Source organism: Pseudoliparis swirei, chromosome 18, assembly GCF_029220125.1.
Source record: "Pseudoliparis swirei isolate HS2019 ecotype Mariana Trench chromosome 18, NWPU_hadal_v1, whole genome shotgun sequence".
NCBI lineage: Eukaryota > Metazoa > Chordata > Actinopteri > Perciformes > Liparidae > Pseudoliparis > Pseudoliparis swirei.
The window spans coordinates 20198872-20343050 of record NC_079405.1 but is presented as its reverse complement, the minus strand read 5'-3'; the positions used below and the strand labels follow the sequence as shown (position 1 = coordinate 20343050).

General features: G+C 40.8%; 2 protein-coding genes across 3 annotated transcripts in view; both read right to left on the bottom strand.

The window, feature by feature from the left end:
* The window catches only part of cntn2 (contactin 2), a 65122-nt gene extending 31515 nt beyond the window's left edge, over positions 1 to 33607 (bottom strand). Inside the window, exons 1-6 of one of the 2 annotated variants that reach the window (XM_056437168.1) lie at positions 33407 to 33607; positions 9504 to 9662; positions 2000 to 2141; positions 1434 to 1609; positions 1167 to 1262; positions 673 to 885 (exon numbers count right to left, since the gene is read on the bottom strand). In XM_056437168.1, the coding sequence (XP_056293143.1) occupies positions 673 to 885; positions 1167 to 1262; positions 1434 to 1609; positions 2000 to 2141; positions 9504 to 9564 (688 nt within the window). In that variant the 5' untranslated portion in view covers positions 9565 to 9662; positions 33407 to 33607. The remainder of the gene's footprint in view (positions 1 to 672; positions 886 to 1166; positions 1263 to 1433; positions 1610 to 1999; positions 2142 to 9503; positions 9663 to 33406) is intronic. The other variant, XM_056437167.1, reaches the window with a different exon arrangement.
* Positions 33608 to 77956: 44349 nt separating this feature from the next.
* On the bottom strand, positions 77957 to 135867 carry nfasca (neurofascin homolog (chicken) a). The gene is made up of 27 exons (XM_056437721.1): positions 135806 to 135867; positions 130937 to 130954; positions 128841 to 128946; positions 124992 to 125188; positions 124497 to 124619; positions 122379 to 122549; positions 117204 to 117315; positions 115978 to 116162; positions 115758 to 115889; positions 115182 to 115328; positions 114455 to 114566; positions 114156 to 114322; positions 113502 to 113649; positions 112944 to 113068; positions 112248 to 112286; positions 111568 to 111669; positions 110808 to 111005; positions 109780 to 109850; positions 109300 to 109522; positions 109029 to 109144; positions 108663 to 108873; positions 107972 to 108094; positions 107415 to 107588; positions 96208 to 96336; positions 93878 to 93947; positions 86816 to 86827; positions 77957 to 83182 (listed from the first exon to the last, which is right to left on the bottom strand). Exons 1-27 carry the CDS (start codon positions 135861 to 135863, stop codon positions 82954 to 82956), a joined length of 3498 nt encoding a protein of 1165 aa, XP_056293696.1. The 5' UTR covers positions 135864 to 135867; the 3' UTR covers positions 77957 to 82953.
* Between the last annotated feature and the right edge of the window lie 8312 nt (positions 135868 to 144179).

Sequence of the window (144179 nt, the reverse complement as noted above, 5' to 3'; positions counted from 1 at the left end):
AACAACACATCAGGTTCTCCATATGATAAACTCCGGCCATTTTGAGCACCAATAAATCCTAGCAAAGCTGAGGCCTGAGGCTGCCCTGCTACTATCACTTCAATTCCAGTTTGTCACGTATAATACGGTGGTGGGGAACTGAAGGCAACATTTGGTCATTTTCTGCATTTTGAACAATAACATATTAGCATGAAACAAGATAGAAACATTGCCCTCATGGAGGACAGCAGGAACTCATCCGCCCCACACACACACACTTTCTTGCCAGCCCTGTAGGTGTTGCTGCCAAAGCATTTTAATCAGAGTTTCAATGATCAAGTTTTTTTCCACAGAGAGAAAAAGAAAACAATTATTTTATAAATCATACTGAGCAAATTGTTTATTTCAATCAATACCAATGATACGATATAATGGAGGAGCAACTTCCTCTTCCTCTATGGGTCAGCCACCTATGGTTCAATATTCACAGCAAATGAAACCGTTTGGGTGAAAAGCTCCAGACGCGCTTGTTGTGAATACACCCTAAGGCATGCTACCACTTAACATTTAACAATAACACCACACCAGATCTTCTCAGCTATCCTTCTGTCCTCCATTTTTTTTTTAACATTTATTTATCAGTTACACAAACTTTCTGCATCACGCGGCTGTTAATAAATCATTCCTGCATACCGTCCGGCAGCACAGTGAGCTGGTTGGCCTTGCTGAAGGTGCTCTTGGTGCTGATGTCCATGTTGATGGTGGTGAAGCAGAAGTAGTTCCCGGTGTCGTTGGGCTCTGCTTTGGCCACGTACAAGTTGCCCGTGACTTGCGACACAAACCAGCGGCCGTCGTCCGTCTTGATGAAGTTGGGGAATTCGTTGATCAACCAGCGGTAGGACAGAGCTGCAGAGGAGACACAATGATGTGGAATGTAGTCGGAATGTACCGGGTCAGAATTATTGTCATCCTACTAGTACTCAGATTTCAATATGGAAATGCTCAGCAGAGTCACTCTTATCCCAGAATAGGTAAAACATAATTCTGCTGATTTAAAACTCTGTGACCTGTGGACCACCTACCGCTATTTCAAATGTTCTTATGCTGTCTAACTGTTTCTGTTATTTTCCAGGAGTTTTGTAATTGTAACTAAAAACTGTCATGGAACCCTGAAGTATAGTGGTTACCTGGATAATGTCTAGGGGGCTGGCAGGCCAGGAATGCTCCGATGCCTTCAAATGCTGTCTGAGGTCTCCTGCTGTCCGGAGGGAAGTCATGGAGGTCTGGAGAAACAACAGAGTACTGTCACATACAAATGGTAAACAGAGGCAGTAATAGTACACAGTTGATAGTAACCAAAGTAAATCCTCTCTCATGCCTTCTATCTCGGCCACAGTGACCAACTCACTGCAGCTCACACAGGTCAAAAGGTTAAAATGTCTGCGCTCACTTACAGCCAAATTTGAGGATCGCTGCCCGGCTGATGATGGTACCACAGCGGTTGATGGCCAGACATTGATAGGAGCCTGTGTCTCGAATGGACTCAGGGCTGCTGATCACCAGGTTACCGGCAACCAGGGTGTAGCGCAGGTCCATACCCAGCGGGACCTCTGTGCCGTTCACAAGCCATCTGCAGAGAGACAGAGTGACGAAGACACAGCGAAGAGGAGAGAGCAAACGATGGAGCGTTAAAGGGGTGAAGAGGCTGGAAAGAGTTGATGATGTTGATGGTAAAGCCAGTGTCCTCATGTGTGGCAGATTTCAGCAGATAGTCATTGCTGCAAGACAGTAACATGCTGTTAATAGTGGCTGAACTACTGGAGTCATCAGTAAAGAATCTAGTGGAGCCCAGGTGAAGTCCTCTGAAGAACACACCTTCAGAGGCCAGGTTCTGAGGAATAAGCGGTACCGAAAAGTGAGCACAGCTAGAGAGTGTATTGTTTGTGTGTGGGGGAGGATGTGTGTGTGTGTATGTGTGTGTGTGTGTGTGTGTGCATGTGTGTGTGTGTGTGTTACCCACCTGTAGGATGCAGCTGGACTAGCTCTGGCCTGACAGCTGAGGGTCACCTTGCCTTCACTCAGGCCTTCTGGGTAGATTAAACTGCTCGGCTGTTCTTCAAACAGTGGCCCGCTGTCATGACCCGACACACACACGTCTCCACCTGAAAACATGTTCAACGACACTTAGTTACACGCCACAGCCTATGCCAGAGACGTCCCAATGCTGAGGACCTACTGCTGTTTCCTGGAAAATTCTATTGTGTACTCTTAGACAGTAATTGACCATAATATCTATACACATACATGTATGTATGATGAAACAGCAGGCGATGGAGATAATTTGGCTTCGCTGTTGGAGAGCTGTGATGTCGTCCATCTTTCAAAAAGAGTTATGAGTACTGCTAAAACAGTCACCCAATGTGCAAAGCTACAGACACCCATCACTCTGTACAGCTTTATGACTCCAATAAAGAATAAGCCTATATGATGCAGTCTGGTTGAAAATGCAGGTCTGATAGAAGACATGCATTGTTATGAGTGTAGTCAGACTGTGGTCTCTTTTTGAAGACTGATGCAAAGAGCCTTATTGCAAATACACCAAGCTGCGCACCGGCGACCGGGCCTTTTGCTCGGCAGAACTGCGCTTATGGAACAGTCTCCTTAACCACATGAGGGCAACACAGACACTGGACTCTTTTAAGACGGGCCTAAACAACTTTTTATTAAGGAAGACATGTTTTACTTCGTGTTAAATCACTGCCAGCTATTTTTCTTCTATTATAGTTTGTTTTTAACTATCTACTGGCTCTGTAGCACTCTGAGATTATTTGGAATATATACTGACATATTCTGGACATCCCTATGCTTCTGCTGATACATCACTTCAATGCTATATCACAGTAGCTGGTCTCATTTGTGTGCCTGAGTACAAGTAAGATAATTTGTGAATTCAATTTATTTCATTAGAATATTCTGATATTCTCATAAAATAAGGGCTGGGAAAAGAGAGCTCCTGAGAAGTCTAAATCCTGACTGAGTCACTTTCAGTGTGTAACACAATGATACATGTCACAAGCATGACGGGGCATCTCAGAAATACTGCTGTGACCGTCCAAGGCCAAGTAACGAGGGATTTCTAACCTGAGTGGTATTTCTGTCGAAGGGTGGAGGAGGATATGAGGGAAGGTAGAGAATACATATGTCCACCACTGAGCTGTGTATCTACTGAACACAATTACTCTGACCCATTGCATTGTGGTCTAATAATGGCAGTCCAAACCTGTGGCTTTTTACAATACATTTATTTTCTTTTTTGTCTATACACTCTGAAATTCATCCCACTATTCCCCTCAGCACAGAGGAAAACACTGGATCTTGTATTGGTTCAGAAACCCCACGTCGTGTTTACCAAACATCGCAAACATTCCCACTGGATTATAGCCCTAAATTCAACATACGACAATAATATATTCTCATCCATGTAACAGAAGTTGTTCAACAGGTGTTCGAAAAGGCTGCAAAAGAAGAAGTATACATAAAAATGTCTCTAGAGTCAAGATAAAAAACTTACTGCAAAACAAAATCAATAATTCTGGAAATGGTGGGAAGTACTATTACTCCAGTACTGAACTAAAGTACAGTTGAGAGATATTTGTACTTTACGTTGAAATATCCACTTTATTCTATTCTACAAGTCTAAAAGTACTTCACTAGGTTTCAATGATAAATAGTGTACTGTACATTTAAGTTGACGGGTATAAATATGAGTTACTTTTGAGATGTTTTATACAAAACACATAATCAAGTGACATCCTTAACATTTCGTTTTTCAGAGGTTGTACATGTATCGCTGCAGTGAAGATATTGGTATCATCTATTGGAACCAATGTTAGCTTGTCAGCTAAATAGGTTAAATAGGTCTAGCAACCAGATACAACTTTACAACCACAAACTAGAGACCTACATCATTCAGAGGATGTTCGGCTTTCTTAGCTTTATTGACAAGAAAGGGGTTTCTGAGAAGGTTCTACAACAGAAGTGCTCGTTTTCACAGAAACATTACATTTTCTAAAGCTTTAGGTTTCACATCACAGTATATATTTTCTCATGACGTTCCTCTGGGTTTTGGTGTCTTATGAGGTATGTTGTTGACATTCTTTATCATTCCTATTTATTCAAATTGATCGATAACAATGCAGTGTTACACTTAATACTGTGTAACCAAAGGAATCAACAGAAAATACTTTTAGAATATTTTAGAAGCAAATGATGCTCTGTGCTGTAAATAAGCAGCGACTCGCTGACACGTTCACCATAATGTCACGCAGGCATAATGTGTATACAGCTTAGTCTGCTTTCCCCTAGTGGCCAAACCAATCAACTATTGCAGCTTTAAAGGTGCAGTGTAGTAGTCAGCATTTCACCTCTACTAAGTCCATGCAATGTGTATTTGTATTTGCTGGCTGGAGGTCCAAGGGTTCCATTTATAAAACAGTGCGTTGGATCAACAGTAAATGTTTGCGTACGTTCAAAGAACAAAATGCATGTACGCCGAAAAATTATAATATTTATAAAACCTTGGGTATGCCTGCCATTGAGCTATTTCTTTTTATAAACCAACCTCTAAGTGTGCACAGCTGGTTCATCCTCACAACCCTCTACACGCCCACATTCAACCATAAATGATCAATGCACAGCACCTCCTGAATGTTGATGCATAGAGATGAGGTTTTCATCAGTGGGTCTTCATGGTGAATCACAGAGACTACCGAGAGGAAGAACACTCGCTTTCTCAGAATTCCTCCATTCATCTATTAGTCTCACCGTAGGATATCATTTTTTTTTTAAAGGAAGTTTGACAGGTGAACCGAATTAATGTATTCAGGTACTTATGTTATATTATGGCATTTTAACTTATAATGAGGAAATGGAGTGAGAGTCACCATGGTTACCCCTCTGCTCCAGTGAACTGTGATACATTAGAGAGCTGTTTACAGTGTGTCTGTGTAAAGTATGCTGGATCTGTCACTATGGAATAAACCATAAATTAATCAATAAAGGTGTGTTCACTGAAGAGATTACACTTTCTGAAAACTAACATTGATCTGTTCTGCATTTCTTTAACGCTCGTCAATGGTATCTTACAGATGATGATAAATTCATCTGCTGACCACGAGTGTCGGTAGTTCGGACTCTCCTCGAAGCTGAGGAGAGCAGACAACGCTGATGAAATATTAAGCAAAACGTGACTTGTTTGAGTTGGTTGATATCTTTTAGAATTGAAATGTGCTTATAGTTATGGCTCACAAGCACCAATAACACTGCTGGTTAGACTGTGCAAATCTACAAGTGCAAAGTAACGTGAGATATGAAGTGAAATGAAATGTGAGAGTTATCATTACATCTGTAATGGTGCCTCTCACATTTCATTTCTACAGTCCGCTTCAGTTCACTACCTCACCATCTGTGTCTCCTAAATGTTCGTACATGGGTCCGAGTTTCCAAAGTGGCGTCGGCCTCTTTCAAGCTCCTGGGTAATGAGCCCCATGATCTTACACACCACACCTTTCAGTAAAAGAGCTGGATGCTTATTTCACCACTGAACATATTTAACATCTGAAACCTTTTTAGCACAACACATTTCATTGTTGCTTCAAACTTAATATGGCATTCATGTCCTCACATATTTATTTGAATCCTCTGTCAACACCGCATCACATGTTGTCTGTTTGTCATTGTGAATGAGTTGTTCTTCCTCAGAGGTCTGGTGGAGTGGAGCCATGGAACAGAGGGTGGCAGCACTCTACTGCTGTGTTTATGCTGCAGATAATGAAAGTCAATGAAAAACTGCATCTTTGTTTATTCAGACAATAGGTTTCTGTCAGTCTTCAGAAGATCTTGGCTTTATCCGTAAACAGACTTTACCAGCCAGGGCGGATTAAATATGAAAGCATGTTTTTTTAATGAAGCATTTTCAGTTTTCTTTGCTCTATTTTCTTCTATTCCAACATTTAATGGAAACCTTCCAACCCACACGTCAAGGCTTTAGAGTGGCTTTTGGTTTGGTCTTTGTAATACTCGCTACATAAACTTGTAGAACCTCAGCACACACAGTGTTTGTTGGTATAATGCCTACTGATTTCAACAGAACACAAACACACACACATATATATATATATACACTACCGTTCAAAAGTTTGGGATCACTTAGAAATGTCCTTATTTTTCAAAGAAAAGCATTGTTTTTTTCAATGAAGATAACTTTAAATCAATCAGAAATACACTCTATACATTGTTAATGTGGTAAATGACTATTCTAGGTGGAAACGTCTGGTTTCTAATGAAATATCTCCATAGGTGTATAGAGGCCCATTTCCATCAACTATCACTCCAGTGTTCTAATGGTACATTGTGTTTGCTAATCACCTTAGAAGACTAATGGATGATTAGACAACCCTTGAAAACCCTTGTGCAATTATGTTAGCACAGCTGAAAACTGTTTTGCTGATGAGAGAAGCTATAAAACTGGCCTTCCTTTGAGCTAGTTGATTATCTGGAGCATCACATTTGTGGGTTCGATAAGACTCTCAAAATGGCCAGAAAAAAAGAAGTTTCCTGTGAAACTCGCCAGTCTATTCTTGTTCTTAGAAATGAAGGCTATTCCATGCAGAAATTGCAAAGAAACTGAAAATTTCCTACAGCGGTGTGTACTACTCCTTCAGAGAACAGCACAAACGGGCTCTAACCAGAGCAGAAAGAGAAGTGGGAGGCCCGTGCACAACGCAGCAAGAAGACAAGTACATTAGAGTCTCTAGTTTGAGAAATAGACGCCTCACAGGTCCTCAACTGGCAGCTTCTTTAAATGGTACCCGCAAAACGCCAGTGTCAACGTCGACAGTGAAGAGGCGACTCCGGGATGCTGGCCTTCTAGGCAGAGTGGCAAAAAAAAGCCAGATCTGAGACTGGCCAATAAAAAGAAAAGATTGGTATGGGCAAAAGAACACAGGCATTGGACAGAGGAAGATTGGAAAAAGGTGTTCTGGACAGATGAATCCATGTTTGGATCACACAGAAGAACATTTGTGAGACGCAGAACAGGTGAAAAGATGCTGGAAGAGTGCCTGACACCATCTGTCAAGCATGGTGGAGGTAATGTGATGGTCTGGGGCTGCTTTGGTGCTGGTAAAGTGGGAGATTTGTACCAGGTAAAAGGGATTTTAAATAAGGAAGGCTATCACTCCATTTTGCAACGCCATGCCATACCCCGTGGGCAGCGCTTGATTGGAGCCAATTTCCTCCTCCAACAGGACAATGACCCAAAGCACACCTCCAAATTGTGCAAGAACTATTTAGGGAAGAAGCAGGCAGCTGGTATGCTGTCTGTAATGGAGTGGCCAGCACAGTCACCAGATCTCAACCCCATTGAGCTGTTGTGGGAGCAGCTTGACCGTATGGTCTGCAAGAAGTGCCCATCAAGCCAATCCAACTTGTGGCAGGTGCTTCAGGAAGCGTGGGGTGATATTTCAACAGATTACCTCAACAAATTAACAGCTAGAATGCCAAAGGTCTGCAATGCTGTAATTGCTGCAAAAGGAGCATTCTTTGACGAAAGCAAAGTTTGAAGAAAAAAATTAATACTTCAAATACAAATCATTATTTGTAACCTGGTCAATGTCTTGACTATATTTTCTATACATTTTGCAACTCATTTGATAAATAAAAGTCTGAGGTTTCATGGAAAACATGAAATTGTCTGGGTGATCCCAAACTTTTGAACGGTAGTGTATATGTCTTTCGTCCTTTAAACATGCCCCCCCCTAAACAAACACACACACACACACATCATAACAATACCATATTTGTAGTAGAGCAGTGACTCACTCCTGGCGAGCTTATCTTTTAGTTGTATACAATGTCACCTCAGCAGTTTAGCTTCATGATGGCTGCAGCTGCATTCTGGAGAATACATTTTGAAGCTTATTTATCTGCAGCCAAGTATATTGGTTCATGTTGTGCACACATTCAATCAAACAGTGGGGACAGATTTCACTTCTGTGTCTGTGACACCTGTTATTCAGCTCAGCACTGATGATGATAAACAGCACATTTTACATGTGCTGTGTTCAGTGGACTGAGCCCCACACTGGCGCAGCTGGTTAATTCCAACAGAAGCTACAGCCGATCACCATCTACCTGTATCATTCATCAAACCGGGGCAACAGTTCAACGCCACCGCCCGCTAGAGAAGACAGTCTCCATGGAGACAATAGAATTCTCTCCCCCATCTGTGTGATACAAAAATGATGAAAATGTAATCCAGCCCATAAACCGCTAAATGAGCCGCAACCAACACATGTAACTCGCTCTCCTTCTCTCTCGAACCAAAGCATACTGTAAATAAAACTGAGGGAAAGTATTTGTTGGTTCAATTACTAATTCTAATTCTTTTTTTGCGATCAAAAGTAGTTAAACGTATTTAGATAATTAATCAATGCAACAATAGACAAGTCTCTTTCTTTAATTTATCATTGTGAAATACATGTTGATTGTCTAATGGTTGTGGAATAATGACACCATCTGAGTTTGGACTGGTTCCCTCTAAGCTTGGCTGTCTATATTCAGTTATGTCTGCCTGAAGAATCCCTTTACAGCACAGAGGAAGAGGATAGACCTTGAGTTGCCTCTATGCTGATGAAGGTAGTGACACAGTAACATGGTGGCTCCATAGTCTATGCCATGATACAGCTACACTCTTACCTTTCACAATAAAAACCCCGGACAGATATCACTGCTTACCAAAGAGTATTTAGCATAACAGCAGTAAACTAATTTTTTTTGAGGGGAGTTCAGATTTGTGCTCAATTTGAGTCGACACACAGTTAAGAATGAACAGAACGTCAATTTCTTCAGCACATGTTAGCATTCGGATACATTGGGCTGTGTTTTAATTTATTCAAATTAATTATGAGTTATTTTTAACAGCTCTGACTGATACCGACATTTGGTCATGAGTTTAATCTGTTAAATGTGCTGACTAGCTCATTAGGTATCTATCAGCAGCCAGCAAACTGTCACAATAAGACATTTCCCCCCCTGGTGGACGATGATTTGGTTATTTGTTCAAGACATGAGGCTTGTAGTTAAGAAAAGCTAATGTGGGTCTCACTTCAAAAGCTGACGCTCAATGTTGTGTTGAGTCTGTCATGGCTGTTAGTCTCATCATCAGCCAGAACAAACAGAAAAATAAAATGATCTAATGACTATTATGCATAGGATTCATCTGTCTGCATAGAGGGGTCAGCGTCATACTGACTGGAACATGCACCATCGGGAGGTCATTTACAGAGCAGATGCTGTAGTCCTCATTATCTCCTTCTGTTACATCAGTGTTAATGTTAGCTTTCATTTGATGTGTATTATCCTGCTTCCACAATGATCACAGCTCCAAAAGAACCAGCTTATTTTGTTACATTTTGTCAAATCAATGTGCCGACATGACTTGTGTGCAGTAAAGAGGAACTTACCGAGAGCCTTCTTCAGAGCTACTGAGCTGAGGACCAGCAGGCACAGCAGGCGCTCCATCATCTAGATCCAGCTGGATTACAACAGGATCGAAAACGGATCAGGAGCAGATGCGATCAAAACCTGGTCACTTTATCTCAGAAGAGGAAGAGGCGTTCAATCTGTGAAGGAAAAAGAAGATTACTTACATGACAGCTCCAGTAGCTCCATGGAGGAAGTGAATTAAATAAGCATTCATTGCTTAAAATGTTTTTATAACAGTTGACTTCCCATCTATTAAACCCAGTCGTCAACCTGAAAAGTGAAGCCATTGCTCCAGGGGGCGACTCCTCTGCTCTTTACGGGAAGAACATCTTTGTTGTCGGACAGTTTCTTCACTAATCAAAATTAGTATTGCTGTGCTAACAGTACCTGGGCCCACTCATCGCCTGCTCCAACATGAGCTCCACCCCCTTTACAAAATATGTTCACTTCTCCCACCAAAAGCAAAATGGGCACGGCCATTATGCCAAATTTGTGACTTGAAACTTGTTGTCCACCAACCAACGGCTAACCGTGACCGTGAAGCCCTCAACTTCTAAAACCCCTCGGTCCTTGGTCCTGACATTTAAACTATTCTTGCAACAACACTATTCGTAGTAGTAATGTTTGTTCCTTCTCACTCTATATTATTTCCATCCATTTATCAAGTTGGGATCTAGTCCCGTTTCCCAGCAACATTTCTAAATCTGCCCATCTTAAACTCCACCGATGTTTTTGCTTTGTAAATAAATAATGATGATCAGATCTTTTTTTTGGACAGCCCCACCAGCATTAGAGCACCCCTTTGTTCAGCTACATCTTTTTCCAACGGTCGATTCCCTCTTACCCATAACCCCCCCCCCCCCCCCACATTCAATTCAATTCAATTCAGTTTATTTGTATAGCCCAATTTCACAAATTACAAATTTGTCTACAATCTGTACACATAGACATCCCTGCCCCAAAACCTCACATCGGACCAGGAAAACTCCCAAATAACCCTTCAGGGGAAAAAAGGAAGAAACCTGGAGGAGAGCAACAGAGGAGGATCCTCTCCTAGGATGGACAGATGCAATAGATGTAATGTGTACAGAAGGACAGATTTAGAGTTAAAATACATTCAATGAATATGACAGAGTGTATGAATAGTTCATAGTAGGCATATTCCACGATGGAGACCTCCACGATCCATCAGGCAGATGGCGGTGGGGAGGAGGAGGGCGGAGTCTCAACAGGACAGTGGCGTAGTCATGAGCAGGAATTCCACGACCCAGACGATCCATCAGGCAGATAGGATCTATGCCGTCTCATAGGGTCCGATGACCCCATGAGACGTAAAGTCAAAAGGACTTCCGGGAGAAAGCAGAGTTAGTAACGTGTGATTGAGAGATGAAAATTCATCCTTAAGGAGAGAAAAAGAGGAGATAGGTACTCAGTGCATCCAGCTATAAGCCTATAGCAGCATATCAAGGGGCTGGACCAGGGCAAACCTGATTCAGCCCTAACTATAAGCTCTGTCAAAGAGGAAGGTCTTAAGTCTACTCTTAACGAGGTGACTGTGTCTGCCTCCCGGACTGAAATTGGAAGCTGGTTCCATAAAAGAGGAGCTTGATAACCAAAGGCTCTGGCTCCCATTCTACTTTTTAAGACTCTAGGAACTACAAGTAGTCCCGCATTTAGTGAGCGTAGCTCTCTAGTGGGGCAATATAGTGCGACAAGCTCCTTAAGATATGATGGAGCATCACCAATCAAGGCTTTGTAGGTTAAGAGAAGAATTTTAAAAGTGATTCTTGATTTTACTGGGAGCCAGTGCAGAGCAGCTAGTGCAGGAGTGATGTGATCTCTTTCTTAGTTTTAGTGAGAACACGAGCTGCAGCATTCTGGATCAACTGGAGGGACCTAAGAGATTTATTAGAGCAGCCTGCTAATAAGGAGTTGCAGTAATCCAGTCTCAAGTACTAGAAGCGTGAACCAATTTTTCTGCATCTTTTGAGACAAGATGTGCCTGATTTTTGAAATATTACGTAGATGAAAGAATGCAGTCCTTGAGATTTGCTTTACGTGGGAGTTAAAGGACAAGTCCCGATCAAAGATAACGCCAAGATTCTTTACAGTGGTGTTGGATGCCAGACAGAATCCACATCACCAGATAATTGATCTCTGAGGTGCTCAGGGCCGATTAAAATTACTTCGGTTTTGTCTGAGTTTAACATCAAGAAGTTGCAGGTCATCCATGTTTTATGTCTTTAAGACATGCTTGAATTTTACAGAGTTGGTTGCTCTCCTCTGGTTTTATCGATAAATATAGTTGAGTGTCATCTGCATAACAATGAAAGTTTATGGAGTGTTTCCTGATAATATTGCCCAAAGGAAGCATGTATAAGGTAAATAAAATTGGTCCAAGCACAGAACCTTGTGGAACTCCGTGATTAACGTTGGTGGTTATCGAGGCCATCGCTACAAATACAAACTGAGATCGATCTGATAAATAGGATTTAAACCAAATTAGTGCCGTGCCTGAAATGCCAATCGACTGCTCCAGTCTCTGTAACAGGATGTCATGGTCAATGGTGTCGAATGCAGCACTAAGGTCTAACAAGACCAGGACAGAGAGGAGTCCTTTATCTGCTGCCATTAAGAGGTCATTTGTAATTTTCACCAGTGCCGTCTCAGTGCTGTGGTGTTTTCTAAATCCTGATTGAAATTTCTCAAATAAACTATTATGATGTAGAAAGTCGCACAACTGATTTGCGACCACTTTCTCAAGGATCTTGGAGAGGAAGGAGGTTAGAGATCGGTCTGTAGTTAGCCAATACCTCTGGATCCAGAGTGGGCTTCTTCAGGAGAGGTTTAATAACAGCCACCTTGAAGGAGTGTGGTACGTGGCCTGTTAGCAGAGACACATTGATAATATCTAATAGAGCCACCGCCAATTAAAGGCAAAACGTCTTTAAGCAGCCTCGTCGGGATGGGGTCCAAGAGACAGGTAGACGTGTTCGAAGTAGAAACCGTTGAAAATAATTGGTCACGGTTGATAGGAGAAAATCCCTCCAAATATACACCAGGGCATACAGCGGTTTCCAAGGCCATTCCACTTGAGAACAGATTGGCACTGGTTATGGGCAAGAGATTATTAATCTTGTCCCTAATAGTTAAAATCTTTTCATTAAAGAAGTTCATAAAGTCATTACCACTAAGGTGGTCCTCATATGGTCCTCCTGCTGAAAATCATACTTGTCAGTAGCTAAAAGCTTTGTGGAAACCTCAGATCAGTTCAACTCCAGTTACTTCCTTTGTCTGGTCCTGAACACAGCCCTGTCTCCTGCTAGCTGCTTCAGGTAAACGACTAATTCAAAAAGCCATTTCACTCTTTTTAATACGTGGAGGTGGAGGATGACTGACAATGATTCGCGAGTTATTAGTCATTATAGTGTTCTGTTCTGAGGCACTATACTCATTAAAAATCATACAAAGAACAATATTGTATCTGTTGTTGCTCCGCTTCAAATTAGCAAAATACGGAGGGCAATATTTTCCTTGTTCATGTCTCTGCTCCAGGGACAGCCATGGATGGAGGCATTATTATATGTCTGAAAACATTGACTCCATTTCTTCATAAGTGGTACAATTGAACACTTAGCTGAAAGGTATATTTGTTAAAATGTAGCGGTCAAAGGTCACTGTGACCTCACAAAATACATTTGGCCATCACTGAGGAACTGATTAGCTAATTATGGCAATTTCACATGAACTGTTATGCATGCTAACATGGTAATTGTAAATACAAGTTAAATAATGTGAATAACTGGAAAACAAAAGTTTTATGCTTTGTCATCGACCTCTAATTTGCCCTAGTCACTACAATATAAAACAATCAACTCCTCTAATCCAAAGGAAGTAAACCAGTTTCCCTTTCAACATAAAAATGTGTTTTAAAACAGGTGGTGGATTTATTGGCCTGTTTCAATGAACCAAGTGCTCAAAACATTGTCGTTTACTGCGGCTTTACAATAAATTAGATAATTAACCTATTTTACCCTGTAACCCTTTATTTGTTTGCTTTTGATTGCTTTTTAAAATGCAGTTTTAATCTTTACTCATTTGCTCGTTGATGGGGCTCGTTTATGTTCTTTTTAATGCAACTGTGTTTAATCTGTAAATGTGAGCTCTGTAAAGCACTTTGAATGGCCTCATGTCTGAATGCTTCTTTATAAATAACATGTCCTTGCAAATACTGCACTGTTTCAATGAGTTACTGTTTAATGATGGATAGTGAGTGTAGTGATTTCGGAATTGAGCGTCTCAGAGATGTTGTGGCCACATATAGTTCTGAGTAATTCAAGAAATCTGATTGTTGAGCTCCAGTTTTTTTTCTACACATACGACCCGTGAGGCTCCCTCCTTTATTGGAGCGTATCACCTCAACGCTAAACCTCACGGCCCTTCCCAGGAGACGACCCTGCAATTCAGGCTCCGATTAGCTCTGTATATTACACTGACCCCACTGTCAATACTCACGTGTAAAAGTGGGAGTGACACATGACGGAGGCCATGGAGGAGGAACTACAACTGACCACTCGCTGTCCATGCATCACAACATACCCAACACAGGAAGCACATTCAATGTTTTGCCGTAGTAAAAGTGGAACGCTCAGCTGCTCAATGTGCATGCTGACATCTGATGTTACGCACATCTGCTAACTGAGCTGGCAACAACAATCCATCTTAATTTCACACTATGGGCCTTCTGTCATCTGTTTTCAGACACATTCAACCACTCAGGGATGTAACCCATCTGTCACACTGGTTCTTGCTGAGGGAAGCCATTCAAGTGAAGTGTTCAAGCGGCATTCTCTCCACTGCCCACCAGGGGGGCGACTCCTCTGGTTGTCTAAAGTATAAGAGAAGATTTCTCTAAATCACTGTCAAATATGGTCACTTGTGTTCATTGGCTGCATAAAAACAACATGGCAACGACCATAATCACATGCTGTGCCGAATTCAAGGCTTCAAAACGTCATTATACAAACCAATGGAGGACGTCTTAATGACTATCCACTTCTTATAGACAGTCTATGATTTCATCAGACCAGGAACTTCTGGAAGAAGTAGGATAACAGCAAAATTCCAGTATTCTTAATACCCAAGTAAAAACAAAACAAAACGATGCACTTCAAGATTCAACACTTATCTTTTAAAGTTTGCATTAACCCGTGATATTTCGCTTTAAGTCTTGCGCAATATGCTACACATCATAACTATGTTATAATTTACCTTCGCCCAATACTTATTCTTACTGAGTAGTCCTTGAACACGTAAATGGGAAATGTTCTACCATCCACAGGACGCTGTTAGTCTTTACTCCTGATCCAACGCACCAAAGTACTGGTTCTTGTGACGTCCCTACGGCCGTCAATCATGCTTTATCCATCTTTGCATCTGACTGACAACAGTCATTATTTGTACAACCACGAGAGGGCGTTCGTCCAAAATGTAGCTCATGTTAAATGTTTGAGCAAACAACCAATGAGGAATGTCAGACGCTCAGTCAGCCTGTCAGTCCACCACTTTGGTTTAGAAAACCGTTGGACAGGTTGAGAAGATGATGAATCCGATTAACTATTGTGATCCCATGACTTTTCGTTCAGTTTAGCGCCAGGTTCACTTGTTAGTTTGAAGAGAAATGTCTCATTGGAGCTATGTATCAATTGCCATGGTGGGCAGAGGATATATCCTAAAGACCATGGCAATCCCCTGACTCCATCTCTCAGACCATCATATGGTTACTCTTGTGCCTCAGAAAAATGTCAGAACTGCCGGATGAATTACAACATATCGGTGAACTTATGGTCTTCGTAAAGATCCATTGACGATTCATACTGCCATCAGAGGTTGTGTCAGTGTGTCCAATGTTTTGGTTTATCCATTTGATATTTTTGTTCTTCTCTTCGAAGACCATTACGGCCTCACACTTTTTTCAGTCATCTGAAGTGGCTGAGATATGTCCTTGTGTCTCTATCTTGCACTTAGGAGTTGAGCCTGGTGAAGGACACTTGAAGACTGCAGCAGAAAAAGTCTAAGGGGCTCTTCGCATTGAGAGCAAAACTGTGGGACACACACACACACACACACACACACTCTCTCTGTCCTTCACCACACTGCGTCTCTCTCCCACCTTCACGCTCCATAAAGGAGAATGACCGCCCAAGGCTGAGGGTCTTTGAGGGCTGTGTGGACATCTGCTGATGGGGCACACACTCCTTTCAAGGACCACCACCCGCCTACCCCATCCTGTAATTTTCTCTATCGCGCCAGATTACAGCAGAAGTAATTTACGGTCCCTTTTCTTAAAGATCACGTCTTTGTTCTTTTATTAAACAAACTAAACAGCCGTCTGTTATTGATCGTCTCTACACAACAGCATGTCATTTCTGTCTCTACGTGTCGCGTTAACACTTCTCGGCTCTCCGTCTCGCGCGCCGCAGAGCTCCGATGCCGGCGTGTCTGCACGCATCGGGGCGTAGCACACTCCCACTAGCCGGCAGAGAGCGTTGAATATGTCGCGTGAAAAACAAACCGCTATATCTGCATTTTTTAAACGCTCCTACGGTGGAGAAGATGGAACACGTCGCTGACCCTAACCCAACAAGGAGCCTGCTGGCTGCCATTGCCCTCACAGTCCCAGTCAGCAGTGTAAACTGTGAGAGGGACTTCTCCACCATGAACAGAGTAATATATACTTTTCACAATGGGATTTGCCGTGTAAGCTATCACTATTTTAAGATATCAGCTTTCACTTTTAAAGCCTAACAATTTATGTATTTGCAGGTCAAGACAAACATCCGCAACAGGCTGCAAAGAGACCATCTTGCTGCCTGCCTGCGGATTTCAATTAATGGGCCAGATGTTTCTCACTTTCCTTATCAAGAGGCTCTGGAACTCTTCTTTGAAAAGCACCGAAAAATCCACTGCAGTGACAAAACGTGAACCCTTTGTGGTGGTCATGAAAATAAATGAACACCAACAAATGTTTCAAGTGTTTGTGTCGGTCAGTCGGTCCCCCCCCCCCCCCCCCCCGAAGCTGTAAACCTAGGGGAAACACTGTGTATATATATATATATATATATATATATGAAAAGAACTCAGGGAAAAGTACTAAAATGTTTTTCTGGTCTTTTATTTACAAAATATCCAAAGTCCAAAAAGTGACCAAATCATTTCTGAGTGACTCAATCCTTGTCATTTTCTTTATTCTATATTAATTCCTGGTCATATGGTCGGTCTATCTGCCCACTATTGTGCGTGTTTAGAGAAAAGAAGCACGGGGGACCAGAGTTTAATCTCTTGTGTGGCGCACTGTAGTGTGAAGGGCCCCTCTGGAAAAGCAGAAGAGAAATACTTGGCATTTAAAAAGTACGACTGGAGGGATTAATTTGCATTCAGACCGAATGTGGGTTCAACTGTGCGTCTAACCCGACCCCGAGCTTTCTGTCTGTGTGAGAATATTCAAATGCTCCATCGGAAATACAAACGGGGATCCTGGTGTATACTCAACAATCAAAATGTTGACATTGAAAGATCTGTTAGTGTGTGTGTATTTCAATTATTATTCTTATATGTATACCCTTCAGCCTAATGGCATCATTACAGTAACTTCTTACTTAAATCACTTCTTAAACCCCATTTTTATAGAACAGTTTTAAGTGATGTCGTCCTTTTATGCAGTTCTTTGGTTCCCCTAATTTAGTTTGTCCGTTGTTTTTTATTTTGTATGTGTATCTTACCATTCTATTTGTTTTGCCTTGATTCTCTGTCGAGCACTTTGTAAACTCTGTTTTTAAAGGTGCTATATAAATGAAGTTATTATTATTAGTAGTAGTAGTAGCAGTAGTAGTATTAGTAGTAGTAGTAGTCGTCGTCGTAGTATTACTGCCAGGACAGTTTCATTCTGGTTTTAGTATTAGCTGGTATTCTGCTTGTATTTGACAAAAATGAACCATGAGCTGAGACGGTCTGGACTAGGACACTAAGGAGTCTTCCTGTTTAGACTTTTTAACCTGTCATGTTTCTTAGGTCATTTCCTTGCTTGCTTTTACAGAAGCTGTTTATCGCTAAGTTCTTACAAAATGCCCTGACCTCTCGGCCAGGTCGGGACATTTCACATGGCACTGAGCCCTCATATACCAATGTATTTTTAATGGGTGCTGAGTGGAGAGAGTGCAGTGTATCAGTGCAGCGCTGCTTGACCTTACTCTGGCCTTGTGTCTTTCTGGTCGATACACTTCCGACACCGTCTCAGAGCGGCTCTACTATTCTATTTATGAAAGTGGATTATATTCTGTGTCAATGGATGAGGTTCTCAGTTGAGTCAGATGAGGTTCTTAGTTGGGTCGAAGTACGAAGACTCTGTCCTCACTTGGAATGTCTTCGGGTCAGTGTGAATGCGACTGGACAGCACAAAAGGTTCAGCATGCTTCAGAAAAACCATGCTAAAGTTGTTCCAAATGAACGCACCTGAAGGCAGCGTGAACAGCCTGCGGTCTTAGAGGGGGGGAAGACGAAATGAATGGTGCAGATTGGGATAGTGGAGCACACTTTTACTCTTTAGTGTTCCGCTTGTTCTGATTGTTGGTTTCGAAAAGCAAAAACTGGATCGACACACTGACATCGTTATATTATATTTATAAAAAGACAGAAATCCTTCTCATGGGACTTGAACACATCACCAAAGAAATGCAAATTTTACTTCAGAGTATGCAGATTTTCATCCTTATGTTTATATATTATTATTATATACCTTATCTGTGTGTACCAGTGAAGAAGCACAGAGTGATACTTTTAGCTCCGGCAGCTTTGGGGCACGATGCTGATCAAAATGCCGTCTTGCTTTTCGCTTTAGTTACGTTTCCAATGGTGAAAATGGAGAGGAGAGCGAATGTTCCAGAACGTTCAGTTACATTATGATGCGTTCAGGCTCTGTTCAGAGAAAATGAGTATTGGGTAAAGTAAATACGGTAACTTATTATGTTATCATAATGTGTTCACGTAATTTTGGTGAAATGTAGTGTTGGTGAGACACTTGAATAAATTCAGTAGTTTGAAGGAAATGTTTTCACAACAACATAAATAGAGATGAATTATGAGCTGTTATCACATGCTCAAAGAAGAATATTACATCATTAAATTGACTTATGACAATATTTTTTTTAATCCATAACAATGTAATGTGTTTGTTTTTTATTTAAATTGTATTTTTTATGAAATAGAAATAACATTCATAATTGTTGATCGTTTACAGATTTCTGAGCAGTTAAAATAATCTGTTTGGATGGTTGCAAAAAATAAGTAATTGAGTTGATCCTTGTAGACCAGCTGCTAAAAACAAACAACAAAGGGATCTTTATCTGTTAATATCTATCATCAATGATAGGCAATAAGAATACGCTTTAAAAAAATGGAATCGGTTAAAAATGTTACATTTGCTCCATTTTTTTCTTTTGTGCTGATCTAAAGCGTGAGTTTTATGATCCGTTTAAAAACAATTAAAAGGTTTGTGAATCTCGTCAGCCTAAAACAAAATTGCAACATGCCAACAGCAATGTACCATGAAATGTGAATAGGAATTCAGCCGATCAAGCATCTAATTAACCCTGCAGGGTAACGCCTACTCCTGCACAGCGTACACCGGCCCCCCCGACCCCCATCATTTTGAAAGTTAGGCATTAATTGAGCGACCACATACAGGGAAAAACACAATTACTGGAGAACCGACGGAGGGAAAGAATGAGCGGTCATATCGAGACGTGCTGAACTGTGAAACTGGAGAGGACGGTGTGTAATGAGGAGACCTGAGCCGGTACCCAGAGAGAAAGATAAACATCTCCATGCTGCACCCTGAACCAGCTATTAGTTCCCCATCCTCTCACAGGGAGAGCAGGATGACTTCACGCATACTGAGGATGACTTCACCAGGACACACTCACACACACAGCATGCGTGTGTGTGAGTGTGTGTGTGTCCCCGATCACTCCAGAACAACAGAGGGTCTGTGAGTCCCCTTCGCCACCTCTGGCCTTGTTGAACAGAGAACCATTTACTGAAGCACAATGACTGATACACGCACAGTGTCTGACCACGCAGCGCTCACAGAACACACTCTCATCACAGTCACTTGACTTGAGAGCAGAAGTCAGTTGACATATGAAGAGGTTCTTTGTCCTCTCTACCTGCTCATGTAAAAGGACACACCTACTTGGGCCCAATTAGTCTGTAGTCGATTTGGCCACAAGGACTAATTAAAAAATGATACTAATCAAATCCATGGTTTGCTAATAATACAAAAATTGCTGATTATTCCAACATGAGAATTAATAGTTAGTTGCAAACCTGGACCTGACCCGACTTGGGTTCCAGGTAGCGTCTGTAGTACCTCTTACCAGGGGAATCGGTGATCTAATATCAAGATGATAGTTTAAAGCAACTTTATTAAAAATATGGTTTATATATCCTTTTTTTGTCCAACTTGACAACATGAGATGAATATTCTAGTCTATGAAAGGTTAAATAAAGAACGGGGTTCAAACTAGGGAAATATTCATTAAGATCCTGTTCTACCCATACTTTTTTACTTCTTTGTTGGGTAAAAGCTTGTTTTATCTAAAAAAGGCAAGAATACAAAATGTAATTAACTAAATTAAGATTGAATTAGGAAATATGTGAATGCGTTGAAAAGCCTACTGTAAGAACCTGAGCACGGTATCAGTGGAAACTTTTACTGCTTGAGGATGAACACAAAAATATGTAATAATTATACAAAAAGTGCATAAAACTAAACAGTCATGCACAAAGGTGACTACACTTTCTCCTCTCTGCTTCACAGCCTTGTTGGTCTACTTCCTGAAGGACAAACTCCACAGACTCAGTCTGTGTGTGATTCTGTGTATATTAGCAGATGTGAGGTGTCATGGCCTTTAACCGCCGGATGCGTGACCTAAATGTGTGACCTCTGACCTCCGATGTAAGTGATGCCTCTTGGTAATCACCAGCACCTCTTCTGACTTCCAGCTGACCTGAGGTCAGAGAAGGCTGTGAATAATGTCAGCAGCGCAGACTGGGCCGTGCATGGACAGCTTGGCCATTAAAGTTCTGAAGAGAGCCCTTCTGGGCTTTTTTAAATATATTTTTTTGACATCTCAGTGATGTCCAAAAAGTGATCCACTCAGAGTGACACATATTTGGTCTTACTTTTAGACATATGAGGAAACTTTTTTTTCACCTTTCTTAAACTACAAAAAGTCCTCCATCAGGAGATATGATATGGCACGAGTCTCTCCGAACCCTGAGCCAGTCAGCACTCGATTTAGAAAATGTGCTTAGCTGGCATTTGGCAATCAGAGTGATTCTTTGGAGCCCCAAAGGTCAGGTAGACACTCACACACCCATGTACTTTTACACTACATTTAGTTCATCGCAACCTTCCTTAATGGCCATGAAGAGATCCCAAGAGATTAAAAGAACTAAACAATTACAGCATTGCTACCATAGACTGAATATAATAATTTAGCATTTTCTGTACTTCAACGCTTCTCCATATGGACAAAACCACTTTTGGCTTCAGCTTTCTTCCATCAACAGAGAGGAGCTGCCCCTAACTTCAGTGAGCTTTGGAAGCAGGAGGCCTCAAGATGACGGTTTCTGTCAGTAACAAACGTGTTGCCAGGGTTACCAGTGCCACCCGCAGCGTTAATGACACCGCAGGTGGCGGTATCATTGATTCTGTAGAATGAAGAATGAAAATACAATTTTGGAGTGGGTCTGGGAATTGTTCAAAGTATGTCTTTAGTTGGAAAATGGAGAGGGGTTTTATGGAGAGGACACAAACACAAACAGAGACAGGAACACAGAAAGAGAGAGCTCCTTCGTGAGCAGCTTTTTGGCCGTCATATTGATTTTTATTTTCGCATAAAGGCAGTTTTGGATCTGTGGTTATAGATCGACGTAGTGATATCTTCGACTCGCTTTCAGTAAATCTTTGAACTCCTGGAATATTTCTGCAACAAAATGCACACAGAGCTGCGCTGGCATTTTAAAGCCCTAGTAGAATTCCAATCATTCACTATCCAGACACAAGGTCTATTAACTCCAAAATGTATTTAAATTGATTTCTGATACTGCCAGTGATTATCCTGCTTATCTCTGAACTCCCCGGTGTCCAACCAGCCAACATTACAATAGATAAGTGGCCCCACCCACCCTTTCCATGTGGAGAAACCCAGGCTCTCCCGAGACCACGACCCAGACACCGCGACTGCTAAAGTCAGGCATCGGCGCCGCTGCAGTCCCAGCGGAGGACCAGCCCCGGTAACATTGGTCTGTCTGTCCCAGCTCATCTGTCACACACTGCACACACCAATGGCCAATGGAGACGGAGCGAGGAGAGAGACAGGGACGGGGAGGTGAAATCCGGGGTTACACTGAAGGATGAAGTATCGGAACAATCCGAATCCTAAATCCAGTGTGTTTAACTTCGAATGATGGACTCGTCTCTGTGCTCATCGTTTGAATCCAACTAGATTTGACAAAGAAGATGAATAAGAGGGCAAGGAGGTTGGCTTCATCTATAATTGGGCATTTTCATCCAATTGGATTTGTTTTAAACAGAGAACCACATAAGGCGCTTATACCTGGATCCCAGTGTACTACTTAAAAGTGAAGCTACTTCTGTCAATGTGTAAAAACAGAAGCTCAGACACTTTCAGGCGCCTCATTTGACCTCCTATGGCACACTGCATGGATCAGATCTGAGACGCCAACATCACAGAACCAGCAAGATTTTGTGTGTGTGTAATACAGACAGAGACCTCTTCATCTAAATAATGACGGACCTGGTTAAAAACTATGAAGAGGACCAGATATGATACGTTTGAAACTTAATGATGTGACATTGGAAGACGTATCAATCTGTAGTTGTTGTGAATACACAAACACCTGCTGCTGTACAGTTGTGACACAGACTGTCACTTTTGGCTGGGCTGACTCAGTCCTGCATAGGGATGGGTATCGTTTGTGTTTTTTCTGATACCGGTGCTAACCCGGAACTTTTAAAATGATACCGGTGCCTGAACCGATAATAAAAAAAACACAATGAGGACATTGAAAACTCTTCGGCCATATTCCCTGTAAAAGCCGTTATCATGGCCGCACTGACAAAAAACGGATATCAGACTGTCACACTCTTAGCTCGGCTATGAGCTAGATTAAACATGGTTATAATGGCTAATTTATTATTTATTGACCTACTTTTATGAATCAACGTGACGGTACTACTCTGAGTTAAGGCTGCTCTTGTCATCATCGGTCTCCACGTTTTCAGGGGGACCGGTGACGGTCTCCCCATCGCGCCCAGCCTGACCGCTGATGTGCTCGGCACGGGCTCACACAGTCACACACGGTGCATGCCTCCGCTTTCAAAGTTAAATGATAGGCTATCGTAACCTACTGACAGGGCGGAGTCATCAGAGAAGTTCAAAATAATTGTTTTTTTCAATTTCAATCGTCTCAGGCACCGAAAGGAAGCACCGAAATGTGCGTTGCGTTTCGGTCCGTGTGGCACCGGTTGCATGGGATGTGGCACCGGTTTTCGGTACCCAACCCTAGGACTCCTGCACAGAGCACACAAACATGACAACAACAACATTTTATTTCGGTCTGCCATTAAGTTACAAACGGACTTAATGACAGCTGATGTGATCTAACGATGGCAATGTTTTGTCATTCAAACCAGTCTAGTTGTGGTAGTAGAAGTATTATTAAGCAATAATATCACTTTCATACAATATCATCGTCTATACATATCACACTTTGCTTTTAATTCCTTTTCGCCTTCTCCAAACACAATTTGCGTCTGAAGAAAACCGCTCTGGTCACTGCGTCCTCATTTGTCATTCCTAAATTGAAACAAGATCGAATCAGAGGCGTAAAAGCACTTGGGCGCGCCTCATTTACGCTTTTGGTGCATGTTTGTCCATTTCAAACAAAAGGCGCACTTTAAAATGCGCGGCTGACAGCGATTCAGAAATAGAATTCTAACTTGTTAGTTGAGGTTTTTTTGTATTTGATACATACTTGGCAGCAACTCAAAGTGTTGCAGAGGAAGTTTCTCCAAGGAAGAAAGGATTCAAGCAAAAATCCCCAAGAAACTTTGATTCCCACCATATTCAGCATTCTGAGGGTTGGGTTTCAGGCTTGCATAGCTCCGCTTGTAAATACCCATGGAGTCACTTCAATGAGAGCCACTGACTTCTGCCAAGCTGTGCAGAAATAACAGTCACTATTTATAGAGTCGCAATAATTACCATATCGACTCATCAAGCGATATATGGACCTGACCTCGATATTTTTTTACGTTATTGACTTATATTCGATATATGGCCATGATGACCTTGATAGTTCTTACATTTTGCACGATATATGGACATGACCGTAATTATGTTTACATGATCAACTTGACGTACTATATATCGACATTATCATGTTTACGTTAGCAACTATTGTACATTATATGGACATGACCTTGATGTTTTACGTGTTTGACATATGAACATGGCATTGATCATTTTCACATTATCGAATTGTCGTACGATATATATGGACATGGCCTTGATTGTGTTTACGTTATCGACTAATCTTTAGATATATAGACATGACCTTGATAATTTTTACATTATCAACTTATATATAGTAGGATACATAGACATGACCTCAGTCTTTTTTGTCAACCTTGATATTGCACAATGTGTTTGTCACGAATATTTCAGCTAAAATGATTCCAGACTAAACAGCAGGCAGAGTAGAGTGGGGTTTTTATTTTTTAAACTGAGGATCTGAACAATTATTTGGTGCTAACTTTCAGAGCTGTACTATTTAATAATCTGAGTGGTAGAAACACTTCAGACGGTTCTCAATAAGGCCAGATGTTCCAGATTCAGCCTTTGTCGTATAAACACTTTTATAAGATGTGTGGTTATGTAGTCGGGTGTCAATGGCTCATCTCTCATCGATCTAGTTACAAAGGTTGCTGAAAAAGTATTGCTTCACAGAACAGATACTATGTCACTCTTACACCAACAGATAGCATGTAGTTGGATTGGGGGAAGCCAGAAGCCACAGAAGAGTCAGAGGCGATGTCTCTTTGATCAGCAGCAGGGGAATGAAAGATAGGCCATGTGATGCTAGAGAGATATTACGTACTAAGCCTAAAAGAATATATGAAGTATAAGTAACCTACTGTGAACAGAGAGATGCAGAATCACAGACTATCTGTGCTGCTCCGACTTCAGCGAAAGGACTGAAATGGATCAAATTGGACGTTTAAATTATTTTTTCTCCCCCAGGACTGATCTTATTCCACACCTACACTTATATTATCCTTACCCTGTGGGTAACACAACACCAGCATTTTATGTGCCAGGATTCTTAAACCATGCTTTGAATTTTGTGAACACTTGGCAACCTTGAGTTTATGGTATATTACAATGATCAATACAGATTATATACATGTAAAATGTCACTCATTTTTAGACCGTTCCGAGCTCATAAAGTTGAACCTGAAATCCAGAATAAAGCCTCATCAATACATCAGCCTGGCCAACACGATTATCAGATTTTTTAAAATCCAGATATGTTAATATTGGTGAAAAAGTGTTGCCGTTATGTCCACCAGAGAGAATGGACGAGTTTATTTTCCTGTTCAGTGGGCTACTCACCTCGGTATGAATAATCTCTAAAAAACATCAGAAAACATTTTCTATTGTGTTGTTTTGGAAGACTTTCAAAGCTTCCAAATTCAGATGTAATTTACTGAAGCGAAAAAGTTACATCGTGTTGCCATTGTCCGCCGGCCAGGTCAAGTGCAACACATCAAACCTCAGCAGCATTCCACAACAACAGTGTAGCCAGACATCTCCAAACAGAAGAAGATTTGGAGTAGCAGGGTAGACTAACCTTTAACCTCTGGTTATATACGGTGGGCAGGATGGTACTACTTAAGCCCAGTATTGTCAGTGGCTGGCTTACCTAACATTATCAGTGCACTGGCTCCTGCTGCTGTCCTGCTATTAGCAGTCGGCAGCATATTCCCCTGCACAGCGCTTCACTGACTTTTAATTTGGACTCAGAGTGTTGGAAGGCTTCTATCTCCAGCCTCAACACCTCCCAGCCACCAGCCGGCTTCCAGCAAGTCATCCCTGACTGAGAAACACACACATCTGCAAGACAAAGTGTTCATATATGTTCTCATTGAATATCAAGCTTCTTCTTTTTTTGCATAAATGGGCCTTTTTTTAAAGGTTTAGGCTAGCTTATTCTCCAGTCTGGAGTAAATAGAACTATACAAAAAAACAACAGTTTAATGTCATCGTGGGTTATACTGGCCCTACTAAATTATAGAATATATGAATAATTCAGAATGCATGTAAGAGTGGCAGAATGTAAACACTTTGTTTTGTGCAAACAGAGACATGTAAGACCAAGAACTTCAAAATGAAGAAGTTGGATATGCCAACAAATGTCTCTTCAAAACTACATATTTTAAGATGAATGTAAAAGCACTACCAACTGACAACTGTGTTGTTGCAGAAAAGTGGGCGACAGTGTTGCTCTACACTGAGCTGTGCAGGAGAGCAGACTCACGTCTCAATTCCTCATTACTTACATGAAATAATAATACATTTAATGTATATAGCTCTTTTTAAGATACTCAAAGACACTTTACATGTTACATTTCATACAACGTGGACACACCTAGTATAATCACACAGCAATTCAGGGTTAAGTGTCTTGATCAAGGACACATCGACCAGGGCGGGGAATTAACTGCCGACCCACCGATAGAAAGGCAGAGCTGCTAACCACTGACCAACAGCCCCCCCCCCCCCCCCCGATGCAATAGATTACCACTGAAAAGTGTGTTTACTTCCTAATTCCTACGATTACCTCAAAACACCAATAAACCACATATTAGGCACTGAAAACCCAGCCACAAGCATAAATGACAAATACAAAAAAGAAAAAAGAAAGAAAAGTGGTATTTGACAGTGGAATTTCAGTCAGCAGTTGACACTTCCCGTGCAGATGTTCTCTCAGATCAGCAATCAGGAGGCTTTGTTTGAGCAGAACAAAGCATTCTCCGTCTAACCAGCTCCATATCTACACATCTATCCAACGCTTCGGAGCGCCGCAGAGGTTCATCAGTCATGGCGGGGCGCTGCTGCTCAAACCTCTCTTGAGATGGGCTGACCTCTCTGGTCTCACCCCATAAGAGAGCACAAAGAGCTGCACAGCATGCTGGGCACGCTGACAGGGATCTTCTATGAGGGAGGGAAAGGGGGGTCTGAGCGAAGGCTACTGCTCCACCTCCGACTCAAGGCGTGTCACATATGAACTGGAGAGTCTGGTCTATTGAACTGGTCGTCTTGATGCAGCCGTGGCGACTGTATTGATGCGATGAGGGAATAAAAGAAGCTCAAAACTTGACTATCTTGGTTAGTCCTGAGACTTCGTCACCATCTCTAGATAACCGATTCATAATTAATTAAAAATAATACACCACAGCCCGAACGTTCTTTGTGCCACGCTCCATAAAAAAATCTGGACAGCCGACGCACAGCAGCTGGTACGGGGGTGAGACAGAGGGTGAGACAGAGGGTGAGACAGAAGGTGCTGTAATGTAACGATAAAATGTTCATGTCCTAAATTATATCAAATTTAACTAAAAGCTCAGTTCTGTAAGTCATTACTTTTTTTATTATTTGTGAACAATGAATTTTTTTTCTTAAAGCTTTTCAGTAATAATAATTATAATAATGGTCTAAAATTATGTGAAATTTCGTAGCTGGAGTTCAAAACCTTCCACTTTACTTCAAGTACTGTATCTGCATTCACTATGAATATGAAAATCTGCTCATTGAAATATAGAGATAATGTCGCTATTCCATAGTTTGTCCACCAGAGAGCAGCAGACAAGAATATTTTTCGACCGTAAGACTCCTCAGTTCACATCTCGGTCACAACTCTTGAATAAATACATTGAGGGGATCCTTATCCAAATGTTTGTCTTGTGATGATGTTCGAAAGTGATCATGAGCCGATACATACACATTCTAAAAGATCATTGAAAAAGTCTGCCACCTACATCCTCTGGTGCTCTTTTAGACCACACTGCATTAATTGAGGAAGGCATATTTGTGCCTCTTGAAGAAGTCAAAAAAAACATTAGAAGTAGTTGTGGCTAATACCTGATATTGGCCATGATCTCAATAAATCAGAACCTAAGTAGATTATGATCTTCCCAAATGGGTTCCGTCATAGGAGGTAAGTCGAGTGTTACCGGGGTGAGCACCGTTTGGTACAATGACATAACTCTGTTTGCAGATGCCGACATAATGTTTCCACCATCTGACCAAACATCGGATTCTAGTCGCCAGCTAATCACAGCAGCTAATGACGCATGACGAGATGCCGATGAGCACCGGTCTGACTACACGATGTTCCTGTAAACACCTGCTGAAAAGAAATATAGAGAAACCAGCCGGGGCCGTTTCCCTCAACAGAGCGAGGACTACTCATCAACAGGGAGATTATGTTCAGACTTTAAGATGTTTTAATACACTGAACAATAAACAGGCAAATGAGACGGCTCTGGAGGGCTAAGCTAGGAGTTTCACCCTGCTCCCAGTCTTTGCGCAGAACAACTCGTCGTCGATGAAACTAATGGATCTGGCTGTGGAGGAGGTGGAATACAGGTGTGTTTTTTTTCACATTCCGGACAGTCAGTGAGCGCTTGGTATTTATCTCAATAACAAGGATCTAAACCATCCCTTGTGTCGCCATGACCTAGACTTAAAGCCACTGAGGGGCTGCATAGGCAGGCTCCTTAATAATGAATGAACTGACGGGCTCACGTAGCACCGCTGAGTCGTCTAGCCAAATATCAGAGTGCAACTTCTGCTTCTTCTTTGCCTTTGATGGCTTATCATTACTTACTGTGCCCGGCCCTCAACATGTTACATGCCAGAAGCATTCATCAATGCAGTGACAGAACTTAGCATGTTGTTTGGCATCATTTCAGGTCAGTGTCTTTACAGCGTTTTGCTGTCATTTACTGTCCGCCATGCTTGTTTCCCTCCTGAGGGCGGAGCTTACATACGTCGCACTCGTCAGTCTAATTAGCTTGTTGCTTACGCTACCAATATTAGCTTCTTTGACTCAACACTTTTGGGCTGGAAAAGAGCTGACTGGGTAACTCTGGGCCAGTGGCGAGCAGGTATGCCTTTCAATCAGGGGGTTGGTGGTTCAATCCCAACCCTAGAATTGCTCCCTGTAGCTGTGTCTATAGTCTATGAATGTACCATGATTGTAAGTCAATTTTGAGAAAAGTGTCAGCTAAATGAAATGTATTTTTTTTTTTAAGCTGCCATTAACCTTGTTCACCTAAACCCACGTTAAAGTAGAAGAGCTTTGGGTGGGAAAAGTAACTTAACTCGAGGCTAATTAATGTTGTGTCAATGCCTTCAGGAAGTGCTGTGTCTTCCAGCTGCTGTGTGAAAACACTATTTTTGTAGCTTTCAGCACACTTGTTTCACTGCAGCGGGATTCATGTTGTGGTTTGTAATGTTGATGGCATCACACAGATGTTGTTATTGAAAAGAGACAGCTTTTTATATTACGGGAATGTTGTAGTCTGATTTTCAAAAGCACTTTCTACATGTTCCACTCACTGCCAATGTGTTCTGGCAGCAGGTATTTTGCTTGAGCCTCGCCATGATCGGGAGCTGCATGCTGGCAGCTCCGCACCAGTCCCTTGGCTGCCCTCGAGTCAACTGTTCCAAGTATTATAAACAATCATCTCTGCTGACCTTTGCCGTTACAGATTTACTGTATGAAATCCCCTGCCATTGTATCGGGTCTGTTTGAAGTAGCTGCCTTTCTTTAGTAATTTACCGGGTAGGAGTTTGTTGCATTTGATGATGCTTTGGGGAAACAGTCAAAGGCCTGGAGAACTCTTACTTTAGCAGCAGACGCAGTTACCATAGCTTCCAGCTCAAGTTGCTCCCTTCACCTTCTCAGCATTTGCTCTTGTTCCTCTGAAATATGCTTTTTCTTTAAAGCTGCTATACGAGCAAGCAGCACAGCCCTGTCTGCCTCTGCTTTGATTCCGCCAGAGAACACGGTGCTAGATGTACCACTGCATGCACTTTTTCTGCATGTGCATTTGGGAGCAACATTTGAGAGACTCTGTCCTCTGGCTTAATACCATCATCATCATTAAAGGCATAATGTTCAGAAAATGGGACCTTATCTTTCACATCACAAATAATATCATCATTTTTAAACATATTTTTTTCTTTGAAGCGCGCCTTACCTTTTCATCACCAGGTAACATCCCATCAAAGAACCGTGGAAACCTTTTTTTCTCACGACAAAAAACATCGAGAACACATTGTACCTCGGCTTTTATCTCTTTTGCTGCATCATGTTTCTTAACTTAGCATTATTTAGCATGGCTTCCCTTTCCTAGCTCCCTGCAACCTTCCCAGCTGAGCTTTTATGCAAAGTCTTTTCAGTTAACTTCACACCATGTTTCCTTTGTCCTTGTCTATTGGCGTCACATACTGGTCGACGCCTGTCCAGTTTTAAGCGCATCCAATAAGTGATACATTTAATTAAATTTAATTGACTTGCCTTCTGGCTTCTTGAAGTGCAATCTTGCGAATGCAGCTAATGTTGTTTCTATTTTTTTTTTCCTCCATTAAGAAGGGTCACAAGTACACCTGATAATTAGTCACCTTATTGTATCTGTTTAAATTTAGGCAGAGACTCTCACCTTTCATACCTCCAGCTTGACATCCTACAGCCTCATTATTACTTGAGTACAGCCTTATCTACACAATATTATGACATAGTATTAAACTATTACGCTCTGCAAAACCCTTAATTACAGCTCCAAGCTAATAACATCTCTTGACGTGTTTTCCCCAGCGTTGCTTTATTTTAGTAGTGTTTCACAAGCACTGACTTTTGTTTTTGAGAATCTGACAATCAGCTGGTGCAGAATTTGTATGTTGCGTCTCACTTATACTTTTCACTGAAACCTGAATTATGAATCATTTGATGCTGTACAGAAAGTGAGACTGAAGACTGTGATACTGTGGTAATGTGATTATTTTAAAGTGATTAAAGTTAAATGTGTCTTCCTGGTCAGTGATCAAATTCCAAAATATTTACACAAATATATTACTACAGTAAACCAGAGTAAGGGCTCGATCACACCAGACTCGACTCTCAAAAACAAGTCGCGAGAAAAAACATTGTTTTCCTAAGGTTTTCCCAATAGTGACCCAATATAGCTATGCAATTATTATATTTTATGATTATTATTATGGTCTATTTGAAGTGCACTAAAAGTAGAAGGAAAAACAGTGCTCAACCTCCATTACTATATCAACAGGGCCAAAACACTATGTGATTACTGAACAAGATGGGATGGGTCCTCAAACTCAAACCGTTTCATCTGTCAGAGCTCCAAACATTATTTATAAGACTGAGGCTATTCAAGATTTTCACTCCATTTAGTCTTAAATTGAATAACATGGTGGTAACACCAGCATGATAACATGGGCCTAATATAATCGTAATAACATGGTGGTAATGTTAGTATGATTAAATGGTGGGATTAGAAAGCTATCGCTAGCTAACTAGCCAGCCACGATTGTGATGCTACACAACGGTAACTAAAAATAGTAAAAGCGATACACGCTGTGTGGAGAGGAGACGAGGGGGATTGATTAGAGGGCGTTAGCATCAGGCGGCAAAGTCGGGGTCTTCTGAGTAAAGGTAGTGCAGAAGGGTCTTTAAACCTGCATTATCTTTAATGACCAGCAGGGGGCGACTAGTCCTGTTGCAAAATGAAGTTCAGTGGTATGGAAGTCTAATAAAAAATGACTCTACTTCTCTCTTGATTTATTCCATCAGTTAAACATTGTAAACATGAGTTTATGGTCTCAATCTCTAGTTTCAAGTCTTCTTCAATACAGTATGATATTCATTTGATAAATGATGGTGCAGTTATAGTCAAATAGACCATAAAGCAGGGTATGCTTTAGGGCGGGGCTTACTGTGATTGACAAGTTGCTGCCGCTACCAGACACGTATACGGCCCTTTAAAACCTGTCCACGAACCAATGGATGACGGCAGTATGACTACGTCCACTTCTTATATACAGTCTATGCTTAATATTCTTTTTTTTCATGACGTAGATTCCTTTCTCGACGGTCCACTCTCAAAATTGGCTGCTTTATGACATTAGATGCAGAGCATTTTTATCTACGACCATGAAATACAATTTTTTTCAAATGTTTTAAGAAATGTGCATTTTAACACCAGTCGCAGTACAGTCATGACATTTAGTTTAAAGCTTAAAAAGTATGTTTAAATGTGCAGTTAGCATGAGGCTACATTTAGAATACGTTCACCACTAAACCATGTCTCAGAGAGCTATTCCCCGACGGGGACATGAAGCACTTTTCTACGCTCTCTTCAAAGCCATCAGACTCAAAATATTCTAAAATATAGTGTACAATTAAACTGATATAGATATGTTCTTTGCTCCTGTACTGCTGCTCCTGTCTATTTCTCCAAACTACATCTTCTGTAGTAATACAGGGACTGTGGCGAAGTACTCAAACAGCCTCACTTCTCAACAACACTTGAAATATCCCTTTAAAGAGTGACGTGATGATGAGTATCTCAATATTTACATATTTGCAGTATTACGAAGTGAGTGTCTGTGGTGACATTCCCAGAATAAATGTCTCTCTTAGCACAGATGTGTTTAGTATTCAAAATCATGTCGGGGGAAAAAAAACTTGTGTTTAACTGTTACTGGGAAGCACACTCTCTGATTTTAAGGACATGTTGTAACTTGGATCATTCATGAAATATATCTATAGGCCTATTTGCATAGAAGCACAGGTTATCACCAGCTGGTCACCTCATCCCCCATCCACGAGTTCCTCGCCTCCATATTGCATTAAATGAGGGGAACTGATCATTAGTCATGTGTGACATGGTGGGTGCTCCAGTGCAGGATTATTGCCCCCCTTTTTGGAAAGCACAGCTGGACCTGCTTCAGTCCGCCAAAAGAAGCCTCAGCACAAACTGTGTAACGACATGAGTCTGCATGGCGACAAACCCCCTTTTCCAGACTCAACAGTATTATACGAAATGCTCCCAGCATGCATAGGAGCTTCAAAACATAATGGCTCCTGTCAAGTATATAGAATTTAGCTTTGGCCGAAAAACACAGGTGTAGAAGCATGACTTAACCCTGCGTGGTTCCACGTCTTCAGCCCGAACCGGAGCCCGAACCGGAGCCCGAACCCCTCCCGTAAAACGACCGACGCCCCCGCATAGAGCGCTCAAATACCTCCACGGTTGAAGTTCACCTGAATTAAATGGGACCTGTTTTAGCGGGCTCGCTTCGCCAACGGTCCTCGCAGGTGTTTGGAGGTGTAGCACGTAGGCTACGGGCTGCATTCACCTGCCAGCTTGAACATGAAGTTTGGCGCTACGTGGGGAACAGGGTGTTGTAACTAACTCATAGGCAAAAGACACTTGTGCTATTGCGTCAAAAAGATACGAATAAACGGGACCCCCGTTCCTATTGAAGCTCTCGGGGGAAACCGCAATCAACAACATCCCGGAAAAAACTAAACGCATCTTCCGTTGTGCTTTCAGCGCATGTTGCGCCACAAGGTGCGCTGAATGAGACAAAACCACACGAGGCAACAGATAACTGGGTCTGGGGACAGGTGCGGGTTTGTTTACCTACCTATGATGCGGATAGTCGCCTCCGCGGGCAGCTGCGGATGCGGAGCCGCGGATGCTGCGCAGGAGGCTGGGTGATGCTGCGCGCGACGTCGGTGGTGGAACCAGCACCGTGTTTCAGATGTCAGAAGCACAGCTCGGTTACTGTAACTCTCCCTCTCTCCGCATTCAAGGACGAGCCAGCTCCTCTCTCTCTCTCTCTTTCACTCTCGCTCTCTCTCTCTAATTTCTTCCTCTCCTGCGCATCCCTGCTTTCTTTCGATCACCTTCTGGTCTCCTTTTACTAGTGTCAAGCCCGCGAACATTCAGCAAATGTACTTCCGGTATCCAAATGACAAAATAAACGTTTACGGTGAAATAATTTCAACACAACTATCCTCAGTTGCTACATTAATTAATCAATATGTATACATTATGGTGATGATTTTAAACTGATGATGTTCAAGTTTTTCTGCAAAAATAACATTCAGAAACAAATTCAAATTGTACCATAGATCAAATAGTTGTGCTCTGGCGAAAACAGTTTTCACAAAAGAGCAGAATCTTTTAGGATTTTAAAACAACTTCAACTTAATTTCCCCTTTGTCTCTCTGATGCAACGAGAGAAATTAAGCAAACGTTATATTACTGTGGAAATACTACAACTATGCTATTACCAAACAAATCTATACAATGTTATTATGTTGGCCTAATGTTCTATTCAGGGTATCAAGTTATATTTTGAGTGGCCAGCCTTATGTATTTAATTTGTCAGCTAAACAGTCCCTCTGTGATCTCTACTCCAGCATAGTTTATTAAAATAAGGTTAGTAAGATGACTAATGCTATTTATGGCAAATTCCTATCCTACCCATATGTCATGTAACTTTAAAAAATAGTAACATCACACAACTTTCACCTATTTTTAGATGGCTGTAGAGTAAATAGTCATCCTTAACATTAGTTATGTTCTAGTTACAGAATGATGAAGATGGTTGGAGAACAATTACACACTAAAGAAGATGTAGGCTCAATAGGATGATTTGTTAAGGTATTCTGTTATCAAATGGCTTGAAAAATAGTTAATATAGCTGTTTACCTGAATGTTTACAACATAATGGCTTTGCACCTGGTTGTTAGCTAATAAGTCCTCTAGCAGAGCCTCAAATGAAATGCTTTAATTTTGAAAGCAAAATCGAATGACTTCCGGTCCTTTTCTTGCTTCCATTGGCGTGCTTGACGTCGCAGCGTCTCGGTCGTTGGACGGCGCCAGTTTGCGTCTCCTTTTGTTGTGGGCTCTTCCGCTGCCTGGAAGTGAAGCAGAGGGGGCAGGTGCGGCTCCCGGCCTCCCTCCACACCCCGGCTCCCCAGGGACCAGCGCGGAGAAAGAGACCCCTCCAATAAAGCCCTACATGATGTTCCTCAAACATAATGAAGTATATTGCGCTGAAGACTCTTTTCATATTATTATGCTCCACTTTACCTTTACAAAATATCATAATATCAAAATATCACAATATAAATAAAGTGAATAGTAATAATAATAATGTTCGTCTATTTTCAAATGTTTTAAAATGCTGTTTTATTTCTTATAGTCTTGTATTTTTCTAGAACGTTCCACTTAATATTCAGTACTTGTAGTTTTAAAAGCTTCCTAAATTGGTTGTGAGTTTCATGTATTTTGCTTTGTGACAGTAATATTATTTTCATTTGAATAACCATTTCAGAGATTCAATTTCTTGTGGGATTTAAGTGCAACCGTTTTTTGAAAATTTAATTGAGCTTTTCTTGATGGGCTTATCACAATCAACACAAACATGAGTGGTTTCAAAGACTCTTTACAAATGAAAAAATGAAAAAAATCTGAGAAATGAATACCAACCTGGGGAATTCACTGCAATAATATGTAGTATAAATAATATAAATGCATATATACATACTTAGTGTATATTGTTGAGATTCCGATGCGATAGACAAATGTAAGGTGTTGGATTTTAATCAAGAGTCATTGGTGCATTCTCTCAGGCATGGAATAGCTGATTATTCATTAGTCAACATTTAAAAGGAGGCTAACAAGGACATGTTTCATAATGAAGGTGAGAATGGTGGTATGAAAAGAAAAGTTTGACAATGTTCTGCTGAGAAGATGATCGGCCTCCTTATCGTTGCTAGAGGACAAGAACATAATGCATCAACAATAAACCGGATCATTCACAGGAGACACAATTCATAATGTAAAAGCAGTGAAGCACTTTATGTGAGAGTAACAGCATGGCAGTGGAATCTGTCAAGCAATGGATTACTCTGTAAGCAATAGGCACGGATCCGACTCTATAAATTCATATTTCGGCCTCAGGGTCATCAGAGCAGAGCCGGCAATGCACTAAGTGCCACCAATTAGACAGACGGGGTCATCTTCTGAAAACACGAGGCAACAGACGGCATGCAGAGCGAGCAGGTCCTTTCTGATTGGTAATTACTCAAGTCACAGTGCCTCAAGGAAGACTTGGCTAATTCACACTCTTGTTTGGCCTGTTAATAATGAGCCGGCATGCTTTCTCCGCCATCTGCAGCGGTAACGAATGCAGATTGAGAAGACTCGGCTCAAACTGATTCAGACTTCGTTTGAGCAGCAAAGAGAGGCAGTCAGCGAGTCTCAGTGTTCACAGAGGCATTGAAAAGACATAAAGGGTATTCATAAATTGAAGCTGAAAAGAATTTAACACACATTCTTTTGTGGATGGCGTAGAACACATGGTCTTTCTTCCCTCTGATAACTCCTCTGGCATGGGAATCGATTTCTTATTTGCAGACATTATTAACGTAGGAAAAAGCACAGATAGCGTCTCTTTTTTTTAATTTCGCTCGACATCCTAGATATAGCTTTCAAAAGCATATTGTACCAAAGACTCTTCTTAACGCTTTTTGTCTGGAAGCACTTTGTTCCTTTGCCAAAAACGGTATAATATATCTTCAGGGAGTGCAGTTATTGACAGTGTGAAACCTCTTCGTGGCCAACACTTAAGTACCTGTGAAAGCAACATGTTAGCATCTTACCACCCTAAATGGTGAATAGTTTTCCCATTAAACCTGCTACACATCCTTTCTCCTTGGTCTCAATTTCAATGATTTACTCAGCATGTGACATGTTATCATTAATTTGAAGTCTGTCTTCAATAACAGTGGTCGTATTCAAACAATTCCTGTACATGTTACATAGGCACGGGGGGTGTGTTTGAAGAGTGGGACTGTGAAGCCCATCACAGAGAGGCACAGTTGTGTCAGCAGATGCTCTCTGCCTGCTCCGGCTTTAGTCAAGTCACAGGCAATTGAGTTAAATGAAGTAAAAGATTACATCAAATACCCTGAGTGGTTGTCATAAAAGGATTTCAAATTAATTTATTTTGGCCATATTCTAGGGACTTTTATTTGCCCACTTTTCCTTTTACACTCCTATTTGATGTGAGTGCCATTTTTATTTTTCTCTGAACCAATTCCCTCTGTGCCTCTTTGCTCTCAGATTAACTGATTGTCCAGGTCTCAACTTTCAAAACACCTTGAGGATCTGAAGCCACACACACACAAACACAAACACACACACAGACACTTCATGTCTAGTGGACATAATTCTGAATATCAGACCAGCAGCCAGAGCCTCCAAATCAGAACCTTGAAATGTGTTGTCCCTGTGTACCTCTAAAATCAATTGAAATGCTCTGATGCAATGTTATCCCATCAACCATTAAACTCTGGAGGACAATATACAACATTGGAAATCCTGCTGCCTTGATTTTTTTTAAATGTTGCTTATTGAATGGACTCTTTTCTCTCAGGCGTCCTCCCATGAGGTTAGGGTTACAACATACGGCGAGGCTCATCAAAAACATAACCAACTAAACTGCGTGGATGAGGACTTCTACTGTGTCCACAAATGTCTTCAATTAAACAAAGATAAAACCCAGGTAGTTGTTTTTTGAGCCAAGAAGAAACGTTTAAAAGTCAGCGCAGAGCTTCAGTCGGCATGCTTCAAACCAAAAAACAATCCAGAAATCTAGCGTTGTAATCATGGACTCAGACCTGATATTTAACAGAGAATTATCAAGTCAGCCTATATCACTTTAAGAATACCAGCCTGACGTTTCAGGTGGTCTGGGACAGATCAGAACTAAGTGTGGAGGAGCAGCGTTCAGTTTATATGAACCATATATCTCAAACAAACTCCCAGAACTCTCACTTCTTTTAAAGCAAATGAAGGCTGGAAACTTTTCTGTCTGTTTGCCTTTAATTAAGTTGATTGCCATCGCCATCTACTTTTTATTTTTCTAATTTCTAATGATAGCTTTCATTTTTATATTCTCTGGGGTCTGATGACTGACACTATAATTGTACTTAAATGTCCTTTTATAATGTGTATTTGTTGCTCTTATGTAAAGCCCTTTAAATTGCCTAGTTGCTGGAATGTGCCATATAAATTAACTTACCTTGACACTTTACCTCCTCATCCTGCTCTGCTGCTTTCACTGGTCTCGTCCAGAGTTTGACCTCAGACCACCTTCTTTTTCACGGCATTCAAAAAAAATCCCAAACTTAAGGCTTAAATGTCTTAGGGCTGACCGATACTAAAACTCTTCACTAAATTACTCTTTAATCACTAACTATTCTCCGATCGCCATTCAACTCGGCACTTCAGTGATCTCTTCTGCTCTCCATGTTTAATGTGCACCTTCTATCAAAACCATCTTTAATTATTCAGACTCTTTTTATAACTCATACAGTATCTCAGTACAAGAATAGCTGTGTGAGTTCATATAATCTCCACCATTGGCTACACTGCAGCAACTCAACGACCTCAATGTTGGGTACAGACATGCATTTAGAAATGCACGTCTCTATCGTCTAAAGTCACCACATGGCCACAGATGAGCTTTGGTATGCCTCATGGTGTCCACCAATAGCATGAAAGCATCAATCAGCACTGGTGTGAAACCATATCACAATATAATACGTTAACATGCACTAAACATGTTAAGATGTCAGATTATAAACTGTTAAATACACTAAATGTCAGCCGTAATTTAATACATTTTAAAAGAGACTTGTTTTCAAACTGTGGCTCATACTGTCCACTTCATGCTCCGAAATGATCACTAAAATAAAATGATTACTAAAAAATGTTGACTAAATGTGAGAACGGAGTAATTACAACCCCCCTCACTGCCCCTCCTTTGGCTACCCCAGACATACTCACCAGCTCCCCCCGTCACCTCTTTTCTGTGTTTCAGCCCCCCACACCACCACCACCACACACCCACCACACACCACTCCACTCTCTGCCCTGTGCTCCCCACCGTCCTATTCATTTTCATTTGGGCTCTGCATGCACACAAACCATCCACCAGCTGCCACATGTCATCTTCCCCAGAGTGGCTGTGTGTGTGTGTGTGTGTGTGTGTGTGTGTGTGTGTGTGTGTGTATGTGTGTGTGGAGTCAGATTTTGTGAAATTAAGTTTACAAAGAGTTATGTGCAGCAAGAGTAAATTAATTGAGTATGGTAAATGGACTGAATTTGTAAAGCGCTTTTTCTAGTCTTCCGACCACTGAATATATGTCGCCTAATTAAATACCACAGTGACTAATGTATCAAGTGTTCACAATGAAATGACGTTTGAAGACGTGTTTCCTTGTGTGTCAGTAGACAGAGATGCAATGCACCTAAAGTGTCCTTTACTCCAGTGTGTAGGATTTAGGGTGATCTTTTCAAATATATGGAATAAGAATTACACTGCCATGTTTCTAAAGTAGCCCATAATGGACAAATCAAACACTGGCTACAGTGGGGCTATCACATGTTACCTATAGGCCAACATAGTTCTCCGACATCCTTCAAAAAGGGAGGGGTGAGCGAAGGGATACATCCTACACATTGGGCCTTTAAGTATTTTTAATTCAAGTTAAACTACCTTTTATAAATTGTTCCCAAATTAAGTTTAAAATATTGTTAACAAATAAAATTAAAACATTAAAAAGTCAGGAAATCAAATCCCAGGTTTCTTCTGGTTTGGCTCATTGTTGGCAACACCATGGATGAATTATTGAGACGACCTCTTGATTGAAAGTTCTCTTTGTCACTCAAACTTCAAGGTTACTTATTTCATACTTGGTTTGACTTTTGTCAAATCTCTTGAACAAGCGGTGAATAGTTGTTGGAGAGGTTCGAAGGAGATATACCTTTCTAAAACATTACATTCTTACATTGAGAGTAAGTTATGATGGGATGGGAGCCAGAGTCTTCAGTTATCGCGCTCCACTTTTATGGAACCAGCTTCCATGTACAGTTGAATACTTTCCTCTTCGATAGCGCATATAGTTGGGGCTGAATCAGGTTTGCCCTGGTCCAAGGCCTGCCTCAAGGCCATTGCCTCATTGGTCCGGCCTCCTTCGAGAGGCCTCCTGCCTGGAGGGCCAGTCTCCTGCCTCCGTAGATGCCTCCTGCCAATTTATTATGTATAAGATGTAGTGGAAGAGGCTGGTTTCCTGGTGAACATGTCTGAACTCCTGGAAATAAGTTGGAATTCATTGAGTCGTTACAGAATGGACTGCATTTATATAGTGCTTTTATTTATAGGGCTTTAGAATATGTCTCTAATTAACCTGATGATGCTGATGTAGTGGTGATTCGGTAAACAGTTTGTTTCCAGGAGTCTGTTTCAGGCTACTAATGGTGTCTTCAATTCTATGTAATGAAACACAGACTCGAAGGCTCCTCGGCGTGACTTGTAGTTACCTTCGCATTGAAAATGCCGGAAGGTTATGTTTTGATCGCCGTGTATTTATTTATTTATTTATTTATAAATCTCAAAATATTGAATCGCATGAAATTTGGTGGGATGATTGTTTATTATCCGGGGACCAGTTGATTAGATTTTGGGATCAATCGGGTCAAAGGTCAAAGGTCATGAACAGGTCAAAATTTATTATCCAGGGACCAGTTGATTAGATTTTGGGATCGATCGGGTCAAAGGTCAAAGGTCATGAACAGGTCAAAATCTTTCGCAGAACTCAAAAAGTATTGAACCGAATATGAAATTGGGTGGGATGATTGTTTATTATCCGGGGACCAGTTGACTAGATTTTGGGATCGATCGGTCAAAGTCAAGGTCAAAGGTCATGAACAGGTCAAAATGTTCTTGAATCGCATGAAATTTGGTGGGATGATTGGTTATTATCCGGGGACCATTTGATTAGATTTTGGGATCAATCGGGTCAAAGGTCAAGGTCAAGGTCATGGAAAGGTCAAACTCTTTTTACCATACATTTTGTCCAATTGGCATGCAACTAATGCCAAAATTCATAATTCAATGCCCAATCTTGATAAGTGCCCATTCTAGTTTGATCAGTTTTTGTTGGACCTAAACAGAAGTAAGAACATTCTGCTTTCCATGGTCGAGTAAACTACGTAATGTTTGAGGGGCCATGTTTTGTTTTATATTTACTGTCCACCTTTTAGAAGGCGTGCTGCATGAGTGATTCATTTATTTCGTCTCACACACATTAACCGTGTCCATTTCATCTTGATGATGAGTCATCAAAGGTCTAGGTATCATGATGTTTGTGATTGAACTAGAAGTTGGTTTTTTTCAATCGGGGTATAGAATTGAGGCAGCAGTCCATTATGACGCTTATAGAGAACAAGGAAATCAAAAAACTTTTGACAGTTTGGTTTGTGTCATAACATGGTAATAATGCTCAGTAGTGAAAAAGGAAAACAGCAACCCAAAAAAGCACTTCAGGGAACTGAGATTCTCATCAAATGTTTGTTACCAGAACAAAATCATGGTAGTTCACCATTCATTTAGCAAACAAGGACTTGTGACTGATTTAACTTGATTAACGTGTACTGTTGTGGCAAAAATGAAGAGCAGAGAGACAACGATTTTATGTAGCAATCCAGCGGGACTGTACTAATGAGCACAAGGCAACATCCAACAAGTGAACAAGTCCATCTTTCTAGAATATTTAGCACATATTTGTAGTGTAAATGTAACCCTCCCATCAGACCTTTTAACCAATCACATCAATTATTTGAAGAGCCGGGCACATGATTTACTCTGGTTAGATCAAGGTGACAGTGACCCAACCGCACTAGATAACCAGGGATCGTAGTCCGCATTCAGGAGAACATCTGTTAGATAACCGAGTGTCATAGCAAGGTACATCATTATTTATGCTGGCTAACTCTAAGGAGTTCAACCAAGGTTACAGGACTGTCTCAGAAAATTAGAATATTGTGATGAAGTTCTTTATTTTCTGTAATGCAATTCAAAAAACAAAAATGTCATGCATTACAAATCAACTGAAATATTGCAAGCCTTTTATTTTTTTAAATATTGCTGATTATGGCTTACAGCTATTAGAATATCATGAAAGTATACTAGTAGGGTATTAAACAAATCACTTGAATTGTCTAATTAATCAAACACCTGCAAGGGTTTCCTGATCTTAAAATTTTATGAGATAGGATTTATAATCAATATTAAAAGAATAAAAAGGCTTGCAATATTTCAGTTGATTTGTAATGAATCCAGAATGCATGACATTTTTGTTTTTTGAATTGCATTACAGAAAATAAAGAACTTCATCACAATATTCTAATTTTCTGAGACAGTCCTGTATATGATTTCCCCCAACATATCCCCCCTCTGGGAGTCTCTGGACCCCCATCCTAATTTCATATAACATTGGTCTGATAGGACATGTAACCCAAAGTATTGATCTCTTACAGCATGATAACAACGTAGTGGTTATACACTCTATACAGAATCCATGACTGAGTGGTTATGTAAATTATATATGCTTGATTATATAAGAATACATAACATTTTAATTTAATAACCTGATTTCAAATACCTCATGCAATATTAAAGGTTCACTTTTCATATAAGGACGAAAAAACCCATAGGTTGCTGTTACAGGAAAAACTTCCTTATGGTCCTTGCCCGCCAAGCGACCACCATTCTGGCATGAAGTGAACCTGTTCTTGCAGACAAACATGCATTTAACTGATTCATCACACATTGTAGTTCCTGCTAATTATTTAACCCTATACCTGTACTTATTAGATGCACAGTTTATAATACACCTCAATTCAACATGTGAGTCTCCGCCTGTCCGCATGTTGAGTCTCCGCCCACTCCTCCTCTCTACCTCCATCTGCCTGATGGATCGTGGAGGTCTCCATCGTGGAATATGCCTCCTATGAACTATTCATACACTCTGTCACATTCATTGAATGTATTTTAACTCTAAATCTGTCCTTCTGTACACATTACATCTATTGCACCTGTCCATCCTAGAGAGGGATCCTCCTCTGTTGCTCTCCTGAAGGTTTCTTCCCTTTTTTTCCCCCTGAAGGGTTATTTGGGAGTTTTTCCTGATCCGATGCAAGGTTTTGGGGCAGGGATGTCTATGTGTACAGATTGTAAAGCACTCCGAGACAAATTTGTAATTTGTGAAATTGGGCTATACAAATAAACTGAATTGAATTGAATGTGTTTTTGCTAAAACACTAGTACATTTGCTATGGGAATCATTTGATTAATACATGCATTTTATAGTAACATACTCTTATGTTATAAATTTCGCGCTTCGTCCTTCTGGAAAGATAATCCAACATGTGGTGTGGTGGACGTGGTGATCTTGGACTTGTTTTTCTTTCAACAACCTTTAGGTTGTCGTCTTGGCTGAAATGCCTTCTAGTCCTGTTTCCTCCATGCAGTCTGAGTCCTTCAGATAGTCCGAAACGGGAAACGGGTTCGGTAGTCCAATCACCATTTGAGCAAACTGGGCCTTTGTCCCGCGATCGATCGTCATCATGTTCATCATCTGAGCCAGTTGGAGGTCAGCCATAACACCCGTCTGTTTGTCCATAGTTCTCCGACACTGCCTCCTCAGGATGGATACGATGCAACATGGTTTTTATCTGGTTTGGAAGTGTAACAGATGAGGAACCACTATGATTGACACTTTCAAAAATTCCATGTCATTTATGAATAAAGAAGATTTTTCTGACCGTTGCCAGATTTCAGCCACTGCCAGATCATTCGCTGCATTAATGCCAGACCCTCCAGCAATTATTGACTGGCTTTTGAAAGATCTAAAATAATTTATAATTAAAGGAATATTTCACACACAAAATGACTCAATTACTCTTCTTGTGTTATTTAGATTTCTTGAAGAAATCATAGTTTTTCTCAGCTCCATAGTGAAGGAAAAAGCAAAGCACATCCTTATTTCATTGAGACATCTTACACAGGAGTGCTACTCATTAGGATGAGTCTAAAGTGTTTTAGATGGTAAGATTTTGGCACAGAACCGTACTATACTGTTTGGAAAGTAGTGAGCATGAATGGGACATGGATTATATTGCATGAATTATCTTAGTTTGTAAACAGATATTTTGATAGTTTTGATGTTTGTAAATCTTGACCCCATTTACTTAAATTCATCAAGATTTCAAGGTAACAAGATTATTTGTGTGGCAAAATATTCCTTAATACCATTAATGATGGCTGTGCATCTTTTGGGAATTCCAGAGGCTGTACCAGTGAGCCAGCAGGGTCAAGGATCCTGGTGCTTGAACACCTAACTACTTTACATACATTGCATAACATCTATGCTTTCTCAATGGCTTGTCAAAGGTTTTCCCCAAATAATGAAAACATGTCAGTCATTCTCACATCCAAGGGTGGAACTAATCCCCATCATTAGCACATTGTATTGATCATCCCAGTCAGGCTTTGCTCATGTTTTACATTATATCATCCTGGGTGGTGAACGACAGGAAGGCCAGACTCTACAACCCTCCTGAGGCTGCGTCCATCTGTTGCTCGGAGCTGCACGATCAATACCCCCCGATGTTAATGACAGCTAAAAGCCTCCTAAGAAACGTGAGAGGCTCTTGTCGCTCAGGGCCAGCGCTGTCATCCATGATGGGCAATCAGTCCTCCCACTGGTCAGCTGAAGACTAACCCAAAGAGGGTTAGTGGTGGAATAGCAGTGTCTCAGATTCAGCCCCAGTTTTGACCCGACTGTTGAGATGACCTTAAGACCTTGAAGATGTTTCTGCCGCCATGATGAGCACGAGGGAGAGAAGAATCGGTGGTTTCACACACGTTGTCTATTCCTCCCTCAGACCTGAGAGATTGGGATGCGGCAACTGGGTTGCCGCATCCCAATCTCAGATAAATAAAAACCTACTCTATTTGAGAGGTTAGAAAGTTCAACTTTGCATATTCATACTCCATACAGACTGCTGGAGTCAAATATATTATGAGCTTACTAGCTGTCAAAACAAATGTCAAAAGTTCTTAAATATCCTGGCACCAAAAACAGAACATTATTTTTGTTAAAAACATAAAATACTATCTGTGACTAATGCATCCATCAAAGCAAAGCTTCTAAATGTGCAACACAGCGTTACTAAACATGGCTGTGGGGCCGAAATAACACCCCGCACCACCACCACTCACTTCCAAGGTGAGGGATGTATCCAATGACAAGACACAAAACCAATGAGCAACCCAAAGAAACTGATATGTACATGGACTATGAAAGCCCAAACATACTGAAGTCCTTTGCAGGAGGCACGGGGCCTCAGAGGTATGCACCACCCAATTACATGACCCTGTCATTCCAATTTAAAGGAGGAACATTCAGTGTTTCTCATCCAAATGCATTGGCCATTTTCTTTCTCATATAACATTTGCAAAGCCTATGTGAAAAATATACACAGTATTACCATTTTAAGTCTTAAAAATTCTCATTTAAAGATTTTGTTTTAATAATATTAGTAATTGTCTTCAACAAACAGAAACCAGGGGTGGATAAAGACGGAAACAAAATAGTGCTATACTGCTATTTTAGAAGCCACTTGATCCAGAATGCTGCAGCTCGTGTGCTCACAAAAACTAAACAAAGAGATCACTTTACTTCTGTAGCTGCTCTGCACTGGCTCCCTGGAAAATCCAAAATGACATTTAAAAGTATTCTCCTTGTCTACAAAGCCGTGATCTTAAGGAACTTGTAGTACCATATTGCCCCAGGAGAGAGCTGTGCTCACTAAATGCGGGGCTACTGTACTGCACATTAATAATTCTACTTCTTCCCCGGAGTCGTTGTGCCTTCCCGTCTCGCAGGGTCCATTGGACCTGGCTGTGTCTGAACCCTGGCCTCATTGGTCTGGCCTCTTTCGCGATGCCTCCTGCCTGGTGGGCATCTATTGCTTCTCTCCATCCAGGGACAGAAGCAATAGATGTTTTTCCTGATCCGATGTGAGGTCCTGGGACAGGGATGTCGTATGTGTACAGATTGGAAAAACAAATTTGTAATTCGTGATTTGGGGCTTTACAAAATAAATTGAATTGAATTGATAACTGAATGACTCAAAATCTGGACATGTTAAATTTTTTATAACCCCCCCTATAAAAGTTAGCCCTTAAGAGCCAACATCCTCTATTGTTATGCAACTGCCTTCCTCATTCTGAAACTAGTACACGTTAAGTGTTGAGTCAGTCAGTTTGTCAGAGGTGTAAAAAACAGAGCTGCAGCAAATCCAGAATGCTTCATAGTTGCTTACTTCACCCTGATCTAATATCCCACTATCCCACCTCAACTCCTCGATCCTCAGTCACTTTCCCTCAAGACCTTAAATGCGCTCTGAGGAGTCAAGGAGAAAGAAGGCCTTTGCGGAAATGTTATTGCTACGCATGTATAAAATCTCCTCCTCCACCATCACCGCTGGCAGAATTTCTACGAGCTCTGGTGGGAGACTCACCGCTACACAAATGTAAGTGTCTAAAGTTCTGTGAAAGTTATTTCATAAGGTGCACAAATTATTCAATGCAGATAAAGACTGTCAGCACATTTTGTTTAAAAGAGGATGTCCTGCGAAGCCCTTTAACAATCGTCAAGGGCTTTACAAATACATTTCAAAGCAGTTGATTATAAAGGAATGGCTGATATTACAGGTGGTACAGCTGTGTACACACTATGAGTAAAGCACTTTTTTTTTAAACTAAAGTGTCCTGTGTTGGGGAAAATCATATAACCTTGGTTGAACTTAGAGTTAGCCAACATAAATAATGATGTACCTTGCTATGACACTCGATTATTTACTGTAACAGATGTTCTCCTGAATGCGGACTACGATCCCTTGTTATCTCGTGCGGTTGGGTCACTGTCACCTTGATCCAACCAGAGTAAATCATATGCCCGGCTCTTCAAATAATTGATGTGATTGGTTAAAAGGTCTGATGGGAGGGTTACATTTACACTACAAATATGTGCTAAATATTCTAGAAAGATGGACTTGTTCACTTGTTGGATGTTGCCTTGTGCTCATTAGTACAGTCCCGCTGGATTGCTACATAAAATCATTGTCTCTCTACTCTTCATTTTTGCCACAACAATTCCACTGACGATTCCACTGTCCTCGCATCTCATCCTCTCAACTTATGCTGCGTTCAATGTGTAGATGCAGAAACAGGACGCAAGTTATTTTCAATGGCGGTCTGTGACATGAACCTACAAAATGTCACTGTGTAACTGGCGTGACGCACGACAACCAAAACTGAACTGGGTCTTAACTTTCTTTTCAGCTCCCCAGTGACAAGGTGAAGCTTTTGTTCCACCGTTAGCCAGAACAGAATGCCGTTAGCAAGTCGCTAGTAATGACACAGGTCCACAAGCTCTTGTTGCTCGTAGTGTTTAACAGAGCATTACGTGGGCGGAGCTAAGACACAAAGAAGAGACTCTGGTGATTAAAACAAATGTAATGGGATGAAACCCCAAATTACAGTGAACCGATTTAAACTGCTCATGTTTAATTCATCTTTAGCTGCGGAGAGTGAGTTTCATGCCCAGCTGAGCCTCAACCGTCATTTAAGATTGTCAAACAACAGCTTTTGAAATAGCATCCAGACCAGCCTACTCAGTGGTGCAAAGAACCCAAATATCACTTAGAACGGCTGAAATAATAATAAACAACACAGAGGACCAGGCCAGGTCTTCATAAACCTGTTATTGTGTTCCCCAGAGAAGCTTCCAGCACTTCCACACCACCCTGATCAACCGTCAGGTCTCGTAGCTTCTTAGGCACCTAAGGATTCACAGATTTGTGACAAGGGTGTTAATGACGCACAGTCGTGTTGTGCAGTATCACGCTGCAGAAAGACCTTTCACAGCTTCCGTTTCTTTGCACCAGGCAGATTTGATGTAGGCCCACGTAGTTATTTCTACTGAATGAAATCTTTCGCTGCCATGGTTACGCTTAGTTAGCCAGGTTACACTGTGGTAGAGAGACAAGCCACTAATATAAGGCACGTCTGTCCTCCGGGAAAGAAGGAGCTAGAAAATTGGAAAAAAAGTGGGGATGGAGTTCTGGATGAAAAAAAGTTTAGATTTTAGGTGTCTTGTTATTTTAACCTTTAGCCAATAACTGTTCCTTTTTAGTATGAAATCCACATCTCTGACCTTATTTGAAAGCTCTCCAATTCATCAGCTCTATTAATAATTAGTATATATTCTGTCTAAAAGTGTATATATACCCGTTATATTGCCCAAATGAATCAATTCAATTCAATTCAGTTTATTTGTATAGCCCAATTTCACAAATTACAAATTTGTCTCGGAGTGCTTTACAATCTGTACACATAGACATCCCTGCCCCAAAACCTCACATCGGACCAGGAAAAACTCCCAAATAACCCTTCAGGGGAAAAAAAGGGAAGAAACCTGGAGGAGAGCAACAGAGGAGGATCCCTCTCCTAGGATGGACAGATGCAATAGATGTAATGTGTACAGAAGGACAGATTTAGAGTTAAAATACATTCAATGAATATGACAGAGTGTATGAATAGTTCATAGTAGGCATATTCCACGATGGAGACCTCCACGATCCATCAGGCAGATGGCGGTGGGGAGGAGGAGGGCGGAGTCTCAACAGGACAGTGGCGTAGTCATGAGCAGGAATTCCCCGACCCAGACGATCCATCAGGCAGATAGGATCTATGCCGTCTCATAGGGTCCGATGACCCCATGAGACGTAAAGTCAAAAGGACTTCCGGAGAAAGCAGAGTTAGTAACGTGTGATTGAGAGATGAAAATTCATCCTTAAGGAGAGAAAAAAGAGGAGATAGGTACTCAGTGCATCCTAAAACGTCCCCCGGCAGCTATAAGCCTATAGCAGCATATCAAGGGGCTGGACCAGGGCAAACCTGATTCAGCCCTAACTATAAGCTCTGTCAAAGAGGAAAGTCTTAAGTCTACTCTTAAACGAGGTGACTGTGTCTGCCTCCCGGACTGAAATTGGAAGCTGGTTCCATAAAAGAGGAGCTTGATAACTAAAGGCTCAATGGTGTGATTTTTATTTTTCAGCCTTCCGTGATGTCAGCTCTGCACTGAGTCTGTCAATGTCCACATGTCCAGTCCTGGGGTCACAAAATGCTTAGGTTGTAAAAAGACACAACAATAAGCAGTCCTTTCTTCTAAGAGACCATTGTTCGTGCCCCGTGTGAAACGAGAAGTCAGCGTTGATTTATTATTCACGTAACTTCTCTAATTATTTTAACCCAAAGTACAATATTTTCCTTTAAGTAGTTGTATTGTATAAATCTAACTATTTTACAATTTTTTCCTAAACCTAACTAAATTGTTTCTTGTGAAGACGGAAGTTTATTTTGAAAAGACTGTGTGCTTGTAACAAGTTTAACGTCTTGCTGGACTTTCGTATGAAAACTTATAAAGAAAGAGCAGTCGCTTTTCCTGAAGAGATGATACAAGCATAAGGATACGTTGGGGAGAATCTCTGTGCTGAGACATCAGCTCCTGCTTGTCCAAAAGAGGGGGAGACCAGAGAGAAGCAAAAGGAGGAAGCATCCCCACCTGTTTGTTTTACAAAGCCTCCCTGTGCTTCAGTTAGATTTTGCTGGCAGGAAGCTGTGTTTGCATCTTTGAACGAAAAGCTGCAAAAACTTGAGAGTCTGCTTTGGAGATTAGGAAGAAAAAAAAAGATGTCATTTTCACTGCTGGACAGAAAGCGAGAATGTGAGATCAGACAGAGACTTGAAGAGGAAAGTTAAAATGGGTTAAAAATGGCCGAGGAAAAGCAAGCAGTGTGCTGCACTGTTTGGTGCACAATAAGTGGTATTACAGTATGTACCCTCATACACTATATAAATAGAGCGTGGGAAGAATTGAAGTAACACATTTATATATAGAGAGCGAGGGAAAAATGTATATATATATATATGTATATATATATATATTAGGGCTGTCAGCGTTAACGCGTTATCTATGCGATTAATTTGGCCGCGTTAACGCACTAAAATATATATATATATTTTTTTTTTAAACCGCGGCAGTACGGTTTGACACTGTTTCCGTTTTTAAAACAATCATTTCTCCGCGAAAATAATGAGCAGAAATCAGTTTAACTCGTGGATGAATCAGTCGGGTTTCCTCCTGTCTCCCCCTCTGATACACAGAGGAACAGAGGGGCGACGTGTCGGGTGACGCGGCGCGGAAAGAACTCGACACACGAAACCTTCAACGTGATTGGTCAATCCGTTTGTCTGTCAACATTTCGGGGAAAAAAAAACAATGAACACTCAGTAAATCACAAAGGACCTCCCACCTCACAGGTTAGGCTCATTTAGCAGCCTGTCAGTCAGAGAACCAGAGAACACGGCGCGAGGACATTGAGGCTCATTTCAGAGCTGAGATTGTTCTGGAATGTTTGATGTATAACACGTGGGGGTGTGTCACATGCAAAAGACTTTAAACGGTGAATTTAATTTATTTTGTAAAATGTATAAAATGCCCCCAGCCTCCAGAGGGTGAACGTGACATATTTGAATGTCAGTCAGTTACCAAGGCCACTGGTTCTGCTGCTGTTCAATGTTAAAGATGACAGGACCAATGGGGTCTCAATATACCTCTTTTTCTTTTACTAATCTGATGTTTCACTGAAGAAACAATTTATCATCCACGATATTAAATACCTCGCTGGCACTGTATATGTAGGAGCCTCTTTGAAAACACAGCTCTGTGTGAAGTTTTGTCTTTAACAAGAAGGGAAACGCTTTTAACGCTTGTGTTGCCTTCGGGTGATTTTGACCCGATTAAATATTAACCCTCCCCGCCTTTGGGTCATTTTGACCCGATTCAATGTTCACCCTCCTGTTACCTTTATATTTACTAACATATTTTACCCTTTGGGTTCAATTCAATTAAAACCTCCAGAAAATTATTATAATTAATATTGTTTTCCAAGTTTAAGTGTGAGGCACTTTATGTTTGTTTGTTGACTACCGAAAGAACACCGACATTAAACATTGAATGGGGTCAAATTAACCCGAAGGCGGCAGGAGGGTGTAATATTGACATATTTGAATGTCAGTCAGTTATCAAGGCCACTGGTTCTGCTGTGTTCAATGTTAAAGATGACAGGACCAATGGGGTCTCAATATACTTCTCTTTTTTTTTACGAATCTGATGTTTCACTGAAGAAACAATTTATCATCCACGATATTAAATACCTCGCTGGCACTGTATATGTAGGAGCCTCTTTGAAAACACAGCTCTGTGTGAAGTTTTGTCTTTAAAAAGAATGAACTTTTAACTTTTAACTTTTAATTGCGATTAATCGCGATTAATTAATCGCAATTTCAAAATGTGCGATTAATTAGTTAATTTTTTTTAATCGATTGACAGCTCTAATATATATACATATACTGTATGTGTCTGTCGTTTGTAGCGGTGGTTTGGTGAGAAATATTCGGTTAAGGTCAAATTGTGAAAACAATTAATTTGTGAATGTATTGAACAGTTGAAAATAAATAAGTAATATTCAAAACCAATAACTTACAAATCTGTTGTAAATGAGTGACGTATGAGACATCAGCAGTGCGCCACGGGCGACTGTGGATCAGTGGTTAGCAGGTCTGTCTTTCAATCAGGGGTACAATTTCCGCCCTAGTCGATGTGTCCTTGAGCAAGACACTTAACCCCGAATTGCTCCCTGTAGCTGTGTCTATGGTGTATGAATGTAACATGAATGTAAGTCGCTTTGGATGAAAGTGCCAGCTAAATACCATGTAATGTTTTGTAAAGCAGTTGGGGAATAAAAGAAATACTCAAAATCGAAGTAAATGAATGCAAGTACATCCGAAATGAGCAGAAGTGTTTTATCTTTTCCTTTAAGCACAAATGTGTTTTGATCATGCTTTATTTGCTTTAAGTGGATATCTAGGGGAAAATATAAGTATGTTGTCAGTGAATGCTTTTTAGATATTGCCCATTCAGTGTGAAGGTTTTGAGATTTTGCCGATGGCATTCTTTAACATACATAACATTCAGCCTTGTAATGGCTTTCACGCTGTGGCATGTGGTGACAAACTGTACAGCCACTTTTGCAATTTAAAAACAACTCTGATAAAACTTATTGGGTATTGTGGGAATGAAAAAGAGGAAGACATTTGGATAGAACATTTAACATGTGCTACATTTAGCATTGTAATGGACATCTTATATAATGAAATGGCATTCACGCTGTGGCATGTGGTGACAAACTGTGCAGCCAGTTTTGCAATTCTGTTTTTCCTAGCTGTGACGGTTCCCTAGCTTGTTCACTTGGTTGTGTCTGTCTCTTTAACGCAACAGGTAGCTGGAGGTGTTGATCGGCCTGGGCCTCACTGCTGTGTGTCCATCCATGCACATCTACTTATTACATTCCGAGTTGTTTTGGGGTGCATTGTCTCTCTTTTGTCATTGCTTTGGAGTCAGGTCGTGACACTAGCATAGGGTGACCAGATTTGAGTTTGTGAAAGAGAGGACACTTCGAGATTGGAAATGGTGAAGTATCGTACCAAAGGCTCAAAATTGTCATATTTGGAGGATAATTTTCGTGTATCTGGCAACACTGAGATCGGTCGACCACAGTCAGAGCTCGCGCAAGAAGGTGGAACGTAAGGGAGATACCATTTCCAAAACTTGTATGGGCGTAATAACTAGTTTGTGAAAGACCCAGAGAAACACAAATATCCGACGAAGCAAAATCCCGGACGTTTTTGGAATCCCTGCCAGACGCATTTTTTAGGTATCAAAAAGAGGACATGTCCGGGGAAAAGAGGACGTCTGGTCACCCTACACTAGCACAACTCCGGGAACTGCCTGAGTTGCATTTTTTCCTGTTGAGAAAAGTTCTTCATCACAGTACGAGTTTCACAGTTTCCCTGCATTAGAAAGAAGACAAGGACAAACTGCTCAAGCTGCTGAGGAAAAACTGCCAGAGACCTAATAAACTGGGAAAGAAGACAGAAACCATTACAAGAATAACACATGAGGGACACCTTCTCCAGATGGAAGTGGAGGGAGTGGAAAGTTGGATTAGAGTGTATGACATATCATTCACAGTTGAGGAACATCCCTCCAACACTGGCCCCATTCATCTTTTTTTCTTTTATCTCATTTTTCACTTGCCAAACGGTTTCCGAGCCATAAGTTATCATCTACATTAGTGAGTAGAGAGACAGTTTGCCAATTCAGAATTGACTTAGGGGCCAGATACCGATGTAATCCACTTTTGCTCTTATAGTTTCTGCCTTCACATTCTCCCAAGAAGTTCTTTGGCATTGCCTGATAATTAGTTGAGTGGAGTTAGTGTTTGGAAGGCAACTGACTGATAAGCATTTCTCTGAGACATCGACAGTGGAGCGAGATATCATGTCAGGTTTTTAGGTTTTTGAGGAACAGCGGACTAATTGTGACCCTCCTGCCTCTCCAGGTGTTCTCCTTTAAATGTGGTAGCGCATGTACACATCTTGTTTTCATCATCGCCTCTGAACGAATAGCATGAACGTTAACTCTGAACTGTGATGCTGTGGAAAGCAGAGGCAGTAGGGTTGAATAAAGCCGGTGAACAGCTTGCGCTGGTTTTTATGAGCTCCGGATCACTTCACATTTGAGTCAAATAAAATGACAAACAGAGTCTCTCTCCTTAGTTTGCCTACAGTTATATTGTACATATTTGTTAGAGTGTTTATATAGTTCAATTTTATTCTAACTTTTCTTTTTTGTATTTATGTTCTTGACCCTTGCAGTCCTTTGTATTTTCATTTTTTCTTACTATGTATATTGTATGCAGCAATAACCAAGACACGATCCTTTAATGTGACCAACATACTTGGCATTACACCTTATTCTGATAGAAGGTAGCCTCTTCTTCTCTTTAATCTTTAATGTTTCCATTTTTCATACCCTGTAATGTCTCCGAAGGATCACTTCAAGTCCCAGAGTGAGATCTGGTACATGCGCTTAAATGGTCTTTTGGGAAAGTCAAAGGTTATTTGAAAAACAGCTCTGTCTCTTCAAAATGAAATTATTATTCACAAAAACTGCATTTTTAGTTATGTATAATAATTTTTTGGGGGATTATGTTTGGTTTTATTGTGTTTTGTTCATGTCTGATGGGATTCAAGTGCTTGTGTTGATACTTTTAAGCCACAAGTAGTTCTTCTGAGACAAGAGTGGAATATCCTTTGAGTGATCGGAACACTAGAAAAGTGTAATAGAAGTATGTACAAGTAATTGCATTTTTTTTTCTTGTTTTGTCTCTATGTTGTAGTAATTTTAAGCCAAATCCCAATGTTTTTTACTAATCCAAATTGGCTGTGAATAAGATGTTCATCTACAGGTGGATGGATGCCAAGTGGTATTCCTTTGACTTTGGGCTTAGAGAAATAGTATTTCTCCCAGTGGACTTTTTCAGACAGAAATCTAATGAGCTACTGCATCAAAAAGAGTTCCGTTTTGTGGTGACTTTGGGATGTTAGACAGAAGACACCCTATCTGTCCATTGACTAGAGTGGATATTGATTTCCTGTAGAGGGGAACAGAGATCAGTGCATGTGCAGATGGTCTTCAGTGTAACCTTATTCTGATTAATACCCTGTCAATCAAATACACTGATTAAATTGTGACAGAGTTTCTGTCACAAAACTAACACATGGTAGACACTCCACCTACATCCAGGACCACCCCTCACCCCCACGCCGCTGCATCTCATACTGGATGGGTCTCGTGGGAACGGCCCCATTAAACCCCATTATCTGGATAGAGAGAGGATGAGGGGCCGAGGCATTGATCCGTCAGAGTGGCCACATCTTCTCGTGTCATGCAAAAAATGGAGGGGGCGTATGAGGCTGAAAAACAGGGATTTACAAAACTTCATTCATGCTTTTAGCATTCATGCTTGATTGCTTTAAAGCCTGTCCACCTGCCTCTGTCAGTAAACACCAGCTCAGCTCCATTGGTTCAGAACATTGCTTTTAACAAAGACAGACACTGATCAACCACCGTTTTTAGTCTTACTTCATTGGTTCCTTGCAGAAGATTGATTACAAATTTTACAACGGAACTCTGAAGTTCCTTTAACCTTTAAACCTGCATTCTCCCCATCAGGGGGCGACTCCTCTGGTTGCATAGAAGTCGATGAGAAAATGACTACTTCTCTCTTGATGTATTCCCTCAGTAACATTGTAAACATGAGTTTATGGTTTTAATCTCTAGTTTAAAGTCTTCTTCAGTACAGCATGATGTTCATTGAGTAAATGATGGTCAATTTACAGTCAAATATACCATAAAGCAGAGTGTGCTTTGGCCGGGTTTACCGTGACAGGTTGCCACCACAATGTTGTCCGGTCTGGGAGAACTTTCTGAGAACCATTTCTCAATGTCTTTTTAGTTCATGAAAGTATATTGTAACATTTTGATTGCCTAATATTTGTACTCCATCCTCTTGTGCCACTTTTGATTCCAATAAACCAAGATGGGAACGGCCAAAATGTTTCAGGACAGTTTGCAAACCAATGAGATCACATTAACTATGTCCACTTCTTATATGCAGTCTGTGCGATTAGCACAATGCAATACTTCTGACATACATTTGAGTGACAATTGCAAGTGACAAATAATCAGTTTGTGATTTTAGAAACCCCTGTAAATTTATCAAATTAGGCTTTAAGGGGGTTCAAATGTCTCAATAAATGGGTGCAAAGAAGATTGTCTTTCTATATACCGGTAGTTATTATTAATGCTCGTCATTTGCCACTGGCTCGGATTCCAGTGAAGTCAGATTAATCCTCCAGAATCAACGCAAAATAAATGTTCCTTGTTGTAACTTGAAGTGGAGGATACCGATGGAATCATAGAACACTGGTTGTATCCTCTGCATTTAGATAAAATATTTGACATATTTTAACATTTCCTCTTGACTTATTGCACGGTCCAATATGACATTTCATTCTGACACATACTTTCAATATTGGTGCCCCTGAAGTGAGGCAGAGCTTGTGTGTCCTTGTTGTTTTGAAGTCATCACGAAGGCCCTCTAGATTTAAGGAGTCAATAGAAGCCATCTTCATTAGGAATTTAGGAGGCAAACCAATAGTTGGTGCCAAAATCAATTACCCTCCTGCTGTCAGGTATGTCTGAGTCCATCCACTCATTTTCAGAATGACAGTTCCTAACTAGCAGCTAATCCTGTTAGCCTCTTGACCCCTGCAAAGGACCCCTCCCGAGGGAGAGTAGACCAACAAGGCTCCCTCTTTTACTTACAACAGAATGAACAGACCAATGACGTAGCTCATTTCTGCTTTTGTTCATAATTGTTTCATATTGTAAAAGCCATTGATTTGTATGATAGGAGAATATATTAAATGTATCTCCCGCCTTTCTGTGAATACTGCAAACCAACCTTTTGTTACAAAAAGAGATGATGATGCAAAGACATTCAAAGCACTGCAGTCATATTTATTTGGACGTCATTTGTCTTTGTGGCATCAATCCCCCTGCAGAGAGACTGAAATGTCAAACTGTTCTGAGTAGAAACACAATGTTTGGATCTATAATACAACAATATGCTGCCGCTGGACTACAGTTTATTGAATAAACATGCTTATTGGGATGGTAAAAAACAAAACAAAACATGTTTTAAAGGAATAAAAACAAACATATTAGTATTGTCCAGCATATATGAAATTGACCGTGAATTTCAAACAATATATTTTTTTGGGATGTAGGAAATGGTGGCTTTTTGACAATTATTATTGAATGATTCATGAATTCACAAACTTTTAGTATAGCCTTAAGCTAACAACATATAGACAGCAGGACTTACATTGATACACCCCCTCCACCAGCCATAAACTCCTCCTGAATATGTAAACAGTGTGAGGGCTTCACACTACACTCAAAAAAACGATTCAAGCCCTTCTTAGAGGTGACACATTTAAATATTGTTTGATACATTTAAATAAATCAATTACAAAATGAAGATATTTATATTGAATGGGTGTAACACAAAATGTATGAATACTTTCATTTATTAGATTTATTTAGGTTACACTCACAAAAACGATTCATGCCCTTCTTCGAGGTGACACATTTAAATATTGTTTGATACATTTAAATAAATCAATGACAAAACGAAGATATTTATATTGAATGGGTGTAACACAAAATGTATGAATACTTTCATTTATTAGATTTATTTAGGTTACACTCACAAAAACGATTCAAGCCCTTCTTCGAGGTGACACATTTAAATATTGTTTGATACATTTAAATAAATCAATGACAAAAATAGATGTTTATATTTAATGGGTGTAACACAAAATGTATGAATACTTTCATTTATTCGATTTATTTAGGTTAGATGGTGTGCATATCAACTCAAAATAAATGTGTTTCATTGAGGACTACCCTTTGCGCATGCGCCTTCTGAAAATCAGTTGTTTGCATGAGTTGTAGACACTTTCAGGGCTGTATGGTGGTGTAGTGGCTAGCACCGTTGCCTCAAAGCCAGAGGGCTGTGGGTTCAATTCCCAGTTGGGGCTTTCCTTCTGTGTGGAGTTTTCATATTTTGTTAGTTAGTTTATATTTTGAGTTGGACAAACATAAATTAATTTAATTTAATGAATATCGTTATTTTATTTTAGATGTATTTGATAATAATAATAATAATAATCATTTATTTTATATAGCGCTTCTCAAGACACTCAAAGTCGCTTTACAGTTCAGAGTAGTCAAAGTGGTGGTACAGGCAGCAGCTGCAATAGCCGCACAGGGACCTGGGGGGGGGTGGACTCCCGGGGGCCGTGCAGGCGCCCTGACCAACCATATCCCACCAACATTCAACATTCACGGGTACGGGCCAGGCCCTGGCTATGATTATGATGCGGGGGGAAACCCGGAGTGCCGGACGGAAACGCATCGCAGACACTGAGAGAACAATGACACAGAAGGGACCTGGAATCTGACGAAACCGGGACCGGATTCAACTCAGGGCCCTCTTGCTGAGGCGCGAGTGCTACCACTGAGCCCACCGTGCTGCAAATGAGTTGGACTAACTTAATTACATTACACACACTACTGCTACACAGTCATGCTACATCAGTAGCCACAGCTGCTGAGGCAGCAGCAGGCGGCAGGCTCTGCGCCTCGGCGACCACCACCACCCCACCAGCATTCATTCCACCAACCGGTTCCGGGGTGAGCTGTGCTTTTATGATGGTATGATGGTGGATGGTGAGGAGGAAACCCGGGTACCCACGACAAGAACATGCAAACTCATGAAAGAAAGGACCTGGAAGGACCGGGGGATTCCGGGATTCGGGCCTAGGGCCTTCTTGCTGGCCTTCTTGCTGCTAACCACCACCGCCGTGCAAATGAGTTGACTAACTTAATTACATTGTATTGTCCAGCATATGTGCTAAATTTGAGTTGGAGTTGCATATAATTATTGGATGGAAAACCTGCCAACAATTTAATTGAGTTCATCCAATGAGTCATTTCTTTGAGTGTACCTGCACTGCAAATGAACCCGCCTGGTCTCCCTAAAACACAGGAGACTGCTGTTTTTGTCCCATGTGAAGCCAAAAGACAACATTCATCTATATCAATTGACATCTGTCACTTAAATAATGTAACATATTTATTTTAAGCCAAACTAAAATATTTCTACTAAACATTAGTAGAAGTAACATAAGTACTTTTGTTGTATTTTTTGGCTTTACAACTGAACTGAACTGCAACCGTTATCAGGGAGAAAATATGTTCTAAAAGTAAGCAATAATTATAAGATCATACAAATAAGTGCAGGACTCTTTCCCCAAATATGAAGCAGGTCTGTAGGCAGCCGCCCCCCTCCCCCATTCATTCCAAACAAAGTGACAGTGGCTGTAAAGAAACATACAATGTGAATAATTAATAAAGATCACTTAAAGGCTCCACCCAATTAATAAAAGATGCTGCTTGTTTTAACCTCCACCCCCTGCGGTGCCTGTTCTCCTCCAGCCCCTCCATCCTGTCCCAGCTAGACAGCCAGCACACAGTGAAATCCCCAGCTGGGACTCAGTGTTGGGCGGGGTGTCTGCTCTGAGGCTCTGCTAGCCATGCGGCACCGAGGAACCTGACAGGGATGGAGGAGAGGGGGCGAGCGGAGGGATTGGAAAGTAGGGACGTAAGGCAGAGGGTGGGGTAAAGGAAAAGAAGGTAGTGATTTGACTTTTTGAAAGCCAGAGCCTTCCTGTTGGATAGAACAAAGGAAATGGGGGCATTTTTTACATTGTTTTGCTAATTGTTGCATGGTTATCGTTTCCCCTTTTATCGGACCTGTTGATTCATTTGGGGCATTGTGTGTCCACACAATGGGAACCAGATGCTCAAAGACACTTTGGCAGTGAGAGTAGCCGAGTTTAAACATCATATTGCGATGAATTTGTTTCTTCTATTTCATGTATTGTCTTTTTTTTAAATTGTAATGGACAGATTGATTCATCCAGTGAATAATTTATCAGCTGGTAAAACATGTTTCGTACGCAGTACCGGCAGAGCCCTGTGTTTAGATCATTTCATATGTGCTCAGATTGATAATAGTGAGGGCGTTACATTTCCGTGGGTTGAACAATATAACTAGATTCTGTTCTTGTTGTGGAAGGGAAAATGCAATGAAAATAATTCATCCCACGTTTGTTTGTGCCTTTTTATAGAAACAAATCTTCAGAACGTAATTACACTGTGTAGTGCAGAAATATGGAGTGACACTAACATTATACTCCAGCTGGGATCAGTACGACTGAATTAAAGTATTGTACAACTTAATTATTTATATTTTAATTACTTATTTATCAGAGCCTGGGGAATGCCTCCAGGGCCCACAAAGTTCCACTGAGGCCACTATATGTCTCACTGGCGCACACCTGTTTGTTTTAAGCTCGACGTATTTTAATTTTGAGCTGCATTTCAATTCAATTCAATTTATTTTGTGAAGCTCAAAATCACAAATTTGCCTCAGAGGGCTTTACAATCTGTACACAAAAGACATTCTCTGTCCCGGGACCTCACATCTGAAAACAACAGAAGAGGATCCATCTATCAGGATGGACAGAAGTACAATAGTGTATCGAATGAACAGTTATAACACATATGCATGTGATGTTATTCTTGACCATCGTGATGAAATTAAACTCAATCATAGTGTTAACTCTTGATCAGCAGCTTGTCAAAGGTGAGGCAGGTTTTATAAAACTGAAATAGATCTTCGTGCAACTCACTAAAGGGCTATTTCTGGTCAGACAAATAACATAAAATGCATTATTTGGCATTGTTCATTGCTATTTCAGCAATCTCATCCATTGTTCTGCAGAGACTGAGACAGTGGGGCAGAGGAGGGAGAAGGGAGGGATGGGGGATTGGGGCTGAGTGATGAGGGTAAGGGAAGGGGGGGGGGGGGTCCCTTCTCTGTGATATGAGCTAATGGCTCTCTGCTGGCATCTGGCTACTGTGGATACATGCAGCTCATTAAAGAATCACTGTGTAACCCCCGAGAGAGAGCCAGGGGGAGGAAGGAGGAGGGAGGGGTATAATGTTAGTTGTAGGTAGCATATGATGACGGCAATGTCAAATTAGCCATTTTTCCTTTTTTCCTGGACAGTGACATTTTGTTTTTTTTGTTTTTTATTCCGTGTAGTGCTGTGTGTGTTCGTGTTCCTGTTTTGATTGTTGTTTCTTGTTCCTTGTGTAGCTGGAGACCCACAGGCCAAACAAGTGCAGGCAGCGCCATGTCACCAGAATCATTACCAGTGAATTATAATCAATTATCTATAATTGATCGGCTAGCCCGATGTGAGAGGCTCTTCTTGCTGAACAAGTAACGGCTGACTATTACTAAACCAGTGAATAAGAGTCATCATCAAATAGATTTACACAAATGTAACATTGCTTTCATTAAACCCTTGTGTTGCCTTCGGGTCAATTTGACCCGATTCAATGTTCCTTGTGTAGCCTTGGTCAATATGACCCGATTCAATGTTTAACCCTGTTACCTTTATATTTACTAACATATTTTACCCTTGAGGTCAATATGACCCCAGTGAATTATAATCTCCAGAAAATTATTAGAATTAATATTGTTTTCCAAGTTTAAGTGTGAGGCTCTGTTTTGTTGACTCGCTAACAACACCGACATTACTAAACCATTGAATAAGGTCATCATCAAGACAGGAGGGTTAAGATTTACACAAATGTAACATTGCTTTCATTTAAGTCCAAACCACTTAAAGCTACGATAATAAATGCCTTTTTATCAGGTTCAACAAATGATTTGACAAACTCTTTACACAGACTTTAATGCTTTTTAAATTATAGGGTCTGCAGGATGGACGGCCATTAGGCCATCCCAGGCCTAACCTGTGTTTTTATTTAAGTTTCTGATGTGAGTCCAGCTGTCAGACTGGGTTAGAGCTAGCAGTATAGGTCCAATTCAGCTGTATTGCCTGTCCAATCGTTGTCATGAGCAAAAATATCCCCCCCCACACACACACACACCTCCCACTGTGCATATTAATGTCCATAGGATACATCAACCGTGCATGAGCGACATAGACATAACATGTAAATGGAGAGAAAGCAGACAGAGGGAGGTGGATGAAGAGTGGAAGAAAGAGAGAACAGATGGACAACGAGCAGGACAACAATGCCACAACAGAAGGAGGACCTCAGCATCCATCTAGATTTTTTTATTTTGTATGTGAGGATATGCAACAAGGAGACAATGACAGAGAAAGAGATGTAGAGAGAGAGATGGATGAGCTGAAGATGATGGATGAGGGAGAGCTGGGACCTGCTGCCTAAAACAAAGTGCTAAGATGGCTCATGATGCATAGGGTCTTGGTGGGAGAGGTTAAGTGTAGGACTCTGGTGGAGACCCTGGTGACAGAAAGATGAAGTGGTTTACACTTAAGATTCAACACAGGTTCCTGAGGTAATTCACATGTTCACCCCGCTCACCTCAACTACATCTTCATCAGCATATGTGTGACCGTTAGTTTAACTGGTGGTCTAACATATGGAACCCAACAGTTCAGTTGAGGACATGTCACAGCAGGGGACTGAGCAGGAAATACAGAGTTGAAGCCATTCAATTTCAATACAGTTTATTTTGTGTAGGGCAAATTTTTTTTCTTTTTAAGAGCAATTTTTATTATTTTGAGAGCAAAGTATTTTAATTTGACAGCAGAAATGTTCTCTCAAAACAGTTTCACAAGAACTCTTTGTTCAATGTCAACACACCATGTAACAATGGCCATGAAGGTCAACCAATCCTAACAAGTATTAATTTGTACCCAGACCAAGTTGTTTTTGTGCATCAACCAAATCAAAACATAGCCATATACTCTTGTTAAATCATAAAACTGATTTTTTTTCCAACGGTTCTTGAAGGCACTAACACTTATGTCGTCCTGCCATTATTCACATTAAAAAACACTTTCATGCTTCCCCTGCCCTCAGGAAACCCAACTCAATGGCTTTCAGGCAGCAATAACAGAATAAGTAGACAAGAGTGTTTATTAGCTTGCCCCTACAATCAGTCACAACAAACTGAAGTTAACTGTTAACTCCTCTTCCCTATACATGTTCCCATAAGCACTACATATGTTACCTAGTGTGCTATAGTTGTTCCCTTAGGCACTATATTTGTTCCATAATGCACTACATTTGTTCCCTTCCGTACTACATGTGTTGCCTGATGCACCACATATGTACTTTTGCAGTATACACTACCGTTCAAAAGTTTGGGATCACTTAGAAATGACTTTATTTTTCAAAGAAAAGCACTGTTTTTTCAATAAAGATAACATTAAATTAATCAGAAATACACTCTCTACATTGTTAATGTGGTAAATGACTATTCTAGGTGGAAGTATCTGGTTTCTAATGAAATATCTCCATAGGTGTATAGAGGCCCTTTTACAGCAACTATCACTCCAGTGTTCTAATGGTACATTGTGTTTGCTAATCGCCTTAGAAGACTAATGTCTGATTAGAAAACCCGTGCAATTATGTTAGCACAGCTGAAAACAGTTATGCTGGTGATATAAGCGATACAACTGGCCTTCCTTTGAGCTTGAAGTTCGTAGAACAAAATTAATACTTCAAATATTAATCATTATTTCTAACCTTGTCAATGTCTTGACTATATTTTATATTCATTTGATAAATAAAAGTGTGATTTTTCATGGAAGACACGGAATTGTCTGGGTGATCCCAAACTTTTGAACGGTAGTGTATATGTTACCTTATGCACTGGTCCGCTTTCTAATGCACAATGTTTTAGCTAATGTACATTATGTGTTCAATATTTATTAATATATTTGATGCCAAATGCACAATATCTGTTTTCTTTTGCACAATTTATATTATGTTTATATTAGTTACATAAAGCACTATTTATGTTACCCTAATGCACTATAATTATTACCTATTGTACGCACATGAGGAATTCCAGACCATAATCATGGCAAAAAACCAACACTGCCACCGCTGTGAGGGCTAGAGAAGAAGCATGGCAACAGATCAGACAAGTCAAATGCGTAATGCTCATGTGGTATATTTTCATGTACCCTGTAATATCAGGATTATTTGAATACATGCAATGTCAGTGCTCAAGGGTAAATCATCTATACGACCGTGCCTTTGGCCTTGGGAGATTGTGCCACTGGGGTGCAGGTTGAGAACATGGGGAGGGGCTACTAGATAAGTTTTAGAACATTACGTGCTTTCACCTGTCTTCAACCGGGTCACGGAGGCCACAGGGGTTACATTTTACTATGTCTCGAACTAATGCACTGGATTTGTTACATATTGCAGAATAATTCCCACCTAATGCACTGCACTTGTTACCTAATCTACCAGATTTGCAATAATTATGATGGCATGATTACTGTAGAAATGTCTTGAGTGAAGATAGGTGCTGCGTCCTTTCAAATGAGTTTATTTACTTTGTCTCCCTCTCTCCCTGTTTGTCCCTCATCCCAACTCAGTCAGCTGAGTGGGTGTTCACTCTTTAAGTCAAGCCAATCAGATGTCTTCACAAAACTGTGCCAGACTGATGCAACTCTCCTCCAATGCGTTCACTTCCTGTCTCCATCACAACCAGTCTTCCCAGTTGGTCCTTCCACTGAGCCTATCAAAAGTCCCGCTCCAGATCACATCCATCCAGATGTTGAGCTTTGCCCTTCATTACCACCACCACCAGTGTCTAGACTTCATCGGGGGACATTCACATAAATAATACAGCCTTACTGAAGGTATTTCAGTTATAAACAAGAGACAGTTACAATGAATCAGCACTGAAGTCACCAATTCAGGAGACTTTAGTGGAATCATTTTCTGTTACATTATTGTTGAGTTTGCCTGGGGAAATGGTACACCTTCATTATATCAGCAACACATCACTTTAACTGCGCTGTTGCACTAAATAGCTGAGAAGAAATAGACAATTAGCTTGAGACTTTTTCCTTTACTCTCCATGCTTGTAAGGAGTCTGCTGAGTCACTGGGGATCAACATTACAGATGCTAATGAATGCTACAGACATTACAATTACAGCAGCACTGCCAGTTGAACTGAGGCCGACTGGATACAACTTTAGTGCAGGATGGAAGCCCAATGTTTAACTAGATCATGTCTGCTCAGTCAGTCTCCAAGCCTGTCTGGTTGATTCCACTGTCTTCTCTCTAATCCGCCCTCTCACCTGTGTCCGGCTCCATCCACTAATTCACACTCGCCTTCAGTTTGGAGGGAATTTAACTTTAATCCATCTCAATGTTGGAAATGCTGCTGCAGCAAAGCAGCAAATAAAACGCCCACAGCCATCAAAAAAATAACCTGAACAACAGCTGGATTCTCACAATGTCACAAGACCACGCAAGAATCGTCGTATCACAAATCACACTCAAATCCATCTTCGCAGGCTTCAGGTAATTCGTGTGAGCCAGAGCACGGACCAATTAGGAGCCAATGGCAGCTACTTACTTGGCTTCGGTGTGTGTGAGAACACCAGAGGAGACTGTTTGTTCAAGACAACAAAGGCAAAGCGGTTATTATAGAAGCTGCACCACAATCAGTTTTATCAGAACTGAAGAGTATTTCTTCTAGGGCTGCAAAAACTAATCGATAAAAAATTATGATTAAAATAGTTGTCAATGAATTTAATTAGCGATTTGTTGCGTCGCACGATTATTACGCCACTGAATAAGTCGCGGAGATGTTTGAGTATTAAAAAAGTTGAGTTGAACGCAGAGCGGAGCATCAAATAAAAAGAGCAGAGTGGAGGTAGAGGACAGACCATAATGCTGCGTTAAGAAAGCCAATCAGCTAATAATAGTTAGTTGCAGCCCTAATTTCTTCATTGAAAGAAGAAAAAAGAGAGACACTGAAGGTTTTTCATCATGGAAAATAAGGTTTCTCATTTCTCTTGACCTGCTACGGTAAGCGTTTGATTGACAGATGGTTGATTCAATCACCTGCCAAGTACTTTTTTGAAAGTGCCTGCTTTCTCAGACGCCTCACACAGATGCTTTCTTAATTTACTGAGTGCCGCCGTAAAGTTCAGACAATGGATGGATGGGAAATGGAAAGGGACAACAGAAGAAGACGTAGATTCCGTGTGTATTATTTAGGCTGCACAATTCTAACCAATGAAAACATATTGAATGCCAAAGTAAATAGTGCTTTGTTTGAATCGCTTTTCTCCAGAATTTAGCATTTGTCACACTTTTGGACATCCAACACGATTTTAAAAACAAAGTTCTGTGGTTGTGAAGAGTTTAAAGACAGAAACTACTTTGATCTCATATGTTACTTAACACAAATGTAAATTGGCAGACATGCAGTACATTGAGTTTTCCCGCCTGGCCTGTCTCACGTCTCTCTCTCTCTCTGTCTGTGACCAGACGTCTTAAGCAACATGAGTAATTTAGTCCTGACAGACTGAGCCTGTGGCAGCTCAGTGACTTTTAAGCCCTGCGAGGGCTGCCATCACACTACCTTTAAATAGCTCCCCCAATGACAAATGAACATTAATAGCATTACACGCTGTGCCGTGAGACGTTTTATTATTCTCCCTGTGACTAATGAACACAAAACGACAAATAACCCAGATTGATGGCTAACACGTTGGCAGATGCATTCATAACCAGGACGGAGCTCGAGTCCTGCTAATCAAGTTCCCCAACACATGATGAAGGGTCTCATTGGACCAGGGTGGACAGAGACGTAATGGACGTATAAAAAAATGCATGACACGAGCCATATAATTGACTGTTAGAAATGAAACACAGATAAATGGTCTGCTCCTGTGGACTGAGATTAATAGAAATATTTTACAGAATAAAGAAGTGACAGGCGATCATGCAGGGAAACAAGAGAGACAGCAGGGTGCACTGAGGAAGAGAAGGAAGAGTAGGAGTTCTTTTTTTTCAAAACCCAATTACTGCCTGTACAAACTAAAATCAACAAAGACACTGTGCCGGCATAGGGAGCTAAATAAATCATGATGAACCTGGATCGGAGACGTAAACATGTTTTATGTTGTCATCATACGGCTGGAATTTGCACCATGGCAGAGCCACCCTTTTTATTTATTTGTTACTGATTTTCATCCATCAACATGGTGCAGTGCCACAGAGCTGCTCCCAGGACAGAAAGGTAAGTCTGATGTATCATATTCAAGGTCCACTCTGTATGAAAACCCTCCTATCGGAAAGGAGTTATTGACGTCTGTGAAACGGTTCAAGTAATAACTCCTAATATTATATTGTGGGTCTTAAAAATTGCAATGTTGATCGCTCGGTAAGTTGATAGATTGAAATATGCACAGCACTGTGGCCAACTCCTTCATGTAGTTGGCATAAAATTATGTTATGTTAATTGTTTAACCTTTTTAATTCTAAATGCTAAAATTGTCCTTCTCCCAGAACAGACTCTCTTGTGTCTGAATCGTAAATGTTGCTGGGCAGAGCTGCTGGCTCCCTGTCATTGTAAGGATAGGCAGATACTGTGGAGGACCAGATTCAGATGAAGTATGGCTGCTACTATCACTATGCCTGCAGTTGACTCCCTTCCTATCACTAATTCACATCTCCATTCTGTCACTCTCCATTGCCTTGCAGCTGCTGAAGACATGCTAAGCTAAGCAACGTGTTGTCATGCACTTCTTCCCTGCCTCTGCATTGTTGAGGCAGCAAAACTATCCGGTAAGGTTTAAGCAAATATAAATATTTGAATAATTCTACATATAAATATTTATAATAATGATCAATTGTTTGATCGATGTAAGGATGGAAGTTAAGTGACAAATAAGTCAATGTTTGAGTTAACATAACAACAGAAGTGAGTAGTTAAGTACAGACGCTACGTAGAGTTACATGAGTGAACCTTGACCTCTGGTTCCACATCTGACACGAGCAGAGCTTTTAGATCCACCTGTCCAATCCACCCTACGCATACCTTCTTGCTCTTTTTACTCTGTCGCCTGTTAAGGTTCACCATTATGTAGATTACATATGAATTGTTTTTTATGGTGTTTACATAACATAAGGCTCGTTTTCATATGTTTAGTTATGAACAGCGTATAAGAACAACTTGAACTAAGCAAAGCTAGCAGTTAAAGCGGCTTTGCCATCAGTAGAGGTGGGAGACCCAGAGGGACTGACGTCACTTGTACTGCTTTCAGTGTGGGACAAAAACTTTAAATATGTGCACGAGGCACAAGCTGTTACTGGCCATTTTTACATATACGAGTCTGGGATGGAATGAATTTTTTCGGCATTTGGGAAAAAGGTATTTTGGCTAAAACTCAACAACACATGAAGTCTGTGGTTGTAAATGTTCATTCAGACTGTTGGATTGGACAGGCACAGTGATCACTCACACTGCTGGACATTCGAAGGAAAATGCACTGAATATAACCAAGTATCTTTTTGTAAGTTATCATAAGAACGTTTGGTTCAGATGATCTTGAGCTCCTTGAGACGGTAAGTAGAAGTGAAACAAAGAAGATGTAATGTGGTGACACTTGTTTGTTGTTGAGAGCATGAAGCTGAGCGAAAGTAGTCTAATGACTCTTTTGACAACTACTATTTGGTACTAATCATTATTATTGCAGATTCCTAGTTAAATGACATGATATTGATTTAGCGTATACACTAAATCAATAGCATACATACATGCTAGACACAGACACTACCATGAAAAGCTAAATTAAGTTGTGCATATGATTTTATTAGAGAAAAACAAGGTTTTCTGGTTTTATGACTATTTGTCCTCTTAATTCAGGAGTCAAAGCACAACAAGATTCATGCTATCTAGTCATTTGAAATGGTCAATACACAGGTTCTTGGTTTCATGGAGCAACTTTTAATGAGCAATAAATTGCTCCTGAACAAACTACCCTTTTCATATTTTGAACTTGGGGTGGAGGAAGTATTACGATCTTTTAAGAAAACTTACTGTGATAAAAACTCTTTCAAATGGTAATTTGGCAAACAATAATGAGTAGCACTAAACAAAAGACAAAAGAGTCTGAAATAGAGTGTTTAGATGGAAAAAAGCTGATTGGCTTGCCTGAAATCCATTTTACATTGATATCTGTACTTTCTTAGAAGTAAAGCAATTTTTTATGTTATTAACCATATTAATAAGCATTGTAATCAAAACCGTGTAGTGAGCAGCTTAACATAAGCACCCTGCTGTGTATTAAAAATGCTATTTAAAGCAAAGGTAGTGATCAGGGTTGGCTACCTCTGTTTATTGAGCGGTGGCTAGTGATGACGTAATTAACTCAATAGGCCAGAGTATCCTGCAAAGATATATTTATTTATTTTATTTGAAGTAAAATAGTTAAAAGTGCGAACAGTAAATAAACTTAACCCTTGTGTTGCCTTCGGGTCAATTTGACCCGATTCAATGTTTCACCCTCCTGTCGCCTTCGGGTCAATATGACCCGATTCAATGTTTAACCCTCCTGTTACCTTTATATTTACTAACATATTTTACCCTTGAGGTCAATATGACCCCAGCTATTAAAATCTCCAGAAAATTATTAGAATTAATATTGTTTTCCAAGTTTAAGTGTGAGGTACTTTATGTTTGTTTGTTGACTCCCGAAAGAACACCGACATTAAACATTGAATCGGGTCAAATTGACCCGAAGGCGACAGGAGGGTTAAATATTGAATCGGGTCAAAATGACCCGAAGGCAACACAAGGGTTAAATGCCCTTACGTCGGATAGCTTAGTGGAATCATTGTCATGACAAGTGCCAGCAATAAAGTCAAAGTAACACAACAAATATTATTGTAGCTCTCCTAAAATTGGTGTTTGTAAACGTGCAACCTTTACTTTGAAGACTCTGTTTCCATGAAAAGGTTCATTATGAAAGCTTCATATTGAAAAAAGCTGACGTTTTGATGAGTGCATTGCACGTGTTCGTGACTGTGACACGTGTGTAGCTGTCACTAGTAGGTTCCCCCCCCTAAAGCACCAATAAGCCACAAGCAGCCAGAGGGATATTCGGTAATATTGTTTATTCCGACAGCAGACTGTGTCTCTGCTCTCCATGCTCCTCCTCTCTCCTGTCTGTCCAGCTCCTTTATGGAGACAGACTCAGATAACCCACAGATCGTCATCAGCTGGACTGATTACCAATCTGATTACCAATCAGACCAGCTGATGACAATCAGACACCGTTCCCTGAACCACACCCCCGCTCCACCCACTCTGCAGCCGAGCCTTAACACCCCCCGCTGCCACAGTGACCCTTTCCATAGTCATTTTTAACACCATACAGGGCCATATTTATTGCTATATTGCTGACGAGTTGTCTTGTTCATCTTCATGTCGAGTTTCCGGTAGTTCCAGATGCTCAGTGAAACCCAACAGTTCACTGACTGTCATTAAAAGTGTTGAATGTCTCATAAAGGACTACTCTCTGTGCTGGTCTTGTTAGACCTTAGTGCTGCATTCGACACCATTGACCATGACATCCTGTTACAGAGACTGGAGCAGTCGATTGGCATTTCAGGCACGGCACTAATTTGGTTTAAATCCTATTCATCAGATCGATCTCAGTTTGTATTTGTAAACGATGACGCCTCGATAACCACCAACGTTAATCACGGAGTTCCACAAGGTTCCGTGCTTGGACCAATTTTATTTACCTTATACATGCTTCCTTTGGGCAATATTATCAGGAAACACTCCATAAACTTTCATTGTTATGCAGATGATACTCAACTATATCTATCGATAAAACCAGAGGAGAGCAACCAACTCTGTAAAATTCAAGCATGTCTTAAAGACATAAAAACATGGATGACCTGCAACTTCTTGATGTTAAACTCAGACAAAACCGAAGTAATTTTAATCGGCCCTGAGCACCTCAGAGATCAATTATCTGGTGATGTGGATTCTGTAGACGGCATTGCCCTGGCATCCAACACCACTGTAAAGAATCTTGGCGTTATCTTTGATCGGGACTTGTCCTTTAACTCCCACGTAAAGCAAATCTCAAGGACTGCATTCTTTCATCTACGTAATATTTCAAAAATCAGGCACATCTTGTCTCAAAAGATGCAGAAAAATTGGTTCACGCGTTCGTTACTTGAGACTGGATTACTGCAACTCCTTATTATCAGGCTGCTCTAATAAATCTCTTAGGTCCCTCCAGTTGATCCAGAATGCTGCAGCTCGTGTTCTCACTAAAACTAAGAAAAGAGATCACATCACTCCTGCACTAGCTGCTCTGCACTGGCTCCCAGTAAAATCAAGAATCACTTTTAAAATTCTTCTCTTAACCTACAAAGCCTTGATTGGTGATGCTCCATCATATCTTAAGGAGCTTGTAGTACCATATTGCCCCACTAGAGAGCTACGCTCACTAAATGCGGGACTACTTGTAGTTCCTAGAGTCTTAAAAAGTAGAATGGGAGCCAGAGCCTTTAGTTATCAAGCTCCTCTTTTATGGAACCAGCTTCCAATTTCAGTCCGGGAGGCAGACACAGTCACCTCGTTTAAGAGTAGACTTAAGACCTTCCTCTTTGACAGAGCTTATAGTTAGGGCTGAATCAGGTTCACCTGGTCCAGCCCCTTGATATGCTGCTATAGGCTTATAGCTGCCGGGGACGTTTTAGGATGCACTGAGTACCTATCTCCTCTTTTTCTCTCCTTAAGGATGAATTTTCATCTCTCAATCACACCTTACTAACTCTGCTTTCTCCCGGAGTCCTTTTGACTTCACGTCTCATGGGGTCATCGGACCCTATGAGACGGCATAGATCTATCTGCCTGATGGATCGTCTGGGTCGTGGAATTCCTGCTCATGACTACGCCACTGTCCTGTTGAGACTCCGCCCACTGTTGAGACTCCGCCCACTCCTCCTCCCCACCGCCATCTGCCTGATGGATCGTGGAGGTCTCCATCGTGGAATATGCCTACTATGAACTATTCATACACTCTGTCATATTCATTGAATGTATTTTAACTCTAAATCTGTCCTTCTGTACACATTACATCTATTGCATCTGTCCATCCTGGAGAGGGATCCTCCTCTGTTGCTCTCCTCCAGGTTTCTTCCCTTTTCCCCTGAAGGGTTATTTGGGAGTTTTTCCTGGTCCGATGTGAGGTTTTGGGGCAGGGATGTCTATGTGTACAGATTGTAAAGCACTCCGAGACAAATTTGTAATTTGTGAAATTGGGCTATACAAATAAACTGAATTGAATTGAATTGAATCTTTCTCCAACTCCTCCAGCTCAGTGCTAAAAATCTACATAGTCTGTGCTGTATGCCGGTGAATGACTCGTGCAATCCCTACTGGGAGACACAAACAAACACACACATACTGATGCACCTCATTACAGCTCAGCAGATTCCAGGTCTCTCAGTCTGTCGTCCCTCCTTCAGCTAAGATTCAGAGAGAGCGCAGTTCACATTAAGAACCAGCTCTCTCCAGCCGAGACAAAGGCTGCTCCTCACGCTGTTTTTTTAAAAATCATAAAGCCTCTTGTGTAATATTAGACATACATGTGTTTCCTCGTGCTCATACAGAGTGAGATACAAACAATACAGGGAGTGCTCGTCAAAGCTCTGCTTCATCACATCTCTAATGGTCCAAAACTCAGCAGGGTTCCTCCTTAAACAGTATGGGGTTCAGAATACTGGACGTCTCCTGCTCGTCTGATGCTCCACAGGCTAAAAGCAAAGTAGCTAATAGAGAACTGTCTCGCAAAATTCCATATCTATGAGTATCGACCACCACACCTCTTAATCTTAAGTGTTAGTCCATTGGTCATTTTAGCATGCTACACTCCCGTCGGCTTAAGGCCAGATATCAAAATGGTGGGGTCAAACGTCACGACCCCCGGTCATTCCGGTCAGCTGATTATAAAGTCCCTTCACAATAAAAGTCCAGTATGTTACTTTTTCGGATTAAAGTGATGTCTCGAGTTTCAACCGCCTTCCATTTCATGCAACATCTCTGGAATAATAAACTAACCATCATTCCATATAAACATTACTCTTGCCATTTGCATTTATAATTACAATACAGTAAACAGTGTATTTCTCTTATGCTTCACAATACATTCATAATAGAATAGAATATAGAATATACACTTTACTGAGCTAAAGTCATCATAATATTCTTCCTAATATTTCCTATTTATAATATCTTGCTATATGTATTAGATTAAAGTACAAGACTTCCTCTATGTACATGTGCAGAATCAAAATGACCTATTACAACCTAACAACGCTCAGCCCCTCACTGGGTCTGAGCAATGTTTGTAATCATATTTGAAGAGCTTCATTTTGTCTGTCCACACTAGATACAAATGAAAAATATATACATTTTTGAAAAACATACTGTTATTTGAAGAATGGCAAGCCCAAAAGAGAGGAATACATGTGTTTAAATGTAGCCAGTAAGGCATGCCTTACTAACAAATACTGTATGATAGGCCTACTGTCAGGAAAAGAATGTCACTGAAAGGTCAGTGGCTGGTGACGGGTTCATTAACTGAGGAAACCTTCCGTGCATCAGGCTTTCTCACACTGTTTGTTAGGTAAAAGTTTGGATTGCAACACTGACAGTTTCTGCTCATTACATGCAACCTACAGTTTCTTATCAAAATACATTATAGTTTTAAATTTACTTCCACAACCAAACTAATTGGTTATGTTTAGGCAATACAAGGTTAGTAGCACTGGGTATCATCGTATCGTACCAATTCAAGAATCCTTAAAGGTATACCGATACCAATAAGAGTCCTTCATTCGATACCCACCATGTGAAGTAAAGCCGTCTGTGTTCCATGCGAGCTTGCTAATCACCACTGCTCTGCACAGCACTCATACGCCATGCCATGCCTGCGGTGGCGGCACCGTGTTCTCCCAGAACCATTGTGCCCATCCTAACGGTTCCTCCTCTGGTTCATACTGTTAGCTCTGTCAGCCCTGTTGCCATTGTAAATGCTGTCTGTGCTTTTTAGACCGTTAGTTTGTGATAATGGGCTATACAAAGTAAACTGAAAATTACAATTACAAAGAACATCGATTGTGTGTTTGACTGAAGAAGTTTTATTGGTCTATAACTTATCGAGTACCAATAACCAGCCCAATCGATTAGGCTGAGAAAAAGATGTTGTTTTAGGTTTAATTAGTATGTTTGTTAAGTAATATACGTGTATTACATAACTGGTCTTAGTTAAGTACATATGTTACATAGCAAAATAACGGTAAAATAAGTCTTCATTGACTTGGTATCACACGGGACGTGAACAGCAGTGGAAATCCTGTGTTTTTGGGACCCATCCAACCTCAACACTGACATTCTTGCTTTTTATACTGCATCGGTTGCTCTGAGCATCTAATAAGGACACAGATGGGTTTACATTAGAGTAGCTTACTTACTTAGTTTAGAGCTGAAAATATAGCTCACAACACTGACCTGAGCAGGTAGATGCAGTGGACGTTCAGAGTAGTTGTGATCATTATTAGGTTTAGGTCCATCATAGAGGCAGATGATCTGCTCATGCAATACATTTCTAAACCATATATTCTATGCATTGAATGGTAGTATCTCAGCTGGAGGACCTCATGATAAATCAATTACCAATGCAAGTTTCCTATATGTCATTTGTCTTTTTAGAGACTGTCAGGCTGAGGTAAAATGTCAGGCTTCCAGAAAATGGCATGTGAACAAAAGCCTGCCTTTTCTTCTCCCCAAGGAGTCCATTCAATCCAACGACAATGGACGGTGTGAGCCCATTCATTCTCAATATGGTCCTCATTGTGGAATGCAGATGTGTGCCAGGGAGGATGCATTTGCAAAATTAGCAGGTCAGGACATACTACTTTCAGGACGGAGAGATGAAGCGTAGGCGGAGATTTTTGGGAATGACCTCACCTCCTAACCCGATAACTCAAATACGATTCTGTCTTAAAAAGGTTCATATCTGGAAGTAAACCAGGGAGTCGACCGTAGCACTTCACTCGATTAATTCAGAGTTGTGTGTGTGTGTGTGTGTGTGTGTGTGTGTGTGTGTGTGTGTGTGTGTGTGTGTGTGTGTGTGTGTGTGAGACAGAGTATGGTTCCTGGACAGGTAGCTGATTTGATTGGATAACTCGCATGAGGGTTGTGCTGACTGCAGGGCATTTGTCTGTGTTTATGAGAATATTTCCCATCGGAGACGACAACAGCATCTGTGACCACAAGGGCAGAAGTGTTTGTCCAACACCACGTTTTACTTCAGACTCTGTGTAACATTACATTAATCCAGAAGTCCATTCATTCTTATGGGATACATTATTTTTTGACATTATTTACCTTTATTGGATTACAGTTTTTTTTTTAAAGAGACAGACATGAAGGACAGTGAGAGAGACACAAATCATGGGCCTCTTTCATAGCTGAGAGATCCCATTAAAACACGAGGCTACCAAACAAACTGATGTGCAAACCAACAATGAATGTGCTATTGAGAATGCATTGTTTGTTTATTAAAGCCTGATATTCTTCCTCTGTGCCATAACTTAATTAAAACACATCAGTGAGCCTCTGGGTGACATGTTCCTTCATTACTATGAGCGCACTGTCGTTTATTTTGACCCAATGCCACATACCCCGGCCTGATGCCACACATATCAACTGCAGCAAATGCCAAATGTGGTTTAATCCGCCACTGAAAAGTAATAAACAACAAATTATCTTCAAATCGTGTTGCTGATGCGGGCAGACAGTCCACAATTAAAAATCTCTGTAGAGTCCAAGTGCCAAAGACTCTGTCAAGACTTCATCATCACATATCACCTGTTCATCACAAACAATTACCTTTTCTTTCCCCGACTGGTCTCTCAGGATTGAAGTGTAAATATTGTTTGTATTAAGCAACCTATAAACTGTTTTTGAGGACGGTTGGCATACTTCCCAGATTTGTAAGACCCGTATCTTCATTTTCACATTCATGACACAGCACCTAGTTGGTATCTTTATCAAATCTTTACTCGGCAGCAGATGGAAATGCAAATTGCTGCCAGTGTCTGAACCAAAGGCTGAATAATGGTCTGGTCATCCAGGAGGAGATAACTACATTAATATTTAACTTGACATTTACTCTGAGTTTCATTAAAGGAGTGAATATTAGCCATCTTATTACTAAACTAAGAAACCTCACGCACGCACACACACACACACACACACACACACTATGTAGCAACACAGACTTTGCATCCCTGCTGTCCATTGTAAACTCAGATTACAGAGAAATCTCAATTTATTTTCTCAACCTTTGGCTTGGCTGCTGCAGAAACCTGAGGAAGATGTAATAATTACCCAACACTTCCTTTGAGACGGCGGGCCGCGGTTGCCTCAATACACTCCTCTCAGCCAGTCGATGTATTGGGTTGCTAATGGCCTTTACCCGCTGATGTAGAAGGCAGTGGTCGTCGATGGAGGGCTAGGCATTAATATTTACCAGCCTAGAGGGGGTCAAGGCAGAATGGATCAGGAAATCTTCAATAAAACATGTCCCCACCAAAGGGACCACTCCTGTATGCTCTTTCCATTTGTGTCATGCCCACATTTACGGTCAAAGTGTGTTTTATTAATCTTTGAGCTGGTCTAGTGTGTGTCACCAGTGTAAAACGAGCTCAGCGTTCATGGCAGTTTGATGGGAATGGTGTAATCCACTTTATCCCACAGGGGATAAATCAATAGACTATAACGTTCTGGTTTGGTTACTTTGTGGGCTGAAACATGACTGTAAAAAATGCTCAGTCAAAATATCAAAGATTTATTATGTAGGCTTTTAGAAATGAAATGGTACCAGACAAAAGAAGTGCTCATCGTTAACCAAATGTTATGTATAGGGACATCAGGTGGAGCGATTAATGAGGGTATTATCATTCATTTCTACTGAGGAAGATATGAGAAGACCATGCATTATGCAACAGCTAGAAAGGTAGCACGAACAGCAGGTAAACATGGTCTGTAATTTTGGGAAAAGTTTGGAAATGGTTGAGGTGGGAAAAGCAACCTGTAATACGATGTAATGCGATGAGACACCTGTCAATTGAATTAGCTTGGGGAGTGATATTGCATACAATATTTGAAATATGCTCCGCTCACTAAATGCGGGGCTACTTGTGGTTCCTAGAGTCTTAAAAAGTAAGATGGGAGCCAGAGCCTTCAGTTATCAAGCTCCTCTTTTATGGAACCAGCTTCCACCTTTAGTCCGGGAGGCAGACACAGTCACCTCATTTAAGAGTAGACTTAAGACTTTCCTCTTCGATAGCGCTTATAGTTAGGGCTGAATCAGGTTGATGCCCCGCCCACTCCTACTCTCTGCTTCCATCTGCCTGGTGGATCATGGAGGTCTGGATTGGGGTCCATGCCTACTACCAACTATTCATACACTGTCATATTCATTGATTGTGTTGTTACTGTGTTTTAATTTGTGTGTAATGATTCCTTCTGTACACATGGCATATATTGCACCTGTCCATCCTGGAGAGGGATCCTCCTCTGTTGCTCTCCTGAAGGTTTCTTCCCTTTTTTCCCCGTGAAGGGTTATTTGGGAGTTTTTCCTGATCCGATGTGAGGTTCTGGGACAGGGACAGATTGTAAAGCCCTCTGAGGCAAATTTGTAATTTGTGAGAATGGGCTATACAAATAAACTGAATTGAATTGAAATCAGGTTTGCCCTGGTCCAGCCCCTAGATATGCTGCTATAGGCTTATAGGCTGCTGGGGGATATTTTAGGATACACTGAGCACCTCTCTCCTCTTCTCTCTCTACTTATGGATGAATTTTCATCTCTCCATCACACATTATTAACTCTGCTTCCTCCCCGGAGTCTTTGTGATTTTCCGTTTCATGGGGTCCATTGGACCTGGCTGGGTCTGAAGCTGGTCCTGGCTACTTGCCCCTGCTTCCTGCATTCAGCCTCTGGCCTGGACCTAGTCTTCTTCCCAATGGCCCTGCCTCCTTCTCAAAGGCCGACCTCATTGGTCTGGACTCTTTCGCGATGCCTCCTGCCTCTGTGGCCCTGCCTCCTGCTGGTTCTCAAGAAAGTGCGCGGAGCATCCTCTCTTGGCTTGACAGGCCACTCCTTAAATGAGAGGTGAGCAGTAAACCAGTGGAGGTGATTATCGTTGTAAAAGGAGCAGGGAAACCCTCGGGCCACACTAAGAGCTGTGTGTTTCCCTGTTTTGTGAGTTTCTTTTGGTTGCTGTAGTTTTTTTTGAACACTGGGAAGTCTGAATAGCCCCTACAGTCAGGCATCGCGATGGACCTTTCAAGGGTTTTACCCCGCCTGCCCCCTGCCCCTACCATGGTGGATGAATATTACTTTAAGGCAATTTAGCATTGGCTTCAGCATTTGGAAATAACAATGGTTGCTACACAGCAAGACTCTGATGGCTATCTGATAATTAGCTCAAGCTGAAATCAGTCAGGTGTATCTTCTACAGCCATTCCAACACACAAGATCAGACAAACCCCAATGTCTGATCTTTGTGGTTTTTCTTTTCATGTTTAGTTTCTTTCAAGCTTCAATAAAAAGTTTCAACAATATGACAAAAGCTCAGAGATGAACAGAGAGACCAGCCGTCAGGAGGTAGAGAAAAGGAGATAGCTTTACTATAAAGAAGGCGTCGCTAGCAGAAGTTGCAACATCTCATCATACACGCATACATGGTGAATATATTTATGCCATTTTCTCTTGAGTATGTACCTTACAAAAGCTTTTATTTTGCATGTTGAAGCGGGACTTTGACGAGCTGCTCTGATACATAATGGTAAAAACAAGATACTAACATTAGAATTCATATTTAAAAAAGCCAAACAGCATGTGATCAATCGTTAAAAAAACGTCCAGTTGCAAATCTTGTGTGTTCACAATTTAAATTCTACACTTTGCAGCATTTTGAAATGAAAAAAATACAAAGCTGCACATTGACATCTTCTTCTCCTCCATTAAAGGGGAGTTGAGACAATGCGGACCGTAGAAAGAGAGTCAACGTGCACAGATAAAAGGACAAGAAAGAAAGCACTATTCATCATCAAATATGCAGAATTCTCTTTTCTTTGTTATACAGCCAGTTTACAACATTTCCCCACTGTGATCCACTGAAGTGGAGGAAGGAGGAAAGGCCATGTGGGAAGAGGGAGGTGCAGGTTTCCAGACCAGATCTGGAAAAAACAAGTCTGGTGAGACAGTTTGGGTTTATAAATTCCATCCCAATGTTTGACCCCTCAGTGCTTTTTCTTCCTGTTTTCTTCGATGTCAGCAGCGGTCTTCTGTTCTTGTCAAGATGTCTGTGCTGGGTACCTCAAACTAACAATCCCCTGTGGTCAGACTGTAACAAGGCACTGAACCCCCAGTTGCTTCCCGGGCGCTTCACCGCAGCCCACTGCTCCTTAATAACTAAGGATGGGTTAAATGCAGAGAACTAATTTCCCCTTGGGGATTAATAAAAGTGTATATTTTTAATTTAACATGAAGGCATCAGAGAAAACACCCAGATGATTAAAAGGATATTGCTTTGAGTTTCTGCAGAGACATAATGGAACATAGATTTTTGGAAGAGGGGATTACTGACAGAAAGGTTGTGTTTTTGGAGAATCAGACATCTCTTTTTAAAAAGGGGTGAGAAATACCAGGCCAGAACTCTTTTCAAAATGGCGGCCTGTCATTAGGACAAATTTAGTTTTCCATTTCAGGGGCCTCCTTGTCCTGATAAAGTCTGTCCTACTTAGAAGGCTCCTCCAAATGAGAAAGGAATTAAAGCCTTCTTTTATCCAAATTTGGTCAATCCGTTGTGGGCCAGTCAAATGTTTAATTGTGCATTTAAGTGATCCTTGTCAACTTGTTATGTCAGATAAAGCGGACTGATGTAAAGCTAGTGCAGGATGTAAATAGGGACTGCTGGGAGTAAAACCCACTGTCGGTTCTGGTTTCTATCAGTTCTATTTTTCACAATCCACACTCCTTTTCACTTGGTAGTGGTAACGCCATTTGTCTGTCTTCGTGGTCCTTTATAGACAAATTATTTAATCTCTTTGCAAAACTTCTCTACAAAGCAAAGTCTGTGATGTTTTTTTCTTTTTCTTGGCAAACCAGCTAGATGTGCATACGCCACCAACTGGACTGGAGTGTGGAACGGAACTGGAGCATGTGCGGGGACATAGCGTCCGGTTACAAAAAGTATGAATTGGTCCTATTAAGGAGGCCGCTGAAATTGGACTAACTATGCAACAATAGGCATTGAATTCATGTTCTTTTAGGCCTACTATCAGTCTGTGTGCGACAATGCTACAAACAGAATATTGCATGAGCGCTTACGTCTTATTTACATCATAGAGCATCTAACTTGTTCCTCTTTCCCAATACAGAATCCAAACCATCATCAAACAAGTGACTAATAGACGTGCCACAGTCAGTGCCATGTCAAAGCAAAGGGCAACATGGAGTGAAAGGTGATTCTCGATACTTTTTCAGATGTTAGTCAAAGCTACATTACAAAGGTGCTCCACAGACTAAAGAGGCACCTGTCACATGTTTGGTGGATACAGAAGTGTGACTTTTTGTCTCGTTCTTGGATAAAGCATTTTTCTGGGGGAATCGACTTATCGAAATATTTACAAATATAATTTTTTTTTTCAGGACCTACAGGTACAGAATATATGTCAAATAAATAATGAGCAACAATATTAATTATCTGTGAGGCGGAAAGGTTATTTTACATGAATCTGAATAACAACACAGAGTAACTGTAATACAACATGAATACGAGAAGAGCAGCACGATGGACAGATACACATGACAGGTATGTTGTTTTGTTTATAGCGGATAAGCCAGCTGCTAGAAATATCACAAATATCTGGAACATATTGTGTTGAATGCCTCTCATGATGAACAATGACAGATTCTGGAGACATCTTTATTTCTGGCTTGTTTCTGGCGTGAATCAACAAAATGAGTTGGTCAACAATGTGTATATAACAATTATGAAATCAAGAACTAATATTAATACTATTCACATAATGTAATAAATAGAAATATAAAATAAATATTTGAAATACAATGTGAACTCCAGTCGCTAACTGCAGTAAAGATCTTTCGGATTTAGCAGTGGAGGGTTTAATAGTGCTGTTGAGTAGCAGGTAACTACAGTTTGAGTACCAAAAGGATGCTGTAAACAAAATGTGAATATCTAGAACAAAATAATGAAACACGGTTAGTTCTGCTAACAGAACAAAAATGTGACAAATATGGTTGTAGGACAAGTGGAATACTGAGCTTAAATTAGTTTCTAAAAGGTACTGTTTTCTTTTTTCTTTCTTCCTCTGCAAAAAAATAAGTTGAAACGTTTCATTTCAAAGGTGGCTGTGAATTTGATTTATATATTTTCATGCTGTAATTTCAGTCATTTAATTCAAGTGTTCTACGCGTCGCTAACGCTGTCTTTTTTTCATCTGTAATGATTAGCAAATTAATTGCATTTATAAAACCTAGAGGGAGGGACAGAGGTGGCAATCCTTCTGTATAGGTGGGTTCAGACTACACACCAAGAGAATGCTGTGATTGCATACGAAGTCAATGCACAAACATGAGAGGTCACACATTAATACAAATTAACTGAGCCAAAGATATGTCCATGCTGATGCTCACACAACTTTTCGACTATTCCGTTACTTCATGACTCTTCAAGACAAGAAAAGAGCCTGGAAGGAAGTGGCAGAACTGGAGGTTGGGAGCCTATGTATGTTAATTAGCTAGCTGACAGCTAACGTCTCTATATTGGTTGTTTAAGATCAGACAGAGAGCTTTTTAGAAGCTTTTTGTAACTGTTTTCAATGAGTGAAGCTTTTTGCACGCTACTTTTTTAACAGAAGCAATCTTATAATTTGAGTTGAAGATTATTTTTGATTTAAAAAAACGGTAAATTACTGTGGTCCTTGATATTTCAGGTAAGTAGTCTTCATGAATTAAAACTGTACTATTAACTAATAGGTATACAGTTTGTGGTTTGTGTTAAGCTGATGTTAGCACTCAAAGCATTTACTTTTTGTTTCCTGAACAGATACAATGTATCGTCTGAAAAAAGAAGAAAACACATTTGTGGGCAAAATGCAAGGCATTGATGTAGTCTGAAAACAGCCGAAGGATCCTAGCCTCTTGTGCTGCATTCATGTCCCATGGGAGAGAACGTAGATATTTCCAATGATTGCATATCTACATTTTCTGGAGCAAAAAACTCATTTGGAAATTTGGAGTTGGGACCCCAAGCTTCCACAATTCTGGTGGTCACAATTGAGAAAATAAATGCAGGTAGAGGAATTTGTAGAAGAATATATATCCATTTAAAAACCCCTTTCCCCCTCTCATGATAAGTCATTATGTGATCACCATGTTGGATTGCAATGTCTGGTTTGGTATAAAACGTACTTTCAAAAGTACCGTGTGTAACAATTAATAAACGAAAAAATAAACAAAAGAAAAACAGAAACATCTGTCAACATTTTCGCTGTCAACCGACAGTCGTTCCAATTGGACATGAATGCAGCATTACCCTGCATGCTAACTAGGGAATTCACTGGGTTGTGGTCTACTGGAGTTTCTCAAGCGAAGCGTACGTTCCTGTCTGTTGCCTTCCATTTCTCTTGCACTAAGCTACTACCATGCTCCAAAATAAGTCTACATTAATAACATACTGTAGCAGAGCTTGGTGCTTGTGGCAGAAATAGCCTTTCTTGTGGCAGCCATTTTGAAGTAGAGTAAGAAAAACATGTCTACCACATCGTACAAGGCAGAATGAATAAAAGCATGTGATTTAGCCGACGAGTGGTAAAAAAAAGAAAATCAAAACGTGTACTTTTACTAACCAGGTTAAACCCAGAATGCTATGGAGGGGGTGATAGTGCATAGTTTTGCAGGGCACTACAATGTGTGCCATGACTGAATACAGCACTCATTAAGAATCAATGACTCGTCTACCAGCTGTGGAAAAACTAAAATCTTTCATTGCGTAAATATCAATATGATAAACATATCTGCCGGCATCCTGTTGAGTTTGATGGTTAGAAGCTGATATGTTATAGGACGGGCCAGTGTGTGTGTGTATGTGTGTCCGGTACCTCTTGTGTGTACTTTACGGGGATGCTACACAGAGGTATGAGGGGCGCATCGGGGGGAGAGCGGGGACACTTGAAATGTTTGAAGCAGAAACGAACCAAAGAAAAATCTCTAGAGAACGCTTGGCGATGCCTCCAAGTGCTGAAAGCTGCCCCAAAGGCACACTTCAAGTCTGTGTAAAGGCAGGCAGAGAGCCGAGGAAGACGAGCACTGTCCTCTTTGTCCAAACGCCACCTCCAATGGGCCAATTTTTCCGAGCTGGAAACTAAAACATAGGCGTGTGATCTAATTCCACTCCTGTGTTCTCTTTATCTGTAGAAGGAAACCTACCCAGTCTCCAGACAGGCCCTGCTGCGGTCTTTCTGTTTCATATAGTAATATATTCATGTGTGTGTGTGTGTGTTTGTGTCTGATGTGTGGTGCCGTGGTTTGTCGTAACGTCCTCTGGTCAGAGGGGCGGCCCCTGGTGCTACAGCGTTACGCCAGCGAGTAGATGGCGTTGACGGGCGAGGTGGCCTCAGAGCTCTCGTTGCCCTCCGTTTCATCCTTGTCCTTCTTCACCGTGTACTGGCCGATGAAAGAGCCATCCTCGTTGAATTGGCCATCACCACCTTCGCCGTAGTCCACCAGACTGTCGTCGCTTTCCTTCACATTGCCGTCCAGCGACGTCTGGCTGCCCTGGAGGGGCTTGTTGTCCTCGTCGCTGCTGCAAAGGTGGATGGAGAGCAGAGTTGAAGGTTAAAGCGGGAGCTGAATGCTAGTTCAGTGTCGACAGGAGTTTGGGACCCTGTCGACCCCATCAGCACGCGTTAAAAGGGGGAAGTGAAAGGTTATGCAGATAGCAGGTAAATAAATAATCTTCATTTCCTATTTTTTCCGTCACTAAGCGTGACTGGAAAAAATATAAATCAAAAAATTAATAAACCGAATATTCAGGTCACTTCGATCTTATCAGGTTCGAATTTAGACTTTTATGAGTCATTTCCTTTCCATTTATTCCTTAAAGGATTGGTTTGATAATATGAATACAGTATGCACATGCTATATGTCATTTGGAAGAGTTCTCTGTAGTTTTTCCTCCTAAACTGGCCATGGAGCAATTACTCCGTGGAGCGACACCGCTGTGAGTGATGGGGACTAAATACACTGTTATGGTCTATGAGAAGATGTATTCTTAAATTCAGCCAAACCTATTATGAGGCTCCAGCCAACTCAAGTGGATATTTCTTTCCTGGTAGTTTTGTGCAGAGCAGAGTTGTCAAACTGGATGGTTTCCATCTCATGGGTTACTTTTTATTTTATTTTTTAAGTGTGTGGGTTGCGGTAATTTAGGTTAGCTTTCTGTAACTTTTGGGCAGTTTCTAGCCTACCATTATAAAGTTCTGATTCCCAATAATCTGAGTTGTGGGATTGAGATTGACAGGACACAATCCTTTCCCGATGTCCTGATTGGGCTACTTTCTGTCAATCCAATCTGGCAAGACTCTGGCAGACATCTATGAACAAAACATTGTAGGCTATGCATCCGTCAGCAACATGGACACATTTGGCTGCTAGCTACCAGTTAACTCTGTTAGCAGGCACTTTGTAGGCGCCGTTTTTGACGCCGACAGGCATTAGGTTTCCCAAATTAAAATGTTATTTTTTTACATTTCACAAAAACGCCACCGTTAGTTAGTTATTGACCTCCGCAGCTCACTAATGTTAGCTAGCTAAGCTAGCAAGTTGAAGTTTGCCACTACTGAACTGCTCAGGTTCTTCCCAAACTACTGAACATTGTTGTCAGAGTAACATTACATAGAACGTAAAGGTAAAAGTAGTGGAATTGTAAAATTATTAGGACAGTTTGCATTTTTAATTGGGCTTATTGTATGGAGACACCACCTCAGCCTTGGCGAACTGTTTACATCCAGTAACTCTCCAGATTCATGTGTCGTCGTGCTTTAGGTTAACAGCACCGGGACCCAAACAGACAGAAGTCATGATTACTACTCTGTCAACATAGCATGTGAGTACTGTAGGCTATCAAGATAAACTTTAGAGAATACAAACCTATCCTTTCAAAAGACAGCTGCATTAGCATTTTATACCAAAGATGCGTGTTGATATATAGTTATAAATCGATTTTGCAGAACACTACACAGTATTCGCCTCGATGTTTTAAAAGCAACCCTGTCTCCTGAAAACTAATTTGTTAGGTTTTAGAAGACAGAAATAGCCCGGATTAAGATGTAATCGATCTGCAAACTATTCAGTGCCAATACACAGAATGAATCTGAAACAATCACTGTCAACATATTTATTTTCATCTCTCTAATCCCCAAAGCTAACAAAACATGGGATGTACAGGATACGCCTGAATTATTTGTGATAACATGCTTTCTGGACAGTAGGCCTATAAGAACATCACATTTCCTGGACTGTAACAAAAATACTACCAGTGGAATTATTACAAACATACACTGGTATAAGACTGGTATTGATAGGAGACAGGGGCGATTAAAAGAGTTAAATACTGTCGTCAAAAATTCAAATGAGAAATGTGCATACACATGCTAAATGGTGGCCATATTCTCACCAGAGATCAAGCATGAAAACCCCTCATTTGAGGAGCTGTGCTTGATTTCATTTCAGAGCATGGCTGCATGTCTCTTTACTTTGATTTGAGGTGGAAGATAACTTCATGCACAGGGAGAAAGAGCTACGGAATAGCATTAGCTTTCTTGTCTCAGATCAAGTCAGCAGCATAACAGCAGGAGGTGCACTCAAAGGATGTAAAGGTGAGATATTTTTCAGTTTGATATCTCTTCTCTGCTGATGTCTGTGTATCGCATTTCATTGTTATCAAACATTATGTATTCAGATTCACTCTGCAAGGAGAGAATCTACAATATAGCTTCTCAGAATCAAGATGCGCCATGCTGAAACACTTTGGGAACCACAGACATCACTTAATACATGTTAGAAACCAGACATGTTGATAATCAAGAATACGCGGCAGAAGCAGCGCAATCACCGTCTGACACAATTCAAATCCCCCAAATGTGACTCAGAATGAACGAAACCCAAAATCCAGTAGTCATTCTATCAATCTAGAAAAAATTATGTTACACAGTAGAGCGAGAGGGAGAGAAGCAGAGATAGCGAAACGATGGACGCTATTTTTAGAACATATGCTTACATGTAAAGAGATGAAGGAGCATAAAGTGGGTAAATACGTGAGCATGGTCGTCATGTTTTAATCGATTATAATGTTAAGTAGTCAAGCAGCCCAGTTGCAAGGAAAAGATGTTGTCACTGTACGTTTCAGAAAGTCCACTCCGGGCTGGTGGGATAGGTGGTGGATGGATCAAACAAACACAGGACTTTCAAAAACAAAAGTAAACTGTCTTTGCGCTTGTTACATAGAACACAATAGTGTTGTTGCCGAAAGCGATCATTGTTTCACAGAGATAATTACGTGGCATTGTGCAATGTTTTTATACTTATACTATGGTTCAGAAATGTACAATGTCAACATTCTTTCTGGCGACTGTGTTGAGTCAAGAATGTCTCCATTTTCTCAGCGACTTGGGTTGTATGTCAACAATTCAGGTCACAAAAATGACAAAAGCTGCATTCAAAGAAGATGAATAAGTTGTGGATTCAGGTGCGGATGTCTTCATAGCTGATCAATGCATCACTCAGTGTGACGTAGGGAGAATGCTCTGTGGTTCCAATATGCTTGGAGAGTGCCAACAGCAGATCAGACATCTCTTGATGCACCAGGGCCACTGAAGCGCTTCGAAATTTCATCTATTACATCCAATTAAATGAATGTGGCCAAGAGGCAGAGCCTTTCTACTGCACCGGTCACATTTGCCAAAGCTTGCTTTGATCTGTTGACTTTTCCAGGGGTTTAAGAGAGATCTTTTTTATTTCGGTGACTTCAAGATGTCTTAAAAAGAGAGCAGTGTCGGAATGATTCAATTATTTGATTCGGTGATTTTTTTTACTAAAAGAGCAAAAGGTGGGAAAGGTTATTTAGAGAATGGGAGTGAGTTTCAGATAACCTTACAAAAAGTATTTGCCAATGTGCAGAGTCAGATTAAAATGACTATAGAGTTTTGTTTTGTAATACTGTTTAACTTGAGAGTATTGTATGGGTTCTATAATATCCAATATTAGATTAACCATGCTTACAAATGCGGTCATTTGTTAGATACAACTCATTAGGCTGTTAACAAAGTGGAATGGCTCCAAAAGACAGTATTCAATTCAAATGCACTGCAAACGAGCAATAAAAGAAGAGGTTTTCTTAGAGCAGGATTAAGAGGGTTCTTCTCCTTTCATACAGTACCTTTCAAGACCACTTTAGGACCAATGAGGAAAATAAATCCCAAAAAAGAGACAAAGGACACAGACATAAGGTGGGGAAGGTATAACAGAAAGACAGTCATCACACAAATGGACAACCACACATGCATAAATACACAGATACTGAAAAGAGAGATGAGGACAACATAACAACAACATTGATATATCTTTATATGTGTATATATGGGTAACCCCAATGGCATGAAAGAGAGTAGATGTTTGAGCTTTGATTAAAATAATAGTCGTGGGCTAATCATTTTTTTTGCCCGTATGAGAAAGGGCAGCATAGCATAATCTAATTCTAGCTTGTTACAACTTGGGCCTTGTTTCAGTGGGTTATTTTAGTGGCCATCATTCCCATTATTAACAACACTGATGTTGCCAGTTGCTGAGAAATGGGAACACAGAAACTTCACAACTACAAAGCTTAAAGGGCAAGAACCACGAGCAGTCAGTTAGTTTGTCTCTGACCATTCCAAACCTCATGATGATGCATAGATTCAATCGTACACAATCGATGCTCTGGTCGGGTTGTAAACAAGCAAACAGTGTGTCCAAACCACTTTATGTGGAGGTACAAGTGAGAGGGAGCTTGTCTGAAAAGCCACCGATGAGCCTTCATTACGCGGGAAAAGGGTTTGCACACGACTACAGTGAGTTGTAACAGGAAGTGCATCTGTAAGATTTTATGGAAATTCTCACTGTTCACCTTCTGCTTTTTTTTCTCCAAATAAATGTGGCTGACCTGGAGGTTTGTTTACGACCCGCATGATGGTGTGATGCTTGTGTTTCTTGACCCGTCTGACTTTAAAGCGCTGTGGCTGCATTCACAGATCTCATCCATTTACAAAATGTTGATGGGCAACTATGTAAATAAAGACCCAGGTTATAATAATAAATTAGATGTATTCTTTAACTACACTATACAATCTCAGGGTTTTTTCGTGCAAGTAAAACTGTTTTTCTAAAAAGAGTTAATAACGTTTTATTTTGTTCTGCACACTAAAATACTGAAGAACCTCAGAAAGAGGACAGAGTGCAAATCCAGATGGAGCCAACGCTCCTGATGCTTTTAATTTGATATACTTTAAGTAACACTCCCTATAAAGCCCATGTCTATTATTAACATACTTATATTGTGTTATAATCTGCTTCGAGCACTGTTGTCATAGGTCATAATGATTTATAACAATTATAACACAATATATACAGTATATATATATACAGGACTGTCTCAGAAAATTAGAATATTGTGATGAAGTTCTTTATTTTCTGTAATGCAATTAAAAAAACAAAAATGTCATGCATTCTGGATTCATTACAAATCAACTGAAATATTGCAAGCCTTTTATTCTGATTTATTGCTGATTATGGCTTACAGCTTAAGAAAACTCAAATATCCTATCTCTAAATATTAGAATATCATGAAAAAGTATACTAGTAGGGTATTAAACAAATCACTTGAATTGTCTAATTAACTCGAAACACCTGCAAGGGTTTCCTGAGCCTTGACAAACACTCAGCTGTTATAAATCTTTTTTTTTACTTGGTCTGAGGAAATATTAAAATTTTATGAGATAGGATTTTAGAGTTTTCTTAAGCTGTAAACCATAATCAGCAATATTAAAAGAATAAAAGGCTTGCAATATTTCAGTTGATTTGTAATGAATCCAGAATGCATGACATTTTTGTTTTTTTAATTGCATTACAGAAAATAAAGAACTTTATCACAATATTCTAATTTTCTGAGACAGTCCTGTATATACACAATGAGTTTCAAGGTCAACTATTTCATAGATATTGGTCACTCACTGACATTTCTTTTGCAATGATCATTGTGTATTATAATTGCAAGAGTTAAAATACATTACAATCATTCTACAATGCATTTTATTAACACTGTCAACAATGATTTGACTTAAAACAAAGAGAAACTTCTTTGAATAACTTATTATAATTAATCCATTATAACAGTGATTATATTGCTTTAAAAAATGTATACTGTGTTGCAACTATTGGAGTTACAGTAAACTATGAACTTTGCTAAATAAATGTCAATGAGTGACCAGCCATTATAAAGTATTATGATACTTGACCGTATAAGTGATTATTGTTATAAAGCATTATAAATATTTTTGAGTGCCAATACATGTTGCATTTTTAATCATACAAATTCCCATATATAAATCATTATAGACATGGCCCTCAAAGAAAGTGTTACCCTATTTTCATGAGGTCACAACATTTGTTTGTTCAATCTTTTGTCCTGCGAATGTTTCTCCAGTTGTTTGTTTGTTTCCTTAAGGGTGTCAAGTCGTCCCAAACGTAGATCATGCCTCCTCCCTGCCCTCACTGTGACACAAATTGATTTGCCTCTCCATCTCCCACCTCATGCACCTGATGGCTTTTTAAATGTCAGCCGGCGGAGGGAAGAAATGCAATCGCAATGCAATTAACCTCTAGAAGGGTAAAAAACATGTTCGCGCCTTTGGCTGGAACAACAACAAAAAAGGACAAGACCTGCCGTACTGTTCTCTGTGGCTGCTTTCTGAGATCACGTCACCTCATGCTGCTGGAACAGCTGATCCATGAAGAGCCATTTAAAGTTCCAGACAAGCTCCTTCTGTTTTGACTGATCCATATGCAACTCACGGTAACATAAATGCACAGGCAATATCCCATAAGCATGAATGGACTTGTGCAATGTTGCTGCAAGTTTAGGGCTGAACCACAACTATGATTAACTGCAGGCTTTTTATATTTTGTGCTGAACATGAATACAGCCTCAGCAGCTGCTCTGAGAACACATCGTACCTTAAAAATAATTCCCCTTCATCTTTGCCTACTGTGGATTGTAACTATGCTTGTTTTTATGTGATAAGTATGCCCATTTAAAAGCAGAATATTCATCACCGGGGAGGATATTTAGTGATTAATCTGTTTTTATAGAGTATGTCTCAGTTTGGGGTCTCAACTGTTAAGAGCCTGCCCCAAGGCTTACACAGGCTTTGGGCAGTCACAGTTAGCCTCATGCAAAACAAACCTAATACATGCTCTGTTCCAACAACTGTGGCAGTGATCCCACCTGTGGCTGTTGTTCTTTTTTCCAAACCGAAGCATTTGTTTCACGCTGAGTTGTCACCAGGCAACTAGAGATTTTAAGGAACAGTTCAGTTTCTCGGGAGATACACTCATTTTCTTTCTTTTTCTACACTGGTGAAATAAGATCCTGATCAACCTCGTGACAGGTGGATCAGCATTAAGATTCAACACAGGTAGTCTGCCTTAAACCGAATACAATTAAATATTCATTGTATGTACACCGAAATGTATTGAGGATTGTTTTGTCGTCTATACCAAAACCTAAATCCAAGGTTCTGGACCCCCAGCATGAGCAGCATGAACAGCCAACAGTCTAGTCTTACCTCCTCATGTTAAAGAAGAGGCCCCTGACCTCTACTTTTGAGTTGTCTTTTGATGCTCCACTGATTAAAGCAGTGCAGTCCTGCTTTGTTCTACGAAGGCCATTAAAAAAAGGAATCCAGACGAATGCAATGCACTTTATTCTAATAAAACATCCGAGCTTGGCTCATATAAGACACTGCTGCCAGATTTTTTACTCATTTTAAGAGAAGCCACCCCTTCACATCGATCCTTGCTGCCCTTCACATGTTGCATGTGAGTTCTCGTGTCTTTATTGTGTTTATTCACTTTATAGAAAGTGTCACATCATCTCGTATTCACTGAAAAAAGGTTTCACCCTGCTGTTTGAAATATTTGCCTCTCATTTTTTTCTCTAGGTTGCAATAAACGTAGAAACTGCCTAAAGAAAAGTTAGTCGTGTCTGTGCCACTTGGGTGTCATGTGACCATCATGGAACCAGAATGCTGCAGAGCCAAGGAGCCCTGGCCTTGAAGATGAAATAGTTTGGTCGACAGTTTGACACCCATAAAGGAAGCAAAGCCGAGCACTCAGCTGAATCTTGTTGATCTCTGCTATTCACATTGAATCACTACGGTATCAGCTACTTAAAATCCTGTCCGTCACATAATTCAAGCAGTGCTGAGCCAGTTGGACTCCCACTGCTTTCATCTTGAATGAAGTCTGTTTGGTCTCCTTAAATAAGCTACATCTTATCCAGCCCACCTTCTCCCCAGCTCAGGAAATAAAAACCTGCGCCGCCGACATGCACAGGCCAAGAGAGATGCCGTGCCGAAAAACCAAAGTACCTGTTCTCGTTTTCGTTCCTGTCAGGGACAGACGACCCATTTCCGGCGTGAGGGAGGGAGAGGGACGAGACGTGAGGACACAGGGGAGACAGTGAGAGAGGGAGAAGGGGGTGCAGAGAGAGAAAGAGGAGAGGAGGAGGACAAGGTCCACATGATACATGCATGTAAATCCGAGCATGCGTGCACACACAAACACACACACACACACACACACAAAAAGCTAAAGTAGAGTGTGGGTCAGAATCAGAGCAAAGCAATGACCTTGGCTGTAAGAGAAGCGTTGGGTATTACAGTAACGTTAGACTCATTATTGATTGAAGAGCTAAACATGATCTCAAACACTGGAGATAAGATGAATAACACAGTATTAAGCACAGCAGGTGATAATAAGTGCTGATCGCGCCTCCTTTCTCATTCACAGCTTTCTTTTGAATTCCGTCGGCATCGAAATGTTCATTCTTTTAGCAAAAGCAGAACGACACAATGATGAGACATTGTCTAGTGATTTAGATTCAGGATGGACCGTGGATAGTCTATTACAGACGAGATCCTTGCTGCTATGTGTGCTGCTCTGGAGGCGCGTGTACAGTGAGGAGAAAGGTTTTAGTACCACTCTCACACAGCGTAGTTACAACATGACATGTGTAGCTTGGGTTTAGAACGCAGGTTAAATTCAACATGTTTTTAGTCAAAGTGGATGGACAGAGGACAGATGGACTCATTCTTCATTAAGAGGAATGAAGCCACAGAGATCAGTGGGACCTGGAAGGAGCAAAAGACACATTGCTTATCAAAACATACTGCACACAACATACAGTTCATCCTCGACCGACTGTATATGATCAGTAATCATCATAGAAGACCACTGCACAACACACACACGTTTAGGTTTAGACCACAAAGGTGGTGTTCGGAGGACGAGCAGAGCCTCAATTGTACAAAACTATTCACCACGATTCAAACAGTCGGTTTTTTTAAAGCTAGTCATCTATAGAAACCCCAGAAGGTCAACAGGTTGACAGTAACATTGCTTTGGAATGGTATTTAAGATGTTGGATAACGTTGGCCTGGTAATAATAAGAGGTTCTACCTGCTTTCTGTTTCCTTCCACTTTCTTTCTGATCGCTTTTTTATTGCCTATTACACAATACAGTGTCATAAAAGCTACCAGCTGCGTTGAGACTTAGTCATCATACAGCATCAACTGAAAGCTGTGATAATAACAACACCTGTTGCTTCTCAGTGGGTTCCCTACACAGTAAAATATGAAACATGTGTCCTTAGAGCCTTTTTGAAAAGCTTTACTTTCACAGCTTGAAAAGAACAAGATGTGTTTTCAAATGTGTCTGCATTAGTGTCGGAAGGAGTCCTATTCACCATGATTAATTAACAATCCTTGGGCTGGCTTTCAATACAATTATTATAACTTATTAAAGTGATTACTTAGTTTTATACCCATGTGAACGGGAGCTGTGTGTGTGTGTGTCCTACTGGCTAGCTTATTGCTGTCCCTACACCGTTCTCATACAGAGGAACCCGCTGATGAGTCCCACGATGGCGGGACGGCTTAGTGGCAAAAGCACCGTAGGACCCTCCGGCCCCCCCCAGGTAAACATGTGCCTCTGTTACGCAAAACTTCTCACTTATTGAAGCATTGTCTCATGTGATATGAATTCCACCCCCCTCTTTGCCTGCATGACTTGCTTGGGACATTACCGCATCTGTCTCTCCGCCATCTCAACCGCCGTCTCCGCAAGTGTGTTTGCGTGGTTGACGACACTGTGCATAGTTGGAGCAGGCTCAGGCCCACACCTGGTTCTTGGCTTCGTTATCTTTTTAATTGCAGTATTTTCAAAAGTGATCACATCCCCTCCAAGGAGCGGGAAATGGACACCATGCCAATTTGAATATTCAGAAGAAGGATTTTTTTCTTTTACAAGATTTTTAAGCTTTCTTGCAGTGCCAATAAATATCAGGTATCGCAACCAACGGAAACTTCTCCTGTTGAGAGTCTAAATAATAATAAGAGGGTCCTCTAGTGTTTTCCCGTCAGTGGCTGATGGGAAAACACTAGAGGACCTGTCTAGACCAATGTTTGGGTTTGTTTGATCTGTTTCTGTAATAAAATGGCACCCAGCTACATGAAGAGAACCTGCTCCATATATAGCTATATACAGCTCATTCTAAAGTCCTTTAAAAGCCCTTTAACGTCATCGAAACTACGTGACCCATCACTTTCAGTAAACTCCATACATGACCATCGAGCGCTGCATGGATGACATAAAGTTGCCGTCCATAGTCCTTGAAGCCTTCGGCAGAAGGGAAAAGCTATCGTGAGGTGATAAACCAACCACAACACAAGTTTTCAAAAGAAGGCAGTAAAGGCTGTTTAGTCAGTGTGCTGACTGTTTCGAGTTGATGTTTTTTCGCCACTTATTAGCTACTGCTTTTTTAAAGGAAAAATAAAAGCTGCAAAATGATTCACTGATGTATTTTATGTCATAGAAAGGCGTCTAACCAAAAACGCATTCAAAAACCCATTTACTTCGAGACAAAGGGTCCTTTATTTAAGTGTTTTAGGACTCATTCTTGCAGCACCCTATTGCTTTAACTGACTGAAATGTCTGGCTATAACACTTAGTCTTGATACTGAATAAAAGATACTACTTGGCTGTAATACAACCTGATCCAATTCTCTCAATCACTAAAAACCTCAAACAAATGAACTTCAAATCATTTCAAAAGTCAGCGTTCAAACAAAGATAGGCACAGATGGAGGTGGTGCCAATGTTATTCACATTGTGATATATACTTACGGGTAATCGAAGGATCCGTCCTGATCTTTCTGATCTACTGGGTCCAAGGGGAGATCTTTTTTGTCACGGACTAAGGAAGAAAGGACAACAGGGACATGTTAAGCATTTTGCTGTTGTGACATACAAAACCATCCGCATGTTGAGGGGTTCCGGGAGTTAGTTTCAACAGAAATTCCTTCTATTAGCCGTCATCTGGTAATTCAGTTCCACGTATTTGTCTTCAGCCCTGATTTTATTAACTATTAACTAACAGTTTTCTTTCTTTCTCCCGGATTAAAGTTATAGTTTGGTTAAAGTTGTGAATTAAAAAAAAAAGATTTTGTAAAAGAGTATGGATTCACTTAAGTCAGTTTTTTTTTTTCAATACTTAAGATAAACGTCTATATGTATGAAACTTTCAATGTTTAACGCAAGGTTTCATCTCTCACTTGAACAACGGCCTACGAGGTGAAAGTCCTGTGTAACGTGCATACTTGTCATTAAGATGTGAATACATAAGCGACGTGAACCTAGGCTCAAATACATCCACATAGAAAAGTATTTGTATTCGTGTATTTGTGATACGTTGAAAACTAAAATAATCAAGGAGAAAACATATTTCCATATAAAGATAATTGAATATGCAGATTAGTTTAATGTGAGCAAATTCTTTAGGAACCATGCTGTATATAATAACGGATTCTATCAAGCAAACAGATGTGGACTGTGTTGCTGCAAGAAATTAATGAACTCTACCAACAGGATGCTGAAATATTTTTAATTAAATTGCTGCTATTTAAAATTGAGAAGTGAAAACGTGTTTCCACGTGACTGCTTTCGTATTGTTTTCTGCCTCAGTAATTCATGTATTCAGTTGTGTGCATTAGGAACACAGTGCATTTTTTAAGAGACTTGCAAGCCGGTTTTAGTAGCAGTTAAAGAACATTGGGTTGGGTATGTCAGGTGTGTGAGTGCTTCAAACACGTTTTACTCAGTCCACGTGAGATCTCCTCCCATTAGTCCCTTTTCGGTTATCATCCTTATTTGACTCATTATTAGGTGTTAGTTCTTCACTTTTACAGCACCTACCCAGATATTTTGCACAACCAGTCACGCAACCACCACCTAGACATTATAGAAACTGCAAAACATTAACATAACTCCAACTTCTGTTGTTCCAAAGCATTGAATCATCACATATTGTAGATCAGCATTCATGATACAGGACGACTATTTAAATATTTTGTCTGAACAAGGAAAACACAGTTTACTTTTAGTTTTTTGGGGAGTAATACATAGATTGGTTGTGGTATCAGATCAAATATTCAACACTGTTACACTGGAATCTGTCAAGCATTCTGTTTGTCATGTATGACCTGGTAAATAGCAGCCAGTTGTGTTCTTGTGCTGTTTGCTCTGTCAAATATTTTCTTGTGCCAAAACGAGTGCTGACATTTTGACTATTGGTCTGTTGTTTTCCCTCATAACTAATACATCTAGCACAATAACATGTCAAAGCAGTTCATGAACTTAACAACTTCTCTCAGTAAGCAAATAGATGCATTAGTCACTTGGATTGCATGGATCACAGTGGCTTGGAATGGAACAAATAAGGAAACTTATATCTTCACAACAAGAGACTAAAACCTAAGTATCCTACCACCAATTAGGGCCATCATTGTAGCAGTTTTTCTTTGGGAGCGGTGGAATCTTGCAAATGAGCAACAATGAGAGCAACGGAAACAGATTTTCTCACAGATTTTCTGTCTCATGTCCTTCTGTCAGGTGACAGTGACAGTTTGAGCAGATATGATGCAAAGTCATCTGTATTAAAGTTACAAACAGCAGCTTTAAGTTTAAAAGAGAAGGCAGCTGCATCATGGCCCATTATTGACTTTGCTACCAACATCTCAATTCAGTATTCACTTCAGCGCCAACTACTGAGTTTGGTAAGAAACGTCCAATAGGAGAGATTTCAGAATCTGCCACTGTGTTGGTCATTGCAGACAGAGCTAAGTCAATTGAATCGACTCCCAGTTGAACCAGTACATTTATGAACAATTCAGTGAATACAATGGGATGATTTGTTCCTGGATTACAAAAAGGGTTCTGACTGCTAGCAATCAGAGCAATTTAATTTACAAAACTGTCAAAAACTATTTTCTGAGGAATACAATTAAAATGCAGTATTTATATTCATCGCCATAACTATTAATATTGTAAAATTATAAATAATACTGAGATCATCCACTTTGGTAGTCTAATGATGTCGCTTCAATCCATTTTATAAATCTTGGTCAGAAAGCGCTGCAGGGTTAATGTTGGTCCTCGAGAGGGTGTCGAAGCCTTACCTGGGTATTTGCCCCCGCGGCTCCTCTTGATGAAGCAGACGATGAGGAGGATCAGTATGATGAGGGCGATGGCACACATCAGGCCAATGAACCAGCCTTGAGTGGCTATGTCTACCTGGTCTATGTAGGCTGGAGGCACACACAGAACACAGACACAGAGAACACAGACACACAGAGACACACACAGACACACACAGGGGAGGAGAGTAGACACACAGTGAGTGCTTTTCTGGACCGCAAAGAGTGAGAGCTAACACATCAGACAATCTTTTCTCATTGCAGAGCTCTCGGCAGAAGTCAACAACTCAGAACCAACATCTCATTATCGGCCCTGAACAGATATCCAGAATCTATAACAATAATGTGTTTGTCACACACACTGTGTCCCATTACACAGTGGATTTGAAGTGGGGTACAAGGGTGTTTTGTGTGAAAATAGTTGTTGCTTCCCAGAAAGAATTTTAGTTCAACCTGAAAGAACACTCATTCTTTGAATGCTGCCAGACATTATAACTCTGAAATGTTACAGATATTAGCACAATTTGAATAAATGCCATTTTCCATCATAATTACCAGAGTATATGTCTCAAGATCATGACGATCTTAAGTTGCACTGCAGTATATACAATGTATTAATATACTCATCATATCCATGCAAACTAATCAAAGAGGAACCCGGAGGTACATTTGTGAAGAATATGAGTATTTACCTATCATTAAAGAACATGTGAGTTGTGTAAAAGTCTTATAATTCACAAAGTTTCAACTTTTACTACCACTTGGACATTAGAGACTGCTCAAAAAGAAAATAAAGTCAAAGTTGATGACATCCAAATATAGAAGTCTTATCTTGCCTCAGTTTACCGTTGGGAGAACATACATGGGAACAAAAAAAACATAATAACTCACCCAACTTTGACTGAGTTACTGTAGAAACAATTACTGACAGACTTGCACCCAAAGTAGCCCACCTGGCTGGAACCCCGGTACCGCCTGGCCAGGTGGCGCCTCACCTGGATTGGTCTTAAAGGTGACCGGTTTGCTGCTGATGCTGTTGAGCTCATGGGAGTAAACCCTCAGTTGGTACTTGGAGCCTGGGATCAGATCTGCCACTGTAACAGGGGACTGCTGTTTCAGTACATATTTCACCGACTTGTCGCCTTGAAGACACAAGAAAGGGACCAATCACACTCCAGAGGGTGTGGCCCTAGTTTCACACCAAAGGCTGCACTGACTGGCAAAAGTCACAGCATCACGATGCTTTGCTGGGAGACTGGTTTCTCCGAGTCAGAGCAGGGTCACTGAAGTGAATTGAGACTGATAACAATGCAGTGCCCATCCCCATAATTAAGATCCACCTCTTTATAATTTATAAGCATACCCATGGTGTGGTTTAGTACGTCTCGCCATTCTATATGAGGAACACCTTTTTTAAGCTCAGTGCAGCTGACACATTCTGGTATATCTCTCTTTCTCCAGAAATTTGAAAAGGGCAGGGAAGAAGAGGGCCCAAGGAGCAGGTGATCCTTCAGGCAAACCCGCTGCACTGTGAACTTCAGAGTCTCACACAGCCAAACTTTCCCATAAATTGGACGCTGTGCCGACATCTTTAGTCATGTGGAGTTTGAAGGGGGCACAACATTGGTTTGTCTCAATCATTTGCAGGCCCAAACTTATCTCGATGAAGTAAAAAAAATAAACAGCAACCTGCATCTTTCCTGTGGAAAGACATGCCCGGTCATGACATGGCCGAGCTATGAGCATGACTCTGCGTTGGCAGTGCGAGACGGTGACATCATGCACAAATGCTGTCAACCATTCGTCAAGGTTGATGTCATCCAACAGAACTCATTCCAAAGCCATGCTACTATCACCAGCCCTAAATCCAGCCAAGCAAAACAGCTAATGCAGACGGAGAAGACATGCCAGTCCTTTTTTACATACTTAAATATCGTGCTATGAGTGAGGCCAAGCTGGAGGTTTAGTATTACAAGTAAAGCATGGTGATCTTTATGTTTTAAAGTGAAAGCAAAAATGATTCCAATGTCTTATAATTGCAGCCCAGACGTCAGGAAGATATATGGGTTTTGTAGGTTTCTGAAGGGTCGTAGTACAACCAACGACATGCAGAACAAGTGACGTGTATTTTGAGCGACCATTATTGAAAGTTAAATAGTTTGAAGTTACGCGGTATAATAACAAATAATACAAGTAAGAAAGTCCACTATGGGTAGGTGGCATTGGTAGGACAAACGGGACCTTCACCCATTAAACCGCTGTTTGGGTCTGACTTCACGATTGTTTTGTTTGAAAGTTTTCAAGCTTTTTTCTTGATTTAACATAAAGTCTGCTAAGGACGGTTGTTACTCATTCACGCTAGTTGCCTTGTTTAGTTGCATTGTGACATTGGTACCTTTATTATTATTTATTACGTTACGTGATTACGTTTGTAAAATTGTTAAGTTATTAAATGTTGACCTTGTTTTGATGATACATTGTTCATTTGTTACATTGCATCGTTACATGTTTACATTGTTACGTTGTGTTTTCTATATATTGTGTTGTTACATGTTTACATCTTTAGGTTGTAATAGTGTTCCCTTGTTAAAGTGTTTACGTTGTTACATTGTGACTTTGCATTGATATGTTGTGTTGTTATGCTGATACTGCCTCTCAGATGGTGAAGGCAGTGGGCACATTTATTTTCTCCATGTATGTACAAGGACAATCGGGTAAATAATCAAATAAAAGTTAGTATTCGAACAATGTAAGTTAATTAAGGCCAGGGTAAAAAGTTGAGAATGAGGTACATTTCACAGAGCCCTAATTCCTTCACTACGCCACCAGAGTCCTGTCCCACCCTGCTGCTCTCACTTTCTCTTTCAAGAATAGTGTTTTAATTCCCTAATGAAGTCTTCTGGCCTCTACTTTGCCGCTTTTGATTGGTGCTTAGAACTCAACACTGTCTGCAGATGAAAAGCACAGCAGGAACAGGAAGGATTATGCCTTTTGAGTAGCTGGAAGGATTTCAATGTGAAATATACATGCAGCAAATGCAACTTCATATCAGTTTAATTTATGGTAGCTGTACTGACATACTGTCATAAGTACCAATGGATTAGGCAGAAACATATCCTTCATTCTGAATGTATTAAGAAACAGCCAAACGTGGGGGACGTGTTCAACAGAGCAGTGAAAATGTCCTGATAAAACGGGGGAAATTTGAAACATGTGAAATGCCAGTGATATCTTGTCTGTTTCAGATAACAGCACAATTCTCTCTTTAGTTTAAATAAAATAATAAATAAAAAAATCCTGTATTATATTATGAACATACCATATCTTCTGAAATGCAAATTATGCATTATGGACACCAAATAGTCAAGTACAAGTGCTACTATTTTTCCCAGTTCATCATGTAAAAAGGCTGATAGTGAAATTGGTTAAATTAAACTTTAAAATAACTTTGGTTACACTTGTGATTCAATTCAAGAAGCTCACTTTTACTGCTGTTTTTTGAAAATATCAAAGTTGGAATATAAATATGTATGTATACTTGGACAAATTACAGCTCCTATGGCCAAGCCCTTAATCACATTACTCACGTTTTCTTTCCTTTTGCAAGATTTCTCAACTCTACCCAGTTTTCCGTTTCATCATCGTAAACCTTTCTCTTTCAGACATGCAGGGACTTCTGGGTCACAGACAGGGAGACACGGTGAGGATAAGGGGATCATGATAGGAGGTGGGGGAGTATCACAGGCCTCCTGCTACTCTTCACTTAGAGTCAAAGCTTTCAGATTTGACCTTGGAGAATAAGGGAGGGGTGGGAGGGGTGGAAACCATTAGATCAGTCTCATCATCCCCCTCTCCTCCCTCCCTTGCTCTCTTTCTATTCACATTCAGACATCATTAAGAATTTAAGCCGCTGCCCAAGTACATGAAAAATACATCCTCCCTTCTTTCCATTGTTGATCAAAGACTACAGACTGTTGAATTGGTAGAGAGCAATAACAGAGAGCCTATAAGTGCTGGACTATCCAATTTCAACCAGTACTGGGATTCCAGAAATGGAGGGATGATGTGTTTTATAAAAGCAGACTTCAAGAGTGCTTAATACCCCATCCAAAGCAAAAGCAAAAGAAATGACACATTCAGACAGCGGTTTAGACAAAGCAAGCTGAGCAGCACATTCACAGAGCACAGGAGCCATTGGAAGCCAGGCAGCGTGTTGAAAGAAACCATTGTGATAGAGCAATACACAAGAAAGTAGTAATGACATGATGGTGAGTAACATTTGCTGACATATAAAGACCAGACAGAGATGCACAGAGAGAAAGACACACACAAACACAGACTGTTATATATATTGTCGCTTCTGCTTTTCTTTCTTTTTTTTTTTTTTTTTACAGATTGAGACGTGAGCCTTTTAAGTGCAAACATCACACACTTCAATAACAAGTAAAACAACAGGCGAACGGAGAAGCAGCTGCTGCAGTCAATGGTTATCTCTGGTGAGATTCTTTGGTCTTGAATGGCCGTTATCAGCGACAATGAGGCTGCCCACCTGTAACGGCCATTCAATCGTCTGATAACATTTAAAAACAAACAGTTGTTGTTTTTTATGTCCGCTGTTTCCTCTGAATGCTCTGGCCTCATTAGTTGCTTCTTTTGTCAGCAAATAGTTCCCTACAGGAGCTCTCCATTAAGACTGCTTTGGATATAAGTAAGACAAGGACACATTTCAGTAAAACCCTAGAGCAAGGATATGTGGGGTAACAAAAACCTGCTATTAAGGTGTAATTGAAGTTTGTATGAAGAAAATAAGGCATGAATTATTTTATGAGAAAGCTCCTGAATCATTCTTTTGTTTTTTTCGTTATCCAAATTGTCCTGCTAACAGGATTGAATTTCATTCGAGAGGGAAACATAGTTTGGCCGGATATTGACATTTCCGGCTCGTGCAGATTTCTGGGAATAAAGTTGAACTGAGAGAGTTGGCAAGTGCTGCAGTGATCTAGGTGTCTTTCACATCCTGTCACTTCTCTCATACCCAGCACTGAAAAAGATTAAACAAATCAAGTCTTCGTCAAACACTGGATTTTGTTAGTCGCTAAACATAGAAATGTTAAATGATCAGCTCGTTTAAAGCTGCATTAATCAGGTTGGGTTTATTTGCCACTTTGAAAGAGAATCCCACAATTGTGTTCTTGTAAAGTTGACATGGCTAACGTGTGTTATGAAGCCTTTTCAGATGCACATTTCACAGAGCCTGATACCAAAGCAGTAGGTTCAAAAGGTGGTAAAACGCACTATAGCGGATGGGAACTGCAGAGTTGGGTTCATAAATACAACCAAATAGCTACTTTATAAACAGACATTTGGCACATTGTTGATATAAAAGATGTTGATAGTGCGGGTTTATGAGAAATGAGAGCTGGTCAAGTCTAGTAGATTATCATTCGTGCGCATCTTTTCTCACATTTTAGATCTGTTTTGATTGGGGTGTTTTGCCTGATCTTTCAAATATTGTCCTTTATCTTCTGCTCCTTTTGACTTTGTACCACCTCACTACTCTGGCTGTTAGTGTTAAATAAAAAGTTTGGATCTAGCTCTTGCTTTGAGGGCTTGATCTGGTTTCTTACTGTCCAGTGTGAACTCTAGCACAAACTCGCTGCTGCCGGCCGGGAAGTCGTGTTTCCAGCTGACTTTAGAGTAGTTACTGTTAGGCTCCACCGTCAGATTCCAGATCTCTCGCCCATGGTCCACTACACAAGGGGAAGGGGTCAGGGGTAAAGGGTTAAAGGTCAGGGGCAAAGGGCAGAGATTGCAGTTACAACAACCATACACAGGGCTCTATTTAGACCTATGCATGGTGCTAACACTAAGGGAGTCTATCTACAAGAATGATCGTCCAGATCACGGTCTGCTCAAAACCAGAAGTAAATATTCATGGACAGAAAAGTTCCCCATGAGAAAATTCCAGAGGATTTTTGAAGTCATGAAACATTTAGTTGCAAAGCTTAACTCTGCTTTAGAGTGGACTAAAAACTAAAAACTAAATGGTGAGCTCTGCCGATATTACAACCCTCATTGCTCCAAAGTGTTGGAGGGTACCCTCTCCAAGACCTTTACACTTATCAACATCCATTTAATCAAAAAGAAAAGTTTGGATTCTCACTTCCTGACCAGGAGGATAGTTGCTGGCTACATTCCAATATTCTGAAGTAATTCCCCACTCTTTGTACGGTAGGTACAGCACAGTTTATCGGAATGCAGCCCTGATGTGTTCTCCTGTTTGGTCAGGTGGGAGAAGACAATTGTCTTTTGATACCCATGAAGCCATTCATGGTCGACTAAAAACAATAGAAAGATAAGAGAAACCACAATGGGACAACAGCATGTACCCAACACATTCTGATCGATACGCTTGAAGGTGACCAGCGGAGGACTTGTGGTGGTAGTGGTCGCCTTGGTTGCGGTGGTAGAAGAAGTAGTAGTAGTAGTAGCAGTAGCAGTAGTAGTAGTAGTAGTAGTGGTAGAAGTCGGAGTTGTCGGAGTGACAGAAGGACTAATGGTTGTAGGAGCGATGGTAGTAGGAGGAAGAGGAGCGAGAGGAGGAGTAGGAGAGAAAGCTGAAGCCAAGGAGGCGTCCGTAAGCTTGACTACAAGGGAGGAGGGAGAGAGCAGAGGGTTAAAGACAATTCAGCAGGAACATCAAACAGGCACACACAGTGACACACGCGGGCGAGGGTCCACGAAGCCCTGAGCTGAATTCCTCACAAGCAGCATCACGCACTTTACTATCAGGCACCACAAGTCAATTAATGATCACAGTATTCATTTGAGTGTCCCGCTTTATCTTTGCTGGCACCCACACACACACTTCATTAGTGTATGGACTTAGCTTCCACTGCCACCAAGGGGACAGATGCTGATATTACAACTTATTTGTGTTGCATTTAAAGAGGCACCCCACTGGTAAGATTAAACATATGTTTATACCTCGGTGCTGATGATGTCATCTGGGGTTACCTTAACTTGGACATTAAGACTACAAATTTAGAACAAAAGCCTGTGTTACAAACATGGAGTTTGACATTCGTTGGTCAAAGAAAGATTATGATATTGATTGCATAATGGGAAATGTAGGATCTAGCATTTTCTACTAAAATGGACTAAAAGCCAAGATATCCTAGACTTCTGCTGCTTTTGACCCCTTTATTTAAAAATCTGCCTCTCACAGTTCTCCAAATTGTATGGAAATGCAATTTAAAGGTATTGGTTTAGGTATTGCTCCTGTCCTGTATTGACCAAGGGGACCTCATGTGATACACTTACAGACCTCATTCTCATCCTTTACGGACACCTATGTCACCCACGCGTCAACTACCTAAAACACATGTTAGGTCGTTATGTTACATTTCATCCAGCTTCTGTCTTTAAAGTAGCAGCTGTTATTAAAGTCATTTATTTCTGTTTTGCATTATTTTTTATCATGTAGATACAGACTATTTGGAGGGTTTTTCATAGCAGTTGTGCATCAGTTAAAAAGACAACCAGAATGGGGACCAAGTAGGGAAACGTATCAGGTATTGAAACTGGCATTAACTCAGGTATTTTTTTTACTTTTTGTCAGATAAGATAGTAATCCAATTAACTTATGATTTTCATAAATTTAAGACAATAAATAATGCATCCTGCCCTGGTCTTATCTCCTTTTTAACTTACGTGACACTATCAAGCCCTCTTGTGGGGTTAAGGCTCACGTTGAGAACCAGCTCATCCTTTTTCACTTTACGTATTGTTCAGTCCTACTGTACCGTGAAGTTGAGGTCATCTCTAGCCAGTTAGCCATGACTAATCTGATGGCCTCACCCCAAACATTTCCATTGTACAACAAGCCCAAACCCCGGGCAGCATGCTTGTATCGCCAAGCCAGATGCCAAGCATGCCCTCAGACCGCCATGCGAGGGAAAGAGGAAGTACGAGAGCCGTTACAGACCCGTGAGGTTAGCCTGTTCAGTCCAAAGCTCCAAACAGCCTTACCTGTAATCCTCAGTACTGTGCGTAGAAACAGACTAAATTAACAGGAGCAGTGGACAAAGATGGCAGAGTGACATGACCTTTGAGAAAAGCTCAGAAGCGAGGCGACCAAACTGGTGAGTGCGCAAGCCAACTGCTGATGGAGTGTTGTTTGTGTGTCATCCCCAGCACATTCAACTAGTCAAATCATTCATCCTCCCATACACACACACACACACTCCCTAAACAGCAGTGTCATCATGACATTGTATCCAATGACGATGACTGAAAAACTAAACGCATGAGCCGCTACACAAGGCTAAGTTGCGTCTCATGGCAGACGGGAAGAGGCCAGAGATTGCATGGTACATGTGCGCCATCAGGGATCGGTTCAGTAATCAGAGGTTAAAGGTCAACCTAAATAGAAATGGCTTGAGGCAGGATTCTCTGGCAGCTATCAGGGTGATTGTCTAAACAAATATATGATACCAGAAGATTTGAGAAATAGGTGTTGTGACAGTTCTGATATGTTTAATTTTCAAATCACTGGATGTTTCTCTCACTAAGCCTGTGAATCAGAGAAGAAAAGCTGAGAACATAGAGTGTTCTTCAATCCCTGACAGCACACACAGCACGCAAACAGCAGGTTTACAAACAGGGGGCAAGATGGAGAGGTGATGAAGATAAAAGGAAGAAAATGCAGCGAAGACAGAAGTTCAGTCCAATAGCAGAAACACATTTTTGATTCTGAGTTGCCTAAATAAACACAGAAGTGCATTTCTTATTAATATTAGCAGTAGTAGTATTGGCTTTTCAAACTAAGTGTAAACTAATCTAAATGGGAATCAATACATTAATCAATTATAAAATAACTATTATATGCAATCGTATGTGAGTAAATCATTTTTGACATCAACCTCTACAAGTACCATTTTTTACAAGTACAAGGTCAACCTTTAATTTGAATTGGTTTGAGAACCAACTAAAGGTCCAACACTCTAAACATCTGTTGACATGCAAGCAAAAGAGCTGTCATGATTTCACCTCAATAGTAAATGTCTATATGATGATATATATTACATAACTGTTCAACTAGCCAGACTGCACATCAACATATCCACAGTATATAACTAATTTAATTCAGTCTGGTTTTGACGAACATTTTAAACTTTCATAAATCATTATTAACAAAGATTTGTAAATGTTGTTGTCGTGGAATTAATATCTAGTCATGGAAAAGCTTCCTGAAGGCTACCATACCCAACCCTTGCTAAAGTATATATATATATACATAAAAAATACATGTAAGAGTCGTTAAGCTCTCCCTCTGTTGCCCACCAGTGTGAACTGCAGGGTGTGGTAGAAGTGCACTTCTGTGGATAATAGAACGAAGGTGGACTGCCCTGCTGCTCAGTGTTAAGATGGACAGACGGACAGATAGAGAGACAGACATGGGGAGGGTGGGGGACGGGCGGCAGGCACACTGCACTTCTCATTCCCCATTACCTAGAGCTGTAGAGTCAGTAAGGTTTTCTGCCGACAAAAAGAGAGGTGGAGACAGGAGACAGGGAAGCGGTGTAAGAAAGACACAGAGGGACAACCAGCACAAGACAGGAGCTGGAGGGTTCGCGTTCCCCACTCATGGAAATCTGTTCAGGTTCAGAGGTGTTGCCCTCCGTCAGACTTCTCTTTGGAACGATACTTTCCACTGAAGGAAAAGTCCTGAGGAAAATTTCTCACAGTGACGTCTGTGAGTTATTTTCGCTTGTGAATTTTTCTAATTAAATTTGGCAACAAAATTATGTACACAAAAAAAAGAAAATATCGTACATCTATAGCCTTAATGGAAACTATATGAACACTTCTAAAAATTGTTTTCGCTGCATCCCAACTTTGCACAAAGACACCAAATAGACAGATCTTTCTGCATGCCATTGGTGTGCTGTGTATAAACCACTATCGGTTTGAGACTTTGGCTTTTCCATTGCATGCTGTAAATTTAGACAATGAATACACATATTTATTCTAAATAGAGACGGTCTGCAATCTGTGTTTGAAAGATATATCAGTATGTCAAACTGGTTCCTTAGCGAAAACAGGTTAAAGAGAGCGATAGAAGCTAAAGCTACAGATCACAGTGTAAAAGTGAACCTCCACATCACCTGAAGATGGAGACAGAAGACAATGACATGGAGGAACAACAGTGTTCCTGTAAAGACGAGTAGGTTTATTCACTGCTACTAATATTAAAAAAGCTTAAAGCATATATTCAGTATACGGTATACCTTCAGTAGCTAGCATAGCATAGAAGTGCTATTTGATTGATAGGCCTAAGTGTGGTATTTGAATGTTTAACAACGCACACACACACAGGGGCTTAGTGTTTAACGACATGACTATATGCTTATAGATAAACATGGTAATGATAGAGGGGTTACATGTGTTAGCGATTTCAATAAATTGTGCCACAACTTCCATTTTCTGTGTCTTGGCAATTGCAAATTCTCAGGCGTAGATGTATTCATGAATGCAAAAAGTTTGCCAATGTAAATATCGGAAGTGGCAAATTCTGATCCTCCACTGATCCAGCTGTGTCAATGTGTGTGTCTGTATGTGAGTCTAACTGTTGGTGTTCTGATAATGTCATCCATCAAAGAAAGAGCAGTTCTCTCTCCATCTGATAAAAGGTGTTCACCAAAGGGCAATAACCTCATTTACTTTCTACTACTGTGTCTTCGTCTCACATAACCACAGTGATTCTGACTATGTAGACACACTATGAAATCGACCTGGTTCCTATGCAGAGAGGAAGGGCTGGAAATGATGTAATTACACAGTAAAATATGCAATGTAGCAGAATGAAGGTTCAGAGTTAGGAGACCAGGCTGGACACGCTGTGTGAAAGGGACAATTCCAGTAACTGTAGTGGTAAAGGGGGTCAGAAATGGTCCTGTTGAACTTCTAAATATCTACATCTATTATCTAATTCAAGGCCAATTTCAACTTGATGGGTGTAGTGAAATTGGTTCAAAGATATGCATTGACTGAGTTGTAACTCCAAATAACTTTAATTGAATGAGATTTAAGTATTACTGCGTCTTATCACTGTCCAACTCCCCTACTATGTCTGTACCTCTTATACCCAGGCTCATTGTCAAATTGTCAAATGCAGAAAAACTCACCTTCATTGGCAAATTGAGGGGACTCCAAAGCATAGACCTTCCCTGATCCCACCTGGGTGAGAGCTGACAGGTAGAAATTGTAGCGGGTGGATCGGTTCGGCATGTGGACGTTAAACACTGTCACATTAGGAGTGAAAGTCTCCAACTGGGGACGGCCCACTCTGGAGCCATTAACTGCACACACACACACACACACACAAAGACACACAGACACAAATATGAGCCCTAGTTATACTCCAGGCATAGTAGTTCTGTTTATAATACTTTCAAGGCTCCACATGGAGGAAGCAATCCACATGCATAATCTATTGCTGTACTACAACACATTGGTGCAAGGCAGATGTCCAAGCACTTCACCCTTTGGTGACGACATTTATATCACCTGGGGTGGACCCTCACGGAACTTTGCTCACTCACAAGTATAACTTAGGCATTAAAGTTCATAATGCTTTAGCAAATCCTCACCAAAGTGGAAGCACCAAGTCAGAATGCTTTCTTTATGAAGGTTTGAAATGTGGTACCTTTGCATGAATAGTTTGTGCTTGAGAGCATCTCACCTGTTTGGTACTTGAGCTGGTATCCAATCAGAATGCCGTTGGGCTCCAGAGGTTTGTCCCATTCAAGGTGGACGGTGTCAAAAGTTCTCCGGTTAATGCTGAAAAACTGTGGTACATCTGGCACTACGAACACACACACACACACACACACACACACACACACAAAACAGTTTTACCCTTGACTGTTCTCGGCCGATATTTAGTCCAAATCATATGAACAGGTGATCGACGTTATTGCTTTATATTCGCCGATTCCTGATAGAGCTTACATTAGCAGCATCAGAGCTAACAGCAACACTAGCTCTAAGAAGCTTATAACTGAAAATTAAAAATACTGATTACAAAAATCTTCATTTATTAAGCATTATAATTGTAGATTTTGTGCACATAACCACAATAGCTTACTGAAACAAAGTAGAAGAAGAATATTTAGAATTTGAGTGACGGTTTACATTGACTTTGTGGCAGTTAAAATCATTTCTTGGTAGAGTAGTGGGAAAAAAATGGTGTTGGGGCCTTATAGACCAGCTGCTTAACAAAAGAAAATAACACAAACAATAATTGGCACACCCTTTTTATCTGCTGATCCAATCCGTGACTCCAGAACCTGATACTATCTGAACCGGGATTTTTGTGAGCCATTGCACCCTGAATGATGTAATATATTAGTTTGCGAGAGCTGTGTCCTCACCTCCTTCCTTGGTGGTGATGTCCACCGTGTTGCTGGGTGGACCCTCAAAGACGTTGTTGGCCACAACCAGGAACATCTTGTATTTGGAGAAGGGCACCAGGTCGCTGAGGATGCCGGACGGCTCAGCCACGATGCTGTAGAAACCTTTGGTCTTCTTCTCCTTACTGACCACCAGACCCAGAACCAGACTGGACTCCCGCCAGTAGTATAGCTGACAGGCAGAAGGGTGAGAAATGTTTAAATGGGAAAGCAGTGCAGAAGTAGGCGAGGAGATTAATTGATTCGGAGAAATAATCAAAAAAATGAGGATGTATTTTCAGCTCTGCAGTAATTTCATTATCATTACAAAAACACAGCCAGTCTCACCCTGTACTCCTTGAACTCTCCCTGCACAGAGCTCATGTCCACGGGCGTCCAGTGCAAGTTGGCCTTGGTGCTGTCAACCTTTGACACCCGCAGGTCAGCAGGAGCGTCGGTGGGCTCTGAACACACACAAAGGGACACAGTATGCGTGAATAGTGGGAAAGGTTAAGCTCTGTTTAACAAATTGCTTTCAAATTTAAAGTGAAAAGATTCACTGATGACATTGGTCTTGTTCCGTCTTTCCCAAACACATATCCATTGTGTCTCTACTCACTGTCCTCTCCGGAGTATCCAACGGCCACATTAGACTCAGGTCCCTTTCCAAACTCATTCCTGGCCTGGACTTTGATCTCATAAGGCATGTAGGTCTCTGTGTTGTGGATGACATGTTTGGACTCCACCGTGGTCACGTTACTCCACCCTTCTCCCAAATCCTTCCGTCTCCACCACACGCTGTAGTGCAGGTTTGGCCCGTTCCTCTCCAGATTAAGCAGAGGCTAGAAAACAAGAAGCTGACTGTGAAATGCGCACTGACTGAAAGTACGATTACATTTGGGTTTGTTATGAAAAGAACATAACACCCAACCAATCAGTCAGAACTGCTTTTCTCTCACTTACTAAATACAACTATTAAAACTACTGTCTTCAGGCTACTTGGTTGTATTAACAGTTCCATTTATGATTGTGATTGATGTATTCATTAATTAAACAGGAAACTCACAAGATGTAATTTCCTGCCTTTTACACTTCTTACCTCCCAGGTGATCTCCATATTGTCCTTCTTGGTTCCCCATCCTCGTAGACCTCTGGGGATGGCATCTGGAGCTGGATGTAACATAACAAAATTTACTCAGATTAAACAACATCAACTGCAACTAATCCAATGTCCTCAGGCACCTTGTCTTCACACCACCTGAGAAACCTGAAGCTAACGGGCCAGTTGTCTTTAGTCTGTGCTACTTTTACTTTAAAGCAAGGGGCTACAAACTAATCATCCAGACAACATGATTGTGATAAGGTATGTTGAGATATGTCGGTATTGATCCCCAGGTGTTGCAACAGCACAAGAACAGAAATAGCACAGATAATTAGAGAAAGGTTGAAAACTAAAAAGTCAAAAGGACAGTCTAGTTCTAGTATATGAAGTATAACAATATTAAATCAAAATAGAAACTCTAAATGAGTCAGTTCACTACACATTATAAGGCAAACAATCATTGTACGTATTGTATCCAGACCAGAGCTGTAAACTCTTAAATTAACTGTGAAATATTGTCTCGAGCTAAGAAATTTATTTGTGTGGTTAGTAGCAGCAAAGTCAGCAATATACATATTGTAAAGTATATGAAGATTATTTTAATACCCGAATTAAAACAGCATGCAACAGAATAGTATACAATATAACTAAGTAATTTATATAGTTTGAGCATTGTTTAGTATAATAAATAACAGATATTTTTGAGTAATTCCTTTATTTTCTAGCAGGGCTGCATGATTAGAGCATAACAATCTGCTTTTTATTTCAAATTTATGATGGAGTTTGTTTTTTCCTGCTTCCATGTTTAAGACAACAATTTGGCCCCCAGATCATTTGAGTCCTCCAGGCTGAACAGTTCTAGTACTTCTAATCAAAGATCGAATCTTTTCTTACAAGATGGAGGTAGGTAGTCGTGACCGGAAGTCAGTCCTTCAGTCAGCAAAATGATAAGTAAAGTACTAAAAAGGTTTCTTGATGTAACAGTATATGAACTGCACTTGCTGAGTGTGTGTGGTGCTCCTCACCAGCTCCGTTGGACAGGTACCGTGGCGAGGGCCGGCTGGGCTGACTCTGGCCCACTGCGTTGATGGCGATGACCCTGAACTGGTAGTTGGCGTAGGGGGCGAGCTGCAGGATGACAGAGTTGAGTTCTCCGGGGTATGTGGATAGGTTCTGCCACCTGCCCGGCTCCCAACGGTTCTCCTCAAACTGGACCAGGAATTCTGCACAGATACATAACTGGCATGAGATCAAGCAGAAGCCTTATTGTTAAGGCATTGGAGTTCAACGGGGTTTCAAGGGGTCTTTGAAGGGGTTTGGTAGGTAGGAAGGTTGGTAGCATCTCCTGCAGCTTCATACATTCATCCTTTCTAGTTTAATGAGCCTGTTACATTCATTTTACAACCCTTCGTATGAATACAAATTATAATGATCCTTTTATAAGTGATAGGCCCCTTGTTTCTCAGATGGATTATAATTGTGGCCTTTCAAAATTTATCTAATTTCCTCAGTAATGAGTATTTCTATTTCTGCATGCCTTCATTATCATTTCATTGCTGAGCTTGGAGACCTGGGACAAACTTCACCCCCTTTTTATTTCTCCTTTAGCCACATAATCTCCCCAGAGAACACACTTTACTGCTCCAGGGGTGGCAGGCCACTATGTCACAATGACAAATTTAGAGATAAATGTGAGAATGCTAGTGTAATACAACCCTCTTCCAGAATGTCCAGTAAAATGAGTGTGTGTGTGTGCATGTGTGAGTGTATAAAGTGTATACTGACCTGTGACTGGGCTCCGGTGGTCGTTTTCGGGGATCCAGGTGAGACGAACGCTGCGGGCTGTGGGGTCAGACAGATCCAGTTCCACGGGAGGATCTGGACGGTCTGCAGAGAAAGAGGGAATAACTTGACTTGAGACATGGAAAAAATTGATAAAAACACACAACCATAGGCATGCAGCAGCACTCATACTGTACGATGGCATCTATCGTGGTCATCAGTCAGTGAGTCAATCTTAATTTAAGATACATTACTATATAACACATAAAAGCACCTCTAAATCTCCTTCCAGCTCGCTCTTTAGGAAGTTTCAGGAAATGGTTAATGCATCGCCCAGTGAAATGAGGACAAATGAGAAAAACAACTCTACTAATAATCGCTACAAACAAATTAGAATGTGTGGGAATGTGGATCCAAACTGGACAAAACATTGCCAGACTCCCTGTGAGATTAAATGACAGGATGTTTTGTGGTTCATGCATGTCAAAATCCATTTGGTATTAAAAATTCCTCTCACACACACAGAGACAGAATCATCTATGGCACATAATGAAATAGTAAAAACAGTGTTATACAGCATAGGCACACGTTTAGATGGAGGCAGAGGACAAAAAGTAAAAGGAAGAAAAATGAGGACATGAGAAAACAGAAAAAGAGATAATTCCACCCGAACCATGTGTTACCTGGAGGCAAGGCACTAGAGGGGTTGAGGGAGGCTTCCTCTGTGGGGCGGGGTCAAGGATCAGGAAGTGGGTATAAACGTTAGAGTACGCAGGTTAGTCTACCTATCAGTCATCAGCAAGGGATCACAAACGGTTAACAGGTCATTTAGTACATGCTGTATTAATATAAGTCAGCTTCACTAAGCTTCAGTTGTATGACGACATATTAGGGTCATTGTTGGTTAAAAAAAAAAAAATTTGAAAAAAGGGGGGGGGGGAATATTCTGACAGAAAACTATTCTGAGAGAAAGTGGTACATTTACCAGACAAACTCAGATATGTTCTCAGATTAAAGTGACAGACAGGGAAAACGTATTCCCTATCTCTAAATTGATTGCCTAAAAACAGTTTTTGTGTGTCTGTATGTGTTGCAGATGTCCTCAATCCAAATCCATCAGTCATTTTAAGGCTTCGTAATTTAGTTGGTTTCAAATGGGGATGTATTCACTTTTACTTTACTACATTTAACTGGCAGCAGTAGTTAGTAGTTTCTTGATGTTTTTACATGCAAAAAAATAACCAATACTGCGTCATAGATTATCTCTAGAACAAGTACTGTGATTTATTTGGGCTCAGAGAATATCTTATTTTTGTGACATAAACTTCCTTTTGAAAATTCATTCCAAATTTTCCATTTGCTCCAGCACCGTTCTGTACCTAACACCGTGAGGCGGGCTGAGGCGGAGTCCTGGTCTATCTCAGATGTGACAGTGCAGGTGTAGGTTCCCTCGTCCCCCTCGTTCACATTAGGGATGAGCAGCGACTCCCCGTCTTTCCTCAGCCTGGGAGACAAACACAGAGAAAGGATTAAACCTTTCAAGTTTGTACTTGAGCTGACAGCTGCATAAAATCATCGTTTTAGCTCTATTTCCTCTAAGACAAGTTAGTGCTGTGTGTCACAACTCTGAGAAGTAACCTGTCTCCTACAAAATTACATTCCCACACAACTAAAGATACTTTTCATTCTCTGCATGTGACATGATCATCCAGGTTGACTTGAACAAGATCTTATCTTATGTTTCACTTAAGACCAATTCCATCGATGTCCATTTATTTTCGGAGGAAATCATAAAGAATTACTGTAGTTACATGACAGCGTTGCTTGGATTATTTTCTCTCTGTTAAAACACTGACATGGTTTAGTAGTCGGTGTTTTGACTTTACAGGTGCAGGATAGGAGCACCAGAGGTGTTCAGGGTCAGTGTGTGCTGTTACCTCCAGCCCAGGGAGAGAGGCTTGTCATCCTTGGTCCAGGCCACAGTGATGGGCAGGCTGGGGTCAGACTTCACCTTACAGTCGAAGTGAACCAGGGAGCCCCTGACGGCCGACTGGTGCTCCGGGACTTGAACAATACGAGTCGGCTCTGAATGATGTTAAAGGGGAGCGCATACACACACGCACATTCTACATTAACTCGGACATTCAGATTTTCCAAAAAACTCGCTCACACCAACATACTTTCATATGACTGCAAGGCCATATTTAACACCAGTTATTCTACCAAAGCTCTTACAACTTTATTTTTCTATTGAACCAAGTGAATACATCTACCCCAGTTGAGTTGCATGCCTCCACCAACCAGGACAGTTTACATCCATGACTGTCCAAAATGTCGACAGTTAATTTGTGGGAAATTGTCATAATTTGGATATGAATTCTTGAATTTGTATTTTGTGACTTTGGACCACCAAATTTCAAATCAGTTCATTCTAGTGTACAGGTGGATGTTTGTGCCAAATTTGAAAAATGTCCCTCCATCTATTCCCAATATATCACATCCACAAGGATGGACTGTTGTGTATGGATGGATGTCGTATCTACACCTCCTGCCACAGATGCCAACTGCACAGAAGAGATGTAATGACTGACCTTTGACCTCTAGGCGGACCTGGTTCTCTGCCTTGCCCAGCATGCTGTTGGCCACACAGGTGTAGGTGCCTTCGTCCTCTGCTCGGGTCCGTTTGATCTCCAGGGTGCCGTTGATGTAAACGCGGTAGTGACCTCCGTCCAGCCCACTGCCCTGTCCGTTCTTAAACCTGCAAGCACAGAAAGCACAGGGAATATGAATCATAAAGTATATCTGTATGAATGTTGTGCTTAAGAATATTTACGGGTGTGGGTTTACAGAGTTTGATGCCAAAACCAGTATTAGAGCTCTCGATGCTCACCAGCGGAGGTCCGGCAGAGGAGATCCGAAGAAAGGACAGTCTAGGAAGGTGCGGTTGTTCACAATGACTTTGATCAGCTGGTTTTTAGGGCCTAGCATCCTCGGGAGCATGTCTGCAAAGAGAGAGAGAGAGAGAGGATGACGCCTTCACCAGGATATCACTTACCAGGGTTCTGCACCTGTCACACGTGTGTGACCGTGTGACAGTCAGCTAGCAGTCAGCTAGTGGGCACCCAAACACAGTTTCAACCTTTTTTCAGTGATGTACTCCCTGTGAAAAACGTTGTCAGCCAAGTACCCCCTAACCAGCGCAAATCATTTTTGGTTAAAAAAATGAAGAAGTAATACACAGCGCTGTGCCATCAGTATCTGATCTATTGAACTGCTTTAGTACCTGTTAGGGCCTAACAGGTACTAAAGCAGCGACAAGGAATCCAGCCATATCATTTCATCATCTACGCCTGTGCTTATCTATCTGCGACATGTTAAAATATCCTCTGTGTATAAGGTTTCGTAGATTAGACCTAATTTGTAATCAATTTTAAAATGCTAAATGTTAAATTGTAACTGGTTACAGTTGAATAGCAGTGGATTCACAGACTTTAGGGTAAGTATGTTTGTTTTTTTATCCAGAGTATTTAATAGAATAAATTTTTACTATGAATGTAATCTGCTGACACTCTCTCTCTGTATACATTTCTAAAGTCGACGTCCTCTCCGGGTCTTACCGAGGACGCTGACGAAGGCGTTGGCCAGCAGGTAGCCGTGCTGGTTGGAGGCGTTGCACTGGTAGACAGCACTGCTTCCCATCTGCACCGAGCGGAAGATGATGGTGTCACCAAGAACCTGGGGTCTGATGGGGATGAGGGGAGTGTCTGAAGTCAGGGGAGAGGGAAGAAGATGTTAAGAAACATATACCAATGAGGAACATTATATAATCCATTATACACAGATGAGAGAAGACAATATCTTTTTTTATTATTAATTTGATTTGAGTGGTTACTTTTGTACTATTTCATTTAATAAAATCTGGCTACTTAGAACCGTTTGGCCCATGACAGACGATATGTGTCCAATATTAACTACATATTTAATAACTATATCTTTTTTTAACACAAAAGAGAAAGAAAGATCGACTAAAGGAAAGTTCAACAGAATGAAAAATAGATTAAAAAAGGAGAAAGGACGAAGGATAAAAAGAAAAAACTAAATAAAGAAAAATAGATTTAAAAAAGAAACAAAGAAAAAAGACAGACAGACAGATAGATCGATAGATAGATAGATGGATAATAGATAGAATGTACTCTCTATAGGCTGTCCGTTGATCATCCACTCGATGATGGGTTTGGGGTTGCCGTTGGCCCGACACACCAGCCGGCCGTTCTCCTCCGGAGCGAGCACCAGGTTGGTGGGTTTGTCGAGCCAATAAGGAGCCGCTGTGGAACGCAGGGAGTCAGATGAGCACGGTGGACTCAAACACAATCACACATCTGTAGAACCACTTAACCAGTGTAACCTCCTCACCTTTGACCTGGACAAAGATGGAGTGGCGTATGATGCCTAAATGGGTGTTGGCCATGCAAACGTACTCCCCAGCATCCTCCTCTGACACGTTGATGATCTTCAGGGTCTTGTTGTAGTTGTCAAACTTCACCTTCTTGGCTGGCAGGTCCCCACCCTTCTTAAACCACTTGATGGTGGGTGTCGGACTGTAGGGGACAAAGAGGGGGAACAAATCCTCACCATCACTTTTTGGCAAAAAAGTTGGTCTTGAATTATTGGAATCAAGGAATTTCAGGTGAACATAATATCAGACATCTTAAGTCCAACCACTGAGTGGACTGCAGAGGACCCAAAGCAACTATTACCAACTCAATATTTAGGGACCAGTTGCACCATTGTGGTTCTATGATCGAGGGTCGTTGGTGCTTTTCTGGACTAGAAATAGAAATTCAACATCCGAGTTCTAAAAGTATTCTCCCTGTCATATGTCACAGAGGGAACATGGACTAAATGGAGGTTTGAATAATTTAATTATTCTATCTCAAATGTAAATAAAATATCTGGTGTCTGAATGATGCTGTTGTTATCTCTGATAAATAGAAAACCAACAGTAAAACAGCTAAATCATAACATTTAAAGGGTAGTTTGTGTAGCAGGCAGCAAACTCCAGAAATGTGTCTTAAAGCTGCATTCTCTCTAATGTCCAGCAGGGGGGTAACTCCTCTAGTCTATGAGAAAACTTCTCTCTTGATTTATTCCCTCAGTAAACATTGTAAACATGAGTTTATGGACTCAATCTCTGGTTTCAAGTCTTCTTCAGCACAGCATGAAGTTCATTTAGTAAATCATGGTCCATTTACAGTCAAATAGACCATAAAGCAGAGTATACTTTAGGGCGGGGCTACCTTGTGATTGACAGGTCGCTACCTCAATGTCTGGGAGAGGTCCGTGTTTTCATCTTAGAACGTTAACCCTTTCTCGGTGTGTTTACTTTGGAACATTGGTCGCCTAAAAATGTCTTCAGCGTTCGATTGTACTTGAGCTCCACCCTGTCACTTCTAGTTGAAAAAAACCAAGATGGCAATGGCCGTAGTCCACAATCCAATGCATAATGTCACTTTTGTCAACTTCTTATAGTCTGTGTTATGCAGTCACGACAAATCATTTCAAATAACGTAATGGTATCCGTGTTTGTGTCTGTGTGTGTGTTTGTGTGGGCGTGTGTGTGTGTGCGCGTGTGTGCTCACAGTCCAGCAGCAATACACTCCAGCAGCAGTTGCTCGTCCCGTAGCACCATCTTGGAGCTCTCGGTCCCCGAGGGGGAGAGGAAGATCGGCGTGGACTCGGCTACTTTGCGGCCTACGGAAGGAGAACAGTGGTTAACAACCGCACAAACAAAGCAATGCACAAACAAACACACACACACACACTGCAGTTTATCTTTGTACCAGGAGCTGAACATCTTGTTTGAATCTAACACTGTTAGTCTGATCGTTTCCTGGTGGCTGAGCTCCTGAGCTCCGTCTCCGCCAGGCTTCGGCTCCCCCTGCAGTCTGTTGCGAGGCCGAGGCGGCCTGTTAACGGGTATAACACATTCTGGCTTCTCTCAGAGGAAGACATTCGGAGATGCAGAAACAACAACGGACTCATTAATCTTTCTTTGCGTTTGCCAAGGGAACAGAGATGGCAATGATTGGCATTAAAAGCTGAAATAGAGCAGCTGATAAACGTTCTGCTGCTTTGAGGAGATTACTTCAACGTGAAGCTGAAGCACATCGAAGTCATGTCATTGATGCCGATAATTGTTGAACCTTCCAGCAGGGCTTGGCTAAAGCAAGGAGCAGCATTGGAACTAGAGCCTTTGGACAGAACCTTGGTGTTGTTTGGATTTTGGCTTTTAGGTTGTGAGGCATTCATGAATCAAACACTCAGTTCAGCTTAGCAGCCTGGAACATGAGCAAAGTGCTAAGTGATGTCTTTGTTTGTATACTTCAACAACCAAATGCATGGGGCATTTTAACCAGGCATGTAGTTTAGGGTGAACTCACCTTTCACCTAAACGACACTGGTGACAAAACTAAGTGTGTCAAATAGGTTCCCTATCTTTTGATGTTTATACTCTGCATTCATGTAGGCTTACCTTACAAGGATACCACACAATTACGTTAAGTGTTATAACATACTAACTGTCCAAAGGGCTCGAGATGCAGCTGCTTTCAGATCAAACACTTCAGCCCACACTCTGATTGCTTCAAACACCAATGTCTTCAACTGCTTTAAGTGCTTCATCTTTCACATGGAAAGTGTCAAAGTTCCGAATTTTTAAACTGCAAACCTTTGTTTATCTGCAGCTGTCGTTTTCAGAAATCCCAACCAGACATTTTAGTCTCATCTCTGAATTATTATCTACTGTAGATATAGTTTATATATAATTTAACCTTCCACATTAAACTATATCATACTTAATGTGCTAATGTTTATTGACAAGTGAAAATAAGATCTAAGTTGTAAAACATTTGAATAATAAAATCTGTACAGGAATCCTAGTTTAAATGGCACACATTTATATTTACACTTTGGTTTGGACACATTTGTGAGGTGGACATTCAGTATAAACTGACTTTGTACTACATCCACTGTATGCACCATTGGTTATGATGATTGGCTGGTAATTATTTGAAACTACACCACAGAATGAACCAATTTAAATAAAACTGCTGCTTTTTTAATCTTATTACACAGACTGATTTTTCTGCCTCTTTGATCATGAATTAGGCGTTCTAGAGAGCACATTTCCAGTCTGATCCAACACAAATGGTACCAACAGTGTGGACATAAACTCCAGCCATCAGAGAGCTGCAGCATGCCGAGGAGCGTGTGGGTTTAACCCTTGTGTTGCCTTCGGGTCAATTTGACCCGATTCAATGTTTCACCCTCCTGTCGCCTTCGGGTCAATATGACCCGATTCAATGTTTAAATTAGCATTAGCTTCCTTTGTGATGCAGATCTGTGAGGGATTAAAGCATCTGTTAGAGATTAGCTTCTCCAGTGGCCGGCGAAGGAGGATCAGCTATGTTAGTGACACTGTGTGGAGAAGAAGAATATCAAGCGGAATCATACAGAGAGGTCGGTTAGTGGTAACAGAGTCATCATGTGCACAATCACTATCCGTGAGAGCTACGGCAATGCAGTGAGATACCAGGAGATGTGGCCAACATGGCTAACACTGCTGATGAGGCTGGCAGCGCTTCCAAGGATGCACTGCAGTTTTAGACTCAATCCCACTCACAACAAAATGTATTAGACTGGTGATAAATTAGCTAATGTTTGTGTGTGTGTGGTTGGTAGATGTCTCGTGGTAGCGTTTTGACAGCTGTTATAGTCCCGTCACTCCCCCACGCTCTCAGAAATGTGTCTGAGAGCAGACTTACATCCATACATATATGACTATTAATGACCACAGCGTGAATCCAGGCTGAATATTCATCATGTGACCTAATCCCTCTCTGTGCTGGATCCTCGTTGGGGGCTTCGGTCCCACTGGGGCCTCGGAGCTGTCGGCTTGGTTTGTCACTGGGAGCATCTTTCCCCCTTCGGGACATATCCCCCCCAATATCAGCCACTGACACATACAGGACTGTCTCAGAAAATTAGAATATTGTGATGAAGTTCTTTATTTTCTGTAATGCAAAAAAAAAAAAAAAATGTCATGCATTCTGGATTCATTACAAATCAACTGAAATATTGCAAGCCTTTTATTCTTTTAATATTGCTGATTATGGCTTACAGCTTAAGAAAACTCAAATATCCTATCTCTAAATATTAGAATATCATGAAAAAGTATACTAGTAGGGTATTAAACAAATCACTTGAATTGTCTAATTAACTCGAAACACCTGCAAGGGTTTCCTCAGCCTTGACAAACACTCAACTGTTATAAATCTTTTTTTTTACTTGGTCTGAGGAAATATTAAAATTTTATGAGATAGGATTTTAGAGTTTTTAAGCTGTAAGCCATAATCAGCAATATTAAAAGAATAAAAGGCAAATATTTCATGATTTGTAATGAGAATCCAGATGCATGATTTTTTTTTTTTAATTGCATTACAGAAAATAAAGAACTTTATCACAATATTCTAATTTTCTGAGACAGTCCTGTATGTTGCCACTTCGGCGAATCTCTTCCCTCCAGCTATGGGCTCATTCAATAGGTGTATGGCAAAATGAACATACTGTAATACTGTAATTTGTGTGTTAATTAAGGTATTTTTATTCATTACATGTGATCGTTTAACATTGATTGAAAGGTGAAACAGACTAAATGACAGGAATACTTAATTTCTAAGTTATTATCATAATATATTGGGGTCAGAGAGATGTGGGTATGTCTTTTATTGGAAGTCACATCTGGCCCAGTTGCTTATTCTCCTCGGCGATATTGAATTGGGTTTGATTCTTCATTTAATGAGCAGCTGAGTAACACTACACCGATTCAACAGGAGCAATTTTATTCTGCTGCAATATATTGCATTAATTCATCTCTGTCAGTTATATAAGGAGTTTCAGTGGAGACTTGGCATGTGCCAAGACGTTCAAAAGGGATTAACATAATTTATTTTCGTGGAAACGAGAATAAAAACCAAACACGTTTTATCTCGAGGACTTTTGAGACGAAGAAGATACTGCATGTAGACATAAATAGCAGGAGCTTCAATCTAAAACATATCTTAAAAACACAGTGTAAACTATGTTTTGTGAGATAAGACTGTTTACCTCACACGCTTTTGGTTTAATCACATTATGGGCAATGCTTATATAATAAGATGACTTAACACCTCTTTAAAGTACTGAAACTCAATTTTAGCATATACAGTAGTTTAAGCACAAATTAAACAATGCTTTTAGTGCCACCATTATGTTTTTCTTGTTTGAAAATAAAAAGTTCAGATGACTGGTAAATATGTTCAATCTGGTGTCAGTGTTTAGCACTGTCTCCTAAAAATCCCGTTCCTATCCAAAAAAACTGCATTCTAAATTATTTATATTTAATTTCAATTCAATTCAGTTTATTGTGTATAGCCCAATATCACAAATTACAAATTTGCCTCAGAGGGCTTTACAATCTGTACACATACAACATCCCTGTTTAACAGACGCTAAAAGAAGTAGATATGTTTCCGGGGTTTTATTACGTCTGAAAAGGGTCAAACAACCACAGGACTTTCAACCAGGAGGCCGCTGTAAGTGTCCTGAATAATTTAAAGTCACTGTTAAATTATTTTAATTACAGTCTGTAATTTCAATAAGAGTTAATATGTAAGTGAATGACGGTAATCTCTTATAGAGTCTATGTATAATAGCATTTCAGTGACATTAAAACGAATGCCTCCATATCGCTAAAAATAACTCACAATGGAAAACAGAACAGAAAGAAGCAGTGGCAGACGATGTCTCGGTAAATTGAGTTAGACAATTTTTCCAGAATATACTGTATGAATCCTATGGCCTCCAAAGTGACTTGACATTTCATTCATATGTAAGAAGCAACAATTCAAGAATGTTCTAATATAGTTGCTCACAAGTCTCATATTCCAGTATTACTTTTAGGTTTATGTGATCTTTATTAGATGTAATAAGGGAAATAGTTGTTTTGATTATTTTTTGAATGATCAAAATGTGGTTAAATTCATTTAGATGTTGCATTTAGATGTTAACGATCCAATTAAAAAATATATAATATCGACAGCATAAGAATCAGTTATACCTCATAGAAACACACTGACCCACACTAACTTCGCCATCTGAAGCCACACGGTGAATTCTTGTAGAGAGAAGTTAGGAGGTTAAATGTGTGTCTTAAGGTCAGGCTGAGGTCAGTGATGACTTGCCTTCACTGAGCGAGCATGGTTAGTTTGCGAGCCGTGTTACTGTGGGGGAGAGGGGGGGGTGGGGGGGGCTGGACAGGAAGTGACTCACCACCGTAGGGGTCAGTGGCATTGTAAGACGTGTCATTATACAGCTCCTCTGAAAACACACATACAAACACACACAGACTGGCTCATCAGTCCACTCACAGGACACACTCACATAACCTGACGACACTCGGTCACATCGGAAGAAAAATACATGTTGCATTATATCAGATAACCCAACATTTCATTGTCTTTTCTTATCTGCAGCAACCTGAAAAAAAATCTCATTAACAGTTATGACTGAATGCTTCTCTTCTCATGTCATGTCATGACATCACCTCTAGATGGGGGCATGTCATTGGTTGGATCGGTGAGTGATCAGAACAGCAGACAGTGAGAGTGAACAGAGAGAATAAATGACAATAACTCAAGTCAGTATGCGATCTGCAAGTTGTGCGTTTGTGTGCTTATGTGTGTGTGTGTGTGTGTGTGTGTGTGTTGTCTACTCACTCGTCAGGACTTTGAGTGTGAAGGGGTTCTTCTGTTGGATGGTGTGTGTGAAGAGGAAGCGAGCGTTGCAGCAGTAGTCGGTGTGAGCGTCTTTGATCAAGACGTTGGAGAAGTACAGGTCTCCATTCAGGCCCATGGACACCCTCTTATCCTGAGGGATCGGAATCATCGCTGGACAACGGAGGAGGTGACCAGAGGGGGGGGGGGGGGGAGAGAGAGGGAGAATGAAACCACATGAACAAGTTAACATTAACGCTGAGGTAAACCCATTTTGGATTGAATACTTTTTTTGTTTGTCATCATATTTGGAAGTTAATATTTTCCAATACACATATAATATTGTGTAAACAGGCCAGCCCCTCTTAAATCTCCCTTTTTCTTATTCTTTTTACTGACATGGTTAGTGTATTTAATTTGCCAAAACAGTGACAAGAAGCACAATAAACAAAGTTAATGACATCATTATTATAATATTTATCTAAAAAGGAATATTTATATTTATATAATTTATAAATACAGAATGTATGGGTCGCACTCCAAATCACAATCTGAGTTCAAGTTTGAAAGAGAGGGGCATTCACCAGGCATAAAACCAATCCATTGCATTGTGGGAAATGCAGCATTGATTTTGGAGATTCATCTAAATTATGGACGACACGTCTGATACCTCTGCCACTAATGCTTTGATTTTGATCTGTCTACAGTCAAACTTATAGAAAAAATGCCTTCATGCAGGCCTATATCAACTATAGCTGTCAAGATATCAAATGCAATCATAATCATCTATCATCTCCAGACCTCCGGAAACTAGCCTGGAGGTCGCTAAATGCGTATATATTTTCACATACAGTACAACGTAGTTCAGCGTCTGTTCGGGTTAGCTGTGGTAACCCGGCTGATGTGTCATCCTACAGTTGCTACAGGCGAACGTTAACGGTCACTCCACCAACACAGACGTCCAGACAGACCATCAGCCACACTCTAACTGCTCCAGCTGACATGAGCCATATGGTCGTCAAGACAATGCCCCGGGACCAATCAGCAGCCGGGCCAGCAGTCCTCATCAAGCGTTGGCTTGTTAAAGTGTCTGGGCTGCATGACACGCTGATGAACTGTGGTTGATCTGAGTGTACAGTTAATGCGCATGTCATATAGGCTTTTTCTATGTTGAGTGGTCAACACATGAGGTCAAAAAATGTGTCTTTTTTTTTCCATCAATGTAATGTTTGTTGGATTAGGGGATTGGATTGCTTTTTTACAACGTCTCTGTTTGGCTGTAAAACGGCTTCTGGCTCGACATGAAGGTCTGCACACACACACACACACACACACACACACATACACTCTGCAGTACTGTGGCGTAACCCACTTGGGAGAAGGACAATACAGTGCAAAGAAGAGAGGTGAGGAAAGGATGCCAGACTGGCTCCAGGCTCTAAAATCTCCCTCCAACTGCTGAAAGAGAGAAACTGAGAGAGAATGAGGGATAAAAGCCCAAATTAAAGCAGTACGCTCAGAGGTCACTGGAGACACACTGCTATGAAAAGAGGGACATCAAGCCTGTCTCTGGATGACCTCATAGACCTCTTGCCTTCCACAATGTAGAGGGACTGAAAACAAAACCGAAATGCAGTTCTCAGCACCGAGGTTTCTCATGTCATTTAGCAGACGCTTTTATCCAAAGCGACTTACAATAAGTGCATTCAACCAAGAGTACAAACTAAGAACAACAAGAATACAGAAAGTAACATTTCTTCAAGAAAGTCAAACTACAAAAGTACCATAATAAATGCCACTGAAGTGCTAATCTGTGTTTTAATCCAGACATAGTCGGAAAAGATGTGTTTTTAGTTTCCGGCGGAAGATGTAGAGACTTTCTGCTGTCCTGATGTCAGTGGGGAGCTCATTCCACCATGGAGGTGCAAGGACAGCTCTTCATGATAATTAACTTTTACTTAAGTCAGTAAACATGAGAATTATGCAGTTAGCCGTAAAGCTAATTAGGAACAATGTATTTAAACAAAGTTATATTTGAGGTATATGGAATATAGAAAGGTCCCAAGTCAACTCCTGGTATATTTGTATATAAGTGTATACTTGTGTGTAATTGTTGCTCACCACTGTTCATCCAGAAGGTGAACGGAGGAGGCAGGCCTGGTGGGGGGTTGCAGGCTAGCACCAGCGGTGTGCCTTCAGTCACCACGACCGGCTCCAGCACCTCTTTAGGCCACAATGGAGCCTCTGGAGGACGGGGACGGTGGGGTGGGAGTAGAAGGGGGAGAGAAAGGGAGACAGAGATGTGAGAGATGATAAATGGCAATGATTTCAGTCAAACACAGGGTGAGGGAGGAATAATAAGATTAATGGAAGTCTGCAAAGTCTCTGAGGATCTGTTGCTGTTCTTCACAAATGACTGATTGTTTTGTAGGGCAGTTGTGCTGGTTGTAATTGAAACAAGCATTTCCCAATGTATGTTATGTAATATACCATAATACTTTCTTTGTAGCCAATGATATGCTAATAATGAATGTATTATGTCTAATTATTGTGTTATGACGTTTGTGCGTGCGTGTGTATCTGTGTGTGCGTGGGTGTGTTCTTGTGTATTCTTACTGGAGACCCTGAGCAGGATTTTGTTGGACAGAGCCACTCCGTGGTCATTTGTGGCAAAGCACTGGTACTCCCCCTCATAGTCCTCTGGTCGTCCTCCGCTACGGAAACCGATCTCCAGAGTTCCCGAGCGTTTTCGCATCGTCACCCTGGGATCTTTCCCGATGTTGAAAAACTTCCCGTTCCTTCGCCATGAGAACCTGAACCAGGAGACAACGAATCAAAGCGTTGGTGTTATCACATTGTTTATCCCATGAAGTGAGGTTCATTCTACTGATGTCCTCTTTATGTGATGCTCATTTTGAATTTAATACTTTTAATACCTTGTCGTCAGTCTTCTTACCCTAAAACTCTTATGAAGTTATCTAGGCATGAGATACACCCGCTGGGCTACAACCAGCTTAACATGGAGCCTTAATTGTTTCAACAACTGGTAAATGTGAAAGTCTTTCGCTTGTCGCTTGGTTGCCATCTTACGTTACTCAACTGCCACACGACAGCAGCACAAAAATCCACAACACGCTCTCCATTTGCTTGTACTGAAGCTTAATCCTGCTCCATGTGGTGTTTCCAGAGGGCTCCCTGATAAGTGAGGAACACTGATATAATTTTAATATTTCCTCAGACCAAGTAAAAAAGATTTATAACAGCTGAGTGTTTGTCAAGGCTCAGGAAACCCTTGCAGGTGTTTCGAGTTAATTAGACAATTCAAGTGATTTGTTTAATACCCTACTAGTATACTTTTTCATGATATTCTAATATTTAGAGATAGGATATTTGAGTTTTCTTAAGCTGTAAGCCATAATCAGCAATAAATCAGAATAAAGCTTGCAATATTTCAGTTGATTTGAAAACAATCCAATATGCATGACATTTTTGTTTTTTTAATTGCATTACAGAAAATAAAGAACTTCATCACAATATTCTAATTTTCTGAGACAGTCCTGTATGCTTACATAACCGGTTCTATTTTTAGTAATGAGCGAGGATTTACAGAAGATTCTTCCTGTCACTTTTAGGCCACTTCCAGTTGAGCTGGGCCTGTTTGAGGTGCAGCACTGAGCCTGAACAATGGGCCACTATTGAAGCCCTGGAGACCAGATCTGTGTGTGAGTGCGTGTGTGTGTATGTTTGTGTGTATGTGTATGCGGGGTGGTATGTGTTGTGAGAGACTGACTGAGTGAATAAGTGAACGATCCCTTACGCTGAATGTTTCATGAGCATGAATAGTCAACAGAGTGCATTATTGGAGCACAAAGCCTCTCCTGGGAAGGGGAGAGTTAGTGTGTGTACATACGCAGAGAGTACCTTATTGTGAGGTTGTGTAAGTGTGTGTGTGTGCGTGCGTGTCTTACGTAAAGACAATCTGTCTCCAAATAAACAATGTACCACTGTCCTGAGTCATACCCACTGATGTAACCCCTGGAGACCCAGTGCGTGTGTGTGGTGTGTGTGTGTGTGTGTGTGTGTTGTGTGTGTGTGCGTGTGTGTGTCCGCGTGTGTGTGTGTATGTGTGTGGAAAACAGAAGAAGAAAAGAGGAAGAGGAGAGAGGGAAACAAATAAAGATGAGAGCGAGAGAGAGAATTAGAAGTAGAAGACTAATCCGCCGGCTAATTGAGCTTGTTATCGATCTTCAATCACCGATTCTTCCCAATTTGCTTTGAGAGCAAAAATACTATTAACATACTACATTTGTCTCAGATGTGAAAGTCCTTTGATGCCTGGGGTGTATGGAGAAAAATACATTTAAAAAACGGTGTCAACTGTGTGTGGATGACCACATTTTAACATTCACTTAATCGTGGATGTTTTCATTTAGCCAACTCGGGCAGATTGGACTGTAGAAAGAAAATAGAAAACACAGCTCATTGTTTGTGTGTGGAGGCCTGACAAAGGGATGGAGGTCATAGAACGACTATAGAAAGGGAAAGCAAAAGTGACAGGACAGGGTGGAGCTAAGTACAACCGAACGCTAATTAAGACATTTTCAGACAACCTACATGTTACAATTTACTTTGATGAAGTGAAATCTATCTGCGTGATGGATCATCGAGGTCTGGGTCGTGGAATTCCTGCTACCGACTACGCCACTGTCCTGTTGAGACTCCGCCCACTGTTGAGACTCCGCCCACTCCTCCTCCCCACCGCCATCTGCCTGATGGATCGTGGAGGTCTCCATCGTGGAATATGCCTACTATGAACTATTCATACACTCTGTCACATTCATTGAATGTATTTTAACTCTAAATCTGTCCTTCTGTACACATTACATCTATTGCACCTGTCCATCCTGGAGAGGGATCCTCCTCTGTTGCTCTCCTGCAGGTTTCTTCCCTTTTTTCCCCCTGAAGGGTTATTTGGGAGTTTTTCCTGGTCCGATGTGAGGTTTTGGGGCAGGGATGTCTATGTGTACAGATTGTAAAGCACTCCGAGACAAATTTGTAATTTGTGAAATTGGGCTATACAAATAAACTGAATTGAATTGAATTGAATTGAAAACACACTGTGAAAGGGTTAAAGTTGACAGACAAAAGTCCAGGCAACGCTGTGGTAGAGACCTGTCAATCACCTTGTAGCCCCACCCTAAAGCATACTCCCCTTTATGGTCTGTTTGACTCTAAAGGGACCATAATTGTTGCCCCCCTGATGACCATTAGAAAGAATGCAGCTTTAAAGCTGTTCAGCATAGGCATCACTTTTCAAAACTGCAGTTTAGCGCCTTGGAGAAACCAACTTGAGGACACACTCATGTCTGTGTGTGTGTGTGTGGGTGGCTCTGACGTCACGGCAGTTATGAGACAGACAGAGCAACAAAAGCACAACAGACAACTTGTCAGGTTGAGACTGTGGAGGGGAGGCAGACAGGTGTCACGCTGAGTTTAAAGGGTTGTTAGAGGGCACGAAAAGAGCTTTAGGGTACGACACCATTCAACTAAAGGGACAGAGAGCCAGAGAAAACAAGCTGGTTGGCTAAGGTGAAAGTGTGTTGTGTGCGTGTTTGTGCGTGAGATAGAGAGAGACACAGACAGTCAGGGAGGGGGGGTGGCACTTTGCATTACTCTCACTGGCAGAGAGACATGAACTGGATTGAGAGGGCAAGGAGTCACCAAGGACAGATCAGAACGGGGTGACAAAAAGAAGCAGAGGAGAGATTTTTAAAGAAAAGGGAACAGAGGAAGATAATGAGCCCGAGAGAAAGGAATGACTGGATAGACAGTGGGAAGGAGAGGAAGAGGAGGGGAGAGGAATGGTTCACATTCGGCATCACGTGAATCCTCCCTGGAGCGCTCGGTCCTCAGCTGTGCTGCTTTCCCCCTGATTCCTCTCCAGCTGTGTCTGATTGGTGCACAGAGTCTGCAGCCTGTGACTTGACGCGTCAATCTCACTGTTTTCTGAGTTACCTGCAAGACTTTTCAAACTGTCTCACTGAATATTTTACACCTGGTAACTTCAGCCTCTTCCTCCTGATTTCATTTCCATGAAACGGTGCCACGTAGGACTCATTTGGGGGAATTATGTGGACAATTCTCGAAGACAGAGGCTTGTTCTTTTTTATGTTAGTTTTAATGTCTGTAAAATGTAACTAAATTCACTTCCATTGCATTGTTGTGGAAGCACTTCAGCAGGGGGTTGAACAAATTAATAAAGTACTATCATTTTCATATTTTGTAGTAAATATAGTAATATTTGAATTCTATATTTATTTTTTTAAGCGTACCTCCTTCGACTTATCTTCCTATGTCTCTACACGTGGATATATTCCATAAAACAATGAGCAGAGGAATGTGTGTGTGTGGGGTGTGCGTGTGTGTGTGTGTGTGTGTGTGTGTGTGTCTGTGTGTACTGCTTACGTTGGCACTGGGTTGCCCTTGGCCTCACACTCGATGATGATGTTATCTCTGGGGTCGACAATGTAGTCCTTCACTGACTGTTTGACGATGGTGGGAGGCTGCTTCACTGTGGGGGGGGGGGGGGGGGGACAGACAGAGAGAAGGTTACAGGGATATAAAGGCTGTGCACAGATAACGTGTACACACACACACACACACACACAAACACACACATAGACAACCAGCTCTGTGTACACTTTAGACAACATAGGTTTTCAACAGTTTTACAGGAAGCTTTCGGAGAGATCAATACACCGATTTCTTATGTTACAGTAACACAAATCATGAGGAAGAAGGCCACTAGAATACATCTTGAAACACTCTTAAAGCTGCAGAGCTAAATGTGCCTTGTGACATGTTTTATTATGTCACTCTCTTTAGTTGGACAACTTTACCGACACATATATGTTCTAATTTTTTATTAAAGCTCCAGTGAATGATGATTTACACACCGAATGAAATAACCCAACATATCATGTTTTTCATGGCCTCTACTAGACATATTGAAAACTAAATCAATCAAAAGAAATCTCTTTGGCAGCTTAACGGACAAAACTGGTGTTATTCTAATTCTTTTAGACTTTCAAAGCATTTCAAATAATATTTTCAGCGGCGGATTAATACACATGTGGTGTGAACTTTTGAGTATTTGAGGGAAATGTATTTAGTATACATGAAATACTGTTTTTTTCCAAGGGATGTGTTGACTTTAGTGAAGTTATCAAATAGTGTCTGACCTTTCAACCATCTCCAAGAACTTTTCTTTTTTTTCTTTATGTATTTTTCATATATCAATCTGAATCTGAATTCGGTTTCTTATTAAGAAATAAACAGATGATAATAGATCTCTCCAGCTGTGTTTAGTCGACTATACATATTTAATGGTTCGTCAAATCCCTCAACATTACAGACACCACGCAGCCAACATTTTATGCCATTTTGCATTTCCAGCTCACTGAGCCCTGCAATACTGTACACAAGTAAACACGCACACATACACACACAGTGACACACACCGTACACACAATACAAAATAACAAGCTCTTCAGAGGGCCAGCCGCCTGCTGGATTAAAGGAGGGGCTTGATGCTCTGAAAGAAAGCTTTGTGGCTGATACACCAATGAATTCCTGCATAACAGAGAGGGCAGAGATCTGTAATTGAAGCTATTCCAACTAATCTCCCATGTGTTGCTATGGCAACCATGGGAGTATTTTCATAGTATGCTTGGTAGTGATAAAAGCCGGACTATGGGAGATAATTGGTATGGAAATGATTACTCGGCCTCAGTTTATACGGCATCCTCCAAGACTCACATCCTTTCAAGGGCCTCTGAGTTATGACTGCTGTTCTGCTCTATATAATAATAACTGGTGTTCCTCGGTAAATTTCACACGCACATTATTTATTGTCTCTTACAACCAATGATCTGATCAGATACTCCAATTGTTTGTTCACACTCATTCATAAACACATTTTGGGGATTTGAGAGCAATTTATTTTTTAAATCACAAATTGCAAAAAAAACTAATATTATGCATGGCATTCCCATTTAAATCAACGAAGCAGCACGGTCGGAGCAGCCGTCATTTTTATTGGTATTGTTGTCATTGCAGTCGACTAAAGCGAGTTTTAAGACTCACTGAGGTGAGGTTTGCTAGCTCCACCGTGTTTTAATGCTACACTGGATCCAGAAAATGAGCCGGACAGCAGGCTGCTGACTAGTGCCTATCAAGAGAAGGACAAGCTAAACTAACTAGCCAGCCAACTGTCTTCTGGAACTGTGTCCGCTGTCTTCCTGGTTAGCTGCAACAACCTTTGTGGCTCCTCTGACAAGTGTTGTGACCATAACAACTTAAAACAAAAGGCATTTTCTCTTGTATTAGTCAAATGAGTGAAAACAGTTTAATGGCCGCTCTACTCATATTCTATTTCTATCAGTGTGTTTTGCTTCTAGCAAGAGGAGAAATATACGGTAGATTAGCAATTGCTGTATAGGAGCTACAAGCTGTGAGTTGGTTGGACAGAAACATTAGCGTGGTTAAAAAGAAACACTTACGCTCTTGCAGGATCTTTGCTGTTAGTCCAATGTAAAGCCAAAGAGAGACAGGAAGAAAAATGGACAAAATGGAATGTAATTGTTAATCATGTTAGAGACGTATAAAGTTGAATAAACTGTGTTATAAGATATTATTGTTGTGTTATGTTCAGCTCAGTTGTTCCCAGCTGGCGGAGTTGCATTCTGAGTGAGCAGGTGGTTCAACTGTGTCAAAGAATAACTTCTTCAAACTATTTTGAAATGTAGGGAATATTCAAGAAGCAGATTTATTTTTAAGTACCGTTTCTGTCCTCCAGGCATGGATAACCTGCATCTTTACAGGTGAACACCAGAATGAGAAAGAATATACTCAACTTAGTTGTTTTATGAAATGAAGTACAGGCCTGAGTTTAAACGCAGCCTGAAAAACACTTTTCTTTCTTTTTATCATCTGCAGCTGTATTGCACTTTTTTTTAATCAAACCTATTCCCCTTGTAAGGTAAAACATAGTTGTATTAGTTGTTTCAGTTTTCATTTTTCATACTGAAAAATATGTATTAAGTTGGCCTGCTGTTTGTGTGGACTGTGACCTGACGGTTGACCCTGAGGCTGGACCAGCTGAGAACCACAACTGACAGTTATGTCATGTAGAATTATGTGATACAATTATGAGAGTGAACAGTGATCTGAAGCATGAACAAATGATTTCTCACCTGTAAGGTGTTCCCATGTCAGCAAACAGTGAGGAAGAAGGAGGAGAAAGACAACACACAAGTTATGCTTTTGATGTTAATGCAGTGTCATTATTATACAGTATTTCAAATGCAAATAATTGATTTCTAAAATAATGGAAGCATAACCATAACTGCATTTAAAGCTGCTCTGCTATATTTGTGAGGCTATGACGTTTTCAAAGGTCCACACTGTACATAGTTTTTACTCATGTCGTTGTGAAAGGATTTACAGGCACTGTTGAACATTATGATAAAAGCTGGGAACTGTTCCTTTAAGGCAACACACTCGTGTTTTCTAACTCAGCCAAGCGCACAAATCAACAGACACAGCAGAGTCTACAGATCTCCTGCTCAGCTCTTTCTGGACGGAGTGCTGCTTACGACTGGTGACAAAGCAGTTTGTGCTTCCTTCAGACTTTCATTTCATCTCAGTGAGTGGGGCGGGGCCATGACACGTTTTTCTTCTTTTAAATACCGTGTTTTGGTTTCTGCATCGCCAAATGAAAGTGAGGATTATACAATAAAGTGTGTCGCACCCAAAAATGTGATCATTGTCAGAAAATGTAATACAATCAACACCGAACCAGATTGAAAATAAAATGTTACTCAATAAAGCAATAATTGTAGAAAAGTTATTACATTATTGGGTCATATTAAATGTGTTGGACACTGATACATTACTGGGTACTCTGAGGTGGTAATCGTGCTAAAATGGATTCAATGTGTTAGAAAAGACTGAGTAATATGGTATCATTTAGTCCCATCTGCGTTAGACATAAGTAAATACTGTATATAATCTACACATCTAGTTCATATGTTTTGCAAGCTAAAAATTATGCTATAAAAGTTGTCCTTACTGATAGCAATAGCCAACAAAAGACAGGGATCTAAAAAATTAAGTGTAACGTGACTGTGTAATAAGTAATGCAATGCAACACTAATTATTCAACTGCAGTGAGAGGTCCAGATAATGTACATCTGTAAATGTACTGAATACCTGTTTGTGTAGATATGTATTTATTATTACATATTTGCCTGACTGATCTGCTTTTGATTTCTTCATTGACACACACACGCACACGCACACACACCCCCACACACACACGCAAACACACACACACACAAAGATGAAGCGGCCCCTCAGGAGCCTGACCTTGTGTTACAGAGGAGCCCTGATAGAAGGTGTGTCCACTAATAGCATGCTCACATATATGCTGCTATTCTCTAGTGTATCTTTATCTTGTATATTTGATCCCGCGAATAAGGATCACTGTGTTCTGTCCAGAGCTTTTTACTCAACTTAAAGAGCAGTCATCATTAGCCCCCTTTATATATGTTCATGTGTAAATGTAGTGTGTGTGGGTGTGTTAAGATGTGTGGAAAGCTCTCATCAATAAAGGTCAGGAGTGCAGTTTTCTGTGAAGCCGATAAGGAGGCATAGGGAACAGAGGGGGATGGGGCTTCTCAGGCCGTCTACTGAATGAAACCATCACCACTGTGGAGCATGTGGTGCCGTAGTTAGCTCCGACAGAGAGCCACAAGGGAGGAGCCATTAGGGCTTTGACATGTCATATAGCATCATTTGGAAATAGAGAAACGTGATGACGTGCATTGCAAGGCTGACAAATGGATCACTGGTGGTTTTCGATATGTATTTAATGAGTAATGGTGCAGTGAGAAGACCCATTTTATGATGATGTATAAAGTGAAGTATTTTGAAAAAAAGGTGAGTCCAACCCAGTTCAAACGTTTGGACATCAGCCTTTACAGCCGTGGGGAAAAAGAGATGACAGCTGAAACACAGGCTTATTAATAAAGCATCTAATCAGGTACAGCAACGGGCACTTTGACAAGACAGCACTTAATAATAATGTGTTAGTAGCCACACCCTATAAGTATGACTTATAACCTTATTTTCCAGACCTTTTCCTCCTTGAATTATTTGTCATTCTATGTGTATTTTATGCATCTCAATGATTTCATCATCTCTATTTTACACCAAAGCCTTTTATAAAAACATAACAAAAAACGGAGGAGGTGTTCAATACCAACAGTGCACATGCAATATCTCACATCAGTTCATTCAGCAAACGTGAACACTGTGTATCACACGAACTATGAATCTAAGTAGGAGTGACCATCTGATTCTGTTTATCATCATAAATACATAAAACTGTCAGTTCATCACAGTGTGGAGAATACATTAAGAAGAGGTCACTGGATCATGATGGTATTATCCCAGCTGTCTCTGTTGGGCAGAGTGTGCACGTGTGTGTGTGTGTGGGGGGGGGGGGGTGTACGTGTGTGTACGCGCGCGTGTGTGTGTGTGTGTGTATCAAATAAATAGGCCATCAGAAGTCCACAGTTGAAAGGTCAGGCTTCTAAAAAAACAGAGAGAGATGACACAATAGGGGGGCGGAGGACTAGAAGACGGAGCAGCTGACTGACCGCTGGGAGTGTGCACGTGTGCAGTTGTGTATGCAACATATAGGTGTCCTTGGGGCTTTCAGTAACCAATCATTTGTCATCACACATTTGTGAAACATTCATCTTTGGTGTGTGTGTATAAGTGTGTGTGTGTGTGTGTGTGTGTGTGTGTGTGTGTGTGTGTGTGTGTGTGTGTGTGCGTTTGTGGTGAGAGAAAGAAAAAGCACGACTCCTCCCTTTCTCCTTTGTGCTTTTGTTCCCAATTCCCCTCAGGATTCCATTTAACAGCAGAATCCAGTCAGGCTTTTTTCACGAGGACAATGGACAGGTATGAGAGTATGTGGGACTTTCTGTGTCTGTGTCGGGACTGTATCTATATCATATATAAATATATACGTGTTGGAACCCAAGAAGACTCATCATCTTTTGATTTTGGGAGCCACCCAAAGTAAAATGAGATCTGAAGCACTCTATTCTCATGATAACCAAATGTTAACGGGATCTCTATCGCTCCAGCAGCACATCTACGGTCGACATTTTTTGGGGGGAATACAAATATAATCAAAAATCTTGTCAGAGTTCTTTTTTTATAATTTCTACCTCTAAAACATGTCAACAAATTCAAGATGTGTATTGTGTGATAGGAAGTTTAAAACTGAACTTGAATGAGGTCATACCCATCTAAACACAGCTGTGCTTTCATGTGATAGCCAACAGGTTGGTGATGTGAGATTGTGATTCCATGGTTATGGAAACATTTATAATCTTAAGTAGTTATTCCTGTGATTCAGTACTGGAGAGGTTATGTTTTTTGGGACTTTGGGATTTCGATTTTGTTTAATTTTGTCCCATAGACTGCTTTATTGTCAATGTATTTGAGGGACAGAGAGTCCAGGAAACAGTCCAAGATGAGCGGGGTGCAGCAGCACGTAGTTCCACCGCGGATCCAGTTCATATCCCGGCTCTCCTTCTGCACCCTGGCATCCCGACGCCACCAATCCACTAGTTAATCAATCACAGTTAACGTTGATCTCTTTGATGGATCAAAAAGCTAAAAATGATAAAAAGGGGTTGCTAAATATACCTATTATATTCCTTTGGGCCACTAATCTCCTGGGTGGCCCGCCAAAGTAAAGCCTGTGTGTGGGAAGCGCTGTCTGCTCAGAATACTAGCTGTTGATTGGTGCCTAAGCTCCGGAGCCCAAACAGCCCTAGCTGCATTTCCCTTCATTTCACATGGTTTTGGATTTATCAAACCATTTTAGCTGACATTTAAAGGATTGAAGTCCCTCAGCTATACACTGACAGAAAAAGCTACCAGAGCATAACGATGCATTTATTATTTGGCCCTGTCAAAATAAAGGTCAGGCACAAAAACATTTGTTGAAAATCTGGGAATTGTGGTGGTGTATTTGTCTAAAACACATACCTTACACCCACAACTAGTGTTGTAGGTTTTGTTCCTCTCTCTCCATGTTTCCTGTCTGTATTTTTAAGCTTGAGGCGAACAAAAACATGGTCCAATGGACATGGAAGACACGTCTAAATTGCGATATGTTCTAAATTGTTCTGCCCTTTACCGAAGGGCTAGTAGCACCAATTCTTTATTTGACAAGGTAAACTTACTAAAAGCTCTGTTGTTCTGTGTCAGCCTAACTCAGCAGTGTTTAGTTTATATAATCTTTCTAAATTGTGAGAAATGGATCTGATGATTGCTGAGTGACTTACGGTCTTGTGGTACTTCAATGGCTGCTGCTTCGTGCAACAGTAATAGCACAAATGACATGAGAGCCAGGGCCGGGTGGCCCCCCTGCCCCAACATCTCTTCCCCTCTGATTGGCCGGCCTCTTCCCTCACCTCTCCTGATTGGTAAGATGGTTCTCCTTAAAGCCGAGGACCTGAGAATACAGATACAGAGACAGATGGTTAGGATGAAAATCGTAGATTTACAGTATAAACCGCCTGTGTGTGTAGATGTGTACTCTACGCATCCTGGCCTGAAAGTGTGTGCGACTGTGGCCTACATTCATAGCTGAATCCTTGTGCGGCTCCCTCGAGAGCATCCGAGAAACAAAGCCAAGGAGAAGCTCTGCAGCACTGATTCTTAACGTAGGATCAAACTCCAATCACAAGCGGTTCCACAGCAAAATCTAGAATGGTTTTAATTATCTGCACGGAAATGATGACGGTGAATGCATTATTGAAATTACACCAATGTGTTTGCTACAACGTTATAATCTTTTAACTTAAAAGACAAAAGGGTATTGATAGACTTATAGGACTGGGAGATACCTCAATATTTCGATTTATCGTCACCATTGGGACAAGACATTTAGGCTCAAAGGTCTCATCTGTATGAAAATTCACAAAGGCAAAATGGCATTATACAAAAAACGTTTGAACACAAGTAATACAGATACATGTGTCTCTATCATTCGATCTTGAGTACTGCTATAGCCAGTGGAGCACACACACTGGGACTCACATACACTCACATGCACACTCAACTACTAACTTCTTGACTGAGCTTGTCAATTTGCTGCTCTCAAACTGGAAGCCACAGATTGTTAATATGAGGACCTATTCTTCTTGGTAGACAGTTATTTTAGGGTTTTAAAGGCAACTTGTTGTGTGTTCATCACATCATCAAAAAGCATCTCACTCACCTGTCGTGGGAGTTTCTTGTTCATGCTACCTCAAACGCTGTAGCTAACAGCGAGTAATAAACCCGTATAGGAGCTTTAGATTGAACCTGACAACACGGACACTACGTCCATGTTTTTCTACACTCAGTGGACTAAAATCTTCCTCCTGCCACATAATTCAGCAGTCCGCCCACAAGCCAGAGACTTCTCATATACTTCCCTCTACCTCCACATGACAACCAGGTCTGTGTATTGGCAGCCATAGCAGGAACACCTGCCCACTGTTAATCCCAGTCCCCCATGTTGCCATCTCCCACCAGGATCAATCCTTCACTGTGCTCCACATCACACTGGAGCTCAAAGCTATGACAACAGGATCAATATTAAAAAAGAGATCAGGTGGGAGGGTGGGGGTGTCTACCATGAGGTTACTATTTCAAATCTCCAGGAAAATATGGATAAATTAGGGTGGAGTATGTGACATGAAACAAAGGACTGTTGATTAGCTGAGGGGAACTGTGACTGTTATTTTGTCAACTAAATCAACGTAAAGGAACAAAGTCATGTTCGCTAATGTTAGCAATGTTTACATTTGAAGGCATTGCGTCTGTTGACTTTAATGAACTTTGCTATACTTCTAAAACTGTTACATTGTGAATTAGCTTTATGAGCTGGTTGATTTATAGTTTTCTGTTCACGCTGATTAGCAGAAGTTACAAAATATAAATATAAAACATAAACGAAACCCTTTTTTTATGATTAGCATTTAACAATCCAAAAAATATGATGACGTACAGTGATCAGCATGAAGCATGTCGACTTTGTGGGGTTTCACTGGGAAATCATAATGAGCATACAAACTGTTTTAGCTCACAAATTGATCCAAATGGGAAATAAATACACGATTTAGTGATATTATGGCATGAGCTGGGAAATGACAGACTGATTTCACAACAGAGGGGACACAACAGCTTTTTGGCCTGAGGGCAGCAGTCAGATTTCATCCAAAACCTGCAAACACCTCCCACGTGCACACAAACACAAATTATGCACAAACCATCTGTGGGTATGTCAGTCCAACACTGTCCAAATAAATAGATAATCTGCCCCTGGGGAGCTAATACACCAGGCTGGCATGATGTGCCAATCACGCACTCAGCATGCAGAGATGCAGATGAACCGGGAGGTACAGCACATGGTCACACATGGGGGAAGACACACCCCTACACACCCTTATTCCACTTAGCATCCACACAGGCACACATATCTCTGTAGCCCAGCTGTTGTGAAACCTGACCAGTATCACCCCATCTCTGTTAATTACTGAACTCTTTAGAGCACAAAGACACACACACACACACACACACACACACCAGAGAGGAAGTACAGCAGAGGGAAGGGATTAAGAGAAGAGCATGCCACACAGTCCAATGTGAGCCGTAAGACATAAATCTGCTTTGAATTGCAGTTCTATTCCCAGAGAGAAATCAAGATAAGGAGAAGAGAAACAGACAGAGAGGAGAGAGACAATGGCAGTGAAAGCTCTGAAATAGGTCAGTGTTTCTTCCCACGTGTGGAAGCCTCTACACACTGCAGTGCATTATAAATGACAGCACACAGTGATACAACTGAGGCTGAGCGCACAATGGGCGAGAAATAGGGTCAGTGAACGTCACATACGACATACGATACGGTACCACACATGGAACCTCACAGCTGGAAAATAGCAGCTATATCGCAGGCTGCAAAAACCTGGGGCCCACGTTAAAAAACTATTTTTACATTCTGATCACAAATGTTGGCAGAAACGTGATTCACAAAACTTTGCCACATTAATATTGCACGTGTTTTTGTAAGCCCTAGAGTTTAGCTTACACATTTCACTTCAAGCTAGGGTTCCTGGTGTTCTTCTTGAACATGTTTTGTTAGGGTTTGTTGAAATGCACTTTCGATACCTACAGCAGGACTGCAATAAGCCCATCCATTCATTTCAATCATCCTGAATGAAGCTAAAACACGTTGTCAAGTATTTTATAACAGTAAAACCTTATTTTAGGGTCCTGTACAATAGGAATAATCACACATCATCTGCGTAAAGTCTGTGTATAGTGCTCTTATCCAATAAATAAAAAAATGGCAAAACCAACATTTTAGTTGGTAAGGATTTGACTGCTTTTTTTCCAATGACAGTATCAAGGTGTTTAATTTTTAGAGAGTTAAAAACTGCATTTAGGACATAGTATCAGCAAACTGGCCAAACTGTACATTGAAGGTCATTTAGTTGACAGAGTTTGGTTTCCACATACTGGGGGACACATCCACGCAAGGTGACCTCATAGCCTCGACAAAACACAATCATGTCCGAGTTACCTTTGTTCAGCCTGAGGTCCACAACCTCAGCCACACATTATTATCACACACACAAACACACACTGAGTACTTCTTCTAACATTACGTCAATGTGCATCGTAGAAGCCATTCGAGGAGACACATGGATGAAATTCCGTCTGGTCTCTCCCTTCTGCGTCTTCTGCTACAGGCTCTAAGAGAAACAGATTGGCCTGTTGAAGGCTATTTCTAAAATGAACATGTTTGTTTGTACAATGTGTATAGTATATTGTGTATCAGTGAGCCCCGCTGAGTGACCTTCCATGAGTTTTACCAGAAGCACGCTCAAAGTGCAAATCATGACACAGGACGGTACAAACGTTAACCTACTTCTACAAGCTGCATTAATTTGCTAAATGAGGCTGTTAAGAAAAGCATTCTTTAAATATCATATGACTTCATCCAGTCTGGCAGGGAAGACTACCATTAACACGGGAAATTACATTTTCCAGTTTTTTCAAGCCATGTGTAGAATGTATCTAAAGACTAATTTTCTTATCATCGCCCTCATGCTTTAAGAGAAGAAACTTAGAATACAAGAGCAAAACAATTGCTTATCATCAAGTGAACTGTGAAGGCACGCATGATTATTGGTGAATGTTTCTATTTGGGCTCATTTTAGGACCATGTTCCTATTTCTAACAACTGGTTTTACGGATTTACAGACACTTCAGTACTGGAAATGTAAAAATGTCTTCCAACACCATTTTACAAATCTCTTTTTTATTGTATTATTTTATTGTCATCTTTTCCCTTAGCCATTCTTAATTACACATTTAGTCCATTGTTTTGTGTCCTCTTTGTCGATGCAGAGAAGCATTCATATTCAACACATCCCTAACCCAGCACACACAAACGCTCACAAAGTCTTTGTCCCAACTGCCATAGACTATTGTTCCAGTGACAGTGGCACTCCATTAGAGTCATTTGGGATGATGCTGGGTGCTAATTGTGCTTTTCTGGCAGTGAGTGGGGAAAGTGCGGCGGTAATTACATTGTATCATGTAGATTTTCAGTGTGCATTTGTTTGTGTGCGTGTAAACATTTCCCAATTACTTGTGTAAAATTGTCTGTCGAGAGTACATGTGAAGAGCAGGTCTTTATGTATTATTATGTACTACTATGTCCCAAATGCAGTTTTCAACTCTCAAAAGATTAAACACCTTGATGCTGTCACTCAAAGCTGAAATAAAACAAGCAAAGCAATCAATTCCTTACCAACTAAAATGTGGGTTTTGCAAATCATAAATGTATTAGCACCATGCACTTCACCCAAGTAACACAGAGATTATGTGCGATTACTCCGAAAGTATGGGACCCTTATCCCTAAAAGAATGCTTTAGTGTTATAAAATACTTGTGCTTGGCACAAGGATCAATTCATTTGTGGTGATGATTAGTCTCTGAGATTCCGACCATTAGCTACAAAATGTTGGTTTTCTCTCTATACAGGAATCCTGGGAAGTACCAGAAAGACACATGTTGCCATTGCTGCGCCCCACAATTAACGCACTTTGGAATGCTAAGCTTTTCTAGGAAGTGTACAATGTTCTACTTTTACCTTATATATTTTCGACATAAAACATTTGACAACAGTGTATAGGAGTTTGGGAAGAACATGGGCAGTTCTCAGCTGCCTAAATTAGCTTAACATGGTGAAACAAGTAAAGTTAGTGGGCTAAGACACTGTCTAGGGACTGTGTTGGTCCTTAACTCAACTTGTGCCAATAACTTGTGTCATTGGCGCATTCGTCTATAACTGTTATGACACATTCATGTTCATGATTTTCATTTACAAATATATTCCTGGGGGATAAACCATGAACCGCATGAATTAGTTGGAAGGGGTGGACATTTGCATAATTAACTCCACTTCCTAATGTGACTTACATTACATTTAATCCTACTTCTTATACATGATAAATTCACAGCTTATATTATTTGCAGTGAATGTAGGTCATACAGAGCTATGCTACTCTGAGTTAGCGTGATGAAAAGGTAGGCAGACAGAAAGTCAGTCTGGGTGGATTTTTCTTTCCCTCATCATGAAAAAGCTTTGCTTTCAATACAAATCCTGTCCATTTCTTCCCCTGTTTTATCTCTGAGCCAGTGGCAAAGCTGGAGGCATTAACACATTCTCTGCCCCCTCAACCATTGCTCTGACCTCCATATATATCCCCAACAAAGCATCACCAAATCTGTTCTTCAAGCAGCCCAAAAATATCCCAACCATCACACACAATTACCCTCAGCCTCACAGCTCTTTCATGGCTACTGCACACACCCAGATAAATACTGTATGTAGGAGCAAGCCAGCTGTCAAAGTAAATCCCCAACTGGTACAAAAGCAACGACAGCAATATTCACATAGAATAACGTCCTGTTAGTTGTCGATCCTTACCAGCTGAAATCACAGCCACTTACACGAAAAATACACAGACACAATTTTCTGAATAAATTAGTCAAGAGTCAAAGACATACCCACTTCCATTCCATTATATGAACCGCTTATCCTGTTCAGGATCGCGGGGAGGCTGGAGCCGATCCCAGCTGACATTGGGCGAGTACACCCTGGACAGGTCGCCAGTTTATCGCAAACCCCACATAGGACTGCCCGGGATCAAGGATCGAACCTGTGACAGTGATAGCCACTACACCATTGTGCAGCCCCATATCAACTTGAAGTGGTGAGGTTTAGTTTAATATACACCAACTGATTTTTTGAAAAGTCATAAATTCTGTTGCCAGATTGGATTGTTGCATTTGATTGGGCCTGGTCGTGTTTGGTGTGGCTGTTTTGTGTGAGAGTGTGTGCCCTGTCCTATGTGGATCTTTGTTGTCATCCTATATAGTAGGTGCCTGTCTCTGGCCCAATTCCAGTTGGCCCCTACACCCTCTTTTTACTCATTTCTGTTCGTGTTAAATGGCATCCCCAATCCATTGGCAAGGAGTGGAACTGGATTATCAAACCTTGCAAAAGTGAGTCAACATCAATGCTGTGTATAGTTCTGTGATAAATGATGAGGCCTCTAGTTTGTTTTGGGCTGTTTCCACCAACAGAATGTTTGGATGTTTTCCATTAAATCTGAGTGGTGTGATTGAGATCAACAATTCAATTCAGTTTATTTGTATAGCCCAATTTCACAAATTACAAATTTGTCTCGGAGTGCTTTACAATCTGTACACATAGACATCCCTGCCCCAAAACCTCGCATCGGACCAGGAAAAACTCCCAAATAACCCTTCAGGGGGAAAAAAGGGAAGAAACCTTCAGGAGAGCAACAGAGGAGGATCCCTCTCCAGGATGGACAGATGCAATAGATGTAATGTGTACAGAAGGACAGGCCCCTTTGTTCAGTAGACTCAACTTGACATGCGATGTCTGATAGCTGAGGCCGAAGAAACCAATGCCATTTTAGTTTATTGCAACAAAGGTTTACATTTTTTTTTTATATTTCCAATTATTATTTTAAGTGTTGAAGACTTATAAAAGCTTTTGATATGTTGAAAAACATTTAATGTAATATTATCTAAGATACATTTGTTCTTCATATTGATCAGTACAATTATTTTTTTTAAACTCCAACAATAAAGACCAAATTATATATAATTATAAAAATACAAAACCATTCCGAAATGAGAAATTGGGAATCTTTTCGAGTAGTAGTCATCTATAATTGTGAATTCTCATGTATAACATGCTGGACTGATAGAACAGAAACAAGACTTACGTTCACTGATGCGGACACTTATCGTCCTTCTGTCCACACTCTGTTGTGACCTCTTAACAGACCTGATGAGACACAAAGACAACACATAAACAATACTACAAACACGTGAAGCCTCTTCAGCAGACGAATGACAACATACAGTTCATCAGTTTGAACAGAAAGCATCACAGCAGAGTTCAGCATTGTCCACTATACTTTGTTATCCCAGACAAAAAATACATGTGGTCACTCAGACTGGACCCCTCGACAGGCTGTGGTGTAATACTGAATGGGTTTGGTGTGAGAGACAGTTAGCAATAAAATAAGTCTTAAGAAAAGACTCCAAAGAGCTGTGCTGACTGCTCATTAGTCTGTGTGAGTCAGACTGCAGGAAGAAGCAGAAATACAGTAGAGCAGACAGCAGCACACACACACATCCGCCTCAGGACTGTCTGCAGAATGTTGTTTCTTCATCTATGTGTTTCTGCTTTCAAGGACCTTGTCTCTACGCCAGCCGCTGCCCTTAGGATCACAGGATGCTCTTTCCATCTTTCTTTTTCTCCTTGTTGTCTGTGTTGCTGCTGCTGCTACAAACACTCACACATGCACAGAGACGCACACTAACTCACAGTCTGCCTGGAGGCCTGCGGAAAAGCCTCTATGGGAATATAAAATGCACACAAACACACAGAGTATCGCCAGTAAAGTGATTCTACAATGAAACTGTGCGTTACTGTGAAAAATACACTTTTCACCCCAGACAACTGCTGATACTAGACTGCAGACTGTATTCACACTGGTGATCAACCACATGAACAACGGCCTCTGAACCTACGAGTAGGCGTAGCAGGCCTCTTCTAACTCACCATTTCAATTGACTCATAACATTCAAAGTGGCTGTTTTTAATAGCATCCAATAGCACCCTCAGATCTTTTAGGGTACCTCCACAATACAACGTTATGTATAAAACCATCTCTGTTCAGAAATACCCTCTGTCCATACTACCACACCTGGAAACCAAATGACTATTCTTGTCTCTGGGCATGTCGTGTACAGAAGCTAGTAGAGACAATAACTTCACCAACGCCTATAGTCCGTTTTCTACATTGAATTACGCACCAGTAGTTGAGGCAGATTTTTTTGGGGCTTTCCAGGGACGGACCCGATCAAGAAGCGAACGTGGGTGACATCGTTTTCAAAGGTATATTCTTCTGTCCATCCAGACTAAAACGCAACCCAGGATTATTTATACTAAAATGGCTTCAACCGCATATTCAAATACCTACCTAAGGGTTCTAAGAGTAGTTGCGTGGAAACTGACAAACTCGCTGATTGTTCATAGTCAGCTCAGTTATATGT

Coding starts and splice junctions, on each gene's coding strand:
- nfasca (XM_056437721.1), bottom strand. CDS start 135,863: ATGTCATTTGTGCTATTACTGTTGCACGAAGCAGCAGCCATTGAAGTA. Junction 116,163..117,203: donor GAGTGTATTGCTGCTGGACT/GTGAGCACACAC, acceptor TGTCCCCTACAG/TCCGACACCCACCATCAAGT. Junction 114,567..115,181: donor CGCCTTCGTCAGCGTCCTCG/GTAAGACCCGGA, acceptor CTCTCTTTGCAG/ACATGCTCCCGAGGATGCTA.